Raw genomic sequence first — 138104 nt, 5'->3', positions numbered from 1 at the left:
TTATCTAGCGAAACGATCAGTTTCTGCGAGAAACCGAGCAGTATTTATACTATTATTTTACCTCTTAACAGACGAACGTGATCATCTCTGAGCTCCGCCATAACTTCCGCTAAGTGAGGTCAAAATACAAACGTGGTCATAGATATATCAATCGTAGATGCCTCATTCTACTTCACTGCAAAAAATGCTTTTCTTACTTAGTATTTTTGTCTTGTTTTCAGTCCAAATATCTAAAAAATCTTACATTAAGAAGCATTTACTAGACAAGCAAAAGTTTTTGTCATGTTTTGGGGGAAAATAACTAAAAATTATGCTTAAAATAAGCAAAATAATCTGCCAATGGAGTAAGCAAAATAATCTTGTTTTCTGTTTGAATTTAGATTTTGCTTACCCCATTGGCAGATTATTTTGCTTATTTTAAGCAAAAACTCCCTTAATTTTGAGTTATTTCCCCCCAAAACAAGACAAAAACTTTTGCTTGTCTAGTAAATGCTTCTTAATGTAAGATTTTTTTACATATTTGGACTGAAAACAAGACAAAAATACTAAGTAAGAAAAGCATTTTTTTGCAGTGTGATCCGTGCAGGCACTAATGAGGCATCTATGTATACATCTATGACCATGCTCGTATTTTGACCTCACTTAGCGGAAGTTATGGCGGAGCTCAGAGATGATCACGTTCGTCTGTTAAGAGGTAAAATAATAGCATAAATACTGCTCGGTTTCTCTCAGAAACTGATTGTTTCGCTAGATAAGACCCTTATTCATTGTCTGGTATCGTTTAAAGCCCTTTGAAGCTGTACTGAAACTGTCATTTGGACCTTGAACCGTTTGGGTCCCATTGAAGTCCATTATATGGAAAAAAATCCTGGAATGTTTTCATCAAAAAACTTAATTTCTTTTTGACTGCAGAAAGAAAGACACGGACATCTTGGATGACATGAGGGTGAGTAAATTATAAGCAAAAGTTTATTTAAAAGTGAACTAATCCTTTAATATATTATAAAATATGTGATTCATTCTCTAAATAATTAATATATCATACACTACAGTTAAGCAGGATATGCTGTGATGTCATAATCAAGTGGAATTGTGGGATATAGAGCTGCTTGAAGTGTAGTTTGGAGTAGACTTGCTCCCTCGGTCATATACATTTTATTACAATGCTCTCACTTGTTTCGTATTTGATCGGATGCTATAGGAACATGCTGACGCTGCTTTCTTGTTTCTCATATCACTCTGCATGCTCTATATTTTTCTATATAGGTGCTATCTTGCAACTCAAAGCTATTACCTGTAGTAAAATGGCCTTGGAGGACTTCAGTATTTATTTTATATTGAACATAAACCTTTTGCTCACAGAAGAACAGAAGCTCAGGAGTATGGGGGACTATGAATGCCTCCTACAAATAAAATAGAAATAATTCAATTATCAATGATTTTGTTAAAATAAATAAATACATAATTTTAATAATACTTTTTAATTGCAAAATTAAAGCTGCAGTCCTTAACTTCTTTTTTTTTTTTAAATGATCCAAAATTAATTTTTGAACAAGTACGTAACCAGTCAGTGTTCAAAATGATCTCCTTACCATAGCCCGATTCACAACGGTCAGCTTGTAATGTGTTATAATTTGAGGGGTACTGGTAGCTCTCAGCAGGAAATACGAATTTCCGCTGTACGTCTTTACGTCATTACGTCACGTCTGTATACATAAAGGAGTCTGGGCTTGTAGGCTATATCACGTGTGTGGATGCTGCAGGTGGCGGATCATTTAAAGGAACACGCCGACTTTTTGGGACTTTAGCTTATTCAGCGTTAGGGCTGGGCGATATGGCTGAAAACTGTATCACGATATAAGTGTTTCATATTGGTCGATATTGATAAATATTGATATGTTTTGTGACCTATTTAAAGTAAGAACCAGGAGAAAAATATAAAAAATGTAACCCTCTGGGGTTCTTCATTTATGGGTCACACTCAGGACCTTCGGGTCAAAAATGACCCGGAGGGCGGGATTGAGATATAAAAGATTTGAGTAAAATCAATGAAATATATTTTTGTTAAATAATATTTTTTCTTTTCTTTTTTTGGTGTTTTGAGATAATTTTATGATTTATAACCCATTTTTCCCATTGAATTTAATAAAAAATGTATATATATATAATATATATTTTTTTTTTATTAAAGCTGTATTTCATTTTAGAGTCAAGCCTAGGCCTCATGAAAGCAATTTTTTAAATGAGATCGGTGCCATCCGGTGGACACATTGAGCATTTTTATCACGCAATAGCACATTTTTACCACTATAGTGAATCTTGCGTTTTATATATATATATATATATATATTTTAATCGTAGCTTCATCAGAATGGTCCGAAACTTGGTGACTTTATTGGTACTTGGTATATGAACACCCAAAAAAATTGGGGACAGGATTTGAAAAGTCTAAGTGGTCGTAAAAAAAAATAGTCACACTCAGGACCTTCGGGTCAAAAATGACCCCCATATGAAATGAATGGGAAATTAGTTTTTTTGTGCATACAATCTACAAATCAGCCAGGATGCAGAAAAAAAGGACTCAACAGTTAAGGGGTGATCTCTAAAACATCAAGAGTGCAAAACAGACAAAAAAACTTGCACACACACACACACACGCGTTAATTTGTGTATTTGTGTGTTTTTTTGTCTGTTTTGCACTCTTGATGTTTTAGAGATTCACCCCTTCGCTGTTGAGTCCTTTTTTTCTGCATCCTGGCTGATTTGTAGATTGTATGCACAAAAAAACTCAGTATTTTCATATTTTTGCCAATTTCCCATTCATTTCCTATGGGGGTCATTTTTGATCCGAAGGTCCTGAGTGTGACTATTTTTTTTACAACCACTTAGACTTTTCAAATCCTGTCCTGTTTTTTTGGGTGTTCATATACCAAGTATCAATAAAGTCACCAAGTTTCGGACCATTCCGATGAAGCTACGATTTTTAACATTTTTTATTTTAAAAAATTCGGGTCAGAAATGGCCGAAGAGCCCCAGAGGGTTACATTTTTTTATTTTAAACAGAACCTTCCTCTGATTATAATCCCCTCAGTTAAAAAAGCAGAAATGGCAACACAACCATGGAAAACACTCAAATAATTATAATATAAACACAAGTCTAAAATCACAATGAACACTTAACAATTATCTTTTAACATTAAGGTGTAGTGCCTCCGTTATTTCTTGTAACTGTGCAAGTACCTCAGCATGTAGTTTCAAAGGCTGAATCCGAAATCACCCCCTATACACTTAAATAGAGCACTATATGAGGGGACAGCCATTTGTCCAAAACGATAGTGGACGTTATTGAGTGCACTCATTCTATCCCACTTTGCACCGCAATAGCAAGTGTAACGATGTCCGAATTCGCTCACTTGTTTTCATTCACTCCTTCAAGTGAACTGTATTAGTGGACTAACGTAGGGAATAGTGATTGATTTCGGATTCAGCCAAAGTGAAGAATAGCACAACAGCGAGCGCGTCGAGTATAAACACGTCCCCAAACGAATGAGGCGCTGTCAAAGGAGGCTCGCGCTGCGGAGCCAGACGAAAGTATAAACAAGGCTGGTAAAACAAGTGTGTGGTATTACCAGTCTTGGTGGGGACGATGGTCTTGCATAATTTGCAGACGACATTGGTCTGACTACGGTCAGACTTATAAATAATTAAAAAAAAGACGTGTTTTCCTGTTTTATCAACAATTTCTTTGCTCGCTGTGGCACTCATTTTCCACTTATGACACGCCGGTTCTGTTTACTGAAGAATGAATCCAACACGAGACAACGATATGGCGCAACCAAACCAAACATGATACAGTTACATGATTGGCTGTTAGCCTGTCACTCCCTACGTTGCTTGGTTACCAGAGAGCGAGTGCCTTTGTTCATGCAACCAAACTTGCTTCGCAACTTCTGGTTTCTTCCGACGAAGAAAAAAAATTATCGAACGGTTTATCGAGCGCATTTTTTATTGATATCGATGATGCGTCTATCGCGATACATATCGTTATCGTTTTATCGCCCAGCCCTATTCATCGTATCCCCCAGAGTTAGATAAGTCCATACATACCATTCTCATCTGTGTGCGTGCCATAACTCTGTCTGACGCACACACCGCTAGCCTAGCTTGATGATCAGCTAAAATTCACTGACCACATTACTGCAACAACCCGGTCCTGCAGATTTGCGTTATACAACATTAGGAAGATTAGACCCTTCCTATCAGAGCAGGCCACACAACTCCTGGTTCAAGCTCTTGCTCTCTCCAGACTGGACTACTGTAATGTTCTTCTAGCGGGCCTTCCGGCATGCACTATCAAACCCTTGCAACTGATCCAGAATGCAGCGGCGAGGGTGGTCTTTAATGAGCCGAAGAGAGCGCACGTCACGCCTCTCTTCATCAGTCTGCACTGGCTGCCAATAGCCGCTCAAATCAAATTCAAGGCACTGGTACTCGCCTTCAAAGCAACCACTGGCTCTGCACCAATTTACCTTAACTCGCTTGTTCAGACATACACACCCTCCAGGAGCTTATGCTCTGCAAGTGAACGACGCCTTGTGGTGCCATCCCAAAGAGGCATGAAATCACTCTCACGGACCTTTTCCTGGACCGTTCCCACCTGGTGGAATGACCTGAAACCCGAATCTCAATTCGAGCAGCCGAGTCTGTAACCATTTTCAAAAAACATCTAAAGACACATCTTTTCCAGCAGCACCTGACCAATCAAGAATAGCACTTATCTCTCTATTCATTTTCTATTTGTCTATATAATAAAAATAATAATATTTTAAAGAAAAACTGTCCTATGTGTTCTGTGCTAGATGAACTGAGACGTGTTACAGCACTTTCATATTGTTGCCCTTGACTGTTCTAGTTGCTTCTATTGCACTCATTTGTAAGTCGCTTTGGTTTAAAAGCGTCTGCTAAATGACTAAATGTAAATGTAAATATAGCTAAGCACAAAGACTGGAGGTCAAGTCAAGTCAACTTTATTTATATAGCGCTTTTAACAATGTAGATTGTTTCAAAGCAGCTTTACAGTGTTAAACAGGTAAAATTATTGCGCCGCTGCACCCATGGTACGGCAGCAAAGTTCCTTGATTATTACGCAGGAATGAGAGTTTAGTTCCTAGCCATATCGGCCTAGAAAATCGCAACTTTTCATTTTCTGTCGGTCTTAGGGCGTCTTCAGACCTGAAAGTCCGCACCAAGGTCCGAACCGAAGTTCATGTTTTGATACATTTTATACATTTGGTTAGTTTTGGTTTGGTTTCACATTGCAATTATGCGAGCGCACTAAAGAACTTTATATGACACACTTGCATCCACTCGTCATCATCTATGTGGGCGACATCTGGACATTGATTGGTTTGTAAACGGACGTGCGTCTTTGACAAGAATGAATGAACGGATGCATATCGTTGCCACTATTGAACAGTGTGCATTGCTTGACTATTTTCTTTTTGTTACGTTTAAAAGTGGACATTTCAAGCTTTATATAGGCTCATGTTTGTGAGATGAGTAGCCTGCTGAGCTTCGGTTTATTTGAGACGCGCTCCAGTTCAAGTACAAAGCATGTGATCGCTCCAGCGATTATTGTCTGCTATGGATTATTTGCTTCTTATTTATTAAATCCAGGCAATTAACTTGGATGGATGGACTAAAATTAAGATACAAATCATACAAAATTTCTTTCAAAATAATTTCTGACCTTCTGTCTTCTGACATATTGCGCATTTTTTCACTTTTCATAATCAATGTAGCCTAGATGAAATTTAAAAATAACATTATAATATTTAAACATAAACAGGAACTTCCTGTAAATGGTCGGAAAGTACGAACCATACAGAAAATACTTTCACACTAGAAACGAACTGAACCTTTTTTCAGTCCGGACCGAGACTACCTCTTTTCGTTGGACCAAATTTCATCTGTTTGGTCCGGACCGTGGTCCGGGGGAGGTTTCACATCTGTAATTTTGATTCAGACCAAACTGAAAAGTCTGAAAATCCCCTGAAAGCGCCCTTAGTACATGACGTAACTATACACATCACATCATGTAAATAGGAAAATGTTGGCGTTATTTTGTCACTTATTGAGCAGTAGGCTAGCTGGAGCCATTTACCTCCAGTCTTTGTGCTAAGCTAGGCTAACGGTGCGTGCGTCAGACAGAGTTATGGCACGCACGGAGATGAGAATGGTATGTATGGATTTATCTAACTCTGAGGGATATGGGGAGTAAGCTAAAGTCCCAAAAAGTCAACGTGTTCCTTTAAAGCCTTTTCTCATAGCAGCTGGAATGTAGTTAATCTTGTCATTTTGATGGCGGCTTGTAATTCAAAAAGTTCAAAAAGACATTGTTGACAACTGGTACATTGATAGAAAACCCGCACACACCTCAAAACATTAAATTAATCCGCGCTGAGGAGCTGTGCCGTTGCACAACCCACATAAAAAGATGATAATTTTGCAAATAACTGCAATTTCAGGGTTCAAACAGAGATGGCGACAAAGAGGTAAAATGTACAGGTAAAATAAATAAATAAATATTTTTTTTTAATGCAAAGTTTAAATAACATTTTATAAAGTATTTGTACATTGGCTCATTCCATGACAGAACAACCGTGCATTAAATTGAATAAATGATTTTTTAATGCAAAATTAAAATATTATATTTATTTATTAATTATATATATATTGTGTATATACACTTTATTGCCAAAAGCATTGGGACACCCCTCCAAATCATTAAATTCAGGTGTTGCAATCACTTCCATGGCCACAGGTGTATACAATCAACCTTTGCAGACGCTTCTACAAACATTTGTGAAATAATGGGTCGCTCTCAGGAGGTCAGTGAACTCAAGTCCATTCGTGAAATTTCCTCACTACTAAATTTTCCACGGTCAACTGTTAGTGTATTATAACAAAGTGGAAGCAATTGGGAACAACAGCAACTCAGACATGAAGTGGTAGGCCACGTAAAATCACAGAGCGGGGTCAGCGTATGCTGAGGGTCACAGTGCGCAGAAGTCGTCAACTTCCTGCAGAGTCAATAGCTACAGACCTCCAAACTTTGTGTGGCCTTCAGATTAGCTAAAGATCAGTGTGTAGAGCTTCATGGAATGGGTTTCCATGGCAGAGCAGCTCATCCAAGCCTTACATCAACAACTGCAATGCAAAGCGTGGGATGCAGTGGGGTAAAACATGCCGCCACTGGACTCTAGAGCAGTAGAGACATGTTCTCTGGCGTGACCAATCACGCTTCTCTGTCTGGCAATCTGATGGACGAGTCTGCGTTTGGCTTTATCTGTTCCCTGGTTTTGACCCTGTCTGCCTGTGTTCCTGCTCTGGTATATGTTTGGACTGTGTTTTGACCTTTGCCTGTTTTTGGATTACCCCAATAAATACTGCGTTTGGATCCTCAACCTTATCTCGGAGCAGTATATGATATTTGCACATTGGGTCATTCCATGTCAGAACAACCTTTAGTTAAACAAAATTAAATTAAAAATATATATTGCTAAATTTAAATAACATTTATTAAGCATTTGCACATTGGATCATTCCATGTCAAAACAACCTTTCGTTGAAATGAATAAATAATTTCTAAATGCAAATTAAAATAAAATGTATTAAGCATTTGCACAGTGGGTCATTCCATGTCAGAACAACCATGTTTCAAAGGGTCTTTGGCCATTTTTTAGCTATTGACCTCTGATTGAGTTGACCCTAATGCTTTTCTTTATCTTTTTGCCAGTCGAGTTAAAAAAAGACATTGGACAGTGTTATTTTATAGTTAAATTGAACTCATTTGTATATACTGTAACTTCAGGGAAACGTAGCTTGTTCTGAAAATTGCACTGAAGGAAGTTGCATCGCTAATTTGAATGAGTTGCTCCCCAATGCTGGATCACTCTTGTTTCTTTTGGCTAGGGAGGGCGGTTCAGGCGCTCTGGCGCCCTGCTGGGAGTGGAGAGACAGGGTCTCTCATATATCTGCCCCCCACATCTGTCCCTCACCGTCTCTGTGTGTCTCCGGTGTCTGCTGTGCCGTTTGAGTTCACTGACGTGGTTTGCAGAACTTTCCCCTCTCGCCTTCAGTCCCTTCAGAACTCTGACCCACAGAGCCCTGTTTCATGCTTGACATTTTACTGTGTGCACGGTTTTTTGGGGGCTGCTTTTAGCAGGTCTGTTTGATGTTATTGACTTGTAGGAAAGCATCTAAAAAAAATTTTAGCCAGGTTTTAGTACATCTCTCAGCTCAGTTGGTAGATCATAATTTAATCTGAGGGTTCATTAAGTTCATTGAGTTCTTATAGGTCAGATGGTAAAGCATGGTGCTAGCAATGCCAAGGTCATGGGTTTGATTTCCAGTCATAAAATTGTCTGCCAAATTCGAGAAGTTTGGCTGTACCAAATCTCAACAACATCAAGCATGTCTCATGGGTCATTCCATGTCAAATAAAACAAAGCTTCATTGATTTTTGACCAGTGAAAATTTGCACACAGAACTGCATTAAAGCCCCACTGAAGTGCCTTGAAACACGTAGCATTAATCAATGTGTTGACTTATTTCCACTGAAACAGGAAGACAGGGCGGGGCATATTGAACAGCTCCTCCCCTTTATTAAAATAGCCAATAGCGTTTAGTTTATATCACAGCTCGGCCAGAGCCGTTGAGCTTGGAAAAGCCAAAGTTTCCTCCTCCTCCATATCGCACTAAAATATAGCATTCTGTACAGGAAGAATGTTCTTTTCAGGTCCGATACGTTTCCTGGTCTGCACCGACTCAATCATATAATCTGCTTTGTGCTATTTTTGTATAATCTGCTTTGTGCCTCGTGTCTCTGGACCGACTCGATCACATGATCCGTTCTGTGCTATCGTGTCTCTGGACCGGAGCTGAGGCGGTCCACATAACACTAACGTGAAACCAGACTTCATTCGTCTGAAACGTTCCCTATCGCCTATATAGTGCACTGGGTGCCATTCACCATGTAGAAAATAGTAAATGTGTGAACAAGTGACCGATTTCAGCTGCAGCTTCAGTTTCTATTTATAATGTAGGAGGCGGGGCTTCAGATTCTAGAAAGCATTTGATTGGACAGAAAATCTGATGGGAGTGCAGAGTGATGTCATCAAAATCATTGATCAGTATTGGTGGAAGTGAGAGACTGTAAATTTTGAATGCTTATATCTTTTAAATGAGAATTTTGTCATTGTTTTGGAGCTCACTAGCTTATAGATAACAGTAAGACAATATTCATACTATAAGGCAAAAAAAATTACATTTTGGTTTCATAGGGGGTCTTTAAGGCCCCGTCCACACGGAGACGCGTTTAGCTGTATGCGTAAAAATTTTTGTATTGTATCAGCGTTTCATCCAGACGGATCCAGCATTTTGGGAGCCTGAAACCGTTTTTTTTGTAAACCGGGTCCCAGAGTGGATAAATCTGAAACCGACACCCTTGCGTTTTCGTGTGTGTACAGCCAATCAGTATATTTTGTGAAACAGTGATGTCATCTCACCACGTCCCGCACGGTAAAGACAAGAAGGGATACAGCTACGGCCACTGGGCATTTAATTACTGTATTTGCATTATTGTAAGGTTAGGTTTAGGGTTGAGGTAGCTGTAGGCGTTAATAAAAAACAATCTGGTTAGTAGCAAATGTATTTATTGTTATTTTATCGTGAGATTTTGCATCCCTTCCTACTGGCCCGGTTCCAGAATCAAATCACTGAGGGTGCTTCTGAAATTGCTGAGGCCGGGTGCTCTAGTAAAGTGTAGATAGGCTAAGCAACGGCTCCACCATAGCAGTGTACAGTGAGAAATGTATGATTATTTACCAATAATTGGAATTTCAAAAATATTTTGCTACAAATTGTCTATTAGTCTGCCTTTACATTGCTTCAATTCGTTACTAGTATTGTAACATGTCATCTTCCTTAGAAACAGAAAAAAAGTTTTTGTGAATTTAGATTTTTTTAATTAATTTTTTATTGTTTGGAGCATAAAAAAAACGTATTTTTTATTCCTATGTTATAGGCTATGCTATATCCTCTGCTCTGTAATATAACCCCTTTATTGAGAAAATTAAAAGACATGAATAGACAAACAATGGGATTTTTTTTTTTTTGCCATTCACCAAACATTAATTTTGTTAAAAAAGTTTTTATCCAAACTTTGTATAAAGATGATTCTCAATGTTATGAAAGATACAGAATTTGATATACCATTTTACTTTATGCAATATAAACATGGCCATAAATGCCATTCCCATTCTAGGCAATGCATTTATACACTGTATCTAATTTGCATATTAATGTGTTGTAATGTAAAAAGACGTGTAATAATATTTTCATAAGAATGTCTTGTATTTCATAAGAATATCCAGACTTAAAACTGTGTATGTTGTCAAAGAAATTCGTTAAATAATGTCCTCTACAGAGGCAAAACCTCTAATCTGGATATTTCTCTCTCTCGAGCAGAGTGGCATTTATATTTAGATGTCACTTCCGAAACTTTTTAGCATGCATTTGGCCGTCGGCCCTCTTAGCAATAATAGTTTATTCAATGAATGACTGTAGCCTCGAAAGTGAGCCAAGTGAGATCACTAAAATGCTGTTGCTTTGTCAGTTCATCGCGATCTCACAAAGTTCCGTTATAAAAATGAAGTCGTCTCATCAACAATAAATCTCTTACTTACATCGTGTCTTGACTTTGTTTGTTAGAGAGGTTTCGCGAGCCTGCATTAACTCAGCACTGAATAAAAAACGTTTTCTTTTCAGATTCTGATCGCGTTCGAGAGATCAACGACTATATCTGTGATTGGCTGCATTACTCACCACTGCAAAAACTTACTGTAAATAGATGCATTTGACGCTCTCCAGAACTCGGACACAAATGTTCAAATATGCCAAATCTGTTTCATCAATATTATTACAGTATCAACTGAGGGTGCTTTTGCTTGCGTTTGAGGGTGCCACGTAGAACCGGGCCTGCCTTCCTATCATTGCTGTACCCCTTCTAACCACAACTCTTCTTCTCCTTTTTTAGTATATTTCAGTTGCAGAATTACAGCGCCACATACTGGCATGTAAACTACATCGTTTTGAGTCAGTTTCAGTGGTTTCGTGTGTACGCAGATATTTCTTGAGACGAGAAAGATCCGAAAATATTGGATAGGGAAAGCTCTGGCTTCGTGTGAATGTGGCCAAAGATCCCTATTTTTCTGGGATTGAACCATTTAGGGCTTTAGAAATTAAGATACTAACTTGCACCTTTGGAAAAAGAACACACTTTTTTTTTTCTCCCGTTTTTGAACTAGAGCATCAAACTTTTAATCTGAGGGTTCAGATGAAGGCCTGGCAGTTCATTGAGTTCCTATAGCTCAGATGGTAAAGCATGACGCTAGCAATGCCAAGGTCATGGGCTTGAATCCCAGTCGCTTAGGATAAAATTGTCTGCCAAATTTGAAAATGTTGGTCCAACCAAATCTCAACAACATCAACCATATTCAGTGTTCGCTCTCCTTGCTTTGGCAGTGATCAATGAGATCTTTCTCTGAAGAACTGGCAAGCTGCTGCTCGAAACTGATCCAAACTAATTTTCCTCAGCAAGCATAAAGCCACGTATCACTGACACTAATTGTTATGCATAAGCATTTTTCCTCCTGCACTTAAGTGACTAATGATTCAAGAAAGTGGAGGCAGAACTGTTTGTATAATTGAAAGTATTATTGAAGTGAATCCATTATAGTACAAATGTTTACGGTTATGCAGCACTCCGGAGATTTCGATGAGCTTCCCATTGATGTCCTGCCAAAATAGGTTCCCATGATCCTGAAAAAAACCCCTATAAATATCAGGGCAGGGGCGTAGCTTGCTGGGGGAAGCCAATAACCAAATAACCAAAACAAGCAAGTACAACCCCCCCAATATTCATACCATGGGTAATGGAAACAGAAATAGAATCAGGCTATTAATTGATTATACGTACATTGTGCATTCAGAGGGTAAGTTCCCATACAAACTGAACAGACCAATTATCCGCATAATATGACTGAAGCCGGGTTTATTTAACTGTGCATGAGTGGCACGCGAATCACTGTATAGCCTACTTTGTGTGCGTTAACGCTCAATTTTCATTTTCCTTCAGTACTCCGTCTGGGACTGCGGTATTGTCTTAGGTTTTCTCCGAACAAATTTTTACCGGTCCAATCAGCGAACAGAGGGAGTGGCTGAGAACAATGACGTTAATGTTGTGCGCTAGTTTGAGCTGTAGTTCAGTAATGGTGACGGAGAAAAGATGCGAGCGAAGCCATTCATTCCGTTGTGGCACCGCTGCCAAATATCCAGAAGTTAAAGCCGGAGCAAGAACAATCTTTGCTGAATTTTTTTGGTGGCCATGATGTTGTGTCCCGGGGAAAAGTTAGATTTTCCAGCTCGCTCCGTTAGTGGTGAAGGAGTTGGCTGAAGCCCCGGTAATTGTGTTTTACCGGTACATCATTTACAGGGGCTAGTCAGTGATTTTATTGCCGTCCGTCTCCCACCACCCGCGTAAAAATCCCAGGCCGAATGACCTACTGCTTTTGACAAACAACAAGGTCGTGTGCTCATTAATTTGCTATCCGAATCCACATCTCTGACTTTTCAAGAATATATCACTTCAAAACTCACTGTTTATATCCTTTTTGACCACTGCAGAGCACCGTACGGTTGCGCTTCGCTGTCATTTGGATGAATTTCTAGACTTGTATTTCTTTAAATGCTGGCAAGTATTTACAAGAGCAATATATTTCATCACCGCTCAAAAAATAAAAAGAAGAAAAGCACGTAAACATTTGAATTGGGCCGTTATTTACAGCAGCATTTATTCGTATCATACCAAGCATATGACATTTTATTTACGGCATACAATCATGTTATGGACCACGTTCCCGATCACAAAATTCTCCCCTCCACCGTGAATAAATCACAATCTGAATGCACAAGTTTTAGGTTTTATCACTGAGGTGGCTGCACATTTATTTTTATGGACTTCCATGTGAGAAACAGAGGCGAACGGCGCATGACATAGGTCACGACCAAACGTTAGCGATTGGTTATGGCAGATCCAGAGTGGCTCTGGGCAGATCCAATAGTTTTAAACTTCAACAGAGCCTTCAAGGAAGTTAACGCTTGTCAATGAAGAGTGGCCAGTCTCTCTGTACAAATGAAATGTACGAGACTCTGGTAGGACCAGGATAGTAGTTTCTATGTGTAGGCTACTATTTTTCATTACAATTGCTATTGGAAAAATAGGAACATTGGCCTTTAATGAGGAGCCATCAAGGGTCTTAAATGTTATTATATCCTTATTGTAACAAATGCTATAGTCAAACAATTTCAAGAACTATTTTACTTTTTCATAAGGCCAAGTACAAGTTAGTGATAGCTTTAAAGTCTGGTCCTTCTTGAATTATTGAAACAATTGGTTTGCCCCATGTGTAAAATGTGTCCTGCTAATAATGACAGATATGAGATGACAGTACATTTTTTATATTTTCAGTATAATAAATTGTAACGTTTTTTAAGTAAAATTCTGTCAAACTGATAAGGTTTTAGGTGCTCAAGTAATATAAATATCATAGCTATACCAATCAGGCATAACATTATGACCTAATATTGTGTTGGTCCCTCTTTTGCTGCCAAAACAGCCCTGACCCGCTGAGGCATGGACTCCTCTAGACCCCTGAAGGTGTGCTGTGGTATCTGGCACCAAGATGTTAGCAACATATCCTTTAAGTCCTGTAAGTTGCGAGGTGGGGCCTCCATGGATTGGACTTGTTTGTTCAGCACATCTTACAGATGCTCCATTGGATTGAGATCTGGGGAATTTGGAGGCCAAGTCAACACTTCAAACTCGTTGTTGTGCTCCTCAAACCATTCCTGAACCATTTTTGCTTTGTGGCGGCGCATTATCTGCTGAAAGAGCCACAGCCACCAGAGAATACCGTTTCCATGAAAGGGTGTACATGGTCTGCAACAATGCTTAGGTAGGTTGAATGTGTCAAAGTAACATCCACATGGATGGCAGGACCCAAGGTTTCCCAGCGGAACATTGCCCAAAGCATCACTGCCTCCGCCGGCTCGCCTTCTTCATCCTGGTGCCATGTGTTCCCCAGGTAAGTGACGAAACACGCACCCGGACATCCACGTGATGTAAAAGAAAACGGGATTCATCCGACCTACTTCCATTGCTCCATGGTCCAGTTCTGATGCTCACGTGCCCACTGTTGGTTCTTTGGGTGGTGGACAAGGGTCAGCATGGGAACCCCGACTGGCCTGTGGCTGTGCAGCCCCATACGCAACAAACTGCGATGCACTGTGTATTCTGACACCTTTCTATCAGAACCAGCATTAATTTCTTGAGCACTTTGAGCTCCAGTAGCTCGTCTGTTTGATCGGACCAGCCTTCACTCCCCACGGGCATCAATGAGCCATGACCCTGTCGCCGGTTCACCACTGTTCCTTCCTTAGAACACTTTTTATAGACACTGACCACTGCAGACCGGAAACACCACACCAGAGCTGCAGTTTTGGAGATGCTCTGACCCAGTCGTCTAGCCATCACAATTTGACTCTTGTCAAACTCGCTCAAATCCTTACGCTTGCCCATTTTTCCTGCTTCTAGCACATCAACTTTGAGGACGAAATGTTCACTTGCTGCCTAATATATCCCACCCACTAACAGGAGCCGTGATGAAGAGATAATCAGTGTTATTCACTTCACCTGTCAGTGGTCATTATGTTATGCCTGAACAGTGTATATCCTATGTAAACAAGTAATTGTTAACTAGGCAATTACTTTTGTAGCTATGTTATCAACTAACTTTGTATGTGGATGATACCACAAAAGACCCTTTTGCAAAAATAAACGAACAAACAAATAAACAAATAAATCTCACGAGGGAGCATGCGCCGGGACCCCCCTAAACGTGAACACATTTCAACACCCCCAATGTCCAAACCAAAACTACACCCTTGTATCTGGGATTTCAAAACTGGTAATTTAAAGGGTTAGTTCACCCAAAAATGAAAATTCTGTCATTAATTACTTACCCTCATGTCGTTTGACACCCGTAAGACCTCCGTTCATCTTCGGAACACAAATGAAGATATTTTAGTTGAAATATCTTCGGCTCTGAAAGGTTGATGATCTTTAGTTGATGGCTCTGAAAGGCCTCCATTGGCACAATGCACGGTTCACTCATCACTTATATAGTGATGACGATTTCAAAACACGGCCTCATGAAGCTTCGAAGCTTTATGAATCAGTGAGCCGAATCAGCAGTTTGAATCGCCAAATTTCAGCAGTTTGGCGGTTTGACACACGATCCGAATCATGATTCGACTCACTGATTCATAACGCTTCAAAGCTTCATGAGGCCGTGTTTTGAAATCGTCATCACTATATAAGTCGTTATTTAGGGTTTTTTTGCGCACAAAAACTATTCTCGCCGATTCATAAAGTTATTGTAGAACCACTGTAGTGAGATGGACTTTGTAACAACGTCTTTAGTACCTTTTAAGGGTCTTGAGAGTGAACTGTGCCATTGTGCCAATGGAGGCCTTTCAGAGCCATCAGATTTCAACTAAAATATCTTCATTTGTGTTCCGAAGATGAACGGAGGTCTTACGGGTGTCGAACGACATGAGGGTAAGTAATTAATGACAGAATTTTCATTTTTGGGTGAACTAACCCTTTAAGGCCTGGAAAAGTCATGGATATATTTAAACATTTTCATTTTTGGGTGAACTATCCCAAGAACTAGTATGGTCAACTAGCAGTTAGCCAAGGGGAAAACTGTATTACTTTTCAGTATCAAATTAGACACATATATGTTTTTATGTAACTGGCTTAAAGTTATGAACAGTCTTAAAGGGAAATTGAAGACTAACTTGTAAGGCTAAGCAGTTTATGGCCCCTGCGGGTCTGTAGTCATGGCTCAGTGCAGGTCTGTGGGACTTTGTGGTCTGGAAAATCTGGGAAAATCTGGGTCTTGGGGGTCTGGGTCATTACTCTTTGTGAGTGTCAGTGTCAACGGCAGTCATTTAGTCTGTCACCTCTGTTCCATATTTAGACAACAACAACAACAAAAAATTGTTTTGAGTCGGTGGACTCCAGCTTTAGATGAGCCAATGGAACCAATGAAAAACAGCATAAGATCACATGCAGATGTAATAATCCCATAATGCAGCTTGTTGATTTTAATGACAGAACACAAAATAATTATTATACCTATACGTCGAGAAAGAAGCACAGAGGCGCACAGTTGCTTCCCAGCATGACACGAAAGGCATGAAGGCCTCCAAAAAAAGCCCTACTGGCAGTGCGCAGGGTTGAGCCGAGGGGAGGGGAGAGAGGAAGATGGTCTGAAATAAAAGCAGCTGTTCCCGAAGGCTTGCTGGATACACGTTACATTTATGGGTGCCGCTGGAGCTGGTCTCCACCAGCCTTAGGAGAACTAAGCAAGCCAGACTGCTGGCGAGTCTGACGACCTGCAGGACAGGCAGGAAACTACAGGCCCAATCTGTGGATCTCTAACCCTCCTCTTCCTCCAGACCCAGACACACAGTTGGTGAGTGTGACGCTGCCTGGACGAATTGATCTGTGAAATGGATAATAAGGGAACGTTCAGCTTGTGTTGAGCTGCTGTACAGCCAAAATGAACTCTTTTTGTGTCATTGAATACTTTTTCTGTTATCACTGTAAAGCTGCTTTGGATCATTCTGTATCGTATAAAGCGCGATATATATAAAGGTGGATTCTAATTGTATTTTAAAGGAAAAGTGCTGGGAAAGATGTCTTTACAAGGGGTCTGTAGTCATTGTTAGTGACTGGAAGAGGCATTACTCTGGTAAATAGTGCTTACTTTGTCATTAGAAGTGGAAGATTTGCAGACGTTTACAGAAATGAGAGTAGAGCGATTCTGTTAATGATTGTTTAAGAAGTTGAAGAAGAGCCTCCTCAGAATAATTGGTCCTAATTATACATTTTTGGTAGTGTTTTTTTGTATATATTGTTAATAATTTATACTGTAATTTAATAATAATAATAATTAGTATAATTATTGCTATTATTATTGCGTAATTATTACTGTTATGTATTTTTTATATATTATTCAATAACGTTGTTACCACTGTTGTTATTATTTATTAATTTTTATTATTTTATTAAGATGTAATTTTATATATTATAATTTATATGTAATATATTATTATTATTATTATTAATACATATTATATGTTAATGTATATTTTTCTATACATTTATTTTTCTATTATTATTATACCAGTTGTCAGGCATTCAAGAAATATTCAAATAAATGATTGGTTGATAAAATGAGCTTTTTGCCTTTTGTTATACTGTAAATAAACAGCAGTTTGTTATATAGTGTATATTCGAATAAGTTTGTTTGGCATTATTCGTGTTATTTGCTAACAAACCCCTAAGCATAAGTATTATAAATTTAGCTGAATTTCTCTTTTAGCTTGTTTGTGTCCTGGGCATTGAATTCCTGCGGTTTGTTGAGGAGAGATGTGCTGTTTCTTTTACAGTAATCTGATTTTCACCTGGTGGATGATAAAATAGACCACAAAGTCCCACAGACCTGCACTGAGCCATGACTACAGACCCGCAGGGGCCATAAACTGCTTAGCCTAGTCTTACAAGTTAGTCATCAATTTCCCTTTAAGACTGTTCATAACTTTAGGCCAGTTACATAAAAACATATATGGGTCTAATTTGATACTGAAAAGTAATACCGTTTTCCCCTTGGCTACTTCTAGTTGACCATACTAGTTCTAAAAGGGATAAAATTCTGTTATTTACTCACCCTGAAGATGTTCCAAACCTGTATGAATGTCTTTCTTCTGCGAACACAAAAGAAGATATTTTGAAGAATGTTGGTTTCTGATCCCCATTGACTTGCATAGCAGTTCAGCAGAAGAAAGACATTCATGCAGGTTTGAAACAACTTCAGGGTGAGTAAATGACAGAATTTTTATTTTTGGGGTGAACTATCCCTTTAAGACACATTAACATAATGACTATGTAGAATATAAGAGAGACTTGAGAGAGAACACCCCTTAGCAACACCCTGGCAACCACTCAGTACACTCTAGCATCACGTCAGTGAGTTTTGCTAGGGCAGTTTCTGTAGTGTTTGGTAATGCACGCTTTTTCATTTTGCTGTGATTCCATATTGAGCTGTTTATTGAATCGGTCATAAACCTGCTTTGCTTGAACCGCCAGCAATCTTCCTCCAGACTGATGTCAGACTCTAGGCTCTGTCTTAATGACCGAAAACGCAAGGTTCTCATTAAGAAGTTGTTTGTCTCTTTTTCACCTGATCAATTCTGTCACTGTCCCGAAATTGCCTGTAAATTTGTTTTCTCTCTCTTTTAACTTCACTCTTTCTGCGACAAATAACAAAATTGACTTTTGCCAATTTAATTTCACTCACTCAAAAAGTTTTTCTACGTGACAAACACTGAAATAGGGATTGTTTTTTATGAGGAGGCATTTTTGAGGTGATCAATAAGGTGTCACAAGCTCTTGCTTTATACTTAGAGGCATTCAAATATCATGGTAACATTTTGTGTTTGTTAATGTACACATACACTGTAAAAAATGATATGATAGAAGATTCAACTAATTTTTTTAAAGTCAGTTTAATGTAATAAAGTTGAAATAACTTAAACAGTTGATTGTACTTCAAAATTTAAGGCAGCAACATTTTTTACAGTGTGCTACAGCAAAAATGACAATATATTAAAATTACAAACTTCAACAGATTATTTACACAAGTATCAGTGTCGGACTAGCTAATTAAGAGGTCAAATGCCGTTCATAATGCTTTTTACTTTTATAATGTGATGTATGTGGATAAAATGTAGGGTGGGCCTTGATTTTATGTGCCAGGAATAGACTGAATGAGACAAAGTGTGTGTTATGAGGTGTTTGGAGGGATTTGTGACATCAGCCATGAAGGAATGTTGTTTTAGAAATGCAGGAGGGTTGCATAGACTTTTTAATATTACCAATTAATCTATAAGACCAGGAATACGTGGTTATAAGTTTAGCTACTTTTTTGTAGAAGTGTAGCATAAACTCTGAATAGCTGTTATTTGTCACGTTGTATTGCATGTGCAGTTTTATAACCAAGCAAACTGAGGTAATACTTCAAATGTTGTTCCCTCTCGTAAGACACATTGAGATGTGATTCATTTTTGTGAATTGGTTTATTTATACTGTAAATGAAACATTTAAGAAAGCAACAATAGAAGAACTACAGAAGATTCACTCCATAGACTGTATAAAACAATGGGCGTAGTGTCCGTGGCGTCACCCGTAGGGTTCGACCCGGCCGTCGCCATCATGGCAGCGCATCACTTCCGGATAACCGAAAATGAGCAAACGGCGGGACATGGGTGGAGCTGAGGTGCCTGATTGCTGAAACCACACCCACATAGCTCGACCATAGCGGCAATTCACCTGTCGCTCAAGTGGCCACGCCCTTAATTATGCAGAACGTTAAGGCTTAATATAATTAAAACGGATGAGTTATAAAAAAATTCACCCCCTCACAGTTGTCATGAAGGGCAAAATTCGATATATAGACCAAAACCACTTTTTGTACCAGGTAGGCTTGCTGCGATAGTCTGTGTACATCCCTTGCAGCACCGCAGCACCGCCCCCCACCATCATTTTGATTTTTAACATTTAACATTCGTTTTACATTTAGTTCAGTTAGAGAACAGACGCTACAATTAAAAACTGAACGTGTCTGCTCAATACAGTGTGAGCCGAATGAGAGTCACAGCACAAACGCAGCAGGAGTCAGATTTCATTCATCATGAGAGCGAGGAGCTGAATGACAAGATGAAGATTTGGTTTCAAAGCGAAATGGAAAAGCGCCTATTCAAGGGAGTTTGTCATTGTACTGTTTTGTTGTTGTGTTTTTCATTAAGAATAATAGGTTAATGAACCCACAATTCAAGCAACCTGCCCCCAAATTGGTGCTAATTCTAAACCGAAAGGAAAATGAGCACGGCCGCACAGGCATTCCCGGTGCATGTCCAGTCTGGCGCGTGTCCAGTTCATGCCTATGGAAGCATAACTTTCATAGGAATTCATTGAAAACCCTCGCTTTGCCCCGCACCGCTCCGTTATGAATGCCCGAGCAGCCATGCGCATTTTACTTTCGGTTTAAAATTAGTGATGTAAAAAAAAATTATCGCACGTCAATTAAACATGGGAAAATTCCCTCCCCGTAACATCCCTAGTACCATATTTTTTTTCTGCTGTAAAGTTGGCCATTTTAACATGGGGGAGATACAGATTTGACTCCCTTTTGGAGCCTGTCTCTAGTGGCCAGTCAATGAATTGCAGTTCAAGTCACTTCCGTGTTGGAATCAAGAGAGAGACCGGAAGGTTGCAGTTTGATTGAAACAGCTTTTACAGCTTTTTCGGAGCAAAACATTTACAGTACACTCTAAAAAATAATGTGTTGGCTCAACAAAAAAAAAAAAAACCGCAACCGTTTTGACAACTTTGAGTGAATTTACGTTTAATCAACAAGCTACATAGAGTTAGAGGAATTTAAAGGGGGCATAACACATCTTGCTCTGGTTGATGTGTGTGCACTCATCCGGGAGAAGTTGCCATACAAGCAATTCCTTCCTTTATGACGTCATACAGGACCATACTCGAAGAAAAAAAAAAAACGTTCCGAAACTTATAATTTGTAGCTTAAACATACATTTTTAAGTTGATTACTCAACTTAATTTTTAAGTTGATTACGCAGCAAAAGGAAAAACTTTTAGTACATCATTGTCGTGTAAACATGCCCTAAAATTACGTTCAAACACCTAGAGATCCTTGTTGGTTTTGTGTGCACTGAATGCTTTACAATTGTATTGTAGTGAACTATTTTTTCCAAACGTGTAACTTGATTGCAGTTTGCCTACTTTAAAGTATAAGCAATGTAGAATCACCAGCACTGAAATATATGTAGTAACCCTGGAACCAATTAATCTTATCTATTTCAGTCCAAATCAACAGATATCATAGCACATGCTAACATAACTTATTTAACAAGTATATTTAATGAACAAGTTAGATATCAGCACTGTCATTGATTATAGAGTCAATGTAGTGTTTAACGTCATGTATCGCTTCAGCACAATGGTAACCACAAAACAACAACATTACAGAAACTCTTCTGAATGTCAAACATAACAGCATTATGACAGTGACAGGTCTTTCCCTTGACTAAAAACAAATTAATTAACACTTAATTTCAACATTCATTCTCCTTATCCAGTCCTGTGCAAAGCATTCTGGGAACTACAAATCCACTGCCTAATTTCCGAAGTTATCAAGACAATTTCATTAAGTTACTAAAACCTAATTAAAAAAATACAATTAACGCTGACATTTGAGTTTAGATTACAAACGATATTAAAGGTCCTGTTCTTCGTGATCCCATTTTTCAAACTTTAGTTAGTGTGTAATGTTGCTGTTAGAGCATAAATAATAACTGTAAAATGATAAAGCTCAAAGTTCAATGCCAAGCGAGATATTTTATTTAACAGAAGTTCCCTTTCAAAGCCTACAGCGAACGGCCGGTTTGGACTACATCCATGTACATCCTGCTTTAGTGACGTCAGTAGAACAGTTTGTTGACTAACCTCCGCCCACAAGAATACGCAAAAAAGGGGGCGTGGTCTTGTTACTCTCCCACGTGGAGAAGAGGAAGTGTTGCGTTCGTAGAGTGTGTTTGTCGCCATGTCGTCGAGACGCTGTTATTTTCATCCCGGAGTCAAATCACCTTTGTTTGGCCTTCAGGGACGCTGTACTTTGAGCGCGTTCATCTCCCCGTTATGGTAAGAGGCGTGACCTTTCCGGGCAACGTGCGCTAAACTGCTGTCGAATCACAACACGAACCGCTGGCACAATCAGAACTCGTTACGTATTTCTGAAGGAGGGACTTCATAGAATTCAAGCCGTTTTTAGGACAGTGAAAACAGCGGTATACAGATAAGTAAATTGTGTGAAAAATACTGTGTTTTTTTTACACGCGAAACATGAACACATGTTATATTGCACACTGTAAACACAATCAAAGCTTCAAAAACACAGGAGAAACGGGACCCTTAAGTTGATGCAATGATCAACAGAACTCTGGCAACATAAAAGGTTTAATTAAAACAATAAATAAATATTTTTAACTTGCAACTATATTTAAGTGGTGCTTCTTATCAGTGCTTCTTATATGGTGGTTCAAACTTTTGAAAAAGGGGTTCAAAGTGCAAGTTTTTGGAAGCGATACTGTTATTGTCTATGTGTAAAAAATGCTAATAATTTGTGAAAGCGTTGACATCATGCGTATTACAAGTTCAGTCTATAGGCTTGTAGTTTTATTTTACAAAGTTACATCATCAATTAGTATATAAATTAGTATATAAACATGGTAGGACTTTGATAAAACCCTTCCATTTGAGTGGATCTTCTAACTCTCTTCAGCTCTCCCTCAGAAACCTGACCCCACCAGTCACCCCGGTTTAAAATAAGTTAGATTTATTTTTGCGGCGACTTGGCGCCTAGATTACTTCACTTTCCTGTCATGTGAGCTCTGGACTGTACATAACTCATTACAAGATAGCCCCGGATTGTTGACACGTTTAAAGCGTGAGGATTCGTACGATCCCAGGGTGAAAGCTTTCAAACAGCACTAGCTCGATAGTAAGCTAAGCATGCCATATAGAGTGTTGTCCTAAATATGAAGAACAAGGAAGTTCCATCATCTTCTCTAACACAGAGCCGCATTTTAAATGCTTCTGAAGCGCAAGAGTAGCTGTTACCAGGCTTATTTTGGGTGGTGGAAGTCTGTGGTCGCTCATCCTTCTTGACAGGTTGATGGGTTTACACCAGCGTACCCCACCCCTCCACGCCAGCACGGCTAAAATAGACTACTCTTTACCCGGTGATGTTATGTACCACCACCCATGGTCATGCATCATGTGACTGCTGTGCATTTTAGAAATGTCTTCTGGCTTCAGGGCTGGACGATTACAGCTATTTTGATACTTTGATACTTTTTACCTTTTTGGGGATATTTTATATATAGGACTAGGTGATACAGCTAAAAAAAAAGTTATATACTGTATGTATATATAATAATGAAATGAAATGTTTTAATTTATTTAGGATTAATTTATTTTGGATGATATAGCTCCAAAATATTTTATTAGTTCATATTTTCAGTACTTGAATATTTATGCTTTTCTTTTCTTTTTTAAAACACCAGTTTAACCAAAGATTTTTTTATTAACTAAATTTACATTCTAGTTATCAGTTTCATTTATTTGCACCACTTTTAATTACTTTTTAATACTTTTCATTTATATGCAACAATATAACAACATGCAAATATTAGTAATAACATTAGTAACATATTTAGTTGCATCAATATTACATATGTTTTATTAAAGAAAATGTTTTATGTTGTTTATATGTCTATGTGGTGTTTTAAGACAAAGCATGTGCAAATTCATAGGTCAACACCATTGCTGAGTATTTTCTCCTTAAAACTGCAGTGAAAAAAAGACATTTTGAAATTGCTGGTGTTTCTTAAGTCACAAACTACCTTGTAACCAATCACGTCAACGTGTGGGTGGGCTTTAGCATATCATTAACTGCTGTGAAGCAGGGGAGTCTCAAGAGAAGCCAGGTTATCCTGGTATTTTTTTCTGGTGACATGAAAAATTGTGTACATTTAGCAATATAGCGGGTGAATTATGTATATCAAGTTCAAGTTCAAGTTCAGGTTTATTTATGCAGCACATTTAAGAACGAAGAAAGTGCTGTACAACAATAAAATACAAGTGAAAACAAGTAAAAAACATAAAAACAATATTTATAAAAGTAGTAATGTAAGAGATAAAAATTAAAACAACTTATAAGTTAAAAGCCAAAGAGAACAAGTGCTTTTAGACTGGATTTGAACTCAGATAGAGTGGCCACAGTTCTAATTGAGAGCGGAAGATTGTTCCATAATGTGGGTCCAATATCTTCGAAAGCCCTATTTCCCCGTCTTAAAGCGAGCTCTGGGGATCTTAAGAAGGAATTTGCCATCCGATCTAAGTCCTCTCGCCGGAGTGTAGGGGTCTATTAGGTTAGTCAAATAGAGAGGTCCAAGGTTATTTAGTGATTTGTATACTAATAGTAATATTTTAAACTCAATTCTGAACTGGATGGGCAACCAGTGTAGGGATATAAGAAGCGGCGTGACATGATCAAATTTTAAAACGAGGTATATGATGTATATCACAATATTATGTTGAACTATGCGGCGCCAGGCTCGAAGCAAGTGTTTTTTGCTAGTTTCAGCCCAACGCAGTTATCATTTTCAAGTCCAGTGTCATGTTGTTTAAATAGCAAATGCACTCGCGCCATCTGTTCGCCCATGGACAGAGATGTATAAAGTAGGCTACTAGAGACACAGACTTGAGTAAAAGTACAAGTTCCTTATCAAAAAAGTGACTTGAGTAGAAGTTGAAGTGCTCTTTGAGCACCACACTTAAGTAGAAGTACTAAAGTATTCAACATTTTTTGTACTTAAGTATTGCAAGTAGTTTATTTTAAAATGCACTACTCAAGTACTGAAAGTACAAGTATTGTGTTATGTAGTTATTAAAGAAAGTAGTCAAAAGTTTGAACATCATATTGTTTTTATTATTTCAAATGATTAACCTAAAGGACATTCACAATGTTGGTAGGTAATTTTTCTACACATTTGTCATATAAATAACCTGAAAATACTGTAGTTCATTAAGAATTCAGAATCATTAAGATTAAATATTACTAACCACTCTTACTAAAAAAAATGGGGTAAGCACACTTATATTCTCATTTCAAGAGGTGTTCTGAGTAAATTATTTGTTTGTAACACTTTACAATATGGTTTGATTTGTTAACATTACATTAGTTAATGTATTAGACTAATAACTAACATGAACTAACCATGATCAATACATTTGTTACTGTATTTATTCATCTTTGTTAATCTTAGTTAATAAAAATACAGCTGTTCATTGTTTGTATATGTTACTTCACAGTGCATATTAACTATGTAAACAAATAGAGAGCAATTTGAGCGCAAGACGCTCCTGTTGTTTTAAAGACAGTGAATGCGTGCGCGCAGGGCTCTCTCGCGCTCTCTCTCACAGCCACGATCACTCGAAGTTGAAGGGGTGGAAGGTGGTGTTTTTGGTTTGTCCATTTTTTAAGCTGATCAAAAGGCAGAACGGAAGCACGCGCAGTCTTCTTAATAGCTTGATTCGCTCAATGATGTGCCAGCTTCATCAAACCTGCCATCTACCGTTCTGGCAGTGGTAATGTGGGTTTGGAATGGAATGATTTGTAACATTTTTATAATTGTAACGAGTAACGATGCAGCACATAAACAAAATATCGGAGTAAAAGTATTAAACTCATCAAAAATATGTAGTGAAGTAAAAGTGGAAGTAGGAGAAAAAAATAATACTCTAGTAAAGTACAGATACTGCCTTTTAGTACTTAAGTAGTGAAGTAGTTCTATTTTGTTACTATACATCTCTGCCCATGGGTGTGCTGGTCTGATAACCAGGTGTGTTCAGGAGCATTGTTGGCGGGTTGCTATTTTGAGGAACTGAAAATGATGCGCCATTGACCAACAAAAACCAGGTCCAAAGTCAATAGCGCAGTATTTTTTGTGTCTTTTAAAGGGTGTGTTAGTAATATGTGCCTATAGGCAGGTGCACAACACACATACACTCTGCTTATTACACACACAGGACGTGCAGCAGCACACAAACATTTTTAAATATAAAAAAAAAAAAAGGATTCCTCTCCGGAGAAGCGTTCAGTTTTTCCACACGCAAATTCCGCCATGTAAATAGCGAATCCGCCATGTTGCAAGCACAACTGGCTTTTAAAGGGAATGGGGGATGAGATGAGAACCCACACCCATAACTCATTAACATTAAGAGACTAGGGACAATCCATTTGGACCATGTGCCTGGCGCACCGACCGTTTTTTCCATCGTTAAACTAGCAAAAGTGGATTCGGACACGCCCTGAGTGCACCTGTGCCATGAGCTTCAGACCATGTGCTCAGATCTGTTAAATAGGACCCTCCGCCTTTCTCCACTGATGTTTTCACTGAGGATGCTGATTTTTAGAAGGCAGACTGAGAAGGCGAACGGGACTGAGAAGGCGAACATTAGCAACACATTATTAGTTTTAAAATGTAGTCAAGAGAAAGGCTAATCATATGAATTACCGTTATGTGCCCGACGTTGTTGAGAGCGACACATAAAACACATTACCATTCTGATACGACTTATAAATGAGTCTATAATCAGTATTTCTTCTGAATCCGTTTCTGGTTCAAACATATATGGCTGAATATGGCTTGCCATCATGTAGAATTTAGCATCTAGCAAAGTTGAGCGAGTGGATCTCTGAGCTGGTGTGAGTGAGTGGCATCACCATCACAAGGCAATATGACTCAGTCACCAAACCAAGAATAAACAGACTGAAGTGACAGAATTGTCTTTGTGATAATCAAATGAGCAGCAAAGGGATGCAGTGACTGTGGCAGGAGTGCAGATATTGGATTTCTACTGAGATTTAATCACTGTCTGTGTGTGAACGGAGCTTCTCCTATAACCACGTGACTCTATTCTTGTAGGCAATGCCCACTTTTCATTATCCCATAAATTCCTGAAAGATAAGATCAAATACTACCTTCCATTTTGACTTGTTGAAAATCCCGTTTCACAGAAATATGCCCCAATTCTGAAGGAAAAAGAGGTTGTGTAGAATACTAAAGGATTAGGCTGGAAGCTGCTTGACTCAAAACCCACAGGAGATGATGCATGAAACTCCACAGTGCCCTTGAGCAAAGGACTTAACCCCAGGTTGCTCCTGGGAGATAATAAGTGTGCTTTAAGCTTTAGATAAAAGCTTCTCCTGCATGACAAATAATTAAGCAATTAAATTAAATTACTAAATGTGACACTGGAATAACTTATAGGAACGTATAGTAATGCCTGACCAAACATCACAGTATTCAGAGCCATTAAAGCGCATATTTAATCTACAGACCATTTAAGACCCTGGGCTGCCAGCACGTTTATACAAGAGTAAACCCAAAACACGCCACCTGACACAAGCGTTTTATTCATCTTTATGTACCTATTTAATAAATGCTTCAGTGTCATAAATAAGTCTTTAAATGGAACGAAATCATTAAAAGTTAATGAAGAGTCCGTTTTGCTGATCGTGCTGCAGTACAGCATTTTATGTAATGATCGGCCCCGCTGCTTTTACTGCGACTGCAGACTGTCGCCAACCATTAGTGCACTCTATAATGGATGCTGTAAGATTAGAACTGGGTGAGTCTCACAAAAAGTTTTTTTTTTGGTTATTTTTCAGTCCAAAATCAAAAGAAATACAATTAGAAATTAAATTTTGCATAAAGAAATGTAAGCCTATTTTGGACCCACTTTATATTAGGTGGCCTTAACTACTATGTACTAACATTTTAATAATTTGATATAATGCACTTATTGTGTATATACATGTTTTTACATTGTACTTACATTCTAAAAAATACCTGCATGTAATTACATCTGTAATTAATTTCTGTAGTTACATTTGTAATTACACAGTTGACACTTCCCTTACACCTAACCCTACCCTTAAACTTACCCATACCACCACAGCTGTCCCTAACCCTACCCTTAAACTTACCCATACCACCACAGCTGTCCCTAACCCTACCCTTAAACTTACCCATACCACCACAGCTGTCCCTAACCCTACCCTTAAACTTACCCATACCACCACAGCTGTCCCTAACCCTACCCTTAAACTTACCCATACCACCACACCTGTCCCTAACCCTACCCTTAAACTTACCCATACCACCACAGCTGTCCCTAACCCTACCCTTAAACTTACCCATACCACCACAGCTGTCCCTAACCCTACCCTTAAACTTACCCATACCACCACAGCTGTCCCTAACCCTACCCTTAAACTTACCCATACCACCACACCTGTCCCTAACCCTACCCTTAAACTTACCCATACCACCACACCTGTCCCTAACCCTACCCTTAAACTTACCCATACCACCACACCTGTCCCTAACCCTACCCTTAAACTTACCCATACCACCACAGCTGTCCCTAACCCTACCCTTAAACGTACCCATACCACCACAGCTGTCCCTTACCCTACCCTTAAACTTACCCATACCACCACAGCTGTCCCTAACCCTACCCTTAAACTTACCCATACCACCACAGCTGTCCCTAACCCTACCCGTATTCCACCTCAATATCAGCAAAGGTGTTTTGCAATACAATTTGAACACAGTAAGTACATTGTACTTATTTTTTTGATGTAAGTACATAGTAGTTAAGGCCACCTAATATAAAGTGGGGCCCCTATTTTTAAATAGGAGATGATAAGATATATTGACCTTTTTTTAAAAGCATATTTTACTCCCCAGTTCTCTTACCAGTCAAGCAAAAGAATTATTGTAATATATATGTATATCACTACAACTCTCTGAGAGTTTAGCATGGTAATGGATATGACCATTAATGTATTAGATCTTGGCGGAACAGATGTGCTACGCTTCTGCTGCTGTTGATTATTGCTCATTGCTGATAACTGTCAATACATTCACCGATACACTGCTGTGAGCATGTAAGACATACTGCTTTAGCACAAACACTGTTTGCAGCTGAACACGCTCAAAACAGTGGAAATTATTGTGGACTTTAGGAGATTCTGCAAGGAGTGTGTAATCTTTTTGAGCACAACTATATAACAATATAGTCATGAAACTCTAAATGGCGCAGGCTGATTATTATTATAATTTTTTTTTTTACCTTTATTTAACCAGAATGATCTCACTGAGATTAAAAATCTCTTTCACAGGAGTGTCCTGGCCAAGAATGGGCAGCAGTTACAAACACAAACTTACAAGAAAAAAAAAAAAGGGGTCCTTAACGCAACTGATGATATTTACACCGTTAACTACATGGCACAAGCTGATTGGTTCATATCGCAACAGCCAATGAGCTTGTTGCTCAACATTTAAGTAGCTGGTTAGTGTTTATTATAGCAGTTTGCAGCCGCTTTCAGAGTTCCTCAGAAACCCTCCACCCTCCCCAGCTCCACCTGTATAGATCTGCTATATGGATAATGTTATATATAAGAATCAGAAAGAGCTTTACTGCCAAGTATGTTTACACACACAATGAAGTTAGGACCCACTTTATATTAGGTGGCCTTAATTACTATGTACTAACATTTAAATTAATAATTTAATACAATGTACTTATTGTGTACATACTAGTGCTGGGGAAAAATGAATTGTGATTAATCAATAAAGTTGTCTTGGTGACAGGAGCTTCCAGTACAGACATAGGGCAGACATATATAGGAATTACACAAAAATGAAATATAACACAATAATAATATTATAAAGAAAACAAAATGTATATATGTCAGGGTTGAGGTAAGGGATGAGGCAAGGACTCAGAGATGCAGAGGAAATGGGCTTTTTATTAATAATAAAATAAAACAACAACAAACAAAAACTACTCCGAGGGGAAAAAAAAAGACTTGGCTTGGCACAAGGAGCAGGAAAACCAGAGGCACGTACGACAACGATCCAGCACAGGACTGCAAACACTAGGAGAATAAATAGGGAGCAAACAAAAGAGGGTAACGAGGGAAGACAAATGAACCAATAATCAGGAAACAAGGTGGGCGGGGTTAGACAATAGACATGAGCACATGGCACAAAGAAACACTTGAACAGCCATGTGATCACACCAAACGTGACATGAACATGCAGCTAATGAGAACTTATAAGCTGCATGTTCACACAAAACATGACAACATGAAAGCACGCAGCCAGTGAAAAACATCACCTGATGTAAACACAAACCGCGTGCTACACAGAACACAACACACGACAAGACAGAGCACACGAGAACAAGCAAATGCTCATTCTGTGCACTCACGACAGAAGACAAACACACGGAGCATGAATGTCTGAATCCCAGCACAAAACCGAAACCAAACTAGACCGAAGTGCTGGGATCCGAACACCACACTCCGCACACAAAACTCACAAGGATCGGACACAAGACAAACAATACAGGAGTGTCAGGGCTCTGTCACAAAAAAAGATTAACCTAGACCGAAGTGACAGAACCCTGACAAAATAATGCAATATAGTTCAGTAATAGAAATATAGAAAAAAAAAAAATGTATTTAGTAGTTTTACACACTCCTTGCAAAATCTGTGAAAATGTTTGAAAATAATTTTAACAAAATAAAAGAGATCATACAAAATGAATGTTATTTTTTATTTAGTACTGTCCTGAATAAGATATTTTACATAAAATATGTAGTCCACAAGACAAAAAAAAATTAATTTATAAGCTGACTTATTGTGTATATACATGTTTTTACATTGTACTTACATTCTAAAAAATACCTGCATGTAATTACATCTGTAATTAATTTCTGTAGTTACATTTGTAATTACACAGTTGACACTTCCCTTACACCTAACCCTACCCTTAAACTTACCCATACCACCACAGCTGTCCCTAACCCTACCCTTAAACTTACCCATACCACCACACCTGTCCCTAACCCTACCCTTAAACTTACCCATACCACCACAGCTGTCCCTAACCCTACCCTTAAACTTACCCATACCACCACACCTGTCCCTAACCCTACCCTTAAACTTACCCACACCACCACACCTGTCCCTAACCCTACCCGTATTCCACCTCAATATCAGCAAAGGTGTTTTGCAATACAATTTGAACACAGTAAGTACATTGTACTTATTTTTTTGATGCAAGTACATTGTAGTTAAGGCCACCTAATATAAAGTGGGGCCCCTATTTTTAAATAGGAGATGATAAGATATATTGACCTTTTTTTAAAAGCATATTTTACTCCCCAGTTCTCTTACCAGTCAAGCAAAAGAATTATTGTAATATATATTTATATCACTACAACTCTCTGAGAGTTTAGCATGGTAATGGATATGACCATTAATGTATTAGATCTTGGCGGAACAGATGTGCTACGCTTCTGCTGCTGTTGATTATTGCTCATTGCTGATAACTGTCAATACATTCACCGATACACTGCTGTGAGCATGTAAGACATACTGCTTTAGCACAAACACTGTTTGCAGCTGAACACGCTCAAAACAGTGGAAATTATTGTGGACTTTAGGAGATTCTGCAAGGAGTGTGTAATCTTTTTGAGCACAACTATATAACAATATAGTCATGAAACTCTAAATGGCGCAGGCTGATTATTATTATAATTTTTTTTTGACCTTTATTTAACCAGAATGATCTCACTGAGATTAAAAATCTCTTTCACAGGAGTGTCCTGGCCAAGAATGGGCAGCAGTTACAAACACAAACTTACAAGAAAAAAAAAAAAGGGGTCCTTAACGCAACTGATGATATTTACACCGTTAACTACATGGCACAAGCTGATTGGTTCATATCGCAACAGCCAATGAGCTTGTTGCTCAACATTTAAGTAGCTGGTTAGTGTTTATTATAGCAGTTTGCAGCCGCTTTCAGAGTTCCTCAGAAACCCTCCACCCTCCCCAGCTCCACCTGTATAGATCTGCTATATGGATAATGTTATATATAAGAATCAGAAAGAGCTTTACTGCCAAGTATGTTTACACACACAATGAAGTTAGGACCCACTTTATATTAGGTGGCCTTAACTACTATGTACTAGCATTTAAATTAATAATTTAATACAATGTACTTATTGTGTACATACTAGTGCTGGGGGAAAATGAATTGTGATTAATCAATAAAGTTGTCTTGGTGACAGGAGCTTCCAGTACAGACATAGGGCAGACATATATAGGAATTACACAAAAATGAAATATAACACAATAATAATATTATAAAGAAAACAAAATGTATATATGTCAGGGTTGAGGTAAGGGATGAGGCAAGGACTCAGAGATGCAGAGGAAATGGGCTTTTTATTAATAATAAAATAAAACAACAACAAACAAAAACTACTCCGAGGGGGAAAAAAAAGACTTGGCTTGGCACAAGGAGCAGGAAAACCAGAGGCACGTACGACAACGATCCAGCACAGGACTGCAAACACTAGGAGAATAAATAGGGAGCAAACAAAAGAGGGTAACGAGGGAAGACAAATGAACCAATAATCAGGAAACAAGGTGGGCGGGGTTAGACAATAGACATGAGCACATGGCACAAAGAAACACTTGAACAGCCATGTGATCACACCAAACGTGACATGAACATGCAGCTAATGAGAACTTATCAGTCCTTCCAGAAAAATGCGGCTTTTTTTTGTGATTGTTGCGGGCAAAAATCCTTGATTATGCGGCACGTTTTCTTAAAAAATGCGATGAAAAATGCGGGATATTTATGCAATTTTATGCGATAAAATTGCGGGAACTTGCAAAAACTGCGGTTTGATGAGAAAGAGAAAAAAAGCACTACATCACAGAAAGTGCTGGAATATTTAAGTTCTCATCTTGTTTTATTGAAGACCTTAATAATGGCTCAAATTTACAAAACATTTAGTCAATCAAGTTCTGTAGCTTTACAAAAGGAATATGCTACAACTTCTGAAAAAATTAATAAATAACTTCCTGTTTTACAGATGTCGCTATACAAAACAGACATTTGAGTGCTTCCAATGCACAAAGTGCAATCTCTTAAAGGGTTAGTTCACCTAAAAATGAAAATTCTGTCATTAATGACTTCCCTTTATGTTGTTGGACACAAATTAAGATATTTTAGTTGAATTCCGATGGCTCAGAAAGGCCTCCATTGGCACAATGTACACTCTCAAGACCCATAAAAGGTAGCCTACTAAAGACGTCGTTACAAAGTCCATCTCATTACAGTGGTTCTACAATAACTTTATGAAGCGACGATAATAGTTATTGTGTGCAAAAAAAACTAAATAACGACTTATATAGTGATGACTGATTTCAAAACACAGCATCATGATGCTATGAATCATCGAGTCGATTCATGATTCGGATCACGTGTCAAACTGCTGAAATACGTGACTTTGGCGATCCAACCCTCTGAATCGACTCATTGATTCATAACGCTTCAAACCGCTGAATCGACTCATTGATTCATAACGCTTCAAACCGCTGAATCAACTCATTGATTCATAACGCTTCAAACCGCTGAATCGACTCATTGATTCATAACGCTTCAAAGCTGTGTTTTGAAATCAGTCAGCACACAGGGAAACTGCTTTGCTCTTTTGCTGTTATTTTTGTTGGCCAATGGGAGTTTGTGCTTCATCATGGTTTCACCGGTATCTATGGTTTCTCCACGGGGTTTGAAGCTTTTCGATGACGTTCGCGTCGGGTAATCACGTCACTTCAAAACGTTCCCATGGCAATAGGCGGAAATGGCGGCTCTTGTGTGAAGTAAACGAACATTTTTCAACTTTCTGCTAATATATATGACTTTTTTTTGCAACGAAAATGCGGGGATTATGAAATCATGATAGCCCCGCTTATTTTGCACGCGGAAATAGGCAATTTATGCGGCGAAAGTGCGGCGTATTTGAAAAAATGCGGCCCCCGCATGAATATGCGGACTTTGGCTGATTATGCGTTAAATCACGCGATCGCATAATCGCGTTTTTCTGGAGGGACTGACTTATAAGCTGCATGTTCACACAAAACATGACAACATGAAAGCACGCAGCCAGTGAAAAACATCACCTGATGTAAACACAAACCGCGTGCTACACAGAACACAACACACGACAAGACAGAGCGCACGAGAACAAGCAAATGCTCATTCTGTGCACTCACGACAGAAGACAAACACACGGAGCATGAATGTCTGAATCCCAGCACAAAACCGAAACCAAACTAGACCGAAGTGCTGGGATCCGAACACCACACTCCGCACACAAAACTCACAAGGATCGGACACAAGACAAACAATACAGGAGTGTCAGGGCTCTGTCACAAAAAAAGATTAACCTAGACCGAAGTGACAGAACCCTGACAAAATAATGCAATATAGTTCAGTAATAGAAATATAGAAAAAAAAATGTATTTAGTAGTTTTACACACTCCTTGCAAAATCTGTGAAAATGTTTGAAAATAATTTTAACAAAATAAAAGAGATCATACAAAATGAATGTTTTTTTTTATTTAGTACTGTCCTGAATAAGATATTTTACATAAAATATGTAGTCCACAAGACAAAAAATAAATAAATTTATAAGCTGAGTTTAAAAAAATGACCCCGTTCAAAAGTTTATGTTGATTCTTTCTTAATACTGTGTGTCAGTTCCCTGATGATCCACGGCTGTGTGTGTGTGTGTTTTATGATGGTTGTTCACTAGTCCCTTGTTTGTCCTGAGCAGTTAAACTGCCCAACATTCTCTAGAAAAATCCTTCAGGTCCTGCAAATTCTTCAGTTTTCCAGCATCATTTGCATATTTGAACCCTCTCCAGCAGTGACTGTATGATTTTGAGATCCATCTTTTCACACTGAGGACTGTTGAGGGACTCAAACACAACTATTAAAAAAGGTTGAAACATTCACTGATGCTCCAGAAGTAAACACAATGCACTAAGAGCTGGGGGGTGAAAACTTTTGAACAGGATGAAATTTCTCGTATATTATATTTTGTTTAAATATTTTTTTATTATTATTTAGCACTGCCCTTCGGAAGCAACAGAAGATACTCACATGTTTCCTGGAATTATGTTGCTTAAGTTGTTTCTGGATATTTATTTCGACAATCGTTTTGGAGGTGCGTTTTAGTTTAAAGCTTTGGTATGAATTTGTGTGTGTGTTTGATATGAATATTTCACCAGCATAAGCAAGCTACAGATTCTTGCACTCATCCTCATCCTGAACCTGTTTCGTTTTCTGGCATGTGATCAGATTCCCGGCTTAGACTGTCACTCTAATGAAGACACCAAATAATTTCCCACAATGCTGCTGTCAGTGCTGTGAATGGTTTTCCTAATAACGAAACACAAATAAACCCCATCCCGCATCTCATATTCATGCATTTGCTAACACATCCAGAGCACATTTTAATTGCTATCTTCAGAAAAAGATCTTTCTTCTTTTTATGTTGAAGTGTTCTATATTTGAGAGTGTGCCTGATCTATTTCAAAATCAAATATAAGCTCTGTTACAAAACTGCCACACACAAATACTGAGTATTTTAATTTAACAAATATATTGGGTAAAATATTTGAATAATTCATTTGCTCTCTGAGCTAATTGCGATTGTCTTCTGAATGGATACATGATGCTTGCTGAATTTGTATAAGAAGGAAAGAAATGCTGACACTGTAAACCCTAATGCTCAAAATAATGAATTGGTCTGTAAACTTATATTATGCACATGAGTTCAATCAAATTAACTTTTATTAGTATTTAGAACTTTCTTTTTATTTTGAGTTCACCAAACTGACACATTTTAAGTAATCTCAATTGGATAATTGTTTTGAGTTTTATGAACTTGTTTCTTTTTATTTAGACGAACTTAAATTTAACTGAAACTTTCCCCATTTCCCATGCTTTGCCATGCCACTTAAAAGGAGAGTAAATACTAAAATGAAGTGTTATACAGTGTTTTGTGTGTGCAAGATTAATGTTAAATGGGAGATTTAGTGGTGTTTAATGTTTTGCTATGAATTTAGAAGAGTTTCTGTTATGTGGCATTTTTTTTAAACCATCATGGTGACGAGTGGAGCATTAGCTTAGTTTTTGGAACAGATATATGTAAAATTTTCTTTACTGTCAGCTATGGTATGGCAAAGCATTGTGTTACCAATTAGCAAGTTAGCATTTACTGAGGTAGGTAGTTAAAGCTAGCCAAGTTCCCACTACTAAAAATATTTAAGTTGAGATTACGTGATCATTTTAAGTTAAATGTATGAATTACCTTACTTAAATATTTACATGTTAAGAGCAATTCAAATGTATGAGTAGAAAATCCAAATCTACAAGTTCTGCTTAGTAAAACTTTGAATTTTAACCTAAACATTTTTGGGTACACACGTGCACCGAACCGAGAGCCCTGTACCGAAACGATTCGGTATGAATACGCACACCGTTACACCCCTAATATATATATATTATGACTATTTATATATAAATAACACTTAATTTTGGTATTTGTCCCTTTTTAGTGTGAGGGCAAAGCATGCTGGGAAATAGAAATCCCAGCCCAGTTTCAGTTAAATTTAAGTTTGTCTAAATTAAAAGAAACAAGTTCATAAAACTCAAAATAATTAAACAATTCAGATTACTTAAAATGTGTCAGTTTTGAGGACTCAAAAGAAAAAGAAAGTTCTAAATACTCATTAATTTGAACTAATTTGTTTAATTTGAGTTGGCTCTACTTAAACCAATTCATTATTTTGAGCGTTAGGGTTTACAGTGCACTACAGCACTGCATAGCTGTGCTGTACGTCAGAAACATGTTCAATCACATGTGACAGGCTATTATACAACTCTTTGTCAGTTGAAATGTGAGTCCTTCAGAGGAATTGGGTAGTTGTACAGCCACATTAGTGCATTTTCTTAGCCTATACATCAAAATGAATGCGCTAACACAGAGGGTGGGATTAGATGCTCTGTTCTGATGCGTAAACCGTTCGAGATGCCAACAGCTCATTACCTTAATGAGGTTTTACAGCAGCCGCATTTTCATATTCGACATGTTTAGTTGGGTTAGTGATGGGCTGACGGTGTAATTGATCTCAGTGATGCTCCTGGATGGAATGAGACAGCCTTCGGTTATGAAAGTTTCCCCACCAACTCACAACGTCTCCCATTAAGGTCTCACCTCCGGCTATGTTTAGGCTTGTTAGAAATACAGCGTGACTTCATCCTATAACAACTCTGAGGTGTCTGGCCTATGAGATAGTTTGATGGATAGTCTGTTGTCTTAGCAAAAATTGCGATCTGTGTAGCTATGAAAGCAGTTAAATGCAGGACCATCCATTTGACCTTTGCAAACATAACCTCTGGTCACATGTGATATTAGGCACGTACTGTATCTGCTCTGCATCCAGGAATATGAACTCCTTGTAAGGTGCTTTGCGGAATACTGAATAGGATTTCTGATTATTCAATTTAGCCCGGCTGTCGAATGCAGAATGTTGTCATTTTATTGTCGAGTCATTAGTGAACTGTCATTTGTTGTGGATAAAGCAATTCATCTCCTTTTTTTAATGAGCAACACAATTAAAGTCTTAATGAAGCCACTGTATGACTCCCAGATTGCTGTAATCAGTCTTTATTGAAGTTTTTAGAATCACGTCCCATCCCAAAAAAAACTGGTGCATTAATCTAAGGGTTGTTTTTACAAAGTGAGGACCCATAAATCTGTGGGTAAAACGTCAAAAAGTAATACAGCTCTGGAGATTTATATATTCATCAAGGATTAAATCACAGAACATTCTTGTGACTCCGTTTCAATATGCCCTGCAGTTAATCTTGCTTTTATGAACTAATGACCTGGTATAAATTGGTAGTGTTTGCCAGGTCAAGCATTGCTTTTAGTATTGTTGAAATTTACAATTTTGAACAAACACCTAACACTAAGTATTGAACTTGTGGATGTAACTCATCCTTCACACTTTGTGCTGCAGACATGAATGATTTCTCAAATTAGCCTGAGAGGTGTGCTGTTTCTGTGCCAGCTTTTGACCTGGGCCAATAAGCAGAAAAACAGAACACAACTCTTTAGGCTGAGTTTACATTGCAAGTCGTCATGCACAGATCGGATCTTTTGAACATACATTGCCCCCCCTGTTTACATTCAATTTACGGACACAACTGGTATGCGATATCTGTGTTTACATTACGCCCCGCCCAAAATGATTCTGTTGGATTTATTATGTGACATGGTTAACCCTTGGGTTTTTAATTGCCATGCAAAAATGATATGATTCACGTCGGGTGGCCATGATTAGGGTAAGGTTATTCTCCTTACCATAGATGACAAAATCTCACCTCAGAACTTTTGATGAACTTTTGACTCTATTTAAAAATATTTAAAACTAAAAATATCAACATTTGTGAGATCCAAACTGTTTTGAGGTTAATTGATCTAATTTTGTGTCCAAAAGAAAACAGTGATCTATTAAATTGTGTCTTTATTAAGGAGGGATATGTGGACACTGTAAAGGTATAGTTTTTATTTTCAAGTAAAAAGATAAAATTAGACCCTTGGTATAGTATACAGAAGATAAAAAGCTTAAAAAAATAATTGCACATTAAATAGCAATCGCAATATTGGTTAAAAAAAAAAAATTCGCAATTTGATTATTTTCCAAAACCGTTCAGCCTTAAAGCTACACTGTGTAACTTTTTTAGTTTATTCTTAGCTAAAAACACTTAGTTCTTTCAAAAATATATGTGCTCATTAATGTATATTTACTTCTTTCAAGTAATAAAGTATTCTTGTAAGTTTATAATATGCCATTGAAAATACATATGGGTGAGGGGTTCGAATGCGGGTCGCCATGTTGCCCCTCCATCTTGAAAATACATTAGCCAAAGAGGGACATACCCGTGAATTCAAGCTTCGCCTTTCGTCGGACGTACCGACGAATTGGGATCACTTCAGGGAGCCCCTATCAGCTTCGAGATATAGAGAACAGGCCAATGGGCCATTGGCGTGCGAGATTTGCATCTCGCGCTCCGCCCCGCGCCGCGGGTATAAACAGGAAGCGAGAGCGAATGCACGCTGTCATTCACTTCGGAGCCGAACGGCGTTGATGAAGCAAGACTGCTTTTCTAAAAGAGAGCCTATCTGCAAGAGAGATGCTCCAGAGAACGAAAAGGACGCTCTGTGTTGGCGAAAAGGCACAATCAGCGCGACCGCATGTTCACCGCTGCATCAGCATAAAAAACTGCTGTTCTCACAGCAACTGTCGGTTTGGTGAGGGCGTTTGTTTCAGTGAGTGCGCCACAGGACTGCACTTACCACCTGTGTGTTGCCGCGGTCTTCCCCTGGGTGCTTCAGCACTGTTTAAAGAGCGTTTCCTCACAAAAGAGCAACACGGGTGTGACACTGCGTCTTTTTCAAGACGTCATTCCACTCGTGCGTTTCTGGATGCGGTTGTTTCCTGTCCTGACGGCCACGATCCCTCTCGCATAAACATGTTGAGACTGTGTCGTGGGTGATCCATGTTCTCTCAGGGGAACGGGATCACGTCGACGCGCTGGTCATCTCACCTTCCGCGTGAGGGTTTGAGTGTTCAGCGCGCCGTGTGCCATCTGGCTGCCGGGTGACAGCGCGGGTTGCCACGGCAACTCTGCACGCGTCACTCGGCGCCTCCGATGCGCGGTTGAGACTATGATGCCTCAAACGGGGTTGAGTCCCTTCGCTTATACCCCGATCTAGTCTCTTTTCTGGTGCACCAGAGGGGGGACTATTTTGGCTGATAAGCCTGGGTGGCCTGAGGATTACAGTGAGGCTTCCCTGCCGCGTACATCTCTGTGGGCCCCTCACTCCTCTATCGCATCACAAGCATGTTGAGACTGTGTTCGTGGGTGGTCTATGCTCTCTCATGAGAGCATGGCCACGTCGGCGCGCTGTTCGTCTTGCCTTTTTCATAAGGGCTTGAGTGTTCAGCGCGCCGTGTGCCGTCTCACGGCCACGCCCACTGTCTCTCGTGTCTGCTGGTAGCTTACAGATAGAATTGCTGGTCCTTGAAAGGGGACCTAGCGTTTCATTTGGGGCTCTAGCAGAGGACAGATGTCAATCGCTGCATCGGAGAGAGGGCTGTTATGTGTTGAAAATGAAGATGATGCTGAGATTCCCACCGTAATAGTGGGCGCTCGTGCTGAATCAGATTCATACTTGACAGCCATGCTTTGCCGGATGGCTGAGGCATAGTGCAACGCGTTAATCGACTTGCCTGCCCCTTGCCTTTTCTCGGATGTGCATTGGAAGGCTTTGGCATTGTGGAACTATTGGTGCCAAAATATGGAACACCAATAGGGCCATAATCTGTATAAATTTCCTCTCTCTCACTACCCTCATCGGTGGGGTGGCAGTGCCACTGGCAGGCCACCTCCGCCCTGCTTAGTGCACGAGGGTAGTTCTGAGCCGAGGTTGAGCTGCGCACAGCGCTGGCCCTTGGCTAGACGATGTCCACCCTGGTCCAGAAACACCACTGACCCGGATTTGGTCTGAAACTGTTCTTCCCCGGAGGAGGGCCGGGTGGAAAACCATTAGTAATACTGTTCCGCCACTGATGTTAAAAACAGCCAGTGGTACCCAAATAAAAAAAGAGCAGTTCCAATACCTCTGGGTCTCGGGAGTTCAGGAATGGCAGCGTGTGACGCTACAAAGCCTCGCCGCTTTCATTCCCCTCCCCACAGGATGGCAAGAATGGCAGTGTGTGACGCTACAAAGCCTCGCTTCTCTCATTCCCCTCTTCTCAGCGGTGCGTGGACAACAGTGCGCGACGCTATGCCTCGCCACTCTTGTTCCCCGCTGAGGAAGGAGGTGAGGCAGACCGTGCGCAACGCCACAAAGCCTTGCCACGCTCAGCCCCTCCTTCATTTGGGAGCGTGCTTGGCGGTGGTCGACGCTCCCATGCCTCGCCACCCTCAGACGCCTCTCCCTTCGCCAGCAGGGGCCGCCGGCTGTGGGAACGCACTCAAGCGGCGTCCCCACACTCGCACGCCCCCTCCGCGGACGCAGGTAAGTGTTGCACAGCACACTCAGATCCCACTTCGGGCCGCTCCATGCCGTCCGAGTCGGATCCCTGCATTCCGCGTCGCTGCCCCGCTGCGGGTACGTCTGTGGTTAATCCCCTTGCTCGGTGTCTGGAAGCCTGGCTAGAGCTTCCCAGCCCGTCTCGGGGCCGTACCATCAGACTCGGCTATGCGATTCAGTTCGCCAGGCGTCCCCCTAAGTTTGGGGGCGTTCACTTCCCAGTAGCGAAGGAGAACGTCCCCGTGCTCCGGGCGGAGATCGCAGTCCTACTGGCGAAGGACGCAATGGAGCCGGTCCCTACAGCCCGTACTTCATTGTACCCAAGAAAGGCGGCGGGTTATGGCCGGTCTTGGACCTGCGATTCCTGAACCGGTCCCTTCACAGGCTGCCGTTCAGAATGCTAACGCAGAAGCGCATCTTCAGGTGCGTCCGTCCCCAAGATTGGTTTGCAGCGATCGACCTGAAGGACGCGTACTTTCATTCTCGTTTCCCCTCGACCGGCCCTTTCTGTGCTTCGCGTTCGAGGGACGGGCATGTCAGTACCGCGTCTTGCCCTTCGGCCTGTCCCTGTCGCCCCGCGTCTTTACGAAGGTTGCGGAGGTGGCCATTGCTCCCATGAGAGAGCATGGTGTTCGCATTCTCAACTACCTCGACGACTGGCTGAGCCTTGCCCAGTCGTGAGAGCAGTTGTGCGAACACAGGGACAAGGTGCTCAGTCACCTCAGCCAGTTGGGACTTCGGGTCAACTGGGAGAAGAGCAAACTCTGTCCCACACAGAGGATCTCTTTTCTCGGTATGGAGATAGACTCGGTCGCCATGACAGCGCGCCTCACCGAGGAGCGCGTCCAGTCAGTGTTGAACTGCTTGAATTCGTTCAAAGGCAGGACAGCGGTACCACTGAAACATTTTCAGAGGCTCCTGGGGCATATGGCATCCGCAGCCGCAGTAACGCCGCTGGGATTGCTTCATATGAGACCGCTTCAACGCTGGCTACACGACCGAGTCCTGAGATGGGCGTGGCGCAGCGGTCCCTCCGATTCCAAGTGACTCCGAGGTGCCGCCAACCTTCAGCCCGTGGTCGGACCCTTCGTTTCTACGGGCGGGAATTCCCCTAGAACAAGTGTCCAGGCATTCTGTTGTCTCCACGGATGCCTCATCCACCGGCTGGGGTGCCACGTACAACGGGCTTGCAGTTTCGGGTCTGTGGACGGGGCCTCAACTGCAATGGCATATCAATTGCCTCGAGTTGTTAGCAGTTCATCTTGCACTCAGCCGCTTCAAAGTTCCGCTCAGAGGCAAGCACGTTCTGGTCCGTACGGACAACACTGCGACCATTGCGTACGTCAAAAAACAGGGTGGTCTACGCTCCCGTCGCATGTCACAACTCGCCCGCCATCTCCCCTTATGGAGTCAGAAGCATCTGAGGTCGCTTCGTGCCATTCACATTCCGGGCCTGCTCAATCGTGCAGCCGACGAGCTGTCACGTCAGCCAGTGCTTCTGGGAGAATGCCGACTCCATCCCCAGGCGGTCCAGCTAATCTGGAGTCGTTTCGGGGTCGCACAGGTAGACCTGTTTGCCTTCCCAGAGACGACCCACTGTCAGTGGTTTTATTCCTTGAACGAGGGAACCCTCGGGTCGGATGCCCTGGCCCACAGCTGGCCCCGGGAAGAACGCAAGTATGCGTTTCCCCCAGTGAGCCTTCTTGCGCAGACACTGTGCAAAGTCAGGGAGGACGAGGAGCAAGTCCTGTTGGTTGCTCTATATTGGCCCAACCGGACTTGGTTCCCGGAACTACTGCTCCTTGCGACAGCACCTCCCTGGCCCATTCCTCTGAGGAAGGATGTCCTGACTCAGAGACGGGGCACCCTATGGCACCCGCGTCCAGACCTCTGGAAACTCCATGTCTGGTCCCTGGACGGGACGCGGAGGTTCTAGGTGACCTACCGCAAGCGGTAGTTGACACCATCACTTCCGCTAGAGCCCCCTCTACGAGGCGCCTCTATGCGTTGAAGTGGAACCTGTTCGTCAATTGGTGCTCTTCTCGCAGAGAAGACCCCCGAAGATGTTCGATCGGATCTGTGCTTGCCTTTCTACAAGATGGGTTGGAGCGAAGGCTGTCTCCCTCCACCCTCAAAGTCTATGTTGCCGCTATCGCCGCTAATCATGAGCTAGTAGATGGAAAATCTCTAGGTAAGCACGATCTGGTCGACAGGTTCCTTAGGGGGGCGAGGAGGTTAAATCCGCCTCGTCCTCCCTCCATACCCTCTTGGGACTTAACTCTGGTGCTAACTGCACTACAGAGAGAACCCTTTGAGCCTCTGCAGTCAGCTGAGTTGAAAATTCTGTCGTTAAAGACAATACTCCTGACTGCGTTGGCCTCCATCAAGAGGTTAGGGGACCTGCAGGCATTTTCGGTCGACGAATCGTGCCTGGAATTCGGGCCCGGTAACTCTCATGTGATCATGAGACCCTGGCCTGGATATGTGCCCAAGGTTCCCACTACTCCCTTCCGGAACCAAGTGGTGAGCCTGCAAGTGCTGCCTTCGGAGGAGGCAGACCCAGCCCTAGCTTTTCTCTGTCCCGTCCGTGCTCTCCGGACATACGTGGACAGAACGCAAAGCTTCAGGACCTCAGAGCAGCTCTTCGTCTGTTACGGAGGACAGCAGAAGGGAAAGGCTGTCTCCAAGCAGAGGATGGCCCACTGGATAGTGGATGCCATCGTCTTGGCTTATGAGTCCCAAGACGTGCCCTGCCCGCTTGGGTTAAGAGCCCACTCCACTAGGGGTGTTGCTTCTTCCTGGGCGCTGGCTCGTGGCGCCTCGCTGACAGATATTTGTAGAGCTGCGGGCTGGGCGACACCTAACAGGTTCGCTAGATTCTATAGCCTCCGTGTAGAGCCGGTATCTTCCTGTGTGCTCACTTCCCATAGTCAGTAACACCGGAATGCCTGTTCTAGTGTCGGCTTGCTGCGCCATTCCCTCCCCTATGGTAGACGGATGCGTGCGCTTATTCTGCTCCAGTCGAGTTCCCCGGATCGGCGAACCCTGTTGAGTCCTCCGCAACCCACGGCAGTCGGACGTGGCGGAGCGTTCGACGCCAGGTCTAACACTCGTATGCATTGGTGGAACTTGTGTTAGGCTGGGTTCCATATGTAGTGACCCCCACGGCGGTCCCATATGTGTATTCTTCCACGGTACGGCTCCCTACGGCGAGCCCGTGTCTTTCCCTCGGCAGAGTCTCCTCTGCCGTCCCAGGTACGTGTTGTCCCCCTCCACTAATTGGCCGGGGCCACCCCTGGGACTTCCGTATGTTGTGCTGCCCACGGCCAGCCCATACATGTATTCTCCACATGGTAACTCCCTCTGGGCATGATGTGGCTTCCGCAGCGGCCTTCACAGGCACGCTTTCCCAGCGTTATCCAATACAGTCAGCTGAATGGGCTTTTGCGGAACAGCAGCTTGGACTCTCCCTGCGTGAATTCCCCGCCCGCATCAGATCGGGGTCTGAGGGGCTCATCGCTGGGCGCTGGAAGTGGTAGTAACTATGGCGTTTTCCATAAGGGATCCCAATTCGTCGGTACGTCCAACGTACGTCGAACGTGACCGACTGAATGGGAACGTCTCGGTTACGTATGGTAACCCACGTTCCCTGAAGGAGGGAACGGAGACGTACGTCCCGTCGCCACAGTTGCTGTACCATCACTGCAGGTTGAGCCACTATGTTCGGCTCCTCAGTGAAAAACAGCGTGCATTCGCTCTCGCTTCCTGTTTATACCCGCGGCGCGGGGCGGAGCGCGAGATGCAAATCTCGCACGCCAATGGCCCATTGGCCTGTTCTCTATATCTCGAAGCTGATAGGGGCTCCCTGAAGTGATCCCAATTCGTCGGTACGTTCGACGTACGTCTCCGTTCCCTCCTTCAGGGAACGTGGGTTACCATACGTAACCGAGACGTTTATTTTCTTACTTTTCGGACACACTGCGAGCTGGCGCTTGAAACAGACAGCGGTTTAAAGGATGTGGAAATGAATGGGTCTTTTCATCGCTGAAGTGAATGACGATACGATTGCAAATGGACAAACAAGTGAACATGACACACGAGCATATTCAAGCAAAAGCCAGCATGTATTAGCTCTCTGAAACAAAACAAAATCAATGTTACTCGCCTATCGAGAGGAAATAAAGCAACCTCTGCATCCAATTGCAGGCCTTCCCGCTCCTTGAGTTCACTCCAGCGCTAGAAAGCTGATACTTCTTGCCTGATCATAAGCCTTCTTTTGTTCCACTGACATTTTCCACATTTGTTTTTTATCTGCCCTTTCTCTCTTTCTGTCGTCGATCGGCTAATGTCCGTCCTGAATTTTGAATAATGACGTGCACTGAGCGTGCTCTTCTCACCATCATTAGTAGACACGCCCCTTACTGCTGATTGGCTACAAGTTTGTTTTTGTCCTCGGCCAAGACAGTTTTATAAAGCATTTTTGAAATAACGCTTAGCCCACCTTTAATATAAGCCCACTGCATTCCAAACGACATAAATTATGCCTCCGTAGAGCATTTGTAAGGAAAACACCAGCGGGCGAAACCTTTCCGAACTTTATGAAAGATTATTTTACGGAAAGTTCAACTGGTGTGTGTGAGGAATTGGAAGAAATCAGAATACGGGTCTTTCTAAAGCACACGCAGCATCATCGCACATCTGCGATTAAAAACTAAGCTCAGAATTGATTCTGAGAATCTCAGAGAATTCGGAAAATTCGGAGGAATCCAGAATCGTTGGAGAGAGAATCACAATGCATACATTTTTTTCTCCCAGCCCTGTTATTTTTTATTTCCATGAATGAGATGTACATTTCAGACATCTTTGCTTTCTTTAAAACCTACTGGTTTGTTGAGTGACATCATTCAATTTGCTTTTACATCTTCAATTAAAATATGGGCAATTAAATATTTTAGAGTGCCTTTGGGAGAGGGCACTCCTCCCCCCATTCCATCATGAAACTTAATTTCCCATAAACCTTTGTCTGTACTCATTGTCATGTGATTACATCCACCTGTGTGACTTTATCTTAATAACCCTCTCGAGTCGGCGGTCTCGCTTTTTTTTCTTATCAGTGCCAAAGAGATTTAAATAAGTGTTTTTATCATTCAGGGAAGTGTTATACATCATTATAATCTGTTAAGTTTCTAATTTTTTTTTTGTGAACAGTCACAATAAAAACTAAATGTTTTGCTTTTTGCAAAATAAAGAAAACAAACATGATGCGCAATCTACAGCCTCTCTGTCAAAGACGTTCATTCAGATAGTCTTCAGAAAAGGAACTCTAGCTTAGTGAATACTTATCGCACAAACATGAGACATATGTCTAAAGAAACATTGAAAGGTCAGGTTTTAAACAATGTAAACCAAATCAAAAACAAATATTCTGTGTTTATGTAATCTGTTTGAAAAGAGATAGATGTCAGTTACTCGCGAGGCACTTCATTATCCGTTAATGCGACCACACCCACGGAGCGAGCGTTCTATTGAGAATCAAATACTGACGATCCACGCGACAACGCCAACACATCAACTCATACAAACATCTAGTGAAACGCTGTAATGTTCCTTGGGGTTAATGTCTGTGTATATAAACCCTGTGTTTTCTTGCACTCTTTGTGAAGTCTTGTATGTGTTACATTGCATTTCTGAGCATTATTTCTGTTTTTGCTCTTCTGCTGGTCTCCCTGGGTTTCCCTGTTTGCCTCTGTCCTGGGCTCTGTTACTATCTGGATTGCCCTGTGGTTTTGACCCTCTGCCTGTTACATGGATTACAATTGTGGATTACCCTCAATAAAGCTGCGTTTGGATCTCCAACCCAAGTCTCAGAGCAGTTCGTAATATACTGTAAATATCCATATGCCTATATAAATCACAATATTTTTACCTCAGAGGAGTCACTCTTACTGGAATTCTGCTTTGTCTGTAATCGGTTATTCAATTATTCAACTAAATTGTCAAAATTAAATTTTATAGAATAGTTGATTTAGTAATTTACATTAATGACACTTTAAAAAAAATATATATATATAAAATAAAATAAAAATACATTCTGTGCAAATTACCCCAAGATGGCCTCTTTGAATAATTGTACACTATTCTATAACAACTAAATTAGCAATGTTTCTATTTATTTCCTATAATAACACATTATCCATCATCATCCTCCACATACTAAACTTGTATCTAAATGTTAATACAATTTAAAAGTAAATGGACGTTGTTGTAAAGAGGGCATGTTCTCTCATGTTACTTGCCAGCATGGATAAGTTAAAAGCTTTGGCTAAAAGGCAAAATTCGACTAAATGGATATAGACAAAAAAAAAAAAAATTTGCTGTCATTTTTGTTTGTTATTTTATTTACGGTTTGTTTTCTGAATTCTGAAGTTAAATAGTGTGGAAAGATTTCATTTATTTTAATGAATTCAAATGAATTAATGAGCGAGAGAGAGAGAAAGAGAGAGACTGTGAGCGTGACTTACAGTGTGCGTATGTGTGTAACTGTGCTTGTTAGTTCATTTACAGAAACAGTGAAGTTATCACCTCATTGCTGAGAAATATAAAGTAGCTTTCAGTAGCTGTTTTGTTTATAAATAGAAGTCAGAAAACCAGTTTATACGCTGTTGAATGTTTCTGTGTGTGCAATTTCTTAACTATAAAGTTCCAACCTTAGTATAAAAATCTGTGAGTTTGAGTGCTTCATAATATGACATTAAAAAGCTATCTTTGTGGGCAAATATGTCGCCTTGTGGCTTTAAAGGGGAATCAGATATACGCGTTTAGACATAGTAGATGTCCTGATATCGGATATGTATCTGATTTAAACCACATTTGTGGCACAAGTGACTCGGATGCAAAAAAAAAAAACGTGTACAACAAATTCTGAACTGTGTTAGATGTGAGTTACACTGTGCCAGTGTAAACACAGTGTAAACACGGTCCAGCCAGTGTAAGCACCCAGGGCACATTAAGGTGGTGATTTAAAAAATATTACTGCACTGGCAAGCGCCACTCTTTTTTTCTTGAAGTTCCCATGAAATCAAAGTGGAAGTTTTTTGGCTTTTAGTATGAATATGTTAGCCTTACTGTTGTCTATAAGCTAGTGAGCTCCAAAACAATGACAAAAATCGCATTTAGAAGATATGAGCATTCAAAACTTACAGTCTCTCACTTCCACCAATAAGGATCAATGATTTTGATGACATCACTCTGCACTTCAGCTTCTCATCAGATTTTCTGTCCAATCAAATGTTCTCTAGAATCTAAAGCCCCGTCCCTACATTATAAACAGGCGCTGAAGCTGCGGCTGAAATCACTTAGAAATACATGGTGACTGGCACATAGTGCACTATATAGGGGATAGGGAACGATTCAGACAGTGAAAATACACTGGGGCGAATGAAGTCACGTAAGTGTCACGTGAATCCCCGCTGCTCCGGTCCAGAGACACGATAGCACAGAGTGGATCATGTGATTTAGTCGGTCCAGAGACACGATAGCACAGAGCGGATCATGTGATCGAGTCGTCCAGAGACACGATAGCACAGAGCAGATCATGTGATTTAGTCGGTCCAGAGACACGATAGCACAGAGCGGATCATGTGATCGAGTCGTCCAGAGACACGATAGCACAGAGCAGATCATGTGATTTAGTCGGTCCAGAGACACGATAGCACGGAGCGGATCATGTGATCGAGTCGTCCAGAGACACGATAGCACGGAGCGGATCATGTGATCGAGTCGTCCAGAGACACGATAGCACAGAGCGGATCATGTGATCGAGTCGGTCCAGAGACACGATAGCACGGAGCGGATCATGTGATCGAGTCGTCCAGAGACACGATAGCACGGAGCGGATCATGTGATCGAGTCGTCCAGAGACACGATAGCACGGAGCGGATCATGTGATCGAGTCGTCCAGAGACACGATAGCACGGAGCGGATCATGTGATCGAGTCGTCCAGAGACACGATAGCACAGAGCGGATCATGTGATTTAGTCGGTCCAGAGACACGATAGCACAGAGCGGATCATGTGATCGAGTCGTCCAGAGACACGATAGCACAGAGCGGATCATGTGATCGAGTCGTCCAGAGACACGATAGCACAGAGCGGATCATGTGATCGAGTCGGTCCAGAGACACGACAGCACAGAGCGGATCATGTGATCGAGTCGTCCAGAGACACGATAGCACAGAGCGGATCATGTGATCGAGTCGGTCCAGAGACACGATAGCACAGAGCGGATCATGTGATCGAGTCGGTCCAGAGACACGACAGCACAGAGCGGATCATGTGATTTAGTCGGTCCAGAGACACGATAGCACAGAGCGGATCATGTGATTTAGTCGGTCCAGAGACACGATAGCACAGAGCGGATCATGTGATCGAGTCGTCCAGAGACACGATAGCACAGAGCAGATCATGTGATCGAGTCGGTCCAGAGACACAATAGCACGGAGCGGATCATGTGATCGAGTCGGTCCAGAGACACGATAGCACAGAGCAGATCATGTGATCGAGTCGGTCCAGAGACACGATAGCACAGAGCGGATCATGTGATCGAGTCGGTCCAGAGACACGATAGCACAGAGCGGATCATGTGATTTAGTCGGTCCAGAGACACGATAGCACAGAGCGGATCATGTGATCGAGTCGGTCCAGAGACACGACAGCACAGAGCAGATCATGTGATCGAGTCGGTCCAGAGTCACGATAGCACAGAGCGGATCATGTGATCGAGTCGGTCCAGAGTCACGATAGCACAGAGAGGATCATGTGATCGAGTCGGTCCAGAGACACGATAGCACAGAGCAGATCATGTGATCGAGTCGGTCCAGAGACACGATAGCACAGAGCGGATCATGTGATCGAGTCGGTCCAGAGACACGATAGCACAGAGCAGATCATGTGATCGAGTCGGTCCAGAGACACGATAGCACAGAGCGGATCATGTGATTTAGTCGGTCCAGAGACACGATAGAACAGAGCGGATCATGTGATTTAGTCGGTCCAGAGACACGATAGCACAGAGCGGATCATGTGATCGAGTCGTCCAGAGACACGATAGAACAGAGCGGATCATGTGATCGAGTCGGTCCAGAGACACGACAGCACAGAGCGGATCATGTGATCGAGTCGGTCCAGAGACACGACAGCACAGAGCGGATCATGTGATCGAGTCGGTCCAGAGACACGATAGCACAGAGCAGATCATGTGATCGAATCAGCGCAGAGCATAAAACGTATTGGACCCGTTTGAATTCTGCACAGAAAGCTGTATTTTAAAGTGATATGGAGGAGATCAGGAGGAGAAACGGTTAGAGATTAGGAGGAAACTGCGGCTTTACTGAGCTCAACGGCTCTGGACGAGCTGTGATATAAACTAAACTCTATTTACTCAACTGTTTCAGTGGAAATAAGTCAACACATTGAATAATGCTGTGCATTTCAAGGCACTTCAGTGGGCCTTTAAGACCATATACAAATCTAATTTATTTATTTTGTCTGTTGATGTATTTACACAGTTGCAGCACCCAGGGCAGGTGAGCTTGACGAGAGCGCTCACTCCGAAGCCGTCCCGCTGAAGAATCGCATGGCTGTGTACCAGGCGGCTGTTTCCAAACAGGACAAAACAGGCTTCTCAAGCACGGTATGCTTCACACACACAGGAGACATATTTAAGATGTAAATACCAGATGTAAACAGCGATCGGTCTCAGGTGACCCCTTGTGAACGAATCGCTCAAGACGGATGTTAATACCAGGTGTAAACGGGGCTTAAGTGATCCTGCTCCTTCACTTTCAGCCATCAGTCATATTTAGACAAGCCTTAAGATCTTCTGTTGGAAAGACTCATGCTATTTACTCAGCAGTTCCCATCCAGCTGTCTGAGTGCCATCAGATTGATCAGCCAATATAATTTCAATGAGGCAAATGAGGCACTTGTGCGGCACGCAAACTTGTTATGTCAGCGTCTCATTAGAGCAAACGATCAAAGCTGATAAATTCTGACTGTTCTGCGTTTAAACACTGTGTGAGGACCGAACACGCTCGGTGTCAAATTCATGTATAATTCCAAACTCATTGATTTATACAGTAATTGCTGCCTTGATACATCAAATCACAATAGAAACCAGCGTGTGTTTGATTTGCATTGCTTGTCGCGGTAATAGAGACAGAAGCATTGACAGACAAGAGCGAGACCAAACGAATTAGAAAAGCAATGGACTTTAGAAGACTCCAGTAGTGCATTATGCAGAAACCTCAGGTCTCCAAGGATTTGTCAGTTCTGGTAAAAATCTCCTAAAAAAGAAACTTAGTGACATCAGTAATGGCCTTGACGCACAAGATGCCCTAGCTGAGATCAAACATGAGGAGAACACAATCATATTTATTATGCTGGGGGGAAAATCATTTTCTTCAGTATGTGTGTCTTGATTTCCAGTAAAACACCTAAACATTGGTAAAGCAAGATACTGTACACTCAATTGAGCAAGGACATATTCAATTGATCAAATGTTCCAGTAAAGGCATTTATAATGTTACAAAAGATTTGGGTTTCATTTAAATGCTGTTCTTTTAAGCAATTCTATTAATCAAATAATCCTAAAAAATGCATCATAGTTACAAATATGAAGCTGTTTTCAACATTGTTAATATTCATAAATGTTTCTTGAGCAGAAAATCAGCATATTAGAATGATTTCTGAAGGATCATGTGACACTGAAGACTGGAAAATTCAGCTTTGATCATAGGAATAAATTACATTTTAAAATATATTAACATAGATAACAGTTATTTTATATTGTAATAATATTTCATAATATTTCAAGTTTTACTGATTTTTTTGAACAAATAAATGCAGCCTTGATGAGCAGAAGAGACTTCCTTTAATAACAACCCCAAACTTCTGCAAATCTGAATTATATTTGTAATTAATTTGTTTTTATTGCTTAAGCTTGAAAAAACAACAACTATTTGCCAAGCTGTTTAGTTTGTGTCATGTCATTCTTTCATTTTAGCTTAATTCGCTCTAAAAAATTATGAAAATAACATCTTGGTTAATTTTTATTGAAATTAACTTGAAACTGTCCTTGTGAAAATCAGATCTTCTGAAATAACAGCATTTGAATGAGTATAGTGAATTAAAAGCTAATAGATGCTACTGTGTGAATTATTTTTTAGAATAAATAAAGCAATAATTCACCCAAAAATGAAAATTCTGTCATCATTTACTTACCCTCAAGTTGTTACAAACCTGCATGAAGTGTTTTCTACTGCTGAACATAAAGCAAGATATTTTGAAGAATGTCTGTAGTCAAACAGTTTCTGGTCCCCATTGTCTTCCATAGTATTTGTAAAGGTACAAATGCTGTCACTGGGACGGTACCTTTTCAAAACGTACACTTTTATTCCTTTTAGATACACATATGTACGCTGTAGGTACTAATACCTTTAATATACCAATATGCACCCTTTAGGTACAAAAGTGTATCTTTTGGAAAGGTACTGCCCTAGTGACAGCTTATGTACCTTTTTTTCTGAGAGTGTAATATGGAAGTCAATGGGTACCAGTAACTTTTGACTACAGACATTCTTCAAAATATCTTCCTTTATGTTCAGCAGAAAGAACTCGATGCAGGTTTGGAAGAACTTGATTCTCGGGTGCACTATCCCTTTAATTTCCCTTTTTTTACTGTTTGGGATATTATTATGCTGTACACTCTTAAAAATGCTGGGTTAAAAACAACCCAAGTTGGGTTGAAAATGGACTAACCCAGCCATTGGGTTGTTTTAAGCAAACATTTAACCCAACAGCTGGGTTAAAACAACCCAATTGTTGGGTTAAAACAACCCATTCACTGGGTTAAAACAACCCAATTAGCATTTTTTAGAGTGTATTTAATGAGACAGCAGTGTATTCACAATGTATCTATTTTTCATCTTTATTATTGGCAGAAAAAACAACAACTCCTTTTTTGTCAGCAGGATTAACACTAAATGAGGTAAACTTAAAGACTTAACTTTTTGCAATATTGTGCACTTTTTCTTCTCCCGATGACAGAAAGCAACATAGGCCTAGTTTCAAAGACAGGGTTTAGATCAAGCCAGGACTTAGGTCTTAGTTCAATTAGGACATTTAGGGCCAGATTTACTAAAAAGGACAAATTAGCGTGAGCGTGCAATTCCAAAAATGCGCTGATGGGAGTGGAAAGTTCTGCTCGTGATCTACTGACGACACGCCAATGAAAGAACACACACGCAGTCGGATCGTTTCCATAATGACCAACACAATCTACCAGTTAGCGTCTGGTTTAAGACATGCTTTTTTTGGGTGGTAAATAATAACGCAAATACCAGTAAATTGACAAGCACAAACCTTAGTAAATCACATTGTGTGATTCATTTAAATACTCTCCTCCCATAAATACTGTGTCTGAAAGGGAAACTCCTACAAATGCGTATGTAATAAGGTCAGCCACTAAAAAAAACCCTGTCCACGCCTTTTAAGCGCTTTTCACTGCGTGTCTTTAGTGAATCCTGACAGTCGTTTTTAACACCAAAAGAGGATTTGCGCTGGAGCAAGCTGTTAGTAAATCTGGCCCTTATGTATCTTTTATGAACATGCCTTAGAAAGAAAAATTACTGGCGTGCATCTTGAGTCAAAACAATGACAGTGACATATTTTAAGTGCAAGTTGCTTTCAGTTAAAACAGCTCAAACATGCATTTTAGTCTGGGACTAGCTTAAAGGGGTGATGAATTGAGAAATCAACTTTCCTTTGAGCCTTTGATATATAAAAGTTAATTGTGATATAAGAATATCCTGTACGTTTCAGAGCTGAAAACGTCCTTGTTAGTCAAAGAAAAGCTTTTATAGACTCCAGGCCCAGAAAACGAGAGCTCTCACAATATGTCGACCATTGACGTAATACGACGCAGAAGCACCGCCTCAAGCCAGCCCACTGACTCGTGGAGATAAACGATGCGGAATCGATTGTAAACAAGACATATTGAGATTAAAACACAATGCTGTGCCTTCTATATTGGATCCGACAGGAGCGGTGCAACACACTTATGTGAGTAAAACATGTTTTTTATATGTGTCAGTATTGCATTGTTACAGATCGTTTGATATCTATTGATTACATACCTTAGCACGCGGTCACAGGCTGGAGAAGGTGTTATTGGTTCATTCGTGATCAGACTCGGACTTGTAATGCCAGCTCGCAAAGCCCAAAGTTCAGACGGGCTATCACGCGCGTGTGTTTGTGTGTGCGTGCGGTTCACGGTTATATTCACCGATGATCGGACGAAATGATACAGAGATAACATTCCAATCAATCGCGGGTGGATGAGAGATAAATCATTGTGTTTGTTTGATAAAAACATTTCGCGAGCCCTGGCTGTGGGCTGGGCGATTCGTTCCGGTTGCCGTTTGCCACACGCTGTCACTGCTCATTAAATATGCAAATCTTATCCAATCTAAGCCATGGGCGTTTACTTCCAAGTTTTCAGTGTGGCGCGCCCATCAAAACAGACCGGTTTTCAGACAGCCTCAAAACCAAGGCAGAAAATACTAGCCTACACTCTAAAAAAAAAAGGTTCTATATTGCACCAAAAATGGTTCTTGGCTCGTAATCATAGGGGAACCTTTTTTAGTGCTATATAGCACCAATTTTGGTGCTTCAGTGGTTCTTCAGAGGTTCTTCAGCGGTTCTTCAGAGGTTCTTCACCGGTTCTTTGACTAAGGTGCTATATAGCACCTCTGAAGAACCGCTGAAGAACCACTGAAGAACCACTGAAGCACCAAAATTGGTGCTATATAGCACTAAAAAAGGTTCCCCTATGATTACGAGCCTTTTTTTTTAGAGTGTATTACTTATTCATTATGATGTTTTTGAATGTAAAAACCATGCAAACGTCATAAGTTTACCTCAGACAACAGTATAAAAAAATAAAAAAGCCAGTTCATGACCCCTTTAAGTCTGGTCTGTGAAACCGGAGGTTAATGTCCTTGACACTCCAAAGCCAGTGTTACTGTTGGTGATGGGGCCGAATGCCTCTGCACACCCCAACAGAGAGGTCATGTGCGTGTACAGTGACATCATTGTTTTCTGTGGCTTTCTGACAGTGTGATAGTGAAATGTGTTGATGGGTAACCAGTGGGAGTTCAGAACCTCTCCGGGAACCCAATTCCCTCCGTCTCTTTCTGTCTTTGGCTAGCTGCTAAAAACAGCACTGCACGTCCACTCTGTGCCCAGTTGAGGTCAGATCCCTACAGGAGGGTCGAAAGTACAGCAAAGTTATTGTTCACGGCTTTAGTACAAGATAAAAGACACCTATAGTTTTTTGTGGAACAATGTCGACTCATTCCTCAGTGTTGAGAGGGCAAAAAATGTGGTTAAGTAAGGCACTCAAAAGTTTGGGGTTGGTAAGATTTTTTTATATATTTTTGAAAAAAGAAGAAGCCTCTTATGCTCACCAAGGCTGAATTTATTAAATTAAAACACTGTAAAATTGTGAAATATTATTACAATTATAATAAGAGTTTTCTATTTGAATATATAATAAAAATGTAATTTATTCCTGTGATCAAAGCTGAATATTCAGCATCATTACTCCAGTCTTCAGTGTCACATGATCCTACAGAAATCATTCTGATATGATGATTTAATGCTCAAGAAACATTTCTGATTATTATCAGTGTTGAAAACAGTTGAGCTGCTTCATATTGTTGTTGTGGAAACCGTGTTACATTTTTTCCAGGATTCTTTGAATAGAAAGTTCAAAAGAACAGCATTTATTTGAAATATAATTATTTTGTAGCATTATGAATGTCTTTTTAGTTGAGTAGATGTTTTTTTTTTTGCAGCAGTTAATTAATGAACCAAAACGAGATAAATGAGCATGAGAAAAACAAAACACAAATTAGACTCATTATAAATTGTTCTTTTATTCACAAAACTCATTTATTCACAAAAAAAACATGTCATGTTAGCTATTGCTGTCAGGCAGTAAACTCTATATATATTAAAAATAAATGTTTCTGTGTTTTAATGGTCATGGCAGGAGGTATACATCAAATAATGGAAAAGATTGTTATAACCAGGCAGATGCAATATAGTCAAGAGCACTTACATCATTTTAAAGGGCCGATTCAGTGGTGGAGTGACACTGTACACTCCAAACAAAAATGGTGCTAAATAGCACTAAAAGTGGCTAATTGGCTTGTAATCATAGGGGAACCACTTTAAGCGCTATACAGCACCTTTGTCAAATGGTGCTATGTAGAACCATATAACCACCCCATTCTCCTCCTTAGATTTTAGATGTGTTATTCCACTCTCATATGTTTGCTTAGAATGGGAATTTACTACAATGACAAAAGCTGCTTTGAATCACTGATGCTTTTCTGAGGTCAAAAAGTCTTGTGTGGGGGCCATGGAATATTTCCTTTTAGATGGGCCTTGGGGGGAAAATGTATTTCCAGAAGATAATTTTCTCAGCACTGTATGTTCTTTAATGTTTTTTTTTTAATCCTTTCTCCAACTAAACTAAGAGATTAAGAGCGAGTTAGAGAACATTTAAAGAACTACACTATATTGGCAAAAGTTTTTGGACGCCTGCCTTTACATGCACATGAACTTGACATCCCATTATTAATCTGTAGGGTTTAATATGGAGTTGGCCCACCCTTTGCAGCTCTAACAGCTTCAACTCTTCTGGGAAGGCTTTCCACAAGGTTTAGGAGTGTGTTTATGGGGATTTTTGACCATTCTTCTAGAAGTGCATTTGTGAGCTCAGGCACTGATGTTGGACGAGGAGGCCTGGCTCACAGTCTCCGCACTAATTCATCCCAAAGGTGTTCTATGGGGTTGAGGTCAGGACTCCACACCAAACTTGCTCATCCATGTCTTTATGGACCTTGCACTGGTGCGCAGTCATGTTGGGACAGGAAGGGGCCATCCCCAACTGTTCCCACAAAGTTGGGAACATGAAATTGTCCAAAATGTCTTGGTATGCTGAAGCATTAAGAGTTCCTTTCACTGGAACTAAAGGGCCAAGCCCAACCCCTGAAAAACAACCCCACACCATAATCCCCTTTGTATTGCACTTGGTGATGTAAGGCTTGGATGAGCTGCTCGGCCATGGAAACCCATTCCATGAAGCTCTACACACTGATCTTGAGTTAATCTGAAGGCCACATGGCGTTTGGAGGTCTGTAGCTATTGACTCTGCAGGAAGTTGGCGACTTCTGCGCACTGTGACCCTCAGCATGTGCTGACCCCGCTCTGTGATTTTATGTGGCCCACCACTTCATGTCTGAGTTGTTGTTGTTCCCAATTGCTTCCACTTTGTTATAATACCACTATCAGTTGACCTTGGAATATTTAGTAGTGAGGAAATGTCATGAATGGACTTATTGCACAGGTGGCAACTGATCACGCTTGAGTTCACTGAGCTCCTGAGGGCGACCCATTCTTTCACAAATGTAGAAGCATGTCCATGCCTAGTGCTTGATTGTATACACCTTTGGCCACTGTACTGTATGTCTGCTGTATCCTACATCTAACACTTAGAAATGGTTTTCAATATGAATTGAGTTGAATGAATGAATTGGTTTTCAATTGCAAATTGCATTCAATATTCAATCATTTTGTGGTGCATTTTTGCCATTTATTGAATTGCATTATTAATTAAGTGAAGCAGGCACTGAAACAAAGCAGAAGGCATGTGCACATGGACAACAATTCATTGACGTCAGTGCGGAAGGGTTAACAGGAATTTCTGAGTAAATGAAACCTCTCAATATCAGGGCCACAGACAGGATGCCATGCAAATAAGACTGTCATGCAAAATCTTAAAATGTTATTGTGTAAAGCCACAGAGATAATGGGATAAAGGCTGGAATCTGTGCTTCTGTGTGTGCGCGTAAGCCACATTGTCTCATGAATATATGAATATTTTTGTTCGATGGTGGATGAAGACGAGAGACAAGTGATCACACTTTCCCTCCCATAATCTTGCAGCTCTAGTAAAAGCATACATCTGCTTAGCATCATTTTTCAACGCAGGTTGTCACTCTGTCTTTGTCTCTTTCTTCATCAGGTCATGGAGGACGCAGAGGTTTGTTCCCTGCCTGGAGGCCTGGCCAGCGTCCGTAGACAGTTTGAGAGCGAGAGCATGTCTTCAGCTCACACGGTCACCCAGATTCACCACACAAACAGATCTGTGCAGGTCAGTGTTGGAAGCTACTTGGAAACTGTTAGATTGTACTTATTCAAATAACTATACATGTACTTACCATTGAGTTATGGTTAGGGTTAGGGTTAGTTACTTGTAATGATGCATAATTTATTCTTATTACTATAGTAAGTACATGTAGTCATTTATAACTACGTCACCTTAGCTCAGAGCCTAACTCCACCCACTGACAATTTGTGAAAAATGCTGGAAAAGTGGGCAGAGCCCAGCGGAGACAGAGGGGACGAACCAAGGGCGGGGCTGAGCGGGGGGCATGCACCTGAGACCCGCAGTGACGGATTGATTGACAGCTGTCAGACTCGCAAAGATGGAGAATGACTGGAGTGACGCTAGTAGCTTTGCAACAGAGCGGTCATTCGAAGTAGAGGACTTTTCTCCTCCACCTTCACCTGCAGTGGAGGAGGGTGAATTGTCTGTAGACACAGGGCCAGAGCATTATCAATGCGAGCCGCTGGCTCAAACTGTGTTAACTCCCGATGCCGACGATGCTAGCGAAGCAACAGCGCAAGTGAGAATGACCTAATCTATGAACAGTCAAATCCTTATACTGAATGCCACTAGAAATAGATCAGTATTTCCATTCAAATAACCTGATTCAATAAGCAGTGCAGGACCAATAAGTTCAAACCTAATAGCTTATTATAAACCGATTTCCTCAAATAAAAGTTAGACTATATACGCCAGCGCGTTACGGTATTGTTGTTCGCTACCACGGCAACCACTTGCGTGTCAAGGTTTGAAAGCGCGTCTCATGTATGAAAAGTATCTGTACACATGATGGGCGGGAAAAATATTGCAAGAAAAGCCTGACGTGTACTAGTGATGCGCGGGTCGGCTTTTTTTCCAACCCGCGGGTCCTGCTTTTATGAAATTATTTGGCCCGCCCCAGCCCGCACCGCACCAGTGTATAAATTTTAAAACCCGCCCCGCCCCGCCCCGCATCCGCGACCATTAATCATAAATCAGGTCATATTAATAACAAGATAATGATAAAGATTTTCAACCTTTAATTTTCACCAAAGTAGCGTTTTTATTTCAGATTTGTATAGGCAGTTTATAGCCTACGCTACATAACCACTAAACTTTTGTTTTATTTAGCACACAGAAATGTTCATAGCGTGTTTACATTCGCTGTGCAAATAAAGAATGGCGTCCACTGTACCAGGGTTTAATCTATTTCGGCTAGACTCCAGCACCTCGTCTTCCATCTTCACTTTTATCTCTCCGTTTTTGTTGTCGTGGCTGCCGGTGGTGGGAGCTGCTCGGCGCGCAGCTGTCATGACGTGCCGCGTGATGCCAAAGGCTTGGGGACATCATGCAAGTTACGTTGCTACGGCTTTCATATTGTAACCTTATCAAAAAAACCTAATAAAATATGAAAATAGATACTCCCAAATATTTTATATAGGCTATAGGGAATTGCAGGCAACATACATAGATTTTTTTATTTTGTTTTTAATGACCCGCCCCAACCCGCCCCGCAAATAAGTGAAGATTTCTTAACCCGCCCCAACCCGACCCGCAGGTTACCCGCGGGGCCCGCGGGTTATGAGACGACCCGCGCATCACTAACGTGTACTGACAACTGCATTATTTAACAGCATTTTCTTCATTAGAATGTTGATAGCAAGTGTCAAGTAAGTTTCATTTATAATGTTTCTACTTCATGTAACATGAGAGTTCATACTGGAGTGAAGCCGTTCTCATGTGATCATTGCGGGAAAACATTTCTTACTATGCGTTCACACCGCCGCCGGCGAGAGCGTCAAAGTGGTCAGAAGTCATTAATCCGCAGTCTATACTCTCGAGGACTGAGCAGGTTCTGCTCGATCATCTTCACTAAAATGTTCTGGGTCTGATTCGAGCTCATATGGTTTTATTGACGCCGTTGTTTCTAATACTGAACAGCCTCCGGTAAGGTAAGGGGCGTGACGTTTCCGACGTGCACTGCGGTTAGCGAATCACAACACACTGGGCCAGCTAACCAATCAGAGCCCACTGCGTATTTTTGAGGGACTGGCTTTATACAACCCGGAAAGCATCAGACCGTTTTACAAGGAGGGACAGAGCAGTGTAGAATAAAGGTCAAATATATGAAAAATAAGGCAATTTTTTTTAAAACGAAGCATGAACACATGTTACAGTGCAGCCCACAAACACAGTCAAGCCTTCAAAAGAATGTGTTTTACCACCCCTTTAAGAGGGAAGCATTTAGACGTTTTTACACCATATGTTGTAGAATTAAAACACTTTATACCCGAATGTCAAAACATTTACTCGAATCAATGAACAGCATTAATAAAGCCCCAGTCTTGCAGATCATTAACTAAAAAAAGTTGGTTTAGGGTTTAGTTTCCCTTTAAAAAAGAAATGAATACTTTTATTTAGGACCCATTCAATGAATCAAAAGTGTCAGTAAAAACATTTGTAATTTTACAAAAGATATCTCTTTCAAATAAATGCTGTTCTTTTGAGCTTTCTATTCATCAAAGAATCCAGTTTCCACAAACATATTAAGCAGCACATCTGTTTTAACTGTTTTCACTGTTTTCAAATAATAAGAAATGTAATAAGAATAACAGATGATCAAAGCAAATATTCTGAAACAACAAATAATGTTTCACAACATATTATTTTCATAATAAATAATATTTCACAATATATTAAAATAGAAAATAGTTATTTTAAATGATATTTATCAGTGTTTTGATCAGATAAATGCAGCCTTATTGAGCATAAGCAACTTTTCAAAAAACATTAAAACGTCTTACCATCCCCAAACTTTTTAACATTCAGATAAAAGCAAGCAAGCAAGCAATCTAGTTTTGATGAATCACAATGTTTTGCATGCATATGCAACACAACAGTTTGTTGAATATGAACGTGCAGGCTTTGTTGGAGAAAAATTAACACAAAATTCACAAAGTGATTTTTAATTTTTCTGGCATGATTTGCGGATGTACTGGAGAACACAATCAGCTGGTTTTTATATATTTTTTCAATAATATTTTATATGTTATTTTATATATAATTATATTTAATATTTTTCTTCATACCACATATGAAATGCTACACTCTCACAGTATATGCCTGCCAATATTTATATGAAAGAATTATTTTCTAAAATGCATTTGAGATGCAGTCATTTTGTCTTTGACTCGCTGCCATACAGCATCTTTTGAAAAAATAAATGAATTTTAATGTCATACTAAAGTGTCACACATCATTACACACATATCAGTTTAGTTTCTACCCAGGCGATTTATAGCACTAGAATTGTGACTGAACATAAAGAAGATCACACGTCTCTTTTCTTCAGCTTTTTAGTGCTTTTGTACATTTTAAAGTCCCAAACTAATCCTTCTTTTGTTTTCCATTCTACTCTGTAATTTTAACATTGAGTCTCGGATGCAAAATTATTCAAATTCAATAAAAAAATTCTCAGCAGTTTCAGTGTATGGGGGAAAAAAACTGTCCCACAATGATTTAATACGGACTGCAATTCCATTCCCTTGAATTCAGAGCACTTATGTTGGATGGCTGGCATCCATAATTGTGCTAGTTTTAGTTCTGGTGCAGGTATTAGACGCTATACAAGCATGCATGCAATTTCCATTCAAGCAAAAAAAGTCTTCTGGTGTAAAACAGGGTGGGTGTGCATGGACTTTTGCAATGAGATTAATCCTCTTACAGCTGACCTTACACGAAAACCCCAAATCTGACACAATAACAAGTCAAATCTGTACCCATCCGAACCCTCTCGTATCTGCATAGATTCTCCCAAGCTTCTGAGGCTCATTAGCATAGGCACATGCTAATATTATGCATGCAGCGCTTGCCTCTGAAAAAATCAGATACTGCTTGCAGTGAGAGAAGTAGAATGGAGATAAATTTTGGTCACAGTCTGTGTAATCCAACTCTGCCGATCCAAATTGAATCCAGTCCACCCATCCATACCAGTGAGTCTGAGCGTGAGCTGCTCCCCTGCAGGGATGGGGTGGCTTCGGCTCAATGAGAGAGGAAAAAAATCAGACCGAGAATGGCAGGAGAAAGTGGGAGATGTGCTCTCATCAAACCAGCACTGAAGTTAAAGCAATGGCTCTCGAACTCAAACTGTGGCATGTGACGTGAATCTGCCAATGTAGTCACATCATTTTCAATGTCTCATTGCTAATTTCTGGTTGATGTACAACAACCATATGCATTGCCTGCTTTGGTTTTTCTTCAGTGTGGGATGCTAATCAGGGGTGCGTTTCCCAAAAACATCATTAGCCAACTATGGTCACAAGTTCCGTCGCTATCCTATCAGTATAGTTCAACAAGTCTGTGTTTCCTGAAACCATTGTTCCAACGAACATTCGCAAACAGCATCGCAGACTTGCGTGGTTGGAACGACTACTCTCGACCTGTGGTTAAGAGCAAGGCCGTAACCATGACTTGAACATTGGGGGGGACCAATTTTTTTTAATTTTTATAAAGCATAAAGAAACACAAAAGTAAAAGAAATTCTAGGGCTTATTCTAGTCGGGAAATAATCATTTTGGGACTATTTGCAAATAATATTTGCATTAATTTGCATCAAATATATCGTTAGTCTCAAGATTCTTCCCGTTAGTGAATAAATACATCCATAGATCCTTTAACATTTGAATTTCTTAGTGGTGTGGTGGTAGAATTTTTGTAAACCGTGTCGAAGGTTACAGGTTCTAATCCGCCCTCATATAGGTTTTTTCTTTCATCAAAGATGTTCAATGATTGTATATTTTGTGTTTTGTGATTTCACCGGAAAGAATAGAGTCCCCGTAATGGCATTAAACGATAGATTGACGCGCTCATCTGTGTGAAGACTGTGAACGAGCCAAAAGAGAACATAAACCCGCCTACTTTGATTTGATTGGCCATCTCAATCATTTTGACATTGACGAGCGCCATTAGACCTGAGGCAGACCAGACTAAAAATTTGACTTTTCCTAACATACAGAGCGCTGCATAATGGAGTACAGGAGAGCAGTGCAAGAATTTCAAATATGGGGGGGACAATTTGGCCATTTCTAATTATTGGGGGGGACTTATCCCCCTCAGTGTCTATGGTGGTTACGGCCCTGGTTAAAAGGATAGTTTCTTGTTTGCATGACATGTGGACTTAATAGATCCTTATCTTGAGCAAAATAAGCAAGCTGACATTTAGTGCAATCTATATCTTTTATTTCAAATGCATACAAATGTCATTTATGTCTTTTAGTTTGTAAACCTTACCTTAGTTTGTGCACCTTTTTTGGAAGAGTGCCCATGTGCGTACGTGCTCTAGTACAGAAGAACGAGCCTATTTTAATCTGGAAATAAAGCAAAATAACTGAGAAAAATAAGAATTATTCCTCAGGTGCCATGTCCATAATTTATAGCAAAAAAATCTAGCATGAATTCAATCTCAAATTAATTCATTAAAAGCAGTTATTACTCCGCTACCTCTGTGACATCATTAAAGCAACACGCCGACTTTTGGGGACTTAAGCTTATTCACAGAATACACACCATTCTCATCTCCGTGCGTGCCATAACTCTGTCTGACGCACCCACTGCTAGCCTAGCTTAGCACAAAGACTGGAGGTAAATGGCTCCAGCTAGCCAACTGCTCAAGTTTGTCCAGATAAATTAAGACTGTGATGTTTTAATGAGCAGTGAATGTTGAACAACAGTAATCTGGGGTCGTCGGTGATCTTTGACACAACAAGTGTATTGCCCATGGTTAGTTCATGTTAGTTAATACATTAACTAATATTAACTAATGAAAACTTATTGTAAAGTGTTGCCGTAAAAAGTAGATATTTCCCTACAAAAGCACCTCCTTTCTATATAAATTGGGCTCATTATAGATATTCACAAAGCTTGTTTATTCACAAAAAGCATTATTCACCTTCAGCAATTAATGTTAGCTATCGCTGTCAGACAGTAAACTCTATATTTAAGAGGAATGTTTTACTGGTTTCGATTCATTTATGTTCAATTTAACCTCAAATCACAAGATATTGATTTGCAATTTGACTTGGAAGGACAGGAAGAGGAATTCAACAAGGAAATCCAACAAACACATTACAGAAATTAAGCTGACAATTTGTAATTTCTTTGAAAAAAAGAAAGCTTTTCATAAGAGGGAAGATTTAAAGGGTTAGTTTACCCTTAAAAAAGTTATATTAAAAAAAGTCCAGGCTCTTCCAAGCTTTATAATGGCAGTGAATGGTTGCCTCGTTTTATGAAGTCCATAAAAGTGCATCTCTCCATCATATAACTGCTCCACACGGCTCCGGGGGCTTAATTAGGGTGAGTAAATCATGGGCTAATTTTCATTTTTGGGTGAACTAACCCTTTTAAACCACAGTGACCTTCGAAATATGTACTTTGAAGTAGGGATGCAAACGGTTAATCGATTATCGATTAATTGTCGACAAGAAGAGTAAATTAAATTAATTGTCAGTTAATTGAACATTGCGAACGTGACAAGAGATTCTCGCAGGCGGCGAGAGACCCGACACAAACTTGAGGTGGCAAAAAAGAAACGAAACATGATGCGGTCAAAACGGAGTGGAGTGTGGGAGCATTTCAAATTAATTAATGATGACAAAGACGCCGGTAAACTTTGTAAACTTTGCGTTACTACGATTTAGTACAACAGCTCTACGAGCTCCACCTTCTTAACTTGCATGCAGCTGTGTTGCAGGGAGTAAGTCTGTCACCTTCACAACCTACAATCGCTGCTGTGGTGGGAAGGCGAGTATGTGACCACAGGAAAGCGGTCTGTTCTAAGGGACGCCCTCTAATTTTACTGTCACCTTCCTCAGGGATGATTTAAGTTGTGTTCAGTTCTATATTTGAAGTTTAAGATTCTAGTAATATTACTGTTACCTTTCTCAGACCAAGGGGGATTATAAATACTGCTGCTAATGTTCAAGTTTTTCATATAAGTAATTTACCAGATAGATTATTATATCTAGGCTTAATATAGTGTAGGCTAAGCCTACATATAGATTTTTATTTAACATTTATTTTATGTTGCTTAATGTTTCTCATGCAACAGGTGAGCCAGTGCACAATTATTTTTTATGTATTTAAATTTTCTGTGCATAATTTATTTTGTTAAACTACATAAATGCCATTATCTGTACCGTATCCCAACTGTTACAATAAAACATCAATTGAGCAAAATAACATGCATTTTTATTCAGTATATAAGCAATATTTCGCTTTTTATGTTAAAGACACTATTGATACCGTGAGAAATTTACATTCTCAGGAAAATAGCCGCTTATCAGTTAATCGTTAATCGATCGATAAGGTCCATCCGTCCTTCGGATGAGATGTTAAACTGAGGTCCTGACTCTCTGTGGTCATTAAAAATCCCAGGATGTCCTTCGATAAAGAGTAGGGGTGTAACCCCGGCATCCTGGCCAAATTTGCCCATTGGCCCCTCTCCATCATGGCCTCCTAATCATCCCTAAATACAGATTGGCTTCATCACTCTGTCTCCTCTCCACCAATCAGCTGGTGTGTGGTTGGCGTTCTGGCGCAATATGGCTGCCGTCGCATCATCCAGGTGGATGCTGCACATTGGTGGTGGTTGAGGAGATTCCCCCTTCTATATGTAAAGCGCTTTGAGTGCCTAGAAAAGCGCTATATAAATGTAACAAATTATAATTAATTAATCAACTATCGATTAATGCAGTGTTTCCCAACCTTTTTTCAGTCATGGCACCCTTTGAAAATGTTCTCCATTTTGTGGCACCCCCTCGCATACGTTACGCTAGGGGTGGTTTGTGTCACGGTTTTAGGTTCACCGTTTCGGTACGGTTCAGTATTTGCTATGTTCAGGGAAAAAAGGACTACTATCAAATAAAAATAAAGAAAATAATAAGAACAAATAATTTAAATACAAGCAGCAGCACAAATAAATACTATTGAGCAAAGATAGGCCTACTAATAAAATAAACTATGCTTTTCAGGTTTTTCAGGTACGTCTAAAATACAGGTACAGAAATTGATATTTGGCTGTATAAATCAAAGATTAATCCTATTAAACTTACAAAAGCTATCCAATCAAGAGCAGTGAGTTATGTCCTTGTCTTTTGTTGTTTGACATTAAACAGACAGCAGTAAAGGCTACTGCCCCTTTAAGACCTAATGCACGGATATGCGTCATCTTTCTTTACTGTATAAAGTTTACTTAAGGCATATACAGACTATGTCTGCTAGAATACTCATCAAGATGGACATGTTGATGTCCGTTCAAGAGCAAGACTTGAAAGAGAGAACTCAATATTTGCGCGCTTTGAGACGTGTGCGCTTTCGGATGAGTGCACAGAGACACAATTTTCTCACAGCGCGCGCGACTTCTCATTCGCGTGTTCTGGCACTACACCCAGGTGATGACGGTGAAAATGACCGATGGTCATATTCGAACATGCGGCAGCACTCGCATGCATTGCACAAAGTTTACAAAGAGAGAATTATTTGAAAAATTTATATATACACTCACCTAAAGGATTATTAGGAACACCTGTTCAATTTATCATTAATGCAATTATCTAATCAACCAATCACATGGCAGTTGCTTCAATGCATTTAGGGGTGTGGTCCTGGTCAAGACAATCTCCTGAACTCCAAACTGAATGTCAGAACGGGAAAGGAAGGTGATTTAAGCAATTTTGAGCATGGCATGGTTGTTGGTGCCAGACGGGCAGTATTTCACAATCTGCTCAGTTACTGGGATTTTCACGCACAACCATTTCTAGGGTTTACAAAGTGGTGTGAAAAGGGAAAAACATCCAGTATGCGGCAGTCCTGTGGGCGAAAATGCCTTGTTGATTCTAGAGGTCAGAGGAGAATGGGCCGACTGATTCAAGCTGATAGAAGAGCAACTTTGACTGAAATAACCACTCGTTACAACCGAGGTATGCAGCAAAGCATTTGTGAAGCCACAACACGCACAACCTTGAGGCGGATGGGCTCACACAGCAGAAGACCCCACCGGGCACCACTCATCTCCACTACAAATAGGAAAAAGAGGCTACAATTTGCACAAGCTCGCCAAAATTGGACAGTTGAAGACTGGAAAAATGTTGCCTGGTCTGATGAGTCTCAATTTCTGTTGAGACATTCAGATGGTAGAGTCAGACTTTGGCGTAAACAGAATGAGAACATGGATCCATCATGCCTTGTTACCACTGTGCAGGCTGGTGGTGGTGGTGTAATGGTGTGGGGGATGTTTTCTTGGCACACTTAGTGCCAATTGGGCATCGTTTAAATGCCACGGCCTACCTGAGCATTGTTTCTGACCATGTCCATCCCTGTATGACCACCATGTCCCCATCCTCTGATGGCTACTTCCAGCAGGATAATGCACCATGTCATCAAAGCTCAAATCATTTCAAATTGGTTTCTTGAACATGACAATGAGTTCACTGGACTAAAATGGCCTCCACTGTCACCAGATCTCAACCCAATAGAGCATCTTTGGGATGTGGTGGAACGGGAGCTTCGTGCCCTGGATGTGCATCCCACAAATCTCCATTAACTGCAAGATGCTATCCTATCAATATGGGCCAACATTTCTAAAGAATGCTTTCAGCACCTTGTTGAATCAATGCCACGTAGAATTAAGGCAGTTCTGAAGGCGAAAGGGGGTCAAACACAGTATTAGTATGGTGTTCCTAATAATCCTTTAGGTGAGTGTATATTTGAAGGACTTGATTTGCATCCCTACTTTGAAGGTAAAAATGTAACGAGTACAAATTTTTCTTATTTTACATTTTTTGCCTTGAAGATAAAATAGAATACAAACACACCTCTTTTATATGCTAATTATTATAGGTATTCACAAAGCATTATCTACCTTTCTTCAAAACAGAATAATGCAAAATTTGAGGTGATAAATGTTCTTCTGTTTTTCCTCAACATTACATCTGCTAGATTTCCTGAGGGTTACGTTTAAAAGAGCTTTTTGACTCTAAAAATGCTGGATTCAGGTTTTAGTTTTGAGAATTGAAAATGAAACAGTCTGACAGACGGGAGGAGAAAAGGCTTGAATGAGCACTCAATCTTTTTTTGTTGCATTTCCTTTTAAAACAGGAAGTTAGAGTTATTTTTCAAAAGCCCTTTTTAATAACCAGTAGCATTAGGTTATATCACTGATTTGCTATCTGCTATTCAAAGTCAAGTGATACTGGGAGGAAAGACACTCTTATTCTTGATACTGTAGCATTTGATTGGCCAAAGAATTTTGTACACATCACTGAGCAGCAGTAGGGATGGGCAAAAGTGATCGAGTACTCGAGTACTTTTTGACATTAATTTTCGTAACAGTCTAAAAATAGTTTCATATCTCCATGAGTACTCGAGTACTCATTTTTTGGATCAGATTGACAAAAATTCCCATCCCTATGCAGCACATGATGTCACCAGCACTTTTGGTTTGTTTCCTGAAAAATATATTTTGTGAACTTTTTGAAGCATGTTAGCTTATGCTTATAATATTTTTAATAAATTGTTGTTAAATTGTATTCGTTTCATGATTTCATGACTGCTTTTTGATTACTAAAATGTAATTTGAATATTAAAATGGAGTCCCAAAAAAGAAAACAGAAAAAATGCTGGGAAAAATTGTAAATAAATAAATAAACGGATTTCTCTGGGCCCTAGTGTAGTTTACTGAACATTAGAATGATTTGCCACATAAAGTTTGGCACTAATCCACAGCTCACAAAGAGAAGCAAGGCATAAATGAAACACACTGAGTAGACAAATGAGAGCATAAGCTGACATTATGTATCATGCCGCAGTTATTCGAGAGAAGGATCAAAGGATTCTGCTGCAGCAGGTCATCTCATTATCCGTGCTTTCTGTTGCTCGTGTGGTGACACTAATTTATTAAACTTGTTTGTGTCTGCATGTTGGGGAGGAGGATGTGTGTATATATTTACACTATATAACTTGCATCACATTATGTGAGTGTTTGGTATGTAGGATGTATTTGTGAGGTTGTTTTTGACCCTTTCTTGGATAATGAGGTCTATGTTTATCTATGTGGAATTCAGACCATCATGCATTTAAAAAGCTTTCTGCTCGGATTATCTAATACAGAACATGTTTAAAAAGTCTTTTTTTGGGGGGGGACAACCACTGTATCTATGCATGGTCTGTCGATATACCATCCCAAACAGCAGGAATATATGGAGAACTAGAAGAGACACTTAAAAATAAATGAAAAAAGTCAATAAAAAATTCTAGAATTGACAGATATTATAGTTTATCAGAATCTTGGGACATGTGGTCTTCACCTCACAACCGGTGGGAAAGAATCCATGAGTCCATGGATGTGATTATTAACGTTACTGTAGTATGAAGCAGAGCAGGACAGAGTGTTGTGGACCTGAACAAGGCCACTTGAGCGATTGTTAATAAGATGGACGCAACACACGCCTCGCGAGCAGCGGGACTTTTATTATGACACAGTTGCCTGGCGCCATTTCCGCTTTTCCAGTCATGAGTCTGAGGTAACGCATCTCTGTTTATCCTATTAGACACATCTGAGTGTGTTGATGATGTGATGCCGTTACTCTGTGCGTTCGCTCGGTGGCTGCTATGACACTTGTTCACACTGCAGTGAGAGTAAAGCGTTTCTGCAAAATAAAACCGGAAACCGAGGGTAACGCAGAAATTACGTAATCGAACGGCGACTCGCTCACACGTCCCGGTTCCTTGGTTAAAATAACATTTTCTCACGATTTACAAATAGTTGGAAACATTACTCAACTGAACTAAAAATATAGCACTGGCCTAGTGGTTTTTGGATATTTTACTGCAAAAATATTACATAGTGCAGCTTTAAGCTCTGACAAATTGCTGTTCTTTATCCTTTTGTCAATCAAGTTAAAGAAAATACCATTGAGTATCAAGTGAACTTTGTCTTTTTTCCAGTTTTCAAATGCTTTTTGTGTGCTTTGAATCAAAGTTTGTAGTGCTGTGATTCATCTCAGAGCCGGTTGGTTTGCTTAATGACTTGGAACTCTTTATTAAAGTGTTTTGATGTCCCTTCATCAGAACGAAAGCCGCTAAAGCAGTAGGCGGTCACTGTTGCGCTGTTGCTTTGAGGAGTGTTTTGGGTCACCTTTGGTTTTAATGATGCAATCAATGTATGTCAGCCATATCTCTTTTAATGATGTGCGTGTGTCGTCTTGTGCGTTTTCGGGTTGTTTTCATGGATTGGTATTGATAACGTCCCTGCTGATGATATCACACTTGTTCATGTACAGCTGCACATGTCTGTGTGTGGGAGTGTGTGTTGGAACAGATTATAACATAACAAAATCTGCTCATCCAAGGGCTAAAGCCATTAAACCTGCCGTTTAACAGTAATTAGCGCTGACTTAATCCTGAAATGGAAAACGAAAATGTACAGATTAATTCTAAATTAATTTGTGTTTAAGTAATGCAGATTTCAGGCAAATATTCATAATGCATTTTTACTTCATTATAGCGTTATTTTACTGAAATAATACAGACAAACCATGTTTGCCTTACAGAATGTGTAGATGGCTGAGATGTGTCATTTAAAACAGTTACAAAACATAACAAAATTTAAGTGTTATGGCTTTTAGTAGAATATGTTGGTCTTACTGATAAGAAGATATGAGCTTTCGAATCTTACAGTCTCTCACTTCCGCCAGTAAGGATCAATTATTTTGATGACATCACTCTGCACTTCAGCTTCTCATCAGATTTTCTGCCCAATCAAATGCTCTCTAGAACCTGAAGCCCCGCCCCTTGCATTATAAATAGACGCTGAAGCTGCGGCTGAAATCGGTCACTTGTTCACACATATACTATTTTCTACATGGTGAATGGCACATAGTGCACTATATAGGGGATAGGGAATGATTCAGACAGTGTAAATATGCTTTCCATTGGGGTGAATGAAGTCTGGTTTCACGTCAGTGTCAGTGAACCACCTCAGCTCCGGTCCAGAGACACAATAGCACAGAGAGGATCATGTGATCGAGTCAGCGCAGAGCATAAAACGTATCGGACCTGTTTGAATTCTGCACAGAAAGCTGTATTTTAAAGCAACATGAAGGAGATCAGGAGGAGAAACGGTTAGAGATTAGGAGGAAACTGCAGCTTTACTGAGCTCAACGGCTCTGGCTGAGCTGTGATATAAACTAAACGCTATTGGCTGTTTTTAAAAAAGGGAGGAGCTGTTCGATATGTCCTGCCCTGTCTTCCTTTTTTTTTTTCTACATTGTATAATGCTACGCGTTTCAAGACACTTCAGTGGGCCTTAAAGTATGTGGGTTTTATTTCCAAATTTTTAAACATTTGCCTCTATAATTATGATGATAAGTTATACCATTTTGAGAAAAGATCCTGCAGCATTTTTCTACTCTGATATCTTTTTGTCTAATGCAATGTAATTCATACATTACCGATCAAAAGTTTAAAATCGTTAAGAAAGAAGTCTCTTCTGCTCATCAAGGCTGCATTTATTTGATCAAATGTACATTATATTGTGTAATATTATTACAATTTAAAATAACTGTTTTCTGTTTTAATATATTTTAAAATGTAATTTATTCCTGTGATGGCAAAGCTGTCTTTTCAGTCTTTGATGAATAGAAAGTTCAAAAGAACAGCAATGATTTGAACTAGAAATCTTTATTATTATAATTGTTATTTTAAATTGTAATAATATTTCACAGTATTACTGTTTTGCTGTATTTTTGATCAAATAAATGCAGCCTTGGTGAGCAGAAGAGACTTCTTTCAAAAACGTAATCTTAATTATTCCAAATTCTGACTGGTAGTGTACATTTTAAGTGTTATTTAATTGTCTAAATACTTTTTGGAGAAAGAATTCAAGGAAAAAAATCCTCAATAATAGAAATGTACCAAGAGAAAGTCCATCTTTAATGTTTGTTCGGCCCTGGATTATGTTTGGGATCTTATTACACCATACACAGCCTCTAGGTCACTAAGTTCTTGTGATCATTTTGTTACTTTTATCTGTCACTCGTTCTTGTTGTAAATCTAAAGGCGATCGAGCTTTCTCTGTAGTCGCCCCAAAGCTCTGGAACAGTCTACCTTTGAACATCAGGGTCTCTCCATCACTGGATGCTTTTAAGTCCATACTCTAGCGTTCGAGTGATGCTGTGTATGTACTTTACATTAGCTGGTGTTCTATGTTATGTATGTATATACATTTGGATTGATTTTGATACTTGATTTCTATCTCCATTTCTGTTTTGCTTTTTTCCAACTTTGTTTCTCTTTTTCTTTTTATTATTATTGATTCATTTTTATTGTATTGCAAAGCACTTTGGATCAACTGCAGTTGTGTTAAACTTATGCTCTATAAATAAAACTGACTTGACTTGATTTGACTTGACTAGAAATTTGGAAAATGAAAAAATGCACCAAGAAATATTCCTTCTGTGATGATACTTTAAACTTCATTCAAGGTTGAATGTTTGTGTCTTGCTTTTTGCGTATACTTCTGTTCATCACAAGGAAATACAGTAACATGTTGATTTACAAATGTATGTTGTTTGTGACTGAGAAAAGGCTGTGCAGCAGATAAGATACACTGACAGTAAGCAGCCTGTGTTAGTCTTGGAAAGACGGTGTGTGTGTTTTTGTGTTCTTTTCTATGTCTCATCCTCTAACAACCCTTGTCTCCTGTCACGCAGGAGGTGTCACATTCATCAGCAATGAGTGTGGCGAGCAGCAGCGGGGGTCGACAAGTCTCGCAGCAGGTCTTCCTCCAGGATGAAAGGGTACGGACATTTCTGACAACTCTGCTACTAATAACTCTCCTTTTCACAAGTCTACAAAAACATCAGACACTAACGGTAACGGCTCTTGCCAACAGGAGCTGCTCTGAGCTCTGAGCGCTGAAGTGCCTAAATTTCTGTTTACTGTCTGCCGTGAAAAATGTAATTTTGAAGCTGGAGGTTTTAGCACTGTCACGTCCATATGAAAACACCTACATTTAAATATTTGCATTTGATGGGAACTTTTATCTAGAGCGACTTTGCAAGTGCATTGCATCCAGATTTGGTCAGTTTATGCACTTCCTGGGTATCGAACCATGACTTCGCACTACTTTAATATAGGCATCAGTTATTTGCACAAGTGTAAATAACATATTTTCTTAGCGATAGATGATATTTACCAAGTGAAATAGCATACTAAATGAAAATAGTGATATATTCTATTTACACCATGTAAACGTAGTTCTTTGCAATATGTGTAAATAGTAACTAGATGCTATTTATACTTTATTTTGACAGATACATACTATTTGCATTGTATTGTTGTACATAAACAGGATGCAATAATAACACAGAGTGTAAATGATTATATTTATTAACATTTTTAAATGGATGCCACCTTAATGGGACAATAAAAGCCCTCCCTAGCCCTAACCCTACCCAATAAATGCTTCTGTTATTATAAAACATTTCGTTAGGCACTTTATTTACATTTTTAGAACATTTTCTTAATTTTTATTGAAAGTAAATGCCTTTCCGATGTTATATGTGATGGGAAAAGGGAGAATAGCGAGCTCTGCAAAAGGCGGATTCGAACCTGGGTTGATCGCGTCAAAACCTAGATCTTTAAGCCTTATACTTTACTGACTACACCACTGAAAACGTTAAATTTCACCTGTTATTTTTTTTAAATCTTGTTTTTCCCAAACAGGCATTGTTAGGCGTTGATAGTGCGAATAGCACTTGCCAACAAGGCACGCTATTCATAGGCGGAGTTTCACTTTTGTGCTTTGTGGGGGGGCACCTCAAAGTGGGTATAATTTATTTAATTATAAATAATAATAATAATGACCCAAAAAATTGTCTATAGCGTCATTGTGTGATTTATTTTTAAAGGGGGAAAAAAAACACTTTTAAAAAGCATCCCTCTTCTGTTTTTTTTTTTTTTTACAAATCGCACCCTGATAATAATAATAACAATAAAGGAATTGAATTATTAAAGGATTTAAGGGAATAAAAAAATAAATATGAATGGTAAAGTTCTAGGTCTAATTGTAGTTTTTGATGTAATCAATTTAAACTATTTGCAAATATTTTATTTTAAAATAGTTGACTCTTATTCGTATGTCTAATAGGCTTATGTCGGAAATGCTAAAGTTTTTTGCCCCATCGTCACATTTATTTTTGAATTACATGAATCATGATCGCATTTTTTCAATTCAAAACGTCAAAATTTCACAAAAAGTTGAATAGTTTGCTATTACGGTCTATTACTGTAGCTGAAAATTTCTATCATAAAACAGTTGCATCTACTTACATCTTCCATGAGCTCTCCTTGCATGTTTGACAGTGACAGTATGACAGTAAGCCCCGCCTTCTTTGATTAGATTTGCATCTCGATCATTTTGACATTGACGAGCGCTGTTAGACCACTGAGGTAGAGCAGCCTAAGAAAATTAATCAGCCAAAAAATTTTACTTTTAAAAAATTGTTGTCATCCTAAAAACAATCAGCTTTACTCATTCTACACTAAAAGGATACGATAAGACAAATAAAATGAGAAAATATTATTTATATTCTTTTTTTTTTTTTTTTTCATAGCTCAGACAAAATTATTGGCTCTGGTCTGGGGGGGCAAACATCTGCCATATGCATATGTAAATCCATGTCAGAAATAACCATTTAGGTCCTGTTGGTTGCACTCTGATTGTTGCTCTAAATTAATTGTATTTATTTTGCCTTATTACAGACTGCACATGATCAAATCACTCATAACCGAGAAGTGATATCCAGTTATGAAAATCATCACAATGAAACGGGTAAGTTGAAGAGCAATGATTTATAGATTTATAGCCGAAAACACATTCGACCGGATTGCTTTCGTAGTGTATACACACCAAACGCCTATAAGCTCTGTATCACATCGCAGCTCATTATTTGTTTTGCAGTGCATTTTACAGAGACTCACAAGATGTTTAATTTAATTTTTTGCCTTTTGCTTCCAGAGGAGGAAGAGTACTATCCAAGGCTCTCAACTAAAGAACTGGCACAGCATTTTGAAAAGACCATCGAGGAGGCAGCCCCCAGCAAGAAAATTAAGGTAAGTCCTTTTTAGCCTACATCGCTACTCTGACACATGAATGTATTATGCTTTAATAGGATTCAGTGCATAAAAAGACTCTACTTACCATCTTTTTTACATGTTTCCATGAGTCCCTCCATGAGGTTTATAAGACTTTAGAGCCTGTGTTCAATTCTCAGTGTTCTGACGTAAATACACTTTACATCTGATATGGAGTTATTTTTGTGTCTTTATTGTGCATCCAAAAATTCAAACCAGTGATGGTTCAGACTCAGAGTATTGCTCTCAACACTTTTTTTGGGGGGGATATATTCTTGAGAGATCAGTTTACTTGCATATCAAATCTGCATACGCTATTCAGGCATGTAGAGTGAATCTTTAAAACGAGTGCATTTTGTCTTTTACTATTTTAGATATGAACACATCAGAAACAAGTAAAAAAAAATGCCATTGCAATATTAAAGATACAGTGTGTTTAACTATCTTAGTCTCCTGTGCAGTCTTGCTCCTCAAGTAAGTTATCTTGTTTTAAGGATTTTTACTTATTTTACATGGGATTTTGTGTGCTGTGATTTTATGCTGTAAGTTTAGTACAGTTATATTGATGGTTTTAGGGAGGTGTGTCTAATATATACATGACGATGTTTTTAAGTATAACAATGCATTTGGTTAGAAAAATCGTCTTTTTAGTAAATGGATGACACTTTCAAATGCAGAGCGCACTGCTGCTGTTGAGCAGTTTTACAATAATCATTTCAATGTCATCCAATGTCATACTTGTGTGAGTAGCTGCTCTTTATTTAGAAATAAAAACAACTTTTTGACACTTAAGGTAAATTGTTTCTCAAGCACAACATTTTCAGACAATTTTTGCATTCTTGCATTTTTTTGAATGCACAATAAGGACACAAAAATTCTGGAAAGGCTATTGAAATAACATTCAAGTAGAAAAATTTAAGCACTTTCTTAAGCCAGCTGGTCCAGCTGAAGTATAAGTAATTTCAGAACTCCACTGAATTATATGCATTATTCTCTCCCCAAAAAAAAAGATTGAACGTGACAAAAGCCGCTCACTGCTGTCATCAGATGCGAGTGTGTCCCATCAAACTGTGAAGAGTGAGATATCGAGGTCTCTAAACAGTGTTGCCACAGACAAAGCAGAAGAAGATAAACCAAGTTCTGTGTTTGCTTTTGATGAGGACGATGATGATGATGATGATGATGATGATGATGATCTGGAATATCTGCCACCACCCCCACCGGACTTACTGGAGGAACCTTCAGATGATGCAGAGAATTTCCCTGAACCTCCAACGCAGCCATTGAAACGCACGGTGAACAGAGAGCAATACTTCAGACAGAGAGAGCTATTAGAGTTGAAGCGTCTCTGCAAACACATTCACCCTGATGTCAGGAAAGACCTAGAAAAAGATTTCTACAATGATGAGGACATTGAAACTGTAGGCGACGTTCAAGAGGAAGCATACCAGTTTGAACACGGCGGCTGCGATTCAAACGGAAGCCCGGATCGTGAATATTTGGAGTGGGACGAGATTCTGAGAGGCGAAGTGCAATCCATGCGCTGGATGTTTGAGAACAAACCTTTGGACTCCATTAAGAATGACTCAGATAACGAAGAGGATAGCAAAAAGATTTTTCAGCAGGAGTTCATCGCTGGAGGTGACGTTAGGAACACGGCTATGATGTTCGAGATGCAGCCCGTGGATACACCGGGACTGCAACAGGATCCAACTAAACGGAACTGTCTGGTGAATGAAGTGGGGAAAAGAGATGTTCGTGCGGCTGCCTGGTTGTTCGAGACAAAGCCGATGGATACGCTAAATAAAATTCACACTGATGATGAGCAAACCAAAGAAGTCATCTTCACACAAGAAGCCACTGAAGGAGATGTGAAGTCTGTGAGGTATATGTTTGAAAACCAAGAGATGGATTCTCTGGGAGACACGGAAACCATGGATGAGAAGCAACTGCTGAGCCTGAAGTCTGTACTAGAGGAGATCAAGTCAGAAGTGAAGAAAGTCATATGGATGTTTGAGACGCAATGCATGTGTGTTATGAGGGAACACAACGGAGAAATGGTTCTGATTACTTCTGTCCGTCGAGAGGAGACGGAGAAAGGGGATGTCAAAACATCAAGATGGCTCTTCGAAACGCAGCCTTTGGATGACATTGAAATGGAACTTTCTCAGGTCAGGCTCATCTCCAGCATATCCATGGAAGACAACCAGGTGGACGGTGTGAAAAGGGGAAGGTGGCTGTTTGAGACGAAGAGACTTGACTCCATAAACGCTCAATGGGAGAGACTGCAAAAGCAGCAGAGAGAAGAAATTCTTGGGGCAGATGTACGAAAACACTGCATGGTGTTCGAGACGCAGCCTATGGACACGCTTAAAGATGATGCCAACTCCAGACCTGTCACCACAGAGCAGATTATTGGAGGTAATGTTCGCTCTGTGAGACACATATTTGAAAGTGCTCCACCGGATGAACTCAAAGATCTTCCTGAGGTGGGAAAACTAAATAAAAAGGCAGTGTTTGAAGAAGGAAAAGGTGATGTGAGACACCAGAAATGGGTGTTTGAGAATAAACCGCTGGAGAACATCAAAGATGAGGATGATGAGGTAAACCGACTTAAGAAAACCATAGCGTCTGATGAAGAAAGAGGGGACGTGAGACATCAAAGATGGCTGTTTGAGAACCAACATTTGGAAGACATTCAAGAGGAAAAGAGAGAGTTCATGAAAACAATTGATTCTGAACAAATAGATCGAAGTTACAAGGGGGATGTCCGCAGAAATTGTTGGGTGTTTGAGACGCAACCGATGGATATACTAAAGGACGATTCCAATGCCAGGCCAGTAAGTGAAGAGGAAATTATTGGAGGTGACGTTCAATCTGCCAGACACTTTTTTGAGACTGCTCCAAAAGATGAGATGAAAGAGCTTGCAGAGGTGGGGAAACTCAATAGAAAGATGACATCTGAGGAGAAGGGAGATGTTAGACACCAGAAGTGGCTGTTTGAGAGCCAGCCGCTGGAGCACATCAGAGAGGAGAAAAAGGAAATGACAAGAACGGTAAATATGGAGGATATCGAAAATGTGGATGTGAGCAATTACAAGCAAATATTTGAAACGTATGATTTAAGCCAGTATGACGAAAGTCAGAAGATTCAAGTTGAGGGTGCCACCACTGGCTTTGTGAGATCAAATAAAGATTTATTTGAGTCCATGCCATTGTATGCTTTGCAAGACAGCTCTGGGCATTACCACGAAGTCAGAACCGTGCGTCGGGAAGAAATCGTCAAAGGAGATGTCAGAAGCTGCCAGTGGATGTTTGAAACCCGCCCAATTGACCAATTCGACGAGAGCATCACTAAATTCCAAATCATAAAGGGCATAACCCAACAAGAGGTCGAATCCGGAGATGTCAAGACGGCAAAATGGCTTTTTGAAACCCAGCCTCTCGATGCCATTAAGTATTTCAGCAATATTGAAGATGAGGAGTGTGTTACTAGGGAAACAGAGGAAATAGTGAAAGGTGATGTCAAAACCTGTAAGTGGCTTTTTGAGACCAAACCTATAGACAGGCTTTATGAAAGGGAAGAGTTTAAGAGTACAAAAGATTCTGGTGAAATTCAAAAAGGGGATGTGAAAACATGCACTTGGCTTTTTGAAACTCAAACCCTTGATGCCATACAGGAAAGCTCTGAGACAGTGTTGCAAACTCGTACTGTGAAACAAGAGGACATTCATGGAAAAGATGTCCGCATGGCACGTTTCCTGTTTGAGACGGAGAACCTGGAGAACATTGCTGGAGAAGAGCAAGAAGCTTTTAAGAGTGTGACTGAGATAGACATTCGATCCGGGGACGTGTCTCGGATGAAATACATATTCGAGACTCAATCTTCTGATGTGATGAGCTCAACCTCTGAGGATGTCATGAGACAGCTAAGGAGTGCTCAAGCTGTGGATATTCAAAAAGGAAATGTTGGAAACTGCAAATGGCTATTTGAAAACCAGCCCATAGATGCAATCTCAGAGACCCCAAGCGAGCTGAAAGGAGCTCGCACAGTACAAGATGTTCAGGGAGGCGATGTTGATAAAGGCAGATTCATTTTTGAGACTTACTCATTAGATAAGATTCATGACGTGTCCTCCGAGGCAGAAATGAGAAATCTGCAGAAAGTCATCAGAGAGAATGAGGAGAAAGGAGATGTGAAAACGTATGCCATGATGTTTGAAACTCAGCCTCTCTATGCCATCCAAGACAAAGAAGGCTATTATCATGAAGTGACCACACTTACAAAAGAAGAAATACAAAGAGGTGATGTAGTAGGAGCCCGCTGGCTGTTTGAAACAAAGCCTCTGGACTCAATTAAAGAGACGGATGAGGTCTACCTCTTAAAGGCTGTTACAGAGGAAGATATCCACAAAGGTGATGTCAGCTCCGCAAGATGGAGGTTTGAAACCCAGCCCCTTGATAAGATTGCAGAAGATGCGAAAATATCAATCAAAACTGTCGAGGACATTCAGGGAGGAGATGTTAAGATAAACAAGCAGCGTTTTGAATCTGATGCATTGTCTCAAAAGTTAGTGCGTACTGTCAGCATGAGTGAGATTCATAAAGGGGATGTTAGAACAGCAAAATGGATGTTCGAAACTCACACAATCGACCAGATACATGCTGAAAAGTCAGAGGATGAGATGAACACCGTTGTTATGGAGGAAGAGCTGAAGGGGGATGTTAAACAGTCTGTGTGGCTATTTGAAAAGAATCCTCTTGATCATATTAACGACAGTGATGAAAGTAAACAGGTAATTTGTGAAGACATCCCCAAAGCAGACGTAAAAACCACAACATGGCTTTTTGAAACAACGCCATTCACTGAATTTAACGAGAACAGCTTAGAGAAGACAGAAATCATTGGTAAAAGTGTCAAAGCCACCCTGGATGAACTATACACCCAGAGAATGGTAGACGGCAAAGGCATCATCATAGAGGCAGATGAAATTGGGGATGTGCGCATGGCTAAGTACAACCTCATGAATAAAGAAGCTCCTCAAATCCAAAGAGAAGAAATCATTAAGGGAGATCTGCAAAACATCATGATTAACCTCCTCAACCGTCAGGAGAAAACAGAGAGGAAAATCATTATAAATTCAGAGGAGAGGGGGGACATCAGCAGCACCGTGCAACAGCTGCTCCAAGAGCGCAGTGGCACATCTGTAGAGAAAGAGGAGATAATAAGAGGTGACATTCAGGAAGCCATAAACAACCTGCTGAAAGACGAGAGCACTGGCAAACGGGGCATTCTCATTCAAGAAGACGAAAAGGGGGATATTCGTATGACCATCTACTCTTTATTCAATTCTCATGAGGAAGCAAGCACTCAGAAAGAAAATATAGTCAGAGGGAATGTAAAAGGCTGCCTAGAGAGACTTTGCAATCCAGACACAGAGGAGATTGCTAGAATTAAAGTGGATGAAGCAGAAAGGGGAAAGGTGAGCTTTTATTCTACGTGTATTGAGTCTGGTGCGCTGGATTACCTCAAAAAGCTGCAAGTAGAGCCAGATGAGGCCGACCCAGGTAAAATTGAAAAAGAGGAAATCATTGGTGGTGATATTAAAGAAATGAAACTCAGCCTGACATGTAATCAAGCTCAAATCGGTCGCCTGGTGGACATGGAAGATATAGTCCCGGGCGATGTTCATAACACAGTTAAGGTTTTCATGACCGAGCCTCCAGTCTCATTTGATCATTTACAGAAAGATGAGATTATGAGAGGGGACCTGCAAGCAGCGATGAATTCACTGACACAGTCGGTAAACCAGGCAGTTGTTTTGGAGAAAGAAGTTGTTGTTCGAGCTGATTTATCTACAACACTGAGGTCTCTAGAGGAGGCCCAGAATCAGCCCAGAGAGGTGGAAAAGCCAGAAATCATTCCTGGTAACATCAAAGGAGCACTGAAATCACTCAAAGACTCCGCTTCCACCAAGGTGGAAATTGCCATGGAAGATTTAGTGCCAGGTGACATCAAAGGTACGTTGAAATCGCTGGAGGAGGCCAAACTTGCAGTGAGAGAAGTAGAGAAGGAAATGATTGTAAAGGGTGACATTCACACGGCAATGCAGAGTCTACAAGAAGCGTCAAATGAGAGAAAGGTTTACCAGCAGGAAATTGGTGTCCAGGGAGATGTGAAAGGCAAGATTCAGCTCTTACTCGAGGCTCCTTCATCTCCCAGAATGCAACGCAGGGCAAGCACAGAGGGAGATGTGAAGCTTTCCATAAAATCACTCTATGACACCCAAGAGCAAGCGCAATCAGAGAAAGAAGAGGTGATAAAAGGAGACGTTAAAGGCACAATAAAATCTTTAATGGAAACAGCACGGAGAGCGAGCCCAACAATTCCCCGAAGGGAGCCGATAAGAAAGGTCAAAGTTCCCGTCAAGACCTCGTCTCCGTCGGTGAAAGACATATCGGCACAGAGTCCTACCCCTGCGGTTAAAAACCTTGATATGAGCAGCGAATCACAGAGGAGCACTCACAAGCAATCAATGCAAAACAGATACGCATCTCAAGAGAGTACTGCAATCACCAGTCACACCACAACATGCAGCCAGGAGACAAATACCACAGTGCTGGAGCACAAAACAATTGTACAAACACACGGTGTCAAAACATTAAAGACTGACTTCCGTAACCTCAATAAAAGGGGCTGTAAGGGTTTAATCAGACTGGATAAAAGAAAACAAAAGGAAATGTGTATGCCACCTCCTCTTTCTGACCCCGAACCCCCACTGCCTCCCCCTCCATCACCCCCTCTGGATTATGATAGCATTTCATTTCCCACTCCTCCTCCTAGCATTAGGGGTGATCACGATCTTCCTCCTCCCCCCACTCCTCCTCCTCCTTGTGATCTAGCCAAGACAGAACTTGACCATTTGCCTCCTCCGCCAACCCCACCACCTCCTCCTCTTGTTCCAGCCACAGCTGAGCTAGACCTCCTTCCTCCCCCTCCCACAGAGCAGGAGCTAGACCTCCTTCCGCTGCTCAGCATAACACCGTCTAAACCCACTAAAATGACTGTCAAACCCATCAAAGTGCCAACATTGTGCAAAGTTCCCAAGCTTGAGCCAGCAATTTCATTCGAGAAAATTGATGTGCAGGCCGCTCATGAAACCAGGCATAGAAAAAATGTCACCACGTCATCAGTCAAGCGCACCGTGATATCCTCTGAAATTCAGTCTGCTTTTACAAAACAGCCACCGGAGTCTCCACGGCCTCCCAAGAAAGTTTTCGCCCCCTTGACATTCACTCCACCCGCCTCTCCTCCTCCACCGTGCAAATCCCCAGTAAGCAAATTCAAAACCCCATTAATACAATCCGAACAGAAGTACAGACAGCATAGGGAGGAAAGCTGCACGCCACCACCGCTGCGCTCCCCGGCCTTTGAAATCCGTATGCACGAGTCAGTCAGCGCAGCCCTTGAAATGCTTTCTTCAGAAAGCACGGGCACAGTGCAATCAGAGGCAAGCATATCATTTGATTTCACTCAAGAGAGAGCTCAAAAGAGTGTGACCAAATCCGAATCAGCCACAGACTCATATGATTCATCCAAGCACACAGCTCTCTCAAACGCTCCCCCAAGCAAGGCTTTGATCGCTGCTGCAAATGAGAAATCTCCTCCAGAATCTCCTGTTATTTCCTCAGTTAAACAGAGCATTATCTCTAATCAGTCATCTCAGGGCTCTTTAGGTCAGCAGCAGACCACCTCCACTTCAACTAAAAAGAAAAAGAAGAGATCCATGACAACTAATATACAGCAGGTGACGAAGACGGTTATTAAAAACACAACCAAAGAAGAAATAAAGGCCTCTGTCAAAACAGATGAACCTCAAAGTGTCTCTAAAAATGGTTCCGAGACTGTTGGAAAAGATGTGAGCGGCATATCTTTATCTGAGGATAAAACAAAAGAGGAAAGCTCTCCAAACAGAAATCAAGAAAAAAACTCCCCTGATCGATCCAAACCGAACAAAGAGAATCAAATTAAGGATGCTGAGCAGAAGCCACAAAAGGCCGACAGTCAAAAGGCAAAGAAAGTTAGCAAGAGCAAAGAGAAAACCACAGCGGAGCAGGATAATGTTCAGGTTGAAGAAAGCAGTGAAAGAAGCCCCACGGAAACAGAGGGTAAAGTGGAGAAAGAGGCCAAGAAACCTGTGGAGGAGCCCCCTGCCACTCCAAAAAAGAAGAGGAGGAGCAAGAATAAGAAAGACAGAGAGGCAGCCCAAGGCAACAACAGCGCATCCCTCTCGCCCACAGACGCCACGCCCGCTGAGCCTAAGTGGCCAGTCTTGACATCTGATAAAAAACAAGAGGAAATCTCCGTTGTGAAAACACAGCACACCATGCAAATAAGACATGCAGAGGTTTACAAGGAGGTCATCAAAACTGAAAGTACCGTCCAACAGCAGAGTTTCCAGGAGGAGGGCATGGCTGTGAAATTTCAAAAGCAGGCCGGCGGGAGCCAGCAGATTCCTGAGGAATCAAAAGATGAAAGCAGAAATGTTCCAATAAAAACGACAGGGAAATCTGCAAAAAAGGAACCTGCTGAGTCCTCGGCTGAGAGTGGCAGCACATCTCTAAGTCAAGCTGAAGCGCTGAAGATGTTGTCTCATATCTCAGAGTTACAGGGGGGTTCAGGAAAAATGGACTCTAAGTCTGTGAAGACGTTGCTCAATGAGATGCCCGTCTGGCTTCTGGGGCCAGAGGAGAAGAGTGATTTGGAAGGGGCAGTGGCTGAACACAACGAACAGAGGCTCAAAGAAATCCTCGCTCATGTTAAAATCCTTGTTCAAGCCAAGCTAATGCACTTTGACGGCACTATTGAAAAGCATGAATGTGAGGCCACCTCTGAAAAATTTGGCACACAAAGGATTTCGAAGATTTCCATTGGTTCTACAAAGTGTAAAACGCAGAAGGTGGTCAAAGAGGAGACGAAGACAACACGCAAGAGCCGAAAGCAACAAATGAGCAGCGTTACAACTCTTGACCCCAGAGCTCCATCCCCATTGTTACGGATGCGCTCTCCCTCGCCCACATTCATCACTATCGAGTCTACGAGGAGAACTGACTCACCACAGGGAGCAGCACCCTCGCCTTCCCCAGTGCCACCTCCGCCACGCAGGTCTGAGACGCCAAGCTCTCGCTTTAGCAGAGCCACTCCTTCACCCTCATCGAGCAGGGCAGACAGTCTGACGCGGCTCAGAAATGCCACAGCTACACTCTCCCGTGGAGCTTCGCCCGATCCAGTGCCTCACACGGTTGCGGTCACTGGAAAGAAGTCAGAAATCGTTGAATCTCCTGCCACATTCCATCGGCAGATCAAAATCGATTCTAAATCTGATCAAGAGAAAAGGGTCAAAGAGACTTTGGGATCTTATGAAACAGCAATGGTGACCGTTGAAAATTTAAGTGGAGGTGCTGTTAGTATTCTTGAGCGTTTAGGCCCCAACACAGAGGACGTAAAGTCTGAAAGCGCAGTGAAACAGAAGGAAAATCTCTCTAAGGTGGGCCTATCTGGACAAGCCAAAACAATTGAGACGTCAAAGGAGAAAGTTGGTATTAGAAAAGACCCAGTTGACAAAACCGAGAAGCCTGGCAGGGAAACCGAGGACCTGGAGCTTGATGCGAAAAAGAAAGCAAGACAACAAGAGGATATTCCTGCTTTCAACATCAAGGATATTAAAAATGTTTTTGAAATGAGTGAGCAAAGTTCCCCCATCAAAGCGCTACAAAACAAACAGGAGGAACAGCAGTCAAGAGTGAGTGAAATTGCATCTGAAGGTTCAAAGCCTGAGCTTCCTCCAGAGAGGGAACAATGCTCCCAGCTGAGCTCCCCTCCACCCGTGTGCAAAGACGTGAAAGTAGACAAGTCTGTCGATCCAACAGGCTTTTCGGAGACAAAAGCAGTCACTGAACATTATTCTTCTGTTGACGAGTTTGGCAGTAAAATTATCGGATCAAGAAGCACCACCACGGTTTCCAAGCACACCCAAAGCGTTGCGACGCAACGGGTGCCTTTTTCCTATGCTGATGCTGTGAAGAAAAAGACGTCAGAGGTGAAGGTGTCACCTGAGGCCTCTGCAGAGGAACTGATGAAGAACTTCCACAAAACATGGGCAGAAAGTGAGAGTGTGTTCAAAAGCTTAGGTGTCACAGGTGAGAGAGCCATGCCACCCGCTAGTGCATCAAACCGAGACTGCTGTGTCGGGTAAATAAGCCTGCAGTGCATGATGGGAATGAAATTTAACAGCAAACCACCACAAAACACCTGAGGTGCATTGCAGTGGCAGAGTGTTTTTAACTTTTGTTTTTCCCCATTTGATAAATCCACATTTAGATAGTAGACACGTGTGTGAGAATGTGACAAGTGTGACTCGCTGCAGTTATTTGCATGTAAAATTTAACTTGCGTTTAAAGGAGTTTGTTCATTTCTATATTTATTTGATTGATTTTCCCATGTTTACTTTTTTGAACACTACACAAATTTGTTTGTACTACCTGACACACATCAATAAAATAGATTTCCTTTATTTTTTTTAATACCACATAATTTTTTTTTAAACCTATCTGACATAAAATCTGTCTTCTTTATTTATTATTATTTATCTTTTTTTTATTATTATTTTGGAATACCACATATAAATTGGTTCTGACACGTATAGCTAAAATATGCGCGTTTTATTTTTATTTTTTCCCATTCTGTTTATTAACATTTTTTTTACATTTACATTTGTTCCGACACATATCGCTGAAATAGGTTTCCTGAGAAATGACAGTCTGGGGAGCAGCCTACCCTTTTTTTAGCCAATCAGAAATGCTCTCTGCCTACTCTCGCTTAAAGCACCTTCAAAAAATCAAAACAGACAATTTATCAGCTTAGAATTTCAAAAATCTCAATAACACTGAGTGCTTTCTCGGTAATTGCCATTCATCTCTGTCTCATTAGCATTTGAGAGTGCTGCAAGAATCAAATATACTTTAAAAGCAGAATGTTTTAGGGATTGATACAGAACTCCAAATGAAGGGAAACAAAGCCTTATTTGTGTTTCTCTGTGCGACCTGAGAAAAAGCAACTTGGCTTTGTTTTTGTTTGTTTTTCTTTCTTTTTATAGACTGGGAGTGAGTTTGCATGATCATTACATTCCCCAAAATAACTCCACAAATTATAACCCAATTCTTATTCAGACATCCGTACACTCGACCGGGTAAACAATAAAATGGATGGAATAAAAAGAGCCTAAATGGCAACCCACGGTTGCATATTGAACTGAACTAACCAAGCAAAGTGGGTTGCCTAAAATCATTGTGATATAATTTGATAAAATGAACAAATGTAAAAGAAACAAGCATTTTTGTGTAAAGATTTTTATTTAAATTTAAACTAGTATTTTTATACTTGAGATATCTGTTAAAGATTTGGAAGCTGGTTTCTGCCAAAGAATAAAACATTTTAAAAGATAATTATAATAAATAAATATATATATATATAATATATATTTTTAATACATTTTTATCTCACAATTCTGACTTTATGTCTCACAATTCTGACTTTATATCTCATAATTCTGACTTTATGTTAAGTAATTCTGACTTTATATCTCACAATTCTGACTTTATATCACAAAATTCTGACTTTATATCTCACAATTCTGACTTTATATCTCACAATTCTGACTTTATATCTCATAACTCTGACTTTATATAAAGTAATTCTGACTTTATGTTAAGTAATTCTGACTTTATATCACAAAATTCTGACTTTATATCTCACAATTCTGACTTTATATCAAGTAATTCTGACTTTATATCTCACAATTCTGACTTTATATCAAGTAATTCTGACTTTATATCTCATAATTCTGACTTTATGTTAAGTAATTCTGACTTTATATCTCACAATTCTGACTTTATATCACAAAATTCTGACTTCATATCTCACAATTCTGACTTTATATCTCACAATTCTGACTTTATATCTCATAATTATGACTTTATATCAAGTAATTCTGACTTTATGTTAAGTAATTCTGACTTTATATCACACAATTATGACTTTATATCTCACAATTATGACTTTATATCAAGTAATTCTGACTTTATGTTAAGTAATTCTGACTTTATATCTCACAATTCTGACTTTATATCTCATAATTCTGACTTTATGTTAAGTAATTCTGACTTTATATCTCACAATTCTGACTTTATATCACAAAATTCTGACTTCATATCTCACAATTCTGACTTTATATCTCACAATTCTGACTTTATATCTCATAATTATGACTTTATATCAAGTAATTCTGACTTTATGTTAAGTAATTCTGACTTTATATCTCACAATTCTGACTTTATATCTCATAATTCTGACTTTATATCAAGTAATTCTGACTTTATGTTAAGTAATTCTGACTTTATATCACAAAATTCTGACTTTATATCTCACAATTCTGACTTTATATCACAAAATTCTGACTTTATATCTCACAATTCTGACTTTATATCTCACAATTCTGACTTTATATCACAAAATTCTGACTTTATATCTCACAATTCTGACTTTATATCTCACAATTCTGACTTTATATCTCATAATTCTGACTTTATATCAAGTAATTCTGATTTACATCACGCAATTCCGACTTTATATCTCACTATTCTGACTTTACATCACACAATTCTGACTTTATATCTCACAATTCTGACTTTATATCTCATAATTCTGACTTTATATCAAGTTATTCTGACTTTATATCAAGTAATTCTGACTTTATGTTAAGTAATTCTGACTTTATATCACGCAATTCTGACTTTATATCTCGCAATTCTGACTTTATATCTCATAATTCTGACTTTATATCTCATAATTCTGACTTTATATCTCACAATTCTGACTTTATATCTCACAATTCTGACTTAATATCACACAATTCTGACTTTATATCTCGCAATTCTGACTTTATATCTCACAATTCTGACTTTATATCTCATAATTCTGACTTTATATCAAGTAATTCCGACTTTGTATCACACAATTCTGACTTTATATCTCACAATTCTGACTTTATATCTCACAATTGTGACTTTATAACATGCAATTGTGGCTTTATATCTCGCAATTCTGACTTTATATCTCATAATTCTGACTTTATATCTTACAATTCTGACTTTATATCACGTAATTCTGACTTTATATCTTACAATTCTGACTTTATATCACGTAATTCTGACTTTATATCTCACAATTCCGACTTTATATCACACAATTCTGACTTTATATCTCACAATTCTGACTTAATATCACTAAATTCTGACTTTATATCACGCAATTCTGACTTTATATCTCGCAATTCTGACTTTATATTATCTCGCAATTCTGACTTTATATCACGCAATTCTGACTTTATATCTTACAATTCTGACTTTATATCACGCAATTCTGACTTTATATCTCACAATTCCGACTTTGTATCACACAATTCTGACTTTATATCTCACAATTCTGACTTTATATCTCACAATTGTGACTTTATATCTCACAATTGTGACTTTATATCTCACAATTCTGACTTTATATCTCACAATTGTGACTTTATAACATGCAATTGTGGCTTTATATCTCGCAATTCTGACTTTATATCTCATAATTCTGACTTTATATCTTACAATTCTGACTTTATATCACGTAATTCTGACTTTATATCTTACAATTCTGACTTTATATCACGTAATTCTGACTTTATATCTCACAATTCTGACTTTATATCTCACAATTGTGACTTTATAACATGCAATTGTGGCTTTATATCTCGCAATTCTGACTTTATATCTCATAATTCTGACTTTATATCTTACAATTCTGACTTTATATCTCATAATTCTGACTTTATATCACGTAATTCTGACTTTATATCTTACAATTCTGACTTTATATCATGTAATTCTGACTTTATATCTCGCAATTCTGACTTTATATCTCACAATTGTGACTTTATAACATGCAATTGTGGCTTTATATCTCACAATTCTGACTTTATAATCACATTTCTGAATTTAGAGCTTGCAATTCGGAGAAAAAAAGACAAAGTTGTGAGATAAAAAAAAAATAACCTTTTTAATTTTTTTTTATTCTGTGACGGAAACAAGCTTCCATATAAAGAAGTGTCACTTTATTTTCAGATTTGAGAAGTGTTGTGTGTCTGAACATGTCTTTCACTAATGCTCTTGTTACAGATAACCTTACATTGCAGTAGTGGATGTTATCAGATGTGATTTGCCTGTGTTGCCCAGATGAACTGAGTGTTCGGAAAAGTGCTGCATGGGAATATTGATTCTGCGCAACAAAAAAACAAAAACTGATTTGAGTAAAAATGTAATATCTCTTGCCATCTTTTCAGACTCGAGTACCAAAGTCCGAGATGTGTGCAGTGTGCAAGAAGAGGGTTTACCCCATGGACGGCCTGATAGCAGACAAAAAGAAGTTCCATAAATCCTGTTTTTTCTGTGAGCACTGCAAAAACAAGTTGAGGTATGTCATAAAATATAGTTTTGAGTAAATAGTCATACTTGATTATTTATACTTAAGTATTTAAATATTCTAGTACGTCTAACAAAGGATCCCAACATATTTGCATAAAGTGCCATTATTTGTAACTATAAGATAAAGTATCCTGCATAAAACCATTCTTGTGGAAAGCTTACAGTGCAGTTCTCATTTACAAACTGTGCAAATGCAGACAGCTCAATATATTTTCTGTGACTTACGAATTATGAAATTCTGTTGTCTGACAGCCTTGGAAACTTTGTCTCTCTCCATGGACATTTATACTGCCAGACACATTATAAACAACTCTTCCAGTCTAAAGGGAATTTCGAGGATGGGTTTGGTCAAGGATCGCAGAGGGAATTACAGGGCGGCCGGGATGCAGGGAATACAGACCACGAAGGATCGGATTGGAGATATTCACTTTCACAAAGTAGCATGTGCTCACTGTCAGACATGTTGGATAAAGAAGCAAATCAAAGCCCTAACAAAATTGCTGTAGTGTGGCCTCCACAAGCAGCCTCTCTGAAAAAGAGTTTCTCTTTGGATCAGGATGTGAAATTAGTGAAACCCGTTTGGCCCCCAAAGAGCGAGACTTCAAAGTCTCCGAAGCACCAGCGTCGGAAAGCATCTCAGAGGACCACACTTTAGGAGGAGTGCGACAAGGCCTTGGGGGCGGCGGGGAAACAGAAACGGGGAGAGCGAGAGAGACATCTCATCTATCAGCAACACACAAAGCATGTCACAGCAGCAATGAAGTATTGTGGGAACTTTAGAAACACGAGGACACTTCACGATGATGAAGAGCTTCGAATGCGGGGTGAAAATCTTGCCGTTGGACGGGTGAGGAAAGGTGGAGAGAGAGACAGTGGAGGTGAAAAGGTAATAGGAAGTTGATAAGGATCATGGGAAATGACAAATATGTGGTGTATATATAAAGCAGACGCAGGTTCAGACGGTTTGTGTGTTATGTTGAAGGAAAGAACTATTAGAAAGTGAAATATGAAGATCCGTGGAAACCAAAATCGAAAAAATATGTCAAAAATGTCCAGGTCACATTTGACCCCATAATCAACCAGAAACATATTTTGCTTAGAGAAAATAAAGCCTGTTTTTGTTTTGAATTGTGAAATTATTTTTAAGTTAAACGCCGTTATCTCCCAATTTCCCCCAAAAATATGAACTGCTGTAATATGAAAAAAACATATATAAAATTTTTTTAGGGATGCACACAGAGAAAAAAAAAGGTACAAAAGCTGTCACTGGAACGGTACCTTTTCAAAAGGTACACTTTTGTTCCTTTTATGTACACTTTAGGTATTAATTTGTACATTTAAGGTACCAATATGCACTCTTTAAGCACAAAAGTGTACCGTCCCAGTGACAGCTTTTGTACCTTTTTTTCTGAGAGTGCATGATATATTGGCCACCATATCGGTATCTGCCGATATATGTTCATTTTTAATTTTATCGTTAGGAAAATGTGGCCGATATCTTAAAGCCGATAATTAATGGATTATTTTCTTCAGCTGGGACATTTCAGACGTGCACTCTTCTCCATGAATTGCTTGAAATATTATTGAAATCACTTCAAAAAAGGAAAATACAGTTAATACAACATGTGCAGCCCAAGTCTATCATATAGGCTACATACAATTATAATGAGAACATAATTGTGTGCTTGGGAAATGGATTTAATGCGGAGACTTTTGTTTTTGAAATCAGGCTCTCAAAAAGACGTATTTATCTGCCAATATATCGGTCATCGGCTTTCACATTTAAAGAATTATCGGTTATCGGTATCAGCCAAAATGTTCATATTGGTGCATCCCTAATTAAAAAAAAAAAAAACGTTTTTATATGTTATGGTAGTATTTATTTGGACTTTTATTCTGATTTCACTCTAAAATATAATTATATTGTCGTAATATATATATATATATATATATATATATATATATATATATATATATATATATATATATATATATATATATAATTAGATTGCTTAAAGGCACAATATGTAAGATCTATGGATTAAAATATCCAAAGCCACTAGAACAGTGATATATTTTGTTAACTTGTGTATTTACATTATCCCATATGTTTACAAGAATGTTTAAATCCAGAGAAATTAGTCATTTTAACCAGGACACGGACCGTGCGTCACCTGTCAATGACATCATAGCAGCGTAACCATCGGTTTTATTTTGTAGAAACCATGGAAACACCAAAGTCGCTTTAATATATGATGTGTTTTATTAGAAAGGTGAGCAACTGTTTGGATACATTCATCGACAGAAACTAATCATTGCTATACAGCTCAACACAGTTAGTCTTATTGTTTAAATCTCGTCTTCTTGATTTACCGCGAGCAGGGGAGCGCGGGGCACAACCTAACGCGGGGTTAGTTGTAACACGCATGGTTTAACACTTTCCACACATGCCAGAATGACGAAACTTAGTGTATTTACTAGTTGCCATATCAACATTATTTAGAGAAAAAATTGCGCCAAAATTTAAAAATCTTTGGAAGATATCACTGGATATTTATTTAACCATAGCAAAAGTAAATTTCTTACCTAAGTTAATTTTTCATCTCTGTTTTTTGTGTTTATTTAAGAAAAGACAAATCTGATTATTATTTTAATCGTATATCTGTTATTTACCGGTTGAGATGGTTCTTTAATGCTGATCTAACAGCAGAAGACACGAGTCGGGGTTAAATCCTATTTGTGAAGGTGGGGTGCGTTGTAACAATGCGTTACAATGAGCCCCTATTAGAAATATGCTATTATATTCTATACTTGAAAAGGGTGAATAATGTTAATGAGTCAATGTTCAGTCAGCTCAATGTGTCTCATAGTAGCCGTCGAGTGAACACACAGAGTAGCATTATAACATAGCTTTCAACACACTTAAATATGTGTAATATGATAAAACAGAGCTGTGTTACCCCACATACACATGAGCGGAAGAAGCAGAAACTCTGTGAAATCAAGGTGTTTTAAATAAGTGCCATCTAGAGGCGAAAAATTACATGTTGTGGCTTCAATAATTATTCAAATAACATAATTATACAAATAATCTTAATGCTTGCAAAATAGGCTTTATTTGCTTTTTTATGCATAATAATATTATTAAAAAAAAATTTTTGGTTGAAATGTGACCTGGGCATTATTTCATGATTCACGCTTGTGCAGCTGTGGGGGAAATCCATTAAAATCCAAGATTTGTAATGCAGCAATTTGAACATTTCTGTTATTTCAATGTTAAAGTTTAGTTTTAATATAAAAAAGCTGATAATCAATTACCCAGTGCCAATATGAGGGTCAGTTGTAAATCTTCTGTGTTTCTGTACACTTTACCAGTTGAAAAATGGTGCAAAATCTTTCCGTTGTGTTTAGGAATTCTAGTCAAATTTGTCTCTGCTTTTCTTCAGTAGAAATAGATTTTCTACAGTGCATTTATTCAAGTCCATGGAGAGAAGACAATTTATCACTAATTTGAACTCTTTAGATTTGCATCCCTATTTTTTGTACGCTTTATAAGATTATACTGTATCCTGTTGATTCTTTCCACATTTCAACATGTTTTTTTTTTTTTTTTTACTTCTTCCTGAGCCGCACCTGGAGTGCTGTGTGGGAGGAAGATGAACAAAACACACATTTGTAAATCTCTTTTCATGTTTATAATAGACTTGTATGTCCTTCTCTCTCTAAACAGAAAATATTTTGTGAGGAAAATGATCTTTTTAGAGTTGTCTTCTACATGATTTGTACTGGACAATCCCTGATGGTTAAATTGAGTCGGGCTGGTTCACAAAGAGGTCTTGCTAATTTAATAATGGAATTACAATAAAGACGTCTCAATGTCACCGTTTATGCATTCAGGATCATTTCTGCATTCTGGCATTATTTTCTCGCCCTCAAGTATTTCTTATAAATCCCTTGTCTTGTGTTGAGCCCTAAAGGGCATCAAGGTTATTTGTATTTTTCTAATTTAACACAACGCTTACAGAGTGAAGCATTTCACTTGAACCCTTTTTCATTGAGCAGAAGCTTACTCTTTTGAGCATCAACGAGAGAGACCTTTGGAATAAACCGTGCTGACACATGATCACATGAACCACTGGTCATTTCAACTGCACTTCAGCTGTTATTGTGCTTTAACTGAAATCCCTCAGCATCACTCACAGTGAGAATTTCAAGGTGTAGTGGTTTAAGCAAACCTGTAAGACTGTTGTAAATCAATAGCTCTTGCTGTACAGTCGCCTCGGGGAGAAGTACTAGATTGATGGATGTTGGAACACTCAGCGCTCTTTTACAGCAGCAGGAGCTTCAGGATCTGAGAATACACTCATCCAGCGCCAGCAGGCCATTATAGGGAGAAGGGTCATTTTCAAATGGTATGTGAACTCTTTTGATTCGTCTGGAACATATTTGGTTTCATTTGTATTGTGAATAGACAAGCAAATAAGAACATGCACTACCGTTCAGTTATGTTTTTGAAATAAACTCATTCGTTTATCCAGCATGCATGCATTAAATGGATCAAAAATAAAGACTTTTATAATAATGCAAAAGAATTCTATTTCAAATAAATGGTGTTGTTTTGAACTTTCTATTCATCAAAGAATCCTGGTTTCCACAAAAATATTAAGCCGTTTTCAGCCCTGATAATATGACATGTTTCTTGAGCAGCAAATCAACTTTTAGTTTGTGTTTTGATTTCATTCCTTTGTTCATTTTCCCGCCTATCCTTAGTTCCCATGGTTACCCTTGTTAGTTCACGGTCACCAGCTTGTCACTACCTCATCACTACATTTCCCATCATCCTCCCTGGCCCTCACCTGCATGCGATTCACAATCACACACACCTGCACCTCGTCTGCACCCTCCTCACACCTCACAGTCACATTGTCTGGTCATGTTCATGAGTAAGGACTCACCCACCTGTTGTTACCTGCCTGTATTAGATTATCTACCTCCCGAGTATCTCCTGTTCCATTGTGTCTCCTTTGTCTTCCTGGTCCTCTGTGTCTTTTCCTCGTCTCCTTCTCCATTCCCAGACTCCCTTCCTGTCATCTAGGTGTGTGCGCCGGGTTCCGCCATCACCGCCATCCATGACCTCCTCATCATTCTTCAACAACAGAGACTGTCAGTATTCCCATTCTCCATTCATCATCTCTGAAATACTTGCCTTAGCATCTCCATACCCTTCTGCTGTCAATAAACTCTCTTTTTTTATTTTTATTTTTATATCAACGTTATTCCTGGTTGTGAGTCTGTTCCATAACAGATGCTGAAAATTCACCTTTGCATTATATTTTAAAATATATTCACATAAAAACAGCTATAAAAATATTTGATAGTTTCTGTTTGATCTAATAAATGCAGCTTCAACATAAGATACTACTTTTAAAAACATGAAAGTACTTCTGAACACTTTTTTTTTATTTTAATCATGACTCTTTACCTGCCATTAACGTAATTGTCTGTCATTTCAGACACAACGTCTGCTTCTGAAATCCCATATCTCTCTAGAGTATACTTAATTTGAATAAGTATAATTTGTGATATATATATATATATATATATATATATATATATATATATATATATATATATATATATATATATATATATATATATATATATATATATATATATATATATATATATATATATATATATATATATATATATATATATATATATATATATATATATGCGCTTTTCTTTACATAGAAGGGGGGGGGGTCTCCTCACCCACCACCAATGTGCAGCCCCACCTGGATGATGCGACGGCAGCCATATTGCGCCAGAACGCCCACTCGGGTCCCGAATGTCAGTGCCATATTGGGACTTTGGTGGCTTAATTTTGCTACAACGGAAGAGAGTGAATGTGTGTTGTCCTTTTTTTCTTTTTTTTTACCATCTATGATCAAAACACAGGCGAAGAAGCAGAAACAAGCGATAAAAGCATTGCTTATGCACGTGTAACATAACGTGACAATCATAAAAAAAAAAAAATCACTACATTAGTTAACATGAACTAATAAACTACTTCTATAGCTTTGTTAATGTCAATTTCAACATTTACGAATACATTATTCAGATCAAAAATAGAAGATCTCACAGAAACTGTGTGACACCACCCTGACAAACATTTCTCCCCTTTCCCCATTTTGCCCTTTCCTTGCCCTGTTTTCAAGTCACCAAATCCAGATATACCAGTGATGATGTATCTTGTAAATCTATTGTTTTATCCCTTTCATGTTTGATGTCTTTTTTAAAGGTCTCGGTGCGAATGGTAAAATGGTCTCAGTTTCACTGCAGTCACTAGTAGTATTAGAAAGATTGAAAACTAATGAGAATTCAGATCTCCTTTTGAGGAGTCTTTTCAAAGATATCTGATCCACTCCCCCAAAACCAGGTGGGGGTGTTGCAAATATTTACAACCCTTTTGTTCTAGTTGGAGTATTTAAGGGAGGGTAACCTAACTCTCGGGGGGAACATTCTGTAGTCAGAACCCCCATGTGGTGCTGCATGTATTGTGCCAGACATGATGACTCTTTTAAATTATTTTCATATTGCTTTGCAATTGTGTTTTATGTTTTTACGCTGGTCAGTTGTGTACCATGGATTCTTGTTTACTTATTTACTTTTCCTGTCTGGCCAAAATAAATGTTAATCTTGATTTATTCTGTATCTTTCTGAAATCATTATTTTAGTAGGGTCCATGAGGAGTAAGTAGGTGCTACCGCAAATCGTCTCGGTTACGTATGTAACCCTCGTTCCCTGAGGAGGGAACGGAGACGTACGTCAGTGACTGACGAATGGGGGTTTCGCTTAGAAGCCAATCATCTTCGAGAATTTAACAGCGCCCAATGGCGTGCCAATGCCATGGGCATGCGGAATTTGCATGCGTAACTCCGCCCCACCGTGTGGGTATATAAGGAAGTACGCTGGCAACATCGCATTATGTATCTGCTGCGGAGCCAAGACCTGAACTCCGCGTTCCAGCAGCACAGCTGATATGGCTAAGGAACGTACGTCTCCGTTCCCTCCTCAGGGAACGAGGGTTACATACGTAACCGAGACGTTCCCTTTCGTTCAGTCACTCCGACGTACATCAGTGACTGACGAATGGGGGTTCCAGTATAACCGCGCCACTCAGCTGTCATCCAGTGCCCTGCGTAAGTGTGAGATCCCGCCACTTAAGGCCGTAGGACTCCCACTTATCACAGGATTACCAAGGTACACTGGGAAGCATATCCCAGTGAGGGAATGCCAATGATGCCTACCCGTGGGGAGGACTTAGAGAGTACACATATGACCCGCTGTGGGCTGCATATGGGAAACTCTAGGGTACCAGCCGAAGGTGGATTTTTAACCCTAGGGGTGGCAGGGGCTTGCCAAGGGAAAGACACCTGCCCACTGAGGAGGCTTACGGTGGAGATACTCGTGTGGGGGTCGCCGGAGGGGAACCATGCACACGGGGCACCTGGCCGGACATGAGGGTCTGGGCTCGAAAGGGCAGACTGAACTGATGTCGGCGTCGACAGTGCTGGAGGAGCTCAGGGCTCTCGGGGAGCTCACCTGAGGAGAATATCGCACGTATCCAGTCCGTGGAGTGGAGTGGCGAGCAAGCGAAGACACCAGAGCCTGGTCCATTACCGGCCCCTCGGGGGGGCGAGTACATAGTCGGACACTGGCTCCACTCGGAGATTGTAGAATCTGGCGAATGTGTTAGGTGTCGCCCAGCCTGCAGCTCTGCAGATGTCTGTTAGCGAGGCGCCATGCGCTAGCGCCCAAGAGGAGGCCACACTCCGGTGGAGTGTGCCCTCACACCAAGGGGACATGGTCGACCTTGCTGCTGGTAAGCCAAAACAATGGTGTCCACTATCCAGTGTGACAACCTCTAATTTGAGAGAGCTCTTCCCTTCCGCTCTCCACCATAACAGACAAAGAGCTGGTCTGAGGTCCTGAAACACTGCGTCATGTCTACGTAAGCGCGGAGAGCGCGTACTGGACAGCGCAATGCCAAGGCTGGGTCTGCCTCCTCCAAAGGCAGCGCTTGCAGGTTCACTACCTGATCTCTGAAGGGAGTGGTAGGAACCTTGGGCACATATCCAGGCCGGGGTCTCAAGGTCACATGAGAGTTAGCCGGCCCAAATTCTAGGCACGCTTCGTCAACCGAAAAAGTCTGCAGGTCCCCGACCCTCTTGAGAGAGGCCAATGCGGTAGAGGTCTTCACGGGTCCAAAAATTCATACCCGAACCCGAAGAGACCCGTAATGTGCTTAACGGAACCGACCCGGACCCGTCTATTATTTCAAAAGCTGGACCCGGACCCGTGAAGATCCGAGAAATGCCAAAAACGTAGTACCTGGAACCGACCTGGACCCGTCTATTATTTAAAAGCTGGAACCGAACCCGGCGTGAAGACACAGACCCGACTGGACCCGTTTGTCACATATTCCACAATAACTGATATTAACAAGTCAATAAACAAGTTATGAAAAATATAACTTTTTGTCTTACCTAGCCGTCGTCTCCCTTCCTTGTAACGTTACTTGTGATTCATTACATCCTTGCCAAAAAGTTAAATCCATGTTATTCCTCTCTTGTTATTCCAAGCATGCTTAATTCACTCATCATTTCAGCTTTAAAAGTCCACTTTATGTCACGGTGACGGATGAAAAATGCGTCTTTGCAGATTTGCATTTCGACTCGAGTTAACTCGCATAATAACTTTGACTGTTTGCCTTTTTGAACTATAATAACGATTGCTCGTTCGGTGGCCGCTGACGTCCGCATTATTTATTTGCTATAATCTCTGTGAGCCGAGCCTGACCACCAAAACTTTAAGAAATAAGACGGTTCATTCATATTATTATTAAAGTCAATCACAGCGGAAGCTCGGGTTGCCATAGAAATGACACGCGCTTGATACTGCACATGCGCGGTGGCTGGAGCAACCTGAAATATGAGCTTTTTTACGCAATTTGAGCATCATAGAAAACATTTGTGACAGTTCAACTGAGATTTTGTTGCTGATTTTAAATATATTATTTAAATATAATTTCAAATCAAACTTCAACAGTGCGTCACACATAGACAGCACTTACTTTTTTCTCATGTTTGTCCACAATATGCATGAAGGATGCCCGGACAGAAGAGGTGCCCGTGGGTTTAACTTCTTTATATTCGTTGTTTTTTAGCTTTTTTCACACATCACTCATGAAGGTAACCATTATTATTACCGTGCGCTTGCAGAGAGAGCGAGCGAGCGAGCGAGAGAGAGAGAGAGAGAGCGAGCGCGTGAGGCGAGCGAGCAAGAGAGAGAGAGATCGCTCGTGTTTTTCTTCTTTCTTTTTTTTAAACCTTATTTCCCGGCTCACACTTTTCTTATCCTAATTTTACAGTTGCAAGTTACAAAAAACACACAAGCAGTGCTGACTGACTTTGATCACGGGCAGGTGTTCTCCGAGTCCGGATCGACTCGGGTATTGCACACAATGTTAAACAGACCCGGGACCCGTAGTAATAGATTGGGACCCGACCCGGACCCGGCTGATCATTTAAAATATAGACCCGAACCCGTACGGGTCCCGGGTCGGGTCCCGAGTCCACGGGTCTCGGGGGCTCCGTGAAGACCTCTACAATGCGGTCAGCAGAGCCGTCTTCATCGACAGAAACTTAATATCGGCCGACCGCAAAGGCTCAAAGGGAGCCCTCTGCAGAGCACTTAGGACTACTGAGAGGTCCCAAGAGGGAACGAGAGGAGAGCGAGGAGGATTCAGTCTCCTCGCCCCCCTCAGGAACCTGATGATCAGGTCGTGCTGACTTACCTTTTTGTCTCCCAAGAGGTCGTGATGGGCAGATATTGCAGCCACATACACTTTCAGGGTGGAGGGAGACAGCCTTCGCTCCAGCCCCTCTTGGAAAAACTCAAGCACGGACCCGATCGGGCATTTCCAGGGATCTTCTTGGCGGGAAGAGCACCAGGTGACGAAGAGGTTCCACTTCAACGCATAGAGGTGTCGTGTAGACTCTGCCCTAGCGGAAGTGATGGTGGCGGCCACCGTAGCGCATGGCGCCTCGCTAACAGACATCTGCAGAGCTGCAGGCTTGGCGACACCTAACACATTCGCCAGATTCTACAATCTCCGAGTGGAGCCAGTGTCCGACTATGTACTCGCCACCCGAGGGGCCGGTAATGGACCAGGCTCTGGTGTCTTCGCTTGCTCGCCACTCCACGGACTGGATACGTGCGATATTCTCGTGCCATAGGGTGCCCCGTCTCTGAGAGAGGAGGTCCAGTCTCAGAGGGATAGGCCAGGGAGGGGCTGTCGCAAGGAGTAGCAGTTCTGAGAACCAGGTCTGGCCGTGCCAATACGGGGCGACCAACATGACCTGCTCCTTGTCCTCCCTGATCTTGCACAGTACTCGTGCGAGAAGGCTCACTGGGGGAAACGCATATAAGCGTAGGCCCTGGGGCCAGCTGTGCGCCAGTGCATCCGTGCCGAGCATGCGTCGAGACGGGCCGCTGTTTCAGTCCAGCACTCGCGGGAAACGATGTGCGAGAGGGGGGCGTGGCCCGAGGAATGATCGTCGGGGTTCTTAATACCACGGCACCGCCCTCAGGTCACCCTGGCCACCAGCCAAAGTACCACCTCTCTCGGAGACGGTAGATTGGGGTGTGGCAGAGGGGACTCTCTCTCCTCACGGAGATCACTGAGTCTCGACCGCGACATCGCGATGGTCACGTTCCCGCAGTGGGAACATGACGCATCCACAAACACTGCCCGAATGTGCTGAAGCCCAAACACATCGAGCAGTGAATGTGCCCATAGCAACGGAGCCGGAAGTGCACGGGCGAACCGTCTTGAAAAAGACGTGCCACGCGCAAGCTCTTTTTGTGAGAGGAAAGCTCTGCAGAGTGCCGAAGCGCCCAGGGAAACACACACACAGCTGTTGCAGATCACTGCACAGATCAGCAGGCAGGCAGCATGAGATCGCTGGAACGCGCCGTCACACCAACACCCTGGAGAACCGCTCGTCTCGAAGAATGAAGAGAGGACTTCAGAAATCAGGCTTGTAGGAGTGAAGAGATGCTCTTGGCTCCAAAGTAGAAATATAATGCGTACTTCCTTATATACCCACACGGTGGGGCGGAGTTATGCATGCAAATTCTGCATGCCCATGGCATTGGCACGCCATTGGGCGCTGTTAAATTCTCGAAGATGATTGGCTTCTAAGCGAAACCCCCATTCGTCAGTCACTGACGTACGTCGGAGTGACTGAACGAAAGGGAACTCTCTGTTGGGACAGATCAAACTGAGGACTCCATAGCGGGAGCATTGAGCCATGCATGAGAGAAAATCTGATTTCTGACTGTCGCTGATATTATAAGTTGCAGCTTCGTGGCTATAAATAAAGGTACACTTTTTGTTATGAGTAAACCTGCGGGACTCATTTAAAGTTACAATAGTTAGTGGTGCTTGCGAAGCAAGGCATCACTATTGTTATCCACCATACTTATTATTATACTACTAATTCTTCCGGACGCTTTTTCAGCGCGCCTCCCACATTTTTTGTCACAGACCCACGAATGAGGCGACAAATCGTGCGGCTTATTCGGGAATGGTGTGCTATATTTTTTCTAAGGGATCGGGGGTGCGATGTTCGCCCCAGGGGCGAAAAAGTAGCCGAAAAGTCAATGGGATTTAACATTGCGAAAACTTTGACCCCTCATAGCTCCGAGCGAGGATTTCGTAGAAACTCGTGTGTCACCACATTTGAAGAGGCTGGCAGGCCCTGTAAGATGACACATCGCAATGGGGTATAAGTTGTACCCCTGGGGCGCTAGAGCTCCCCAAATTTTCTCAAATTTCCCCATTGACTTATAATGGGGAGGACGTCCCATTAAACTCGTGTGTTTCTCTTACTATCGGAAATTGCAGAGGGATTTTGTATTGACCACAGCTCTGGCTCACAGTGTCTCAGAGACAAGGGGGTGGTCTCAATTTACTCAGACAACCAATCACTATCTCAGGATGATTGTCAACATATGAAGCCACGCCCTAGCAACCATTTAGAGCTCCCTAGCAACTGATCCCATAGACTTCCATTGAAAGAGATCAAAGGGATATATTTTGATAGAAGTGTCATAGAAACACGAGGGTGGGTTTGTTTGACTCGGGGCATCAACAGCCAATCACAAGTCACCTTCAACACTTCCTAGCCACGCCCTAGCAACCATTATCAAGCAGCCTAGCAAAACCTATATCTCTGCCTCAGAACATCATAGAGACATGGGGGTTGGTTTATATCATTCATACTGACAAGCAGTATCATCATTGGATGCTGCCAAGCCACTCCATAGCAACCAAACAGAGTACCATAGCAACCGTTTAGCAAGACCTATATCTCTGCATCAGAACATCATAGAGACATGGGGGTTGGTTTATATCATTCATACTGACAAGCAGTATCATCATTGGATGCTGCCATGCCACTCCATAGCAACCAAACAGAGTACCCTAGCAACCGTTTACCAAGACCTATATCTCTGCCTCAGAACATCATAGAGACATGGGGGTTGGCTTTTTAGCATCCCAGTAGCATCCGGGTGGCGAGTTTTGCCACGGCAAGCACCACTCACATTTTCTTCAGGAAATGTACATTCTAGTTCCCTCTGCAATCCTCTGTAATATCAGAACTAACTAATTTGTGTCGTGAGAGCTAGTGAGTCGCGACACTATTGCCTCTGAGCGGTGCCGGGTCCCATGGAGGAACGAATATTTGAAAATAAGTGATACTAAGGAAAATCAACGATCTAAACTAAATCGCAACTAATCTTAAAATCAGCTGATGAACTATAAACGTAACACACTTTATGGAGTTCAGTAGACTTATTACCTGGGGGTAAAAGCTATCCCTGAAACGTGATGTGTGCATTGGGATGCTCTGCAAACGTCTCCCTGATGGAAGGTGGGAGAAGAGATTTTATGCAGGATGACTAGGATCCTGCATAATACCTAGTGCCTTCTTAGTGCTGCGTTTCCAGTAAATGTTTTGGAGCGGTTCAAGTGGAACCAGGGCTCTTTGGTTGCCCTAGGCGAGATTGAGTCCCCCCTGTTAATTAAGTATTTATTAAACCATACAAACAAAAATGATCTTATAGTTAATTATGATTTAAATGATACACTCTAATAAATTGCACATAAAAATGCTACAAAGAATGTTCGAGGATATTTAACAAATTATGACCCTGGGTGAACAAACAAATGCTTTTATAGTCACTCCAACACTTAATCAAGCAAAATATGACTTTATGAAGGATCAACTGTAATAAATTGTTCATACACAAATGCTAGAAAGAATGTTCAAGGATATTTACCAAATATTAACTCCATAAACCGTGCACACTGTACTTACCACTACAAAATTAAAATATATAGGTTCTTGTTGCTCTATCCCGATCTCAAATAATAAAGATGATCAGTTGTTTCTGGCATTTCTATTCACCTTCAAAAATTCAGTGACATATACCACATTTCTTGAGACAGCTCAGGAAATAAAGCCTCTGATGTGCCTTCTTAATGGAACAACTAATATGGAAGGACCATAAGAGGGAGTCTGAAATGTGGATGCCTCTGGACTAAAATGTATTGACAATTTCAACTGGAGAGTTATTGATATAGACAGGTGTGGGTTTATGGATGTGTGGGTTTGTTCCTTCTGAAATCTACGATGACCTCCTTGGTTTCTCCGCCGTTAATACATTAACTAATATTAATCAATGAAACCTTATTGAAAAGTGTTACCATACATTTTATATAACCGCATAAGCTCTGTTCTTTCTTTTGATATATTGCATGGTCAGATATTCATTCAAAAACATATGCTGCACTGTAAAAAATATCGCCTTGGTTTTACTCCAAAAAATTGAGGCACTATTTGGATCAGACTTCTAAGTATTTTGAACTCTTCTAATTTGTGTTTGACCAAATAGACTGTACATGCCTTAAACATGCACCCTTAAGTAATTTCCACTCAATTTTCCTCGTAAACACAACTCAAATACTTTGTGTAGCTGAAACATAAATCAACTGAGTAAGCGCCAATAAAATCTCAGATCTCAACTGAATACACTTATACGACATGCATTGGTTCTATTTCACTATATGTAATAAGCAGTATGAGGTAGAGACGAACCATTATACTGCTATAAATGGTTGCTCATTGAGCAAAGCAAATCATATGATGTACTGTGCCCAAAACTCCAACATGACAACTTTTCTAAATCCCAACTTAAAGGTGCACTACACTCAAAATAATTCAGTGGCTTAGTAAATATCACAGTAATAATTAACTTTATTAACTTAATACAATTTCTAAATATCATTTACTTGATGTGTTGAGTTGAACATACCAAAATAATTGATTAAAATCCAACAGTTAATTTTGTCTCAAATTTACAGTTATATTTAAGTTTTTTTTCACTAAAATAATTTAGTGTTCGAATAACCATTTATTTATTTAAAATATACTTAATATATTTGTGAAATTTCTATCAAAATATTTGAGAAAGGATGATTAAATCGATCTGTTTCAAGAACCACAAATATTACTTAATTCAAATCAAGATTATTAAAATTTAACAGGCACTGGAGAAATTTAGTAAGTTTACTTGATTAAAACACTGCACCCCTCCCCCGACCCTTGCCGTGACGACGGCTCGACGGTTGAGTGAGCACAGGCTGTTTGAATTCTCTTCAGTCTCCAGAGCAGTTCCTTCTTCTCAGCGTCGCATAATTGGAACATTTCCTCTGTGAAATTTAGGTTTGTGTGTTTTATTTTATCTATAAAATCCTTACTGTGCTTAAAATCTTTTTATTTAATGCCAAACAACATACAGTGTATGTAATTGATTTCACTGCTTTAAAATGTACTCAATTTTTTTAGTGTAAAAATGTTTCACCAAAAAAATTTAGTAAATCATAGTAAACGTTTTTAGAGTGTATGTAATTTTTTTTCAGTAAAATATCCAAAAACCACTAGGCCAGTGTTATATATTTTGGAAAAGCGTAAATGGCGTCGGCGACTGTGCCATAATAAAAGTCCCGCCGGCGACTATGCCATAATAAAAGTCCCGCTGCTCGCGAGGCGTGTGTTCCGTTCTTCTTATTAACAATCTCTCCAGCGGCCTTGCTCAGCTCCACAACACTCGGTCCTGCTCTGCTTCATACTACAGTAACGTTAATAATCACATCCATGAACATGATTTCTGCCGCAGTCCTATCCCGATTCTTTTCCACCGGCTGTGAGGTGAAGCCCGCATGTCCCATGAATCCGTGCTCAAACTTGGCTTCATCAAACTACGCCTTTGTTTTGAATAGGCGACCTCTAGCGGATGTAAAAGTTACATAGTGCAGCTTTAATAGAACATTAAACAATAATAACAAGCCTTCTACTTCATTTATCTTGCTTAACACATGAAGATAAATAAATTCAACATTTTCTCTTCCAATTAAATCTCACGCAAGGCATTCTGGGAACGAGAAATATCTTCACCCCCAGTAAGTAGGTTGTACACAATAAAATTGTGTAATAAAGTTGTGACAAAATGTTTAAATAACATCCTCAAAACAACAACGGTCATGCCTGATTTAGACAACGCTGTTATAAAATTACCTTAAAATATGAAATTAGCTAGATTTATGTTGCAATATGGAAAAGGTTGTCACCATGTGAAAAGGGTTCATTGCATCAGCCAAATCCAGCAGTAAATATTTTAAGTAAATGTTAACTTAAATAGTATGTTAGAAATGCACATGTCTACAAAGCCTTAGGTTACTCAGGATAAGAAGTGTGATATATAATTATACAAAATATGTTTTTGCTACAAATACGATACTGAAAAAAAACAGCATCAAAGTGTTTAATAGAAACGTTTATCAAAGTTTAAGCAGGAATGTCTGTGTATCTTTATGATGTTAAAGCTGGAGGATTTGACAAGCTGTATCTTGTAAAAGTACAAATTAAGTGAGCTACTCAAAATATTGAAGTAAAGTAACAAACAAAGATTTATTTATAAAATATTATGATTTTTTTATGTTACACTTACAGCCTCAATTATTAAATTTTTATCAGTGTGAGGGCCATGAAAGTTTTGAAAATTATTTAAAATGCGGGTGGTGGATGGCAACTTTAAAAAAAGAAACTGTCACATGTCTGTCTGTCTAGCACATGTGGTGTTTTTGTTATTTTCTGTGTCATGTGCGCTCCATGGGGCACGTTCAAAGCTCAAACCGGTGCGCAACGTTTTGCTACGGTTTCTGGTTGAACGTCATGTTTCCTGGAAACGGTGTGTAACGGTGTGCAACGGGTTTGAGATGCGTTTTTTCTCGTTTGGTGGGTGTGTCAAATATGTCAGTCCAATCAGCAGCAACATGTATATAAACCACGCGGTATTAAAGAGACAGCTCACACAATGGGTCCAAGTAATGTTTACAAATGTGTCCGCTGCAGCTCATACACAACAATTGAAGATATTAGAAGACATGATTGTCGTAAGAGTTTTATTTATATATATATATATATATATATATATATATATATATATATATATATATATATATATAATATATATATATATAATATATATATATATATATATATATATATATATAATATAATATAATATAATATAATATAATATAATATAATATAATATAATATAATATAATATATATAATATAATATATATAATATATATATATATATATATATATATATATATATATATATATATATATATATATATATATATATATATATATATATATATATATTATATATTATATATATTATATATAATCAACATGATGATGTATTTATTTATATATTTAGCTTCATTGCAAGGCAAGTTTATTTATATACCAAATTTCATATATGGTAATTGCTTGACATAAAGAGAGAAAGAAAATACAAGCTATTAAAAAAGTAAGAACTAGAAATAAAATGATTTAAATTAGAATTGATTACCAGGAGATTAAAAAGTTAAATAAATGTGATTGGGGTGTTGTCATTTATTCTGGATGGCAAGGGAAGTGATTGCATGTATTTTGCAGTATTAAACACGTATTTATATCGATTTTATCAGGCTCCGAAAATTCCTCAAAAAGAACACAAAGAATGGCCTTCTCGGCTGCCATAGTTACAACTCTTGCGTCTTCAGAACAGGGTGTTCAACGCTGCACCGTTTCCGTTTAAAACACGTTTTGCAACGTTTTGTCGGGGCTGAACGCAGCCCTGTATTTTGTCTTGACCCCACCCCTCTTGTTATCTGATTATTGGTTTATTTGCTCCACCTGTTCTTCCCCATTACCTGCCTTGTTTGTCCCCTATTTAATCTCATTGTGTCTTCAGTCCTGGGCTGGTTCGTTGTCGTTGGTATGTCTCCTGTTTTCATGCTCCTTGTTCCCGACCCTGGTAGTTTATCTTTGCTATGTTTGATTTTCCCCCTTGTGGGTTTTGTTTTGTGTTTATTTTTATTTTGTATTCAATAAATACCTATTTCTTTGCACTTGAGTCCTCGCTCCTTCTTCATTGGTACCGCACCCTGACAGAACGAACCAGCCCAGGACTGAAGACGCAATGATTAAATAGGGGGAAAACAAGGCAGGTAATGGGGAAGAACAGGTGGGGCAAATAAACCAATAACAAAAACACCACATGTGTTAAACAAGACAAGACAGACGTGACAGAAGCAGAAAAGAAAAAAACGCTGATGGGGAAAGGGTTCAAATTTAATAGTGTGATTTAACATCTAATATTTCTGGCATTGTTTATGGTATCAGTTTTATCTTGCATGCTGCATTAGCACACACATTACTAGGCTATAGATCTAAAGGAAACCTATAATTAGATATAGAACTGTCATGTCAGAGTGAAATACACTCCCTTTAAAAATGAATGAATTCTGGAAGAGCTGAATATGTCTCACAAGCTCTTGGTCTGAATTATCTGTGGTTTCTTCCTGATGTGGATGTATCATCAAATGTGATTCTTGAATTAGTTCCCTATACTTCTCTGGACTCACTATAGAACATCTGAAATGTGTTTATATAACCCAGCAATCCACCTACTATAGATGTCAGAAACCATCCCTAGATCATTTGTCTCAATTACTAAGCACTCTCGTGTTTAGGCTACTGTACCACGTCATTTAATACTGTGAAATCTTTGGCCTTTCGTCTCTGCAGGATGTGAGTTAATCGGAGCCGTTCAGCTGACAGGAACGGAAAATGCCAATGAGACGAGAAAGAAAGATGGAAAGCTGCACTCTTCAGCTTCCCTTTGCGCTGAAAGTTAGTTACTCGCATCACATACACACACACAATGTCTGGCTGGATAAATATGATGTGTCTTATCTGTCTTTGTGCTTTCATAAAACCTCCAAGAGCGCATGAATCATTGAGCAAAGCCCATCTTCCACAGAGACGCTGTCAGACGATACAGAGAGAAGAATGGAGCTCACCTTCCTTACCCAGGAGTCTCATAGTTTTATTAAAATAACTTTAAAGGGATAGGCTAGTTCATGTAAAAGATGAAACCGTTGTAATTTTTTACTCATCCTCATGTCAGTCTTAAAAAGGTCCTGGTCGTTTTTTGTTGTTGTTGTTGCATGCATTTACAGGAATCTTTAGGCTTCAAATAGTATTGAAACAAATTATAAAATGTGTCCACACAAACATCAATATCTCATATGTCAGCGTATGTGGATACTCTTGATCTGTTCATTCAGATTCATGAACAAATAATTTTGACTGTTCTGTGAATCAGATTGACCAAGTATGATTTGTTCACAGATCAGACATCGCTGCTCTCATGAATGTTGCATGGAGAACTAGAGCAGATGTCAGTCTTTTTTTATGAATAAACTTTTTTATATTTCTGTCTTGTCTTCCTTACAAAAAAAAAAAAAGCTATCATATGACCTCATACAATTCTCAATATTTATGAGTCATATGCAGTGGTGGAGGAGGTACTGATTAAGTAAAAGTACAAATACCCAGAGATATATTTACTTTTGTAAAAGTAGAAGTACCACAATGACAACCCTACTTAAGTAAAAAGTACCTGATTTTAAATGTACTTTAAGTATTAAAAGTAAGAGTACTTGCATAACAATTTATTCTCTTAATGTCTATATTCTAATATCAAAAACATTATGGGCTGTGGCATTTTGACTAAGTTAGTTTTGGGTTAATGTAATTGTGCTTATCATCTGTGGCCCAGTTTACATTCTGTCTTACAATTCTGGCTATCGGGTGATCTGCAAAGTTAAATATCATTATTCTGAATATTCTCACTATAGTGTTCAGTGAACAGCTTTGACGTATTTAAATCTGCATATTTATGATATTTTTACCTTTTTATAAAGGGCATTTTTCCCCTTATCTTATTAAATATATGATATGCTTCAGCTTTCCTTTTATATTCTTAAATTTGATCAATACATTAAATTAGAATAAGACAATATAGGGCTGTTACCAATCAAATTAAATAATTGACACTGAAAAATTACAACTTAATTAAATTATGAGAATGTTTTAAATATGTTTTTGAATACAAATAAGAAATGTTGGAAAGAATGTTTTAACATGAAACTAAACTGCCAGTAGGGGGCGGCAGGTATTAATGAGTGAATCATTGAGTCGATTCGTTCAAACGGCTGATTCGTTCAAAAAGGCAGTCGCTTGTGAACAGGTGATTGAATCTTTGGTTCAACCGATTCATTCAAAACACTGAATCATTCAGTAACGCTCTGCTTTGTTTGGAATTTTTTCCGCTGCTGAAATAGAACCAAAACAAACATATATTGCATCTAAAATGTAAGTAACTTTCTGTTAATTAATTGTTTATGGAACTGCCAGTGTCATATGAAATCAGTGACACATTTTCAGTCGTGATGACATTCAGGAAAACAGCTCTCTTGGTCGTTTGATGTTTTTAACTGTAGTAGCCTATATGTTATAAATATAAAAACTCCACATTTTGAGTCATTACTGCAGTATGTGACTGAGTTTCTCCGTGTGAGCGGCGCTGATTTTTTTCCATTTCTCCTCGTGAGGCTGCGTGAGCCTCAACAGCGCAACTTTACCGTCAGTTCATTACAAGAGTACAAGTTTTAATATCGAGCCCTGAAACTGATCAGAAAATGTAACGAAACTTTGTAGAAATGTAGTAGAGTAGAAAGTATAATAATTGCTGCAAAATGTAACGAAGTAAAAGTAAAAAGTATGCACTATTTATTCTACTTAAGTAAAGTACATATACGTGAAAAATGTACTTAAGTAAAGTTACAAAGTATTTGTACCACTGGTCATATGGATTATTTCTTTATTTGAAGCTTCAAAGCTCCAGTCCAGTACCTGTAATTCTTTTTAAATTTCAACTTTTACTAGGATTAGACCTAGTTTTTGTGTTACAGAGATCCTGGGTCAGATGTAACAACCCAGTGTTTGGGTAGTTTTTGTGTTACTCAGATCCTGGGTCAGACGTAACAACCCAGTGTTTGGGTAGTTTTTGTGTTACTCAGATCCTGGGTCAGACGTAACAACCCAGTGTTTGGGTAGTTTTTGTGTTACCTAGATCCTGGGTCAGACGTAACAACCCAGTGTTTGGGTAGTTTTTAGCCGCGTTTCCACCGCAGGAACTTTACCCCGGAACCAGGAACTTTGGGGGGGAACTCGGTGTGTTTCGACCGCAGGAACCAGGGTCTAAATGAAGTTCCGGGTAAATATTTCCCCCTCCAAACGGCCCTGCTTGCGAGGTGGGACTTTTCAAAAGTTCCCGAACTTTCGGGGGTGGGACTTGGGCGCTGAACATGCTGATTGGTTGAGCTCTCGCAGCTATTTTTTTTTCCACCGCCATATTTACAAGTCTTTTGCGAGGTGAGTTCCGTGGGTTTTGCGTTCAGTAAATATTTTTTTTGCAACAATGGAGTTCAACAAAAAATTCGACCGATGGACCGACGACGAGGTTCAGGCTTTATTGAGCATATATGCGGAGGTACAGTCTAGTACCTAATCTTTCAACCGCTTAATTCAGTCTATTGTTTTCATTCAATTAACTTTTCACACATCTGTCATGAATGACTGAAACCTCATTATCCTTTTATAGAAAATGTTTTGTTTTGGAATTGAGCTATTACAACACATTCAGATTTTGGATTGCCCATCATCCCATTTTGCATTAAAATGGTCAAACCAGGTGAAAGTGCACGTTTAAATAAGCAGTGTTGGTAATGTGTGTACATAATCAGCAAAAGCAGCGCTGCTTGCATCACCTACACTTGTTATTGTTGCAGACAGTATCGCGCAAAAGTGATTACTGTCCGTCGGTGACTGGGAGAAGCAGTCGCGCGCATTCCCACGTCACCGGACTAATTTGCCTAATCTCCCCGGTACTTTAGACCGCGGTGGAAACGCAGATTGTAGCAGGTCTGGGGGAGAAAAAGTTCCTGGGAAAAAAGTTCCTGGTACAAATAGTTCCGGGTAATTTCGGTGGAAACGCGGCTTTTGTGTAACCCAGATCCTGGGTCAGATGTAACAACCCAGTGTTTGGATAGTTTTTGCTTAACCCAGATCCTGGGTCAGACCAGACGTAACAACCCAGTGTTAGGTAACAACCAGGGCTTGACATTTACACCCGCCAAATGCGGGTAGATTTCAGCTGTGGCGGGTAAGGCAACCACTCCCACTTGCCACTTTGGCGGGTTTAGTATAATTTCAGCCTATAGCCAAATGAAATGCCAAGACCGTTGTATCACAAAATATTACAATTTACAAAATTACAATTCAATTACAATTCTTTATCGATTAACTTGCAGTTAGTGAAGGCGGGATAGGCAGAATCACGCTGAATTACACACAACAGAAACGCTCTCTCTGTCGCACGCGTGATTGCGCACTCAGATGTCAAAATTTCCGTCGTGTGGAGTATCTCGCATGAACACAGTCAGTTATGGCTTAAGTGTACGTAAACAAGTTGGTAATAACTGGATATTGTGTCAGAATATTACGTTGTAAAGCGTTGTGTAGGCCTACGAATGAAAATAGGGATAGCTCACTTAATGTAACTGGAGTTGATGCAAACACGGAGGCGATCGACATTAAACAGCTCACACTTTATTCCCTGCAAAACTCTCACAAGAGTGCGTCACAAACTTCATTCCGTCCACAGCATTACTTAATAAAACAAAATAACTAAATGTTAGCAACAGAAAATAACCCGCGCACACACAAAACGCAGGCAGTTCAACAGGGAGCGCGCACTCTTAAAGGGGCCACACTGTATTCATTCTCGTTACAATGTCATTAATGTTAATCAAACAACTACAGGTGTTAAATAAATGTATACATATTAAGTAAACCTACTGTATCTGTATGTTTTTTTTAGAGAAATGTACTATTGTTTTTGTAATTTGCTTCTTTGTTCTTTTATATAGCCTAACAAAAATACAATTTCTCATATTAGCCATATTGCCCACCCCTTGCCCACCTGCACACCAGCTGATATACACTGTAGTCTTGATTTGGGTGGTCACTCTGCATTGAACGTTTGAAAGGGTTTTAAATCTTCTAAATCAAGTAAAATGACTCAATTCAAAGTAATTTAAGCATGCCAAAGTCAACTTTAATCGTATAAAATGTAATTTCCAAGCAGTAAAATTGTGGCCAGTGGAAATGAGTGGCTAGTAATTTTGAAAACCACTAGCCAGTTAAAGTTAATGTCTAGCCCTGGTAACAACCCTTACACATCGGTCTTTTCGCGTGATGGAAACACCTGATTGTAACACTTACGCTTGCATACATTTTTATGATTTTATTCACAAAATATAAATACTTAGGATGTTAAAATATGTTCTCAGAACTGTTCACTGATTGTTTATGGACAGGGTATGGAATCAGTCACAGCATATTTCGGCTACGATTGAAGTACAAAAATAAGCTAGTATTGTAGTAAAAACGAATCAACCCAATTTCTGGGTATAAAATTTGCCCTTGGGTTAAAAACAACCCAATTTGGCTTCTATCATTTAAAAAAATGAAAAAAGTGCAGTTGTTACCTTACCAACCTAAACATTTAATGGATGTTTTTCACAGTTGGTTTGTTCACTGGAGGCACTGAAGGCATGATTTCTGCAAATCTGCTCTGAAACAATGTGTGTATGTAAGTAAATACAAAATAAATTGACTTGAAATACTCTTAGGAGCTACTTTGACCTGTTCTGACCCTTATCGTACACATCTCTTGAAAATAATTTACCCAACACAACACACCTCTGCTAATAATAATCTGTTTATAGAGCGCAGTTCAATTAGGATATTGTGCCTTAGAAAAACTACTAGTGTTCATCTTGAGATAAAAAAAATGGCATTAACAAATTTTAAGAAGTTGCTTTTATTTTAAACAGCTCAAACATGCATTTTAGTCTGGGACTAGCTAGAGCCTTGTTTTTGAAACCGGGGGAAAGTGTCATAGATTTAATTTTTTTGGTGAACTGTTCCTTTAAAAGAAGAAGCAAACAGAACTAAACCTGGCAGCGCATTGTTACCATGGCAATCGTGCACAATTACTTTAATTCATCATCAATTTAACAGTCATTATCCTTTGACTGAGTTCAAATCATTTAGCACAAAAATAGAATCTTTTGTGAGATCAGTTATTAAAAACAGCAAGTCAACTGGTTTACACCAGCGGTTTGACACACCCACTCATGCAATTCATTCAAACTCTGAAATGATATGATGTAGTAATCAAAACAATGTTTCTCAAATAAAAACTTGAATCTTTTTCCTTGTTCAGCTTTTCTCACTCAGGCCATTCATTAAGCAGATGTATGCTGGGATGTTTTCAAATTTGAAAGAGCTCATGAACTCTGGACGCTGATGCTTTTCCTTTACTATCCGCTCAAAATTCAGATCTGTAGTGTGAGTTTGACTCCCCCCCCCCCTCCCAAATAAGCTTTGTGCATTAGCGTCATCTCAAAACTTTTCCAAAGCATTAAAGAGAAAATTAGAATAATACTCTTGTAATAATGGCTTCCTCTGAGGCAATAAACTCAGGAGTAGGCCTAATCCACTTGTCCTGCCTACCTCAGATGAATAAAAGAGCTGACTAATACCGCTCTTAGATGGATGAGCTGGAAACACTAAGCATTATCAGGAGGGTAGATTATAGCCCCACATGTACAACATTCTTATGTCTAAATATATTGTGTAGTGTATACACTCTTAAGAATAACGTTTCAAATGGATTTGTTTTGCAGTGATGCCTTTAAAGGACCATTTTTGGTTCCCCAAAGAACCTTTCAGTGTACAGTTTTTTAAAGAACCATTATTTTCTTAGCATTAAGAACATTTTAATAATCTATAGAACCATATTCCCCTATAAAGAACCTTTTGTGCATAATTGTAGAATATTCTTTCTAAAGCAGTTGTGGAGTTCTAGGTGTGAGTGTGTGTGTGTGTGTGTGTGTGTGTGTGAGTGTGTGTGAGTGTGAGTGTGTGTGAGTGAATGTGAGTGTGCGTGTGAGTGTGCGTGTGAGTGTGCGTGTGAGTGTGCGTGTGCGTGAGTGTGTGTGAGTGTGTGTGTGTATGTGAGTGTGAGTGTGAGTGTGTGTGAGTGTGAGTGTGGGGACTGGTAATCCCTACGTTATGGGGACAAAATGTCCCCACAAAGATGGCAATATCCGAAATCCTCGTCCTTGTGGGGACATTTTTTGGTCCCCATGAGGAAAACATCTTATAAATCAGACTAAGTGATGTTTTTTGACAATGTAAAAATGCAGAATGTCTCCTGTGATGGGCAGTGTAGGGGGATAGAATATTCGGTATGTATGGTATAAAAACCATTACGCCTATGGGAAGTCCCCATAAAACATGAAAACCCAACATGTGAGTGTGAGTGGGTGTGTGTGAGTGTGTGTGTGAGTGTGTGTGTGTGTGTGTGTTAGTGTTAGTGAGTGTGTGTGTGTGTGTGTGTGTGTGTGTGTGTGAGTGTGTGTGTGAGTGTGTGTGTGAGTGTGTGTGAGTGTGTGTGAGTGAGTGTGTGAGTGTGTGTGTGTGTGTGTGTGTGTGTGTGTTAGTGTTAGTGAGTGTGTGTGTGTGTGTGTGTGTGTGTGTGAGTGTGTGTGTGAGTGTGTGTGTGAGTGTGTGTGTGTGAGTGTGTGTGTGAGTGTGTGTGTGTGTGTGTGTGTGAGTGTGTGTGTGCGCAGCAGGTAGTCTCTCTATAAGGCAGTTAACTCTATTAGATTAGTGCTGTTAATGTAGCCGCACCTGACAGACCTCTACTGACGGCCCCTGACTTCAGCCACATCCATCTGCTCACACATGCACTGCACGGACGCACATGTGACACATTATTATTAGCACAGGTGTGTTGTGTTGGGTAAATTATTTTCAAGAGATGTGTACGATAAGGGTCAGAACAGGTCAAAGTAGCTCCATAGAGTATTTCAAGGTGATTTATTTTGTATTTACTTACATACACATATAGTTTCAGAGCAGATTTGCAGAAATCATGCCTTCAGTGCCTCCAGTGAACAAACCAACTGTGAAAAACATCCATTAAATGTTGGTAAGGTAACAACTGCACTTTTTAAAACATTTTAAATGATGGAAGCCACAGATCACTGAAATAATCTATTTCATTAAAGATAATTACATTAAAGCAATAAATGAAATAATTAAAATAATGAAGGCTGGCTATGATTTGGCATGATCTTATAAATATTTTAGAAAATATATGACTTTGTTTTCAAAAAGCAGGGGCACAGGTTTTAATATTTTACAACATTTTGCAATTTATAAATGTTATTCTATAATACATTTATATAATAAATTAAAGATAACAGATGTGAAACTGAATATATAGATACAAATCTGAATATCTGAGTATAACGTTATAACTTATAATTGTAAATCCGATTATATATATATAGTTATAAATCTAAATATATAAATGTAAAACAGAGTATATAGTTATGTCACAGTATGATTAAACTCTGAATATATAGTTTATATAATTTATGTAATAAACTGTACGTTTTATATAATAAATTGTGTGTGACAGTATGTATTTGTATATATTTATAGTCATAGTCATATTCCATATTTCATTTTAAAATGTATTTAATCAAAATGGAGAAAAATATTTAAGGAAAAAATCAGATGTCACTTTTGTATATAAGAACAAGTGTAAATTATATTATTTTTTTTTTTTAATTAAGATGTGTGAAATGTTCCATAACTCGGGAATTAGTGAGTTGTATTTTCATTTTAAATCTTTGCCAAGTGTATTTTTTATTTTTTAAGTGTATAATTTATTATTATTGTTTAACAATAATTTACACACACACACACACACACACACACACACACACACACACACACACACACACACACACACACACACACACACACACACACACACACACACACACACACACACACACACACACACACACACACACACACACACACACACACACACACACACACACACACACAATATATATATTGTTAAACACATATATGTTTGTTTTGTGCATTTCTTTTAAATTACTGAAATAATTTGACAGCGATCTTTTTTTTTTTTTTTCATAACGTCAATCAACCTTGCTATGCAAAACAGAGCGTCTTGTCTTACTGCTGATTGGCCGTGTGTTACCCAGAGCGCGATGTGATTGGTCGGCGCGCTTGTCATGTCACGGCTTCCAGCATCAAGTTTCGTGGCGCAGAGGATTCGGGCTCATTCTCTCACACACTCACTTACGGCAGCGCGAGTCCGGAGGATGGAGGCTACCAAACCGGTAGGTGAAAAGCGTCTCTCTCACTTCTCGCTGAGGAACGGTTAGCTGCTCAGACCTGCCGATTGGAGGGAACATGAGTTCTGATGGGTGCTGTGGTTTTGTCGTGAATCCTGGAGTTTGTTTAGTGCGCTGAAGTGTGTGCGGGGTCAAAGCTGGCGATTATTAGTGATGGAGGTGTCAGAGGCTCCGAGTCTCGAGCGCGGTAGTGACGCTGTCCGAGGTGCTGAAAGTGAGTAAAGCTTCTAATACACTGTAAAACAAAGTAGGACTTTTTGACAGGAGAACAATGTCTATTTTTTATTAGCTATAAAAAAGAAATTATTGAAATAAATCATTTTTTAAAATTACCTTGCAATTTACAGAGACCGTTTATATTATATCTAACAAGGTAATGTGTATAGCCTACTTTTATCGTATAATATTGTTTGTGTTTCTTCTTCTTCTTATGAACAAAAAGTAAGAATGACTGTATAATTCGGGGATAGAAGAATTCCATGAATTCCCTATGGGAACTAATCAGTAATGTACATTGGGATGTTTATGTTGCATGTAGGGTTATTTTATTAGTAGCATTGTGTTACGCTGATGGTGTTTTGTGGTTGTGATACTGCGATCTGTCTTATGATGAACTTTAAGTGATTAATGTGGCTTGCTGTTGTACAACTTGTATCGTTGTCTGTACATTTTACAGTAACATTTTAATATCAACTGGTTGGGATATAAGCAGTTTATGATTCCTTTCAAGTACAAATCGATCCTAATGTTACCACAGACTTTGAGAAAGCATTTTTATCTTATATTTGAGTTGTTTTCTTTCTCAAACAATTACATCGCCTGCTCTCAAAGTTCATTGCTATTCTAGACATCTGTGTGCGTTTTATTTGCTGCTGAAGACCGATCAAAATATTTGATCTTTGCAAGTATCATTTTAGATGTCTTTTAAACCACACATTGCATCTGTGAATGCAAAATCGACCAGATCTCTTTCTTTTTAATCAGTGTTTTGACTCTCTCATTCATGCTATGATGCATGATTTATTACCCCACATTATTGCCAATTGATTGGAGGATGAGTTTTCTATTAATGAAGAGTTAAAAACTAGTCTGCTTATTTATGATCACTGGTCACTACCAGCAGGTTTGGATCATTTGAACTTCCCAACCTTGCATCTCTCTTTAAGGGATGTGCTCCTTGATAGTGAAATTTGAATATAAATAGCCGTGAAATAGCCTTACAGTGCCTAAACATCTGTCAGAACATAACAATGACTCATTACTATGAAACGGGTGCCTTTTCCAATTAGATTAGGAGGTTTATAAAGACGGCATGAAATGGAAATTGCATGTTTTCTTCTCCATTGTGACATATATCTGAGTGAAAAAAATGTAGGTCAGGACTTAATTTTGTCCTTTGGGATTTGATTGGATCATTGTTGTTTGCCCATTGCCGCGATCTGCGATGTGAGTGACAGGTTAATGGAGGGAAGAGATTATCGTCCAGCATTCGCGCTGGTGTAAAGGGGAGAAGAAGTTAATGTGTTTGATTGACGATTATGAGAGCACATGCATTTAAAACAATAATGATGTGCACGGATAAATGATTTATAATCTACACTGAAATATTCCATAAAAAAAATACCAATTGCCCATTTTTATTTCATGGTGACTTTAAAGTACTTTAAGATTATTAACATTTTATAAGGTACAAAATGTGTAACTGAATTGCATCGTACCATATATGTTGGGACATAATTTAGCCTTCAGAATAGTTTCTTTATTAAGTTCTTCAGTTTAGCTCGACATTGCGTGATTGTAAGCAAGGTCATGAAACTTCTGTGAAAAATAATTTAATGCTGATATTTCTAATCTTTTCACATATCAGTTGTTTGCTATAATTAATATTAACAGGGTTGATTCAGCAGAAGATGCACACATTTAAAAAAAATAGACTTTTATTTGTCCTTGAAGTCATTTTTGCTGATGTCATTTTTGCAGAGTTTCTGAGGTTTAAGGAAAAAGTTAATTGGTCTACAAATTGAAAAAATATAGTTATTAACGTATAATCTGGGGAAACAAATGTAAACAGATATTATGTCAACTAAAATATATACATATATATTTAGAGAGAGAGAGAGAGAGAAAGAGAAAGGTAAAATGGTAGCTTTAATGTTAAAAGGATAGTTCACCCGAAAATTAATGACTTTCGTTCATCTTCGGAACACAAATGAAGATCTTTTTGAAATCTGAAATGAAATCTGAGAAATTTCTCAGATTTCTGTCCCTCCAGAGCTTTTAGTTGCTACGCGACTACACTTTGATGCTTCAAAATGTTCATAAAGAGATCATAAACGAGTCCATATGAATTGAGCGGTTAGTCAAAATTTTCTGAAGAGACTCAATCGCTTTATATGATGAAGAGATTGAATTTAGACTTTTATTCACATATAAACATTCATCATCTCACACATCAGTTGTGGTAAACAGAAGCTCAAGCATGTTCGCTTGGCATGTGAGAACCAATGAGGTTCATTCTCGTGTTACGCAGCACGTTTGAGCTTCTGCAAGAACCAATGAGGTTCATTCTTGTGTTACGCAGCACGTTTGAGCTTCAGCAAGAACCAATGAGGTTCATTCTTGTGTTACGCAGCACGTTTGAGCTTCCTCAAGAACCAATGAGGTTCATTCTTGTGTTACGCAGCACGTTTGAGCTTCTGCAAGAACCAATGAGGTTCATTCTTGTGTTACGCAGCACGTTTGAGCTTCTGCAAGAACCAATGAGGTTCATTCTTGTGTTACCCAGCACGTTTGAGCTTCAGCAAGAACCAATGAGGTTCATTCTTGTGTTACGCAGCACGTTTGAGCTTCTGCAAGAACCAATGAGGTTCATTCTCGTGTTACGCAGCATGTTTCAGCTTCTGCAAGAACCAATGAGGTTCATTCTCGTGTTACGCAGCACGTTTGAGCTTCTGCAAGAACCAATGAGGTTCATTCTCGTGTTACGCAGCACGTTTGAGCTTCAGTGAGAACCAATGAGGTTCATTCTCGTGTTACGCAGCACGTTTGAGCTTCAGCAAGAACCAATCAGGTTCATTCTCGTGTTACGCAGCACGTTTGAGCTTCAGCAAGAACCAATGAGGTTCATTCTTGTGTTACGCAGCACGTTTGAGCTTCTGCAAGAACCAATGAGGTTCATTCTCGTGTTACGCAGCACGTTTGAGCTTCTGCAAGAACCAATGAGGTTCATTCTCGTGTTACGCAGCACGTTTGAGCTTCAGTGAGAACCAATGAGGTTCATTCTCGTGTTACGCAGCACGTTTGAGCTTCAGCAAGAACCAATCAGGTTCATTCTCGTGTTACGCAGCACGTTTGAGCTTCTGCAAGAACCAATGAGGTTCATTCTCGTGTTACGCAGCACGTTTGAGCTTCAGTGAGAACCAATGAGGTTCATTCTCGTGTTACGCAGCACGTTTGAGCTTCAGTGAGAACCAATGAGGTTCATTCTCGTGTTACGCAGCACGTTTGAGCTTCAGCAAGAACCAATGAGGTTCATTCTCGTGTTACGCAGCACGTTTGAGCTTCTGCAAGAACCAATGAGGTTCATTCTCGCGTTACGCAGCACGTTTGAGCTTCTGCAAGAACCAATGAGGTTCATTCTCGCGTTACGCAGCACGTTTGAGCTTCAGTGAGAACCAATGAGGTTCATTCTCGTGTTACGCAGCACATTTGAGCTTCAGTGAGAACCAATGAGGTTCATTCTCGTGTTACGCAGCACGTTTGAGCTTCAGTGAGAACCTATGAGGTTCATTCTCGTGTTACGCAGCACATTTGAGCTTCAGTGAGAACCAATGAGGTTCATTCTTGCGTTCCACAGCACGTTTGAGCTTCTGCAAGAACCAATGAGGTTCATTCTTGCGTTCCGCAGCACGTTTGAGCTGAAGTAAGAACCAATGAGGTTCATTCTCGTGTTACGCAGCACGTTTGAGCTTCTGCAAGAACCAATGAGGTTCATTCTTGTGTTACGCAGCACGTTTGAGCTTCCTCAAGAACCAATGAGGTTCATTCTTGTGTTACGCAGCACGTTTGAGCTTCTGCAAGAACCAATGAGGTTCATTCTTGTGTTACCCAGCACGTTTGAGCTTCAGCAAGAACCAATGAGGTTCATTCTTGTGTTACGCAGCACGTTTGAGCTTCTGCAAGAACCAATGAGGTTCATTCTTGTGTTACGCAGCACGTTTGAGCTTCAGCAAGAACCAATGAGGTTCATTCTTGTGTTACGCAGCACGTTTGAGCTTCTGCAAGAACCAATGAGGTTCATTCTCGTGTTACGCAGCATGTTTCAGCTTCTGCAAGAACCAATGAGGTTCATTCTCGTGTTACGCAGCACGTTTGAGCTTCTGCAAGAACCAATGAGGTTCATTCTCGTGTTACACAGCACGTTTGAGCTTCAGCAAGAACCAATGAGGTTCATTCTCGTGTTACGCAGCACGTTTGAGCTTCAGCAAGAACCAATGAGGTTCATTCTCGTGTTACGCAGCACGTTTGAGCTTCAGTGAGAACCAATGAGGTTCATTCTCGTGTTACGCAGCACGTTTGAGCTTCAGCAAGAACCAATGAGGTTCATTCTCGCGTTACGCAGCACGTTTGAGCTTCTGCAAGAACCAATGAGGTTCATTCTCGCGTTACGCAGCACGTTTGAGCTTCAGTGAGAACCAATGAGGTTCATTCTCGTGTTACGCAGCACATTTGAGCTTCAGTGAGAACCAATGAGGTTCATTCTCGTGTTACGCAGCACGTTTGAGCTTCAGTGAGAACCAATGAGGTTCATTCTCGTGTTACGCAGCACATTTGAGCTTCAGTGAGAACCAATGAGGTTCATTCTTGCGTTCCGCAGCACGTTTGAGCTGAAGTAAGAACCAATGAGGTTCATTCTCGTGTTACGCAGCACGTTTGAGCTTCTGTTTATGTCCGCTGATCAATGTTTATATGTGAATAAATGCCTAAATTAAATCTGTTCATCATGTAAAGCGATCGAGTCTCTTCAGAAAATTTGAACTAAACCACTCACTTCATGTGGATTAGATTAACATTCTCTTTATAAACTTTTTGAAGCTTCAAAGTGTCAGTTGCGTAGCTGTCTATGAATGGACAGAAAGCTCTCAGATTTCATCAAAAAGATCTTAATTTGTGTTCCGAAGATGAACGAAAGTCTTGGAGGTTTGGAACGACATGAGGGCGAGGAATCCATGACAGAATTTTAATTTTTGGGTGAACTATCCCTTTAATATTTGCTAATACAGCAAGAAGGAGTTGGAAGTTGGCAGGAGGCAACTGTCTAAATTAGCACATTGTTCATTGCTAAAGTATTTTTCTTGTGCACTTGTCTACGAGGGACTGGCACCAGATTTGTAGAATGGCCCACATGCTGTGGTGCATCATCTGATTCAGCCGTTTGTTTCGACGGGTGCTCGTCGTAACGCTCTGTTCGCATGTAGTATCGGCTGTGCCGTCTCCTTCATTTGCTTTTGTTCTCTTTACTGTGGTCCTCAAGTTGCAGTTGGGAAAGCAAAATAGGTGTTTGATGAGGATCGTTCCTCTCAGGCGTTGTTCTTCCGGGCAAATCAAAGACAGTAAGTCACTTGTCTTGTTGTGAGGAATGGGCGCCAGCTTGTGCTTTCTCTCGGGTTTATTTGAAATCCAATATGAATTGTGCTGACGCTTTGAATTTGCTTTTGTGACCTTGGCAGCGTTTTCTTGGCAAAGGCAGTGTTGTATTGTTTAAAATGTGTTCTGTAAGTCGACTCCCGGAGGGGAAGTCTGCATATCAGAGGTTTCTCTTTATGTCCCAGGTGTCTTTTAGTATTTCACGTTTCTGTCACGGATGTTGAAATGCTCTCTGTGGTCTGCTGTATTGCCTAGAGGACTGATTTTTCTTTGAGGGTAATAAATGCAGTTTTATGCTTGACTTGTGGCCTCAATGCAGTCGTTTCTGTCATTGCTAAGTGAATTGTGTTGGAAAACGTAATCTCTTTGCGATTAGGTGAGCACTCGTTTCCCTATGGAAGCCTGACATGCACCTAAAGTGTACAGTCATATTTATATCTGCTTTGCTCATGTTTTAATTGCTGTTTGGAGTCTGTCTGCTTGGCATTGACATATTGATCAGGTCTTAGAAAAGCCTCGATAACAGGCAGATCTAATTGATTACCGTGCATTGACATGCAGGGGCATTATGCCCCGCCACGAGCGCAGACTGGGAATATTGATGTGTGAAATTAATTCCAAGCATGAGCGAGGAATGACTTTCACTTATTTGAGCTTGTTGTGCCACTGTTCTAATGAAACGGCTCGAGCAATTTTGCATTTTTCACAGCACACATTCCTGCACTAATGTTCCGAGCGTGTTTGGGAATATCGTGTGTTGTCTCTTTGAGGAAATTAGACTCCCCAGCTAAAATGCATTGGCAGCCTTTCGCCCTTGTTATCCGGCTTTTGGTTATGAACTTCCTCCCGTGTGTTAAATCAGCTCGTTATACTGCGATATTTCCAGTCTTCTTTAATTTGCTCTGTTAGACAGACCAGGAAAGCCGTCTCCTCACTCTCCATTTAAAGGTGTTCTCCTGGGGAAACTTCAGCAGCAGACAGAGCGGGTGTTAAGCGGAGGGCAGCCGATAATGATCATCTTCCCGACTACTGAAAGTTGCTTCTAATGATCTGCAAATAAAACAGAGGTCGCCGCTATTGTATTTGCTCTTCTGAGGGATTCTCCTGACGGCACTTCTGGGATAGGCAACATCTCATAACCTCCTAATTATCAATTAGCAAACTCATAATAGTCTTCCTGATGTCAGATGTTTACAGCGAAGATCATATTGTTGATACGGCTTATTTCAAGCTTTGGTCTACACCGATTCAGGAAGAGTGAGTGTATTTAAAGGGTTAGTTCACCCAAATCTGAGAGCTTTATGTCCCTCCATTGACAGCTACACAACTACCACTTTGACGCTTCAAAAAGTGAACTAATCCATATAAAGTGAGCGGTTTAGTCCACATTTTTTGAAGAGACTCGATCGCTTTATATGATGAACAGATTGAATTTAGGCTTTTATTCACATATAAACATTCATCAACTCACATATCGTGGTAAACAGAAGCTCAAGCATGTTTGCTTGACGTGCGAGAACCAATGAGGTTCATTCTCGTGTTACACAGCACGTTTGAGCTTCTGTAAGAACCAATGAGGTTCATTCTCGTGTTACACAGCACGTTTGAGCTTCAGTGAGAACCAATGAGGTTCATTCTCGTGTTACGCAGCACGCTTGAGCTTCTGTAAGAACCAATGAGGTTCATTCTCGTGTTACGCAGCACGTTTGAGCTTCCGCAAAATCCAATGAGGTTCATTCTCGTGTTACGCAGCACGTTTGAGCTTCTGTAAGAACCAATGAGGTTCATTCTCGTGTTACGCAGCACGTTTGAGCTTCAGTGAGAACCAATGAGGTTCATTCTCGTGTTACGCAGCACGTTTGAGCTTCTGTGAGAACCAATGAGGTTCATTCTCGTGTTATGCAGCACGTTTGAGCTTCAGTGAGAACCAATGAGGTTCATTCTCGTGTTACGCAGCACGTTTGAGCTTCTGTGAGAACCAATGAGGTTCATTCTCGTGTTACGCAGCACGTTTGAGCTTCAGTGAGAACCAATGAGGTTCATTCTCGTGTTACGCAGCACGTTTGAGCTTCTGTGAGAACCAATGAGGTTCATTCTCGTGTTATGCAGCACGTTTGAGCTTCAGTGAGAACCAATGAGGTTCATTCTCGTGTTATGCAGCACGTTTGAGCTTCAGTGAGAACCAATGAGGTTCATTCTCGTGTTATGCAGCACGTTTGAGCTTCTGTGAGAACCAATGAGGTTCATTCTCGTGTTACGCAGCACGTTTGAGCTTCTGTGAGAACCAATGAGGTTCATTCTCGTGTTACGCAGCACGCTTGAGCTTCCGCAAAATCCAATGAGGTTCATTCTCGTGTTACGCAGCATGTTTGAGCTTCTGTAAGAGCCAATGAGGTTCATTCTCGTGTTACGCAGCACGTTTGAGCTTCTGTAGGAACCAATGAGGTTCATTCTTGTGTTACGCAACACGTTTGAGCTTCAGTGAGAACCAATGAGGTTCATTCTCGTGTTACGCAGCACGTTTGAGCTTCTGTAGGAACCAATGAGGTCCATTCTCGTGTTACGCAGCACGTTTGAGCTTTATCAAGAACCAATGAGGTTCATTCTCATGTTACGCAACACATTTGTGGTTCTTTAGGAATCAATGAGGTTCATTCAATAGCAAAAACACTTGTGTGGCGCCTGGCGTCACATTGTGCCGGGTGTATGATAGGGCCCATAGTCTTAATTTAAAAAAAAAAAAAAATCAACTATAATACTACAATGTAAAAATATTTTTTCAACACAACATTTTTTTTTACATTCCAGCAGACATGCCAACAAACCACAATATAACTTACTATAATAAATGTATAACAAATAAAATTTGGCCATCTTTGGGCCCCCCTTCTTGAGTAGCCTATATTAGGCCTATAACTTACTGCTGAAAGAATGTAACATACTCAAAACAAATGAATAAGCGTCCTATGCATAAGCCTACTTCTTCAGGAAAAGTGGCAGGTTTTTCTTTATGAAAAGTAGCTTCTCTGCTTCCTCACATGAAAGTCGATTCCTCTTCTCATCGATGACATGAGATACAGCGCTAAACATTCTCTCGCTGTCGGGGCTTGTGCATGGAGCAGACAAGTACCCAGGATCGAAATCGTTAAATCGTTAAATCGTTAAATATTTAAATATCGCCTGGGAGTAGGAACTTTCCTTTTCTCTGCTGCTGCCGCCATGTCTTTCTCGTACTCTGCATGCTGTTCGGGGTGTCTTGATTTTAAATGATAAATTAAACTTGTAGTGCTGTAAGTTTTTGCAGATGCACCCCCTCAATTCAGCAGAACAGCGTCTGCAAACGGACATTTTTGTCTTTCTCAGACACTTTAAAATGCTTGCTCTTTACTCGATGCTGGCTGCTATTTGATCGCGTCATCAAAAATGTAATTATTCAGTAATATATAAGCACTGAAAGTGCTTTTCTGTGCTATTTTCGGCCGAATAATTTTGTTTGCTGAACATTCGGTGCATCCTTAGTTTCAAATCATGCCAAAAAAAGCAGTAGACAGAAACATTTTACCCTAAGACCCCCCCCCCCCCCCCCCCACAAAAAAAAACAAGGCTGCATTTATCTGTTATTTGACCAATACAGTAAAAAACAGAACTATTGTGAAATATGACAATAAAAGTGGTGCTGAATATGCAGAATAAAAGTATTACGTTTTTAAAACAAAAAAACAGTCAAACTCACCCCAAATGTTTGAACGGTAGTGTATATTGCTTCCAAATGTTGCCAATGTTATGTCATGATTGTAATATGGTTTTGTGCCACTAGTAGTATAGAAATACGAGTACACCCATTTCTTTTTCACCTGAGAAAAGGCTTCTTTCAGAGCCTCAATGATATTCATCTATTCATGTGCGTCTTGCAGTAAATGCATGCAAGCGATTCAACCTCTCTGAACTGAGTCACACCAGCCCTCCGTCAGCAAGAAAAACTATACCTGAATGCATGAGAGGCTTTTTACAATGCCAGGGCCACACACTCAGGGCATATTGCCGTTTTTACTTTCACGTCAGCCCCTCTCTTTGCTCTCAGTAAGTGAAGCTCTTATCCAAGGCAAAGGATTACATTTTTGCCCATTTGTGTAAATGGATATCTACTGAAGCAGTTCAGATTAAACGCCTTGTTTGCTGCAGGATACGTCAATAATATTTCACAGCCTGGGTTTGAACCACTAACCCCTCAGTGCTCTTTTTTTTCTGCGGAACATCACCTAACAAAAGTATATTGGATAGGTCTGTATCAACACGGCAGTTTAAATAATGTCTCAGCCACTCGGTACCAGGGTTTGAAAAGACTTTTTACAGTAGATGCTTTTAATGCTACCGGAACAAGAAGCAATTTAAGTTTTGTTTTTACTTTATTCAAAGCTGAAGGGGGTAATGCTTGGCCTGCTAGCATCACCAAATGCATGGCATTGCAAAAATGATGGTTTCATGGAAACTGGCCTCATCTGCCATTAGTTGGGCATACAGATCACACTCCCAACAAACGGTAACTTGGGATGCTTAAACAAACATTTTTGAGAAAATTTGAGACAGTTATTTAAAAAAAAAAAACACTTACTGTTTGCTAATTACTAAATTGCGATATGAGAAAGTATAAAAAATGAAAATACAAAATGATTCACTTCAGCTAAAAATACAAATAAATGAAATTATTTTAATCTAAATGTTAAGGGAAGTAACTAGCAAAACAATGTAAACATTTTTATTTTAATATAAAATAAAACATTTTATTATTTGATTGATTAATGAATTAATTAATCTTTCTTCCTTTTATTTGCATGATGTTAAGGGAAAAAAAACTACATTTATTTATGTATTTATTTATTTATTAACATTAAGGAAAATAAATATAAAAATTACATGAAATTGGGCCATATTACACCCCAAAATATAAAGTAAAATAAACATATTTTGCATATAATAAAGCCTAGTTTTATTTTTTTAAGGATTATTTTTCTTTCTTTTTTTTCTTTTTGCATTGTGCAGTTATTTTCTTAACAGTTTAGCATATTTCCTTCTAAATTATGCTTTGAATTATTACAGTATTATAAGTATTACTAGATAACATAATTGAATGATAATCTATTTAAAAAATAATAAAATAAAATAATTACAGTAACGAGGAAAATGTGCCTACTTGTTGTGTAGATAATGTCACAGCAAATAAAAAAATATAATATTTTTTTGTATGCAGAATATACTTTATTTCTTTTACACTCTAAAAAATGCTGGGTTGTTTTAACCCAATTTTGGGTCCAATATGGACAAACCCAGCCATTGGATTACATTCTTTTAAATTGAATTTTTAACCCTACAGTTGGGTCTGTCTGTATTTGACCCAAAATTGGGTTAAAACAACCCAGCATTTTTTAGAGTGTATTTATTTTTTAAGGTGAAATATGATCTATAGGTGTGTGTTTGTGTGTGTGTGATTCACTTTGAAAGAAGGTGATTCACAGTGACTGAATCCTGGAAGAAGGAGAAAATATCCTCTCATGGTTTAGGCGTCTGACTTGTTGCAACATATTATCATCCTGCAAACAATACAAGACGAGACGGTTTTATCCCATGACCGAGAAGGAGTTTTTTTCCCCACTTTTTAGCCTCACTCTTCTCCATGCCGACTCGAATCCGAGCACATTTCTGCAGCTTTGTTACCATCTGTCTGAGTATTCCCTGGCTAATGTAGCTTGCAGACCCTCAGAGATGTTGCTTAAATTCTGTACAGATTTGTTCCATTAGATTTCCTTCATCTAGTTGTTTTTCCTCCTGCTGCTAACAGTTCAGTTTGAGTGCATTCGCTATCCAGCGCTTTATTTCCTGCTGCTACAGGAACCGACAGCATCTGGCCACATCAGTCAGAAGAAACATCCCACGTGGAGAATATCGCCGTATTCTTCTCCGCGGAGCAAATCCCCAGGACGCCGACCTTCTAAACAGAGGCTCTTTGAGAGCTCGTTCACGTGGGCGTGTTGTTAAATGCGTGGAGCGTGCGGATCTCTGTGCACCACCAGAGGAGGGGAGCCAGATTATTTATCCAGAGAGCTGGAACACGGAGCAGGTCAGCGTGCCACTGTCGTGTCACTTCACGGTGCAAAGGTATGGAGAGCAATTCTGCCTCTGATCAAACGGCATGTTCCGCCCGGATGATCTTGCAGTTGGGTGCAGCGCTTCCGTCCCGGATTCCTCACGGAGGAACGGTGTCACTTTGTTACCCTCTAACGGATGTGAGCGATGACAGATGTGTCAGTGTGGAGGCTTTGAACTATCACAGATGAAAATACATGAAATAAAATAATGACAAGAGGCTGACGGAGATGAGAGATAAAAGACAAAGAGACGCAGTTGTCCTAATCCAGTTATGATTTGTATAGAGGGAAAATAAAAACCAACTTAGCACACCGCATTTTGCCTGCTGGTGTAGCCGTGATAATCTCCAGGTTGCAATTCTGATTTGATGTTATCGGATAAAACCGGCTGTTATATCTCTAATCTCATGTTCCCCAGTGGGCCGTGTTTTCTAAGTCTGTGCAGTGAAGATGAGATTTTCGAAGTCTGAGAGCATAGAGAAAATGCTTGGAATAACAATGTGAGTGAAAGTTTAATAGAATATTGACTCTTTGCATTCGTTTGTCAACACCGGAGCAAAATCTGATGATCAGGTTCTAGCCTGGATGCCAGCCGAATTTAGCCCCGCCCACAACATTTGAGGTTGGGAAGTTCGGTCTGGACTTGATCCGTTGTGGAGCAACTATGCTTGAACCAGAGCTGTTCGGACCAATTAAATTGTCAGGGCAGGCTTTATACGATGATGGACAGATGATCAACAGTAACGTAATCATCCACGTCACCAAAGTGCGCTTGGGTTGAATTTGTTCTAATCCCAAACGGAGAACTTGTTCGTATATGCATTCACCTTTACACACTAAAAAAAAAGAGTACAGAAAGAGTACCCCTTAAGGGGACATTTTTGTACCTCTAAGTCAGGGATAGGCAAGTTCGGTCCTAGCTGATTTAGCTCCAACCCTACTAAGCCACCACAGTATAAAACTCATGGCTCCAGCATGCATTGCAGCATTACGTCTGTCACCGTTGTTGAGATTCATAAGCTGATTCTTGATATCTGTGTGCGTCTAAACTCTTTTCCCCCCTAGAATGAATTTAAAAATCAGAATTCAGAATGTCTGATCTGTGGCAAGAAAGTATTGTTTGTGAATATTATTTATTAATTTTTTTAGTCAGTGATGAGTTTAGTCAAACATTTTTCTTCATGATAATTGTTGTTTATGGCTTCTTTTGATTTGAACAGATTGTGTTTTGTTAACACAGTAACAAAAACCACAAACTTGCATAAAAAGCCAAGAGTCAAACTGCCCAACTAAACTAAACACTGATCACCATAATGGTGACCAGACACATCTAAACCTCTGTTAATACTCAATAAGAGCTTCTATAGACGTCTTTCAGGGTTGGAGCCGGACTCTGCAGGACAGCGACTCACTAGGACCGAACTTTAATTTCCCCTGCTCTAAGTAGAGGAAAACAATGGTATAATTGTACCATAAGGATCAATTGTGTACCTTTTAAAGGTACAGTTATACGTTTTTGTACAAATTTGTACCTCCACTGTACCTTTTTTTTCTGAGAGTGTACTATTTCTCTCAAAAATGATGATTGTGTTGGTAAGTACTCCGTGTATCCTTAAATTCTTTTTTACAACACCGGCAAAGATCGTTTACACTCATCTTCTTCTACTTCTTCCAGCGTGCGTGTAGATGAGTTCTGTTGACAACTATGCGTCGCTCAACATGCGTCACTTTCTCCGTTGCTCTGATTGGTTGTAGGTCTATCCAATTGAGTGCAGAGGCATTTTCTTTCCTGGTTCGGCTGAAACATGCCCCATAAAGCCCCATGGCCCCTAGGTGGAGAACTAGACGATATAGGAACACTTTTGTACCCGCAGCTATAGAAATATTAATTGAAAAAAGCAGGAGGTGACATGCATGGTTACTTTATATATTTTAGGTCGGTGTCGAGGGTGTGTGTAAAAGCACATTGTCATGACTTTTTATATATTGTAATATTTATAGTTATTGTATGTAATTATGTTTTATGGACTGTCTGCGCAACAAATTTACCTTCGGGTACTAAAAAAGATACCTTGACCTTGATAATCACAGCCCAATGGAGCAGTATCAGACTCATATTCTGACTAGAATCTGACTATGACGGCGTCAGGCTACTCATGTTCTCCATCATAATTTGAAATGTAAAAAAAAAAAATGAGTATGAGTAGTTTGTATCCAAGATTTTGGTTTCAGAGTTTTGTATTCCTCTCTAAGTGGCAGATTTACTAACAGCTTGCTCCAGCAGCACAAACCCTCTTTTGACGTTAAACAACTGTCAGGATTTACTAAAGACACGCAGTGAAAAATTAGCACTGAAAAGGCGTGGATAGGGTTATTTTTTATTCAAATTATGCCGTATGAACTGCTGCTATCCATATTTGTTTAGCTTAATACTCTTAATGCATGACGACTGTTGACTCATTTAAATGTCTTCGTAATTTAGGAGGAACGTCTGAAACAAAGAAAAACAAACTGGTTTGTTTGAGAACATTTGTTGTTTTGCATTATAGATGCTCAAACAAATAGAAAGTAGAGAAAGTCATGGATAGTGCAGCTTATGGGCTCCCGTCTCTTTGTGAATTGTGCAGCGTCTAGTGTGTTTAACGTGTCTGTAATGCAGTGTAGATTGAGCTGAGATATTTGAAATAGAGTCTGACATTTGGTCAGCATGAGTGCAGTGGGGAATGGGTTTCTGTTGAGCATTATAGAAAGGCTGTCAGATGAGATTGCTGGGCGTAGTTGCAGCAAACCCCATACGTTAAGCCGTACAAATAATGCCTTTACAATGATTACTAAAGGTTTTCTCAGCTTAAATTAAAATTCTGTCAACATTTACTCAGTCCTTCATGTCGTTACAAACCCATATGTCTTCCTTTGTTCTGTGGCTCACATGTTGTTTATAGCAGTAAATCTAAGCTGCTCTTTTACATGTACTCTTAAAATGGTTAAAGGTTCTTTATTGGTATCAATGGTTCTATGAAGAACCTTTAATGCACATGTAGCACAAAAGGTTCTTTAAAGTGGAATAAGGTTCAGTTGCACTTTATTTAACAGCACGTGTGTAACAAAGTTCATTGTTATGGGAAGACGGAGGTGGGAACCAGCGAACATTCTAAATACATTTGAAGGGTATTTATATTAAGTACATACATTTGTAAATGTATTTGTAGCATACTTAGCATAAAATAAATATAGGGGAGCGCGGGGCACAACCTAATGCGGGGTTAGTTGTAACGCTCATGTTTTAACCCTTTCCACACATGCCAGGATGACGAAACTTAGTGGACTAGTTGCCATATAAACAATATTTAGAGAACAAATGGTGCCAAAATTAAAAAATCTCTGGAAGATATTACTGAACATGTATTTAACCATAGCAAAAGTACATTTCTTACCTAAGTTTAGTTTTCATCTCTGTTTTTTGTGCTTATTTAAAATAAGACAAATCCGATATTATTTTAATCTTATATCTGTTATTTAACAGTTGAGATGGTTCTTTAATGCTGATCTAACCAGCAGAAGACACGAGCCGCAATTTAAATCCCAGTTGTGCAGGTGGGGTGTGTTGTAACACTGCGTTACAATGAGCCCCAATTAGAAATATGCCATTATATTCTATACTTTTATGAATTCTTTTGAGAAACCATGAGAAAAGGGTGAATAATGAATCAGAGTCAATGTTCAGAAATTATTCATTATTATTGTTTTTAGCTATGCTCTATAGCTGTATTTAGCGATGTGTTTGTTGTCAAACTCAAAAATTAGTATATTTTTAATGATTAAAAAATGCCATTATTTTATTTTAAAAAGTGAATTATTGTATTTTGTTGACAGAATATTTTAGTTTGTCTTGTATATTTTTTTGATTATATCAGGTAACATTTTAAGCTGTTATTTGGTCATGTTACATTGAGCCCCACCACATGTTACAATGTACCCCACCCATGGGGCATGTTGTCACATTTCACTTCCATTCTTTCGGGGTAAATAAAGAAAAAAGTATACACTGTATTCATGAAACAAAACCACATAATACTAGACATGTGTGAAATTAATGTGGGAAAAAATAAATACTCTGAACCCCAGGTGGATTTACACAAACTGAGAAAGTCAAAAAGCGTTAGGTTGTGCCCCGCTCTCCCCTACACTGTAAAAAATGTAAGGCCTCTCCAATTCAAAGTTTTCTAGTGAGCGATCACATCTAAATTTTTCAATTGGCCAAATTGAATTTCTGTGAATTGAATTTTATCCATTGTGGCAACAGCCTGTTAACATGGGCTCCTTTACAAATAATATGTTGAGCCAATGGAAAAATGTAATTTACCAACACTGTAAAAAATGTCAGGCCTCTCCACTTTAAAATTTTCTAGTGACCGATCACATCTAAATTTTTCAATTTGGCCAACTAAAACATTTAGATGTGATCGCTCACTAAAAAAATTTTGAATTGAAGAAATGTATACAGTGAAACTGTGAGGTTAGTCCAATTAAATATTTTAAATTGTAGTAACAATTGTTTATTTCTCACTGTCCCAAAAATGACTAAAAACATAAATATATTTAAAATTGAACACAGACAATGGGGTTGACATTTTATCATTATTACTTTATTAATAAGTAAATTCCAACACAGGATATTTGGTGAAAATACATTATTTTCAATCAGGAAAAACTCTGAATACATTCAATAAGTCTTCTGCATAACAGGATGTCTTGGTGAAGAAAACGCGGCACTGCAGGCTAAAAACCTGCAAATAAAAATAAAAACTAACATTAATGACAAAGCTCACCTGCATCACATCTGGCAAGAGACAGAACAGAATTTTCTTCATAATGAGGATGAGACGAATGAATGGACGCATAAGAAAATCACGAGCTTGACGTGTTTGATATTAAAAGGCATCAACTCAAGCCCTGAAAGAGGCCGACGCCAAACGCACCGTGTTCAACAGTCGCATGCCGCACATATCACACAAATGACTTAATTTACTTATTACCTATTAATTTATACTTATAAGACATGAGGAAAATAAAACTATTGGCTATCATTAGATAATTATGTGGTAAACAAGAACACACTCATGAAACCAATGAATGCATGAACTCGTGATTCTACAAAATGTATTTTAAACTTCATACCTGGTCATAAAGCAAAACTCTGGAGAATAATATCAGTGCTAAATAGGCTACTCACCAATGTCTTGTGACGGTGAATATCTCTATTCTCTTGGGAATGTTTGTTTCGGTCTTCAGTTCAGCAACGGCTGGTTTGGCTCTGCAGTCTGCTCGCGCTCCCGCGCTCAGCATTTGAAATCTCCGAAAATTTTCGGACGTTGGACTTGTTCGTCCAACATGGATTTTTCACTTCGACTTCATAGATTGACTGAGCACAATTAAATATGTTCGGTGAATATACCATTTTAATTTTGAGTGAAGACCTTAAGCTATGATTAGTACAATGCAAATTTTTGCATGGGGATAATTATTTGGAAGTCATTTATTGGGCCAATATGTAATGATCAATTTTCACAATTCCCCCCCCCCCAATTTTTTTTTACAGTGTATTTCAAAATACATTTTAGTATATTTATTTTACACTAGGGGGTGCAGTCATGTTTAGCATATAGGTAGATCATTTCTGTTTAGGAACAATGGCAGGCTATGTTCTGATCTCCGTCAGTCAGTATTTTTAAGCTGTGCTTTCGTCGCCTTTACTTGATGAGGTCATAGTCTTGTTTTTAAATCAGCCAAGAGATCAATTTTTACTGTCCCTCTTCTTCAGTCCCTTTTAATAAATAGAAGATCTATCTTTACAATCCAGAGCAGCCATTTTATTATCATTGACTAATGGATACTCACAAGCGCTCACAGGGTCGTTCAACCTTGAGACGGTCACATCGGTTTAGAGCAAAGTGTCATTTTAGGATTACATGCTATTATAGCATTTATTCATATTTTGAATTAGTTTCATTTTAGTGCTTCAACTTATTTTAGGTAAATAAGGTCAACTAACTTCATATAATATTTATATTTTATCTCAGCTTTATTTATTTTTATTAAAATAACAAAACTGGAAGTTCATGAATATTGATTAGGTGAAGTAGTGTCCGTTAATCAATATTCATGAGCTGAAGTGTCTGCAACACTCCACCCTCCGCTAAACAGCATGTGAAAACGTGTAGTTGTTTGCTTTACAAATCTTTTTCTGTCCAAATGGGCAGTTCTTGGCCAGCATGAGCTGCCAAATGGAGCAGTTCTTACTTGATAGTCAAAAGTCAGACTCTAGCAATAGGTTCACGGGTGCAACACTTGTCCATTGCCTCACACGCCGCTAGCTTTCAGACAGACTGACCTCAAAGTTATTAACAGACATTTTCAAGACTAAAGCGCCCTGTTTTTCTTGCCCTGTTATTACCAGCTACTGCCACGTTACTGTATCTGCTTAGGATGAAGGGAAGGAAAAGGGCAATCAATGTTCTTGGAGAGGCTGCAGCCCGGCCGCTTAAAAGATGGAAAACAAATTCTGTGCCAAGTTCAGTCTTCATAAATGACACCTCACGGATCGGATATTGAGCTCCACAATTTATTACCAATGAGAGCCTGACTGCTCCTAGAATAAAAGCAATAACTCACTGAGTTCCAGAATCAGCCACGGAAACTTTCCCAGCTGTTGAGATTTACTTTAACCCTTTAGCATCTGTCTCTTATGCTGCAAACCTGTGTTTAACTGAATGAAGACCAGCTGGTAACAACCGTTTTCTTAGTATAGAAAAGTGTGCCAATGCCTATGTGACTGTTCATCGATATCGTATAAATTGTGTAACAGTGAGCCAAAAATGTATATTTGCATTAGAGGTTGAAAAATTGTTTGGTTTTGCAGATTAATCAGGCACCGATATTGGCAAAAATCCAAACACACAGAGAAAAAGTGTGTCAAAATTGTACATTTAGGGGTACAACAGCTTGTCGCTGGGGCAATACCTTTAAAAGGACATATTTGTACCTTTTTTTACCACAAAAAGGTTAATAGTCATACCTTAAGGTATGTATTTGTACTCTAAAGCCCCGTTTCCACCAAAATTACCCGGAACAATTTGTCCCAGGAACTTTCTTCCAAGGGAACTTGTTTTCCCCCAGGCCTATTTCTCTCTGCATTTCAATCGCAGTCTAAAGTACCGTGAAGATTAGTCCGGTGACGTAGGACTGCTCACGACTTTCCAAAGCCCACTGGATTTCGTCCTCTGCAAATAAACTTGATAAAGCCTAAACCTCGTCATCGGTCCATCTGTCGTATTTTTTTAACTCTTACTGCACGCACCGCAACAAACTTTTAGGTTGAAATAAAATGCTGCATGAGCTCAACCAATCAGCATGTTCAGCACACAAGTCCCACCCTCGAAACTTCCTGAACTTTGAAAAATTACTACCTCGCGAGCAGGGCTGTTTTTAGGGGGAAATCTTTACCCAGAACTTCCCGGTTCCTGCGGTCAAAACACACCGAGTACCACCCCAAAGTCCCTAGTTCCTGGGGAAAGTTCCTGCGGTGGAAATGCGGCTTTTAAATATGCACCTTTTAGGATTAAAAAAGGTACAAAGATGTGTCATTTTAAGGGTACTGCCCCAGTGACAAGCTATTGCATGTACACCGATCCGGGTTACGTGAAAAGGGCCTGGCTGTAGCCTGCAGAATGGGGCGGGGCTACACATGTCGCTCCGGCCCCATACTTACTCGGATTGACTCGGTGGTCTTTCATAGGAATATTTGTGAATTGTGATTGGCTGTGAACATTGTGAATAGCAGTGACTGATGCTAGTAGGTCACATGATAAGGTCAACTTGGCGAATGTAGTATGTCCAAATTCAATTTTATATTAAATTATTATTCAAAAAAAGAGACTGGGATTTTGGACACAGCCATAGACAATGAAATGGTATGTATACAGTACTCTACAGTACGTTTTCAAATCATTATAAAGTAATTCATTTATTGACTAGATGCTGCGTTTGAAGAGAAAGAATAGCAGTATGTTTGCCGTCGAGGCTGAGAGGACGCTAACATTGGTACCTCAAGCGGCTAAAACTAAATGACACAAATACACCCAAGTCGACCCAAATGTTTAATGTCACAATTGTTACCATCTGTTTCCATTAGTTTATAGCCAGCTGGTCACTTTTATGCATTCGTTAACCAGCAAAGTTGTATATATAAAGCTAGTGACATTCATGCAGCCGACAGAAACATATCAGAAACACATCAGGCGTTCAGCTATGACTCACTAGGTTGTTAGCTTGCAATATTAGCTGACTGATACGATCTATGTCTGATCATGTTTGGGGATTCTTCACCCACATTCAGTAAAGCTTCATATCTGTTCTCAAGATGTACAGGGGGTGGTAGGGTACCCGTGTTGGCAAGTCAGGTCAGAGCTGTATCTGGGGTAGAGTAGAGGAAGCTAGTGCCGCATATTGTGTTACTTGTGACAATCTGATGTCTCGAGTGCCATTGGGTTTCACTCAAGTGGCAACCTCCCGCAGTTTCTCCTGAAGCCAATACGGAAGTGACATATACTGCAATTCATCGACTGGCCGCTAGAGACAGGCTCCAGAAGGGAGCAGAATCTCATTGAGCCCCATGTTAAAATGCCCAACTTTACAGCAGAAAAAAACATGTTTACAGTCTGGTACAAATTGTGGTTTTGGTCTATACGGCTAATTTTGCCCTTCATGACAACTCTGAGGGGGGTGAATTTTTTTTATAACTCATTCATTTACATTATATAAAGCCTTAAAGTTCTGCATAATTAAGGGTGTGGCCACTTTGAGTGACAGGTGGATTGCCTGCTGTCTGTTAGTCATTACGTCACCTCAGCTCCACCCACGTCCCGCCTCTTTGCCCATTTTCTGTTATCCGGGAGTGATGTGCGATGACGCGCTGCCAAGATGGCAACGGCCAGCTCGACCCTACTTTACGCTTCAAAACTGCTCTTCAGAATCCTTTGGGTGACGTCACGGACACTACGTCCATATTTTTTTACAGTTACAACTATGGTTTTACTCCCTGTTTATGCCATTGCCATCGGTTAATGTGCTCAAATTCATCAGTTACTGCTCGTTTCTCTATGCTCGGTGTAGCCTGTCGAGGAGCACTAGATTCAGGACTCACCGGCTGTGTGCTAGAGGGGTCCTCCATGAAGCTTTCCTCTGTGTTCTGGCAGCTCTGGCAGGACCGCAAGTAACTTTGTTTCAAGAACTGCAATCTTTTGTAGAAGTCTGTGGCAGTTTGTGCAGCAAGTAGATTCTGAACCAGATGGAGGCATTTTCATCTGAATATAGGAAGCTGTGTTGTCTCGTCTCAGGAATGTA

At 39.8% G+C, this 138104-nt stretch overlaps 2 protein-coding genes across 2 annotated transcripts in view; both read left to right on the top strand.

The window, feature by feature from the left end:
- Positions 1-16427: 16427 nt before the first annotated feature.
- On the top strand, positions 16428-91835 carry xirp2b (xin actin binding repeat containing 2b). Its single transcript, XM_079821413.1, has 9 exons — positions 16428-16664; positions 50516-50640; positions 58102-58230; positions 72990-73076; positions 75043-75112; positions 75299-75393; positions 76425-85614; positions 89853-89983; positions 90247-91835. The coding sequence occupies exons 2-8, from the start codon at positions 50584-50586 to the stop codon at positions 89942-89944; spliced, it is 9720 nt and encodes a 3239-aa protein (XP_079677539.1). The 5' UTR covers positions 16428-16664; positions 50516-50583; the 3' UTR covers positions 89945-89983; positions 90247-91835.
- A 25020-nt stretch (positions 91836-116855) lies between these two features.
- Positions 116856-138104, top strand: part of b3galt1b (UDP-Gal:betaGlcNAc beta 1,3-galactosyltransferase, polypeptide 1b) — a 303243-nt gene continuing 281994 nt past the window's right edge. The window contains exon 1 of the mRNA XM_079821412.1: positions 116856-116898. The gene's annotated coding sequence lies outside the window, so the exon portion shown is untranslated. The remainder of the gene's footprint in view (positions 116899-138104) is intronic.

This window comes from Gobio gobio (assembly GCF_949357685.1).
Source record: "Gobio gobio genome assembly, chromosome: 7".
NCBI lineage: Eukaryota > Metazoa > Chordata > Actinopteri > Cypriniformes > Gobionidae > Gobio > Gobio gobio.
Note: the sequence above shows the minus strand (reverse complement) of the source record. Positions and strands in the feature narration are given on the sequence as shown.

Bases quoted from the DNA above. Each gene is read 5' to 3' on its own strand.
- xirp2b (XM_079821413.1), top strand. From the start codon at position 50,584: ATGGCTGTGTACCAGGCGGCTGTTTCCAAACAGGACAAAACAGGCTTC. The intron at 75,113-75,298 runs GTAAGTTGAAGA...TTTTGCTTCCAG, and splicing joins AAATCATCACAATGAAACGG to AGGAGGAAGAGTACTATCCA. The intron at 75,394-76,424 runs GTAAGTCCTTTT...CCAAAAAAAAAG, and splicing joins CCCCCAGCAAGAAAATTAAG to ATTGAACGTGACAAAAGCCG.